This window comes from Engystomops pustulosus, chromosome 3 (genome assembly GCF_040894005.1).
Source record: "Engystomops pustulosus chromosome 3, aEngPut4.maternal, whole genome shotgun sequence".
NCBI classification, from domain to species: Eukaryota; Metazoa; Chordata; class Amphibia; order Anura; family Leptodactylidae; genus Engystomops; species Engystomops pustulosus.
Genome location: NC_092413.1, coordinates 59,087,214 through 59,209,109, shown reverse-complemented (window position 1 = coordinate 59,209,109; position 121,896 = coordinate 59,087,214). Strand labels below are relative to the sequence as shown.

Below are 121,896 nucleotides of genomic sequence, written 5' to 3'. Positions count from 1 at the left end.
CGGCTGATTGGCAATGTCATTTCACAAGGCAAATGTCATGTATTCGGTTGTCAATACTGGGCTGAGGGGTAGGCAAAGGATAATATCTTAAGTAATTTTGCAAAGCTGCCTCTCAGTAGGCTCACTAGTCCGCTGTAAAGCTTCTCTGGTGCTGGCATTTGTTAGTTACTTTTGTGTTTGTTCTGCCTACCTTCTGCTTATTTTTCCGACTATCTCATGATTTTATACTGAGTTGCCTTCTGGTTGTATCTTTGGTTTATACTTATACCTGGCTTTGGCTTTTGCCAATCTCTCCCAATTTGGGGGCCTCATCAATGGTCATTAGGTAGGCAGGGAGAGCGGGGGAGTTTTTTTCAGGGCTCCCCAATTCCCACTCCCCTCCTGGCCTGTCATCAATAGTCGCAAATTATTAGGAGCAAGCATTCACTGAAATACTCGGTTACAATAATTTTCAGTCATGTAGTAGGGTCTTTAAGTTATGTAAGAATACAAATGTGCAATATTTTTGAAAGGGAACAAAACTGAGCAAATACGTAGGATTGGTTATACACTAGTCGGTATGAGGCTACATTTAGTGAGCTCCTCTAAATAATAATAATTCTTTATTTATATAGCGCACACAGATTATGCAGCACTGCACAAAGCTTGTCAAATCAGTCCCTGTCCCCATGGGGCTCGCAATCTAAACAACCTAACAGTATGTTTTGGAGTGTGGGAGGAAACCAGAGTACCCGGAGAAACCCCACGCAAACACGGAGAGAACATACAAACTCTTTGCAGATGTTGACCTGGGTGCGAATTGAACACAGGACCCCAGTGCTGCAAGGCAGAAGTGCTACTCACCCAGCCACCGTGCCCCCCACCGGAATATGGCTTTATCACCCATTTATGCTGCTGGGTAGCTCCCACATCATGAATACGGGTATATGTATATTAGGAGCTTTCTTCCAGTAGTTTTCCTACAAAATTAATTTTATCTTTATTCAAATGAAGCACATGTAACGGTCCCTTTCTCCTGCATCGCTTCAAACCTCCCCCTTTTTCCCCTAAATATTGCAGCAGCAGTAAGCATCAGCTATAATGCAACGCTACTTTTGTTGACACATAAATGCCTTGCACAGCAATTTTCCCTGAGATATTTCTCAGGTGGAAAATAAAGAGAGTCAGTCTTGATAAATCTTGCGCTCAAAGTTTTATTTCACACATTACCAATGAAAGTACCGAGAAAATACCATCACACCAAAGAATCTGAGATAGGTTTGCAGTCCACTGCCATCTTTTATCTTGACATATGAACCCTCAAAATACAGGACTGCCAGGGTGCTCCACCATCGCTACATGGGACAGAACACACAGCAGTACAGACACTGCAATACGTGCAGGACATAAGTGTTTATTTAATATGCCCTAAATGATTGATTATTTACAGCCACCTGAATGCCAAACACATTTCCTTGTTCCAACATGCTACTAACCATTTGAGGTTCAATGAGCAATAACTTGATGTCTTTTCCCTTATAGAGGTTATTGAACATATTCCAATGTTCTAGGTTAGTGGTTTGGTTTAGTTAACGTGTCTTGTGATTTAAGTCTGATAGTGTAAAACAAATCTGATTAGGGGGATCGCAGCCTTTATCCTGATCTGTGGAGACTAGTCTTAGATAATGGGGTTTAGCAATATTTATAAATATCTTACTGTATATAAAGTATTTCTTCTTTAAATGAATGATTTTAATAGACTTAATAAACTAATACCACACTAATCTGGTATATACAGTAGTCCCATAATCCGATGAGAATGATAAACTCTTTTCTCCAGGATCTCTCCATTATGTATATGAAGATGTTCTGCCTGGGACAGTGCCAGTTCTCCTCCCTGTGTCCCTGTCCCCATTGCTTTTAATGTGACTGTTTTGATACTGCAAGGCGTGTCTGATCCCAGGCTCATGTGATGGAGAAAGAGAGCAGGAGGGAGGGGAAGACCTAAGAAGGAGAGGCTGTCATCTAAAAGAAAAAACCCACATGCTGAAGATAGTTGGCGAGAGGCTGCTCTGGTTAGAAAGCATTTGCATTTTACTACTTGACAGGAAAGCTTTCCTGGATCTGGTACTGGATGAGATACTTAACAGCCTGCAGACAGATCTAGAGGAGTCAGTGAAAGCAGACACAGATCTCTTCTATAAATTGGACACTGCATATTGGAAATTCAACCCCTCACTTGATAAAAACGCCTCTATACACTTCTGTCAACTAGATTCGCTCTCAAAGAAGTCTCTCTGTTATCTTAGGGAGGAACACAGGTCACAGTGCTTGGAAACAGAGACAGGATCACAGCATGGGAGCTGGGACTTCTACAGAGCAAGCTGCAGACAAGCCCACTGAAGAACAAGTGGAGCAGTGCGTTGACCTGGGGCAATCGGAGCAAGATGGTGAAGAGGTGGAGGTCAACACAGCAGGTGATGCCAAGGTAAGGTACATGATGTAAACTGTTTTATATTGTGTTGAAAGAAATGGTCTATTGTATAATGTCCTCTGCAATGAACTCACACAAAGCAATAGGAGTTCAGATGGTGGGCATCCAAGTTCCTGCCACACCTGCAAATTACATTGTGCCAGCTTATCCGCAGTCGCTTACTATTCCCATATAAAATACAACAATACATACAATATGTAGACAGTAAATTGATAGTGAAAGATGAAAGTACCAGTTCTGATGGTACTAATTAAAGTAGTAGATGGGAGGCTTAGTATAGGAATTCTCCTAGACTAAAGTCACACGGGACACAGCAGAAATGCTTTCCTTATCTGATAGATGGGATAGTATTTGTTTGCAGTGATTTTCATTCTGCTGTAATGTGCAACCATAAAAAGTCCCACATTGAAACAGATAGAGATGTGGGGGCAGGAAGCAAAGAACTATCCGAGAAGCAAAACAAAATCTCTAGAAATCAGGGTTATTTACAGTGTGTACATTCCTGACATTGTATCAAGGCAAAACTCTGTGCAGTTATAGGGGGTGGTGTGCAGTACTACACGGCTCACATCCCTGTGCATGGGATCTTGCTGTGCCAACTGCGCAATGATAAGATCTGCAGTCATATAATTGGTAATCACATTAACCTAATCCACAGCCATGTGTAAGGCTATCATTCATAAGTGATCCTGAGGATGACCCTGCAGAGATAGCTGAATCCATTACAAAGTAGGTTCTCCTGCTATGTGCAGCTATCCTGCATGCAGCATTGACTCGTCATTGTCTACCAGCCACTCCTGTCTTTCCACACCCTCAAGGTTAAAGCACGTGGATGTCTGCTCAGCTTATACTGGTTACACATTGCTGAGATGGATGAAAATGTACCAATTCTTCTATCTAACTATCTATCTATCTATAGATTTATCTCATAAGCAAACTAGGCAGATTCAAAAAATATCAAATGCTATTTATACATTGGGTGGCAACTATTTTTTAACAGTTGATATTAAGATAAACAACATTTTTCTTCTCCATTGATACTGCAGGAGATGGATGGATTTAATTTGCTGTAAATCTCAAGCACTGTCGATTACTTTCACTGTCTCTGTATATACAGAATAGGCTATGGAAAGCGTACTGACTGTGAAACGGTTAATGAACAATGCGAAGTAGTAACGTTTAGTTATTCTGTGAAAAAAGTGGTACCCAGTAAATTGCTGTACTGCAGTGTGTACAGTTGGAGCAGGCAGATGCCCTGGATGGAAAACTGCTCTATCATGCCATGCTCTCCCGTACACTGCAGTGGAGGCAGCTTCCCTATACTTCTGGGTCACGTTATCATCTCCTCCTCCATTTCCCACACCCTTCTCATAGCTTGGAAAATTATTTTCCCTTTTCTATTATCAGAACAGAGGCTAATTGGAATGCAGAGGGGAATTTTTACAAAGTTGCTTCTTGCGCTCCTTAAGGAATTGCTTGTAAAATGAGAAGGAGATCTGCAAAGTAACTGATGGATGCTGAGTTAGCATTCTGAAGCTGCCAGCATAGTAATGTGTGTCTGTGAGTGGAGGATAATGGAATATAGAGCACTGGTGGAGACTTTGTGTGGGCTTTAGGATGATCTCCATAAAAGTATTGATTACAATCCATTAACCTATTACACACTATAGTGTGCAGTGGAAATCTAACAAAATATTTGATGTACAACTTTTGTAAAGTACTGCTTTAGAACAAATTCACACTTGCAAGACTGGTATATAGGGTTTATGGGTTGTACAATAAATAAAATAAAAGCAACCCAAAACAGCACAGTTCGATTACGTAGGATTGCCAACATGAAGTAAGCCAAGAAAACCAGTGGCACTATTAATGTATGTGAATTTATCATGTTTTGATTACAATTCAAGAGATTGTATTAGCGGGCATGGAGGGAGCTATCAGATATGGAATACTTTGTACTTGAAAAATGCATTTGTGAATTGCATGATTTTCCTAGTATTTTTCCCTTACTATAGCTTTCTATTTTCATACCATCTGTCAGTCTATGTTTGAAAAATTCTGAATCAAACATAATTTTATCTTATTTTAGGCTAAAAGCCCAAAATATTTGATGGGATAGAAATAATAATAATAATAATTAACAACTCAAATATGATGAGTTTACAATAGTTAGCAACATACCAGCACTTTTGTCTGTGGGAATAGAAAGTACTCCCATTGGCTTTCTTCCCTCTCATATGTACTACTAGTGCCCTCCTTGGTTAAGCTGAATGGGAAAACAAATGGGGAGATCAAATGATCATCTTATAATCCATCTTTTAATGTCAGATGTAGCAATCGGTTAGTATAAAGTAAAGTATCTAGGCTATGGAGAAATATGCAACTGCATGGGTTGCAGTATTCGCCTATTACTCCGTTCACACGGATGTTACTGGAGTGTAACCACTTCTCACTATGTATAGCTTGCATCTTCACAATATTATAGAGGGATTTACTATACAGAGGGCTAAACTGCTGTATCTGAGATGCCATTATTTATTATTTACAGAACATGTAAAAGAGGTATGATTCCAGAGGTATGATTCTGTTTCCAAAATACATATAGATGTTTTTGGGGTGAGTGCCCATACCACTAATTTTTAAAGACCCTGACCATGAACTTGACTACTAGTCCTAGTTCAATGGATTATATGAGCTCCTAAGACACTTTTAAACTAAACTTACATAATTTTAGATGAAGTGTCCTGAATCATATGCAAGGTGCATGGCCTCTATGCCGAGTAATATTAATTTTCTTTCATATGCTTATGAGCATTTTAGTGCACAACATGGCACAGGATTGAATGGATCATTTCCAATTACGTCTCGTTCCACTATTGTCCTAGAGCAGGGTTCGGGACCCTTTTTGGCTGAGAGAGCCATGAACGCAACATGTAAAATATAATTCCGTCAGAGCTATACAATATGCACAACCCCCCGCGCCCCCCAGTAGATGGGTAGGCCCAGCACATGCTGGTGAGCAGGTAGCCCTGGCACATGCCCCCCATAGACAATTAGACCCAGCACATGCCCCCAGTAGATAGGCAATCACAGCTCTTACACTCTTCTCTATGACCGTTTGGCGCCTTGGTTATAGAAAGGATTGGAAGCTTGCATTTACCTATGACACAGACGACCATGCTTACGCAACGATGGAAGCACCTGGGTCAAAGGTAACATCTCTGCCTGTGTCCAGTAATCAGCGCTGTATGTGTCTTAGATCCACACAGTGCTGATCGCCATTTATTAAAGATTTGTCTGTGAGACAGATGCAGCCATCAAAAAACCCAGATTTGGCTCCTGAGTCATAGGTTTCCTATCCCTGTCCTAGAGGATTTGGTTCATAACTATTTGAAATCTCATCCTTTCTGTTTTTCTTGTGCCATTCATTCATTTATAATATCACTGAAAAGAACAGGATGAAAGGAAAGTTAGTTTTCATAGAGGGATTTGCAATCTGTACAAAGTTTGCCTATGCCTTCCCACCTGGAGTCTGTAAAACAAACAAGTATCTTTTACATTACTTTACATCTGTCTGCCTTATGAATAGCTGAATAGGAATAACTCAACATGTTGAAGAAAGTTATCAGAATAAGCTAGAAGAATGGTAAAACAAAATACCTTTGAAACCAGAGTTTGGATCAGAATGCAACCAAAACTCATGTAATTAGTTGTAGGCCTAGCCCATGTGATAAAGGCAAAACATCCATAACACTATAGTTAACATAAAGTTACATCTTGTTGAGTGGGTGGAGCCTTTGAAATTAATTTTCTATGCACTTAATTAAAACCATGGTGAATTTGTCATGATGGTTTTTTTTCTTTCTTTCATCTTAAGTCATAAGCCATAGTATAAAAGCAGGAGCATTATTAAATATATTTCATACCAAATCGCCACCTTCCACCCACCAGCCACACTGGGGGAAAAAAGAAAAAACACCCAAAGTATAGTATGTACACACACTGCGGGGGAGATTTATCAGCCACTGAGATAAGGGGATCGGCATGAAGGGTAAAAATGTGCAAACATTCACCGCTGAATGTTCATTGGTTTTTACGCAGAGCAGCACAATGTATCCCCCATGGTGGTGGGTGGTGAGGCTTTATCATTAGCTGGTGCACGGACCACCAGGGTATGAATCTTCCTCTGTAATTCTATGCAGGACTACCGGTCGTCCTCCCCCAAATGCTATTAATTGTAGACCCTTTCACATATCTTTTGTTTTTTCCAATATTGCCTCCCTGGGGAATTCTTTCTTTCACTCCAACATAATGACTTGCCTAGTTAAAAAATATAGCTTTTCTTAAGAATTTTTTATCTTGATATTTAGCTATTATTTCCAAATAATCACCCAAAACAGATCTTCTAGAAAATATAATCTGTAAATTTGAATATTTTGCCAGATAATCATTTACTTCAGCCCAGCATTTATGCAAACAATATGTATCATATCCTCCTTACATCTCGGACATTGGATATATCTTTTATAAGACCAAACCTAAATAACCTTTTGGGGAGTAGAATCTTATACAATATGTATAGTAAATACACACAAGGTAAAAAGGAGTCATTACGCAAAGTACTGGAGACAAGTTTGAGCGCTCTTTGCCAGTTTTCTGTAGTTATTACAAAATCTGCCTCTTGCATTTCTTATACCTGTTTGCCAACACCATTTTTGATCACCGTTTTATAAACATACAATATTATACCTTTTTCTTCTTAGCAACTCTAAATGGCGAAAACATCTCAGTTTTCTCCATTCTAAATATACCCGTTAGCATGTCTGCCGCTAGGAATTTCAGGGCCCCTGACTGAAATGTTTTGTGGGTTTCCCCCTTGTACACATTAGTTTCGTATTTTACGTTTCCTGCTGATGGCAGGCTATTAGAGATCAGCAGTAAAAAGTATACACTCATCGGCCACTTTATTAGGTACACCATGCTAGTAACTGGTTGGACCCCCTTTTGCCTTCAGAACTGCCTCAATTCTTCGTGGCATAGATTCAACAAGGTGCTGGAAGCATTCTTCAGAGATTTTGGTCCATATTGACATGATGGCATCACACAGTTGCCGCAGATTTGTCGGCTGCACATTCATGATGCGAATCTCCCGTTCCACCACATCCCATGCTCTATTGGATTGAGATCTGGTGACTGTGGAGGCCATTTGAGTACAGTGAACTCATTGTCATGTTCAAGAAACGAGTCTGAGTTGATTCCAGCTTAATGACATGGCGCATTATCCTGCTGAAAGTAGCCATCAGATGTTGGGTACATTGTGGTCATAAAGGGATGGACATGGTCAGCAACAATACTCAGGTAGGCTGTGGCGTTGCAACGATGCTCAATTGGTACCAAGGGGCCCAAAGAGTGCCAAAAAATATTCCCCACACCATGACACCACCACCACCAGCCTGAACCGTTGATACAAGGCAGGATGGATCCATGCTTTCATGTTGTTGACGCCAAATTCTGACCCTAGCATCCGAATGTCGCAGCAGAAATCGAGACTCATCAGACCAGGCAACGTTTTTCCAATCTTCTACTGTCCAATTTGGATGAGCTTGTGCAAATTGTAGCCTCAGTTTCCTGTTCTTAGCTAAAAGGAGTGGCACCCGGTGTGGTCTTCTGCTGCTGTAGCCCATCTGCCTCAAAGTTCGACGTACTGTGCGTTCAGAGATGCTCTTCTGCCTACCTTGGTTGTAACGGGTGGCGATTTGAGTCACTGTTGCCTTTCTATCAGCTCGAACCAGTCTGCCCATTCTCCTCTGACCTCTGGCATCAACAAGGCATTTCCGCCCACAGAACTGCCGCTCACTGGATGTTTTTTCTTTTTCGGACCATTCTCTGTAAACCCTAGAGATGGTTGTGCGTGAAAATCCCAGTAGATCAGCAGTTTCTGAAATACTCAGACTAGCCCTCCTGGCACCAACAACCATGCCACATTCAAAGGTACTCAAATCACCTTTCTTCCCCATACTGATGCTCGGTTTGAACTGCAGGAGATTGTCTTGACCATGTCTACATGCCTAAATGCACTGAGTTACCGCCATGGGATTGGCTGATTAGAAATTAAGTGTTAACGAGCAGTTGGACAGGTGTACCTAATAAAGTGGCCGGTGAGTGTATGTCCCAAATTGATATAAATTTAAATTTCAGCGCGTACCTAAAAAAAATTACAAAATGGCAATTTTTTTTGTACAAAAGATTTACATTTTTTTTCAATCTACTAAAACCTAAAAAAACCTATATAAATTTGGTATCCCTGTGATCGTACCGACCCAAAGCATTAAGGGGAGGTGTCGTTTGGAGCGCTCATTGAAAGCTGTAATATCAGTGTCCACAAGTAATCACTGTAAATGTGTTTTTTTTGTCAATTGCACCACACTTTTTTTCTAGATTTCCAGTACATGAAATGGAATGTAAAATGGCGCCACTAGAATTACAATTTGTCTTGCAGATAACAAGCCCTTACACATACATCTTTGTAAAATAAATAAAGTTGAATGAGGGAAGTAAAAAATAGAAACTCAAAACCGAAAAAAAAGAGACCTGACAGGGATAAAACAATTCACAAGCCAGAGTGTCCATATCACTATCTTAGCCAGATGTCCCAGAAGAGTCTGTGGATATCATATGCATTTCCTTCTCCTGGCTTAAAGTCGATGTGATGTGGATGTATAAAAGTGGGGCACACCTATGCGGATTTATTTTAGTTACCTTGTAGTCTGAATTGAGTAATAATACTGACCGGTAAGCGCCACACATTGAGGCGGTCAGCAGCCTTGTTTATATGAGATATTAGACACTTCAGATTTCTTTTTTTTCTATTTTTCTAGATACTACCATCTACATTGGTGCAGAGATGTTAAGCTATAGCAAACCCTCAGGCTCTCCTGCTTGTCTTTGGTGAAACAACTTTCATGCAAAGCTCATAAATGTCGATCATCGCATTGGAGATCTGAGACATATTCAAATATGTTCGGACAGTGATGACAGATGGAAGCAAACACTTTCTTTAAGATGTAGATCTCAGGGATACAATCCAAAAACATTACAGTAAAAATTCCACATTTTGAAGAGTAGACTGGATGCAGTGCCGGGGGGCTCAGCAGGTTGTCATTCATGATAATAGATAATCTGAAGGATTTTGTGAAATTGTGGCAGCAATCTGTTACCACTATTTTACAACAACGTCAGGGTGAAAGAAACAATATTTACATCTGATTAGCAACCAGCAAATACTAGGAATTTGGTTATGACAAGCACATTTACAAGCAACAGGAAGGTTTGCCGGACAAACAAGATAGTTTTAAAGTGAACATTTATCCACCTTATAGCTATCGTTTCTGACCCCTCTATATATGCACACTCAGTTCACTGATCAAGCATATGTTATAAACTGAGAGAGGTGACTTACTTCCTGACAACAAACAAACCAAGGATATTGAAGCACAAAAACCCTTTCTTCCTAAAATGTGCATCTGGAGGAGAACTAGTTTGCCAGTCCTGTTTAAATCATTAGGTTTAAGTTGCACATATTGATATGTGCCTGTAATGAACATGATGCAAATATGCCAGCAACTTAGAATTACCAGAAATAAATATGCTGCACCTATAAATATATACCAGCAGTGAATATTCCACAAATTAATATATTTTGGTAATTCTGCACACCAGGGCTGCAATAAGACACACCACATTAATGCAAATTCTGTCACTCTGATATGAGAGCAGAAAAGTGTTCCAAGGATTCAGTGGTAGTTGAACCTGCAGTAAGCCTGTATTCCTGCTACACAACAGAAGGTGCTATCTGCTCTGTCATCTGTCTAGGATTGTGGCAATGTTTGGCGTCACATCTCCACTCACCATAAATTAATGACCTATATGTGTTATTCATGGATAAATTTGGTCCTAAACAAACATTTCAAAACTGTTACATATATGCAAGTCTAATTTTTGCTAATTTTATTTGAGGACTACATTTTGTTTCAGACAACAAAAAATTCTCTGTCTCTTGACAGCTATTACAGCTGCTGCTCTCTGTGCCCTTCTTAGGACTCTGTAACCTTACAAACACACATAAAAAGATTAACTATGGAAACTAGGCTTCCTGTTGCAAATTATTGTGGATTTGAGACCAAGAGACTGTAAGTACAGAAAACAAATGCAGTGATTCAGAGAAAGTCTCTATTTGGTCATTAGGTTACTTTTTTCATGTAAAAATTGGCTTCATTTTATCATAGTATACATATTTTGGCCTGATAAAAATTTTTTTAAAAAAAGAATCAATAGGAATTAGTATATGAATTTACTTTGCAATACCAGACACTCTGGGGGTCATTTACTAAGGGCCCGATTCACGTTTTCCCAACGTGTTACCTGAATATTTCCGATTTGCGAAGATTTTTCCTGAATTGCTCCAGGATTTTGGAGCACGAAATCGGATTGTGGTGCATCGGCGCCGGCATGCACGCGACGGAAATCGGGGGACGTGGCCGAACGAAAACCCGACAGATCCAGAAAAAACGCCGCATTTAAAAATAGAAAAGTGCCGCTGGACACGAGCTTACCTGCACCCAGCAATGGTTTGCGAACTCCGGCGGGCCTCGGAGGACTTCAGCGCAGCTGTACCTGGTGGACGTCGGAGGAACTGCCTTAGTGAATCCCCGGAAGACCCAAATCCACCGCAGAGAACGTGCCGCTGGATCGCGAATGGACGGGGTAAGTAAATCTGCCCCTATGGGTAGATGGGGCACTGTTATTTGAAGAAAAAACAAAAAGGGGTTTTCCAACAAAAACGAGCGTTAGAGTCAGATCTCACAATGGCTGCCAGGTTGGGGCCAGGTGGCATGGGGGGAAACCACTATTTTAGATAAGACCCTCATATAGTTGGGTATTTCACAAAGCAGTCACTAATAACAAACTTTTCATAATAGTTTCAATCTATACAATCTAATTCTATCTTGATAGCAAGATGGACTGAAGCTCTCTGGACTGAAGCTCTCATCTCCATAGAAGCTCTATGGCAATGAGATAGGGCGCAGTAAACTACATAGACAAAATCTTGTCCTTGAAACATTGTTGCTCCTCTTATACACACAAAGATAAGACACACTTGAATTATTCACCTAGAATAGATAGATTACTTGGACAGATGAACACTAATAAATCACTGTAAAGCCCCTTGCAGTGATTTTGATAGGAGGTATCGTATATGGCGGCTGTATGCTTTCTGTGTGTACGGCAGCTAGCAAACAACCATCATAGGAGTGCATTGTGCACAAAGTAGTAGGGTGATCACACATGTGTCATCCTTACCGTGCCGTCTCTGGAGCACTGCAGCACGCTCCGGAGCACACCCCTCCAATTCTCCAGATGAACTTATTTGCTTGAGCATAGCATCGGCTTAAGCATAGCGTCCGTTTGTATCCATGATACTTAACAAGCACCAGAGGGAGTGAGAGAAAAATATTTAAAAATAATGATAAATAAAAGAATAAGCCAAATAAAACACCAACATCAACCAGGTCATCCAATCTCTGGATGAGGCCGCCACTGTCAATTATTGGCTGAGCGGTCACTTCAAGGCATTTCCTGTCAAGATAAGTCAAGATGAAGTGGGGCCTAGATAGCATCACAACTAAAGCAGCAGGGTGTATACTTTTCTTTTTTTTTTTTTAATCTACCTCCTCTATATATTTTTTGCAACCCCCTACTAGAAATCCCTGCTAATCCTGATTCTTAATGAATAACTTGCCAATATGACAAGTAAATTGATTACACCCCTTCCTGCAAAACGTATTTGCATATTTTTTGACCAGCCCCTTTGAACTATTTTGGAGACACTGCCTAAGAGTATTGTAATGTTTTATTAGATGTTGTTCTTTCTGAAATTCACACAGCTTTATTGTAATCTTATAAACACCATGACTACCAGTGGGGACCAGACGAGCAGAATAGACTGTAATGGTTCCCACGTCAACACCAATGTAATACCCATTAGAAAAAGATTAATGTTTCAGACCCTAAAGCCCACCAGCAATGTATATGTTTTTGGCAATCCTTTAGCTAATCCCTATTGAATCTATTGTTTAAATTGTAAAATATGTAAATAGACCACCAAGGAGGAGACTTCACTATCGGTGCAGATTTGGTGTAAGAATGAAAGTTACGTATGTTGTGCATATAAGAGGGTGATCATGTTTGGATGTAGGACGCAGTGTATAAAGTCTTCTGTCCTGCCTTTCTTTCATTAATAAACTGTACTTTTAGATTTGGAAGGTGGCTGCAATTTGTTAACATTGCTTTAGTACTCTTTGCTGGAATCCTTTGAGGTTCTGGGAAGCATCAAATACGTATGTGACGCATTCCCTTTACAGCATGTGGTCAGAATGTTCCACTACCACAGTATTTATTATCTCAATATCACAAGTGGTTTAATCTGCCTTGGCTGATATGCTTGTTTGACCTTATGTATACATTGTAACAGGCTGTCAGAATGATTCTAGACATCTCTGTGTGGTCATTCACATAGCAAGAGAGAAAGCTATTTACCAGCACTGCTCAATATCCTAACTGATATAGGAGATGGGTATGAAGGGGAGTTTATATTACAATTATTGTACTTTTTAGAAGGTAGGTTTGGTTACCTAGTCACAGTACAATCAAGGCTTTGTCACTTGCTAGTGAAATCATCACAGCACATTACATCCATTTCCAAAAACATTCAACTCACTATTCATGAAGACACACCCAACGCATGAGTCCTATTAGCACCAATGGATTAGTGCTTAGTGCTATTCTTGTGCTGTAAACAATGGATTCATGGTCTATTTAGCAGTCCATATGTCATCCATGTTTAATCTGCAGGGCCTTATGTCCGTTAAAATAGTCAGCGTCTCATCCGAGCAGCAAACACGGGCAGTAACAGCACTTTTCTACAGCCTCCACACTGATTTGTGAAAAGTCCACAAAAGCACATGGACAAAAACAGTGTTTGTGTGCAAGAGAGTTATATGAGGTATATGCCAACAATAGCAAAATAATATATTGCATAAACATGAGTCCTTAATATATCTATTTAGGACCCACCTTCTTCTTCCCGGTGCTTGTAAGTGCGTGTCTTGCGACACAAGTCGAAATGTTAACTCCCGCACATAGTCCGAATCTGTCGGGTTGTCCGACGGACCGTCCACCGATTTGTGCCGCATGCAAATCCGATCGCGTGCGCCAAAATCCCCTGTTAAATGCGGTGCATAACGGAAATCGCTGGGAAACCCGGCAAAAATGTGCGGACCCTTAGTAAATGAACCCCATTTACTCATATTACTTTATATTAATTGCCAACAAAGTGGGGGGGGGGGCATTTGAAGTTAAGGAAAATAACTGTATTCATATACTGTATATCTTCATAGATTGTACAGTAATTTTCTTTCTGCAGAATATAATGGAGCTATATAAAGTCATATTCATTTATTTATTTTATTATCTGTAATCTATATGTTCCTGACAATAGCTAATAGGTGCTTTAAATCAATGATGTCTTTTCCCTATCCTGCTTGCATATACTACTAATTTTCAAGAAAAAACATAATTGACTTCAAAAATCTATAAAGTGCTGGTCAGTGTCTTTAGATTCCTGAAAATCTGATTTATAGATCAATGTGTGATGCCTAATAAAATTATATTGTTTTAGTAAACCTAATTTAAAGAATTTTCATGGATTTTTATTTGAATATCCCACATCATTAGTAGTAGTAGTAGTTAATAGTATTATTTATATTTACTAAATCCTCAAATACTGCAGTTTTCAGATTGACTTCCGTTTCAGTCAATAGTTAGTCAGTCTCCCTGCCCCAGCATATAGCCAGCCAGCCTCCCCGAGTATATAGCCAGCCTATTTCTTATTGACTAGAATCTAAAAATACATTAGTAAATAAAGAAAAAAAATAGGTCTTACCAGCTAATTTTTATTAGTTGAAACTAATTATTTAGCTTACTAGTTACACTATGTTTTTGTTTTCAATTTCTTAAAGTAAATTTTACTACCGTATACACTTGAGTATAAACCGACCCGAATATAGGAAAAGGCTCCTAATTTTACCTCAAAATACTGGGAAACCCTATTGACTCGAGTAGAAGTTTAGGGTGGAAAATGTTTAAGTCACACCCTCGCCCAGTATATAGCCAGCCAGCCCGCTGCCCCCAAGTATCAAGCTATCCAGCCCCCAGTATATGGCCAGAGAACCCAATTATATAGCAAGCACTCAGTATATAATAAGCCATCCCCCCATATATAGCCAGCCCCCAGTATATAGCCAGCCGGCCTGTCCCTAGTATGCACAGCACATAAAAAAAGAAATTCAGTATTAACCTTTCCAATGCCCCGCAGGTCCTCTCCTTAACCTTTTCTTATTACTCTGATGTCAGTAGCGGCTGACATCATAGACTGTGCGCCAGAACAACACAGACCTGCCAGTGCCTGACATATGAAGAGGACCTGCAGGGGGCATCAGAAAGGTGAGTATTGATTTTTGTTTTTTGACCCTGAGTTTCTTTTTTTCAGCACATTTTTTGTATATTTGTTATACTTGGACCAAACCGGTATTTGTCAATTGCACACATCGTGGTCATCGATATGTACAAACACTGACCATAAAGCATTGCACAGTTATTTGGTGCCTCAGAGTATTATATTTGGCACTGCAGGGTTATGGGACCAGAATCAAAGCTTCTTCTGTGAAGAAACCTTAGGGACAGTTCTAAACTTTCTCTGGGAAGTGAAGGCTCTAGATTCTCAGCCATTTGTGGCTTGACTCCTGATAGATATCCTCTTCTCCAGGGTAGGGAAAGAATGCCAAGAATTCTCTTCTTGGAAGTAGTTAATAAAGTGCTGCCTAAGAGAATGCAAGGCCTACTTAGTAAAAGTTTGCTTCGAAAACTGATCCGAAATCTGTTTGGGTGGCTCTATTGAATATATTAACAAGCTGTCTGTGAAATCTGCCAAGCACTTGTGTGACTGACTAGTTAGATAGAATAACAGGAGAATGGTCTAGTACTTTTACTGCATTCATTTGGAAAGAGTCTATCAACATGTGTTTAGCAAGCTGAACATATTAATGTGCTGAAAATCAAATAAGGGTGTAACATGATACAGAATACACGTGGAAACGGGTTAATTGCAATGTTCAGCCTTCTTCATCCATACAACTTGTTTAGAGCCAGGAGGCTCTTCATGCACAATGAGTAGCCATGGGCTCCATTCATCATCCTAAAGTTTTCATTGCTTCTGTAAAAAAATTGGTAGCATAAAAGCACATCTATTGCTTAAATAGGATTATTATGACATACACAATAGAAGGTTGAAAAGTACATAAAACAGAAAAAAATATGACTCTTATTTGGTAAGAAGTCGGATCGATTAAAACTAACTTTGCCAACCTAAATTTAATTTAAAAAAAAATGTCATTGCTAGAAAGGATATCTTTTTCTCTAAAATTGGAGTGGGTTTTTTTCTCGAACGCTGAAAGAATGGCGCTGGCTGGTCCCGTAAAAATGATTTATTTTATTGAACGTAAAATAAAGTAAAATAATTAAAATAGAACAATGTGTTTCATGCTTGGGCTAAGCTCTTCCTCTTGGTGCCGTTAATTAACGGCACGAAGATCATCTGTTTATGAAAAAGAGAAAGCGCTTAGCCCAAGCGTGAAACGCGGTGTTCTACTTTAATTATTTTACTTTATTTTACGTTCAATGAATTAGATTAAGTGCAAAGATTTGTGTGGTTCCTGGATATTTGTCAACAACAACAACAAAGGATATGAATAACGAAAATGAAGATATGATCTAAAAAACAAGTTGGGCTATAAAACCATCTATTCAATTAATGCAGATGCATTGGTACATGTATCTCCAAGAAAGGGTAGTTTAATAAAAGCTAACAATTTAGAAATTGTATTAATATGTGCCACAATTATGAAGTGTTATTTAGTTGTTATGCAATTCGGGAGATCAACAGTTTTGTGTTAGACATCGCTTTTATTATGCCATGAATATGTCCTAAACCCTGAAGCTTTTTTTGCCATCCCTAACCCATCATATGCCTAGACATGGAAGGGAAGGGCAGGAACCAGTGATACAGACAGAAACTTAGTCAAAGGAAAACAGAAACATAGTGGGGCACATTTACTAAGGGTCCGTCTGAGGCATTTTCGACGGTTTTCCTGAATTTTTCCTTTTTGCCCTGAATTGCCCAGGGTTTTTGGCACACGTGATTGGATTGTGGTGCATTGGCGCCGGTTTTCATTCAACACAAATCAGGGAGCATGGCTGTTGGACAACCCGACTGATTTGGACAAACCGCGGAATTTAAAACTGAAATTGTGTCGCAAGATCAGCACTCACATGCACCAGGAAGAGTGGGGAACATCGGATGACCTCAGCAGAGGAAGCAACACATGCAGGAAATTGGATGTACAATCTTAGTGAATCGCGGCAGCTCTGAATTCTCATCGGACATTCCGAATTGGCGCCGTCCACGGGACAGGTAAGTAAATGTGCCCCAGTCTCTTTGCATGAGACTATGTGGTGAGTAGTCTCTCCTACTACCTCAGGGTTTGGCAGTTAACATAGTAGCAGAACTGGGCTACCTAAATGAGTACATATAGCTTGAAAAGTCAAGCTGCACACATATATATGCACACAATATGATGCCTCTGATCAACCTTTCATAAGGCAAGAGAAACAGTTATTTTTTTATTTCAGGTCCCTGGATCACTCCTTTAACTATTCACAGGGGTGACCAGTGTCATGTTTTCATGAAAATAATCACCATGCCAAATCCTGGTCCCTCGATGTTAAATTATCATCTGGCCCCACATAGTATAGTATATAGCTCTACTCAGGGCTACCACTTTACACTAATATTTGTAAATATGTTCTCCAGCATCCTTATACACTTGTTGGGCTGTTAGGGGATCTTTGGCCCATGGTCTGTAATTATATGCTCAGTTGCATTAACAATATATAACGTATTGGATATATTATTAATATGTTACTGGTCCTTTAATCAGCCCATTGTTTTTGTTCCTGTGGAGGAGACTCAGGGCAGAAGATGACCCCTGGTCACATATCCAAATCACATCTCCTGCGACTGCCTGGGCATGTGATCATCAATATGTTTGGTTGTAGTCGGTTGTTTGCAGTGCATCAAGTATGGCCAGTGTTGTGGTGAGACATCATCTCAGTGCTGCAATGTGCAGTGATGGCAGTTACACAAATCATTACCATAGTAACAGAGCAAGTCAGACTGTTAGATTTCCCTGTAAGAGAGTAGAAGAGGAAGAAGCTGTAACTGAGAACTGAGAGATCATGGTAGGTGCAGTATCCTAAGGCAGACATCATGGAGATAACTCTACCCATTTTAGAAGGCCCATGAAATTTAGTGGATCATAAAAGCAAATTGTTTAAGCTCCGTTTTGTTATTTATAGCATTATGGGTTTCGATATCAGACATTCATATTCCTGGAATACCCCATACCTGGTGTAATTGCTATGTATCTTTGGCATATATATGAATAGTGATGTATGTGTGAGTTAGGGTTCTCTTTGCATGAGATTTCCCTAACTAGTATTAGGGGTAAAAGTCTGTATGACCTCCTTTTTGTGTGAATTGAATTCTATCTTTTTGCCACAATCCCATTGGAGGAAAATTTTCTGAAAATGTATGCTACTAATTGCTCCTGAGGAGCCTTTGTATTTAGGGCAAAACATGTAGGACTTATTTATTAAATTATCAGGTGTTTGGTATAAGACGACTGTTGACATTAATAAATCACTGGATTGTGTAGTAGCATGTTTAGCCACTGGATTCATTAGGACTGTGTAGTATCTGTATGATTTTCACTTACTTGTCATATTTGTTACTAACCCTTTCTTTTAAATTCATTGAGTAAAAGCTAAGCTTTATTGGGGTTTAATTTTACTTTTGCACTTTTTAATGTTGTCATCACCATTAACCAGTTGTATTGCCATATATGTTGTGCAGCTGTAAGAGCTGTATGCTGAGGGCTCAAGGGCTGGTCTCTCACCATACAGGGCAGGCGTAAACTGTTTTATACTGTTAAGATTGGTGTTGATTGGTTACAAACACAGCCATGAGTCTTTAGAAACTTCCATAGCTGTCTTTCTGCCTGAACTGTAAAGGTTTGCTGAAGACAGGATGTCACAGCAATATGTAGACAATTTACTGCAATAAAGTTGTATTGTACCATATTGCCTGAGCCATCGGAGCCCCCCACGGCCTGAATTAATAATGCAAAAATTAAATTAAAAAATAAAAAAATCAAATCACACCCATAAAATTTAAATATGATTATGTAGAAGTTTAACAGCTTATAACTTCACTTGCAGCACCAAATATCTTAGTAAGAGGAACCACAGAAATGTTCATTACTTGATGCTTTGGTTATATTATCAAAGAAAAAACACCTGTCCCGTTCCCTTTGATATGACCCTTAAGTCAATCCAACTTAGATTCCACTGATCACTTTGGGCTTACAAACTAATTGTCTTATTTAGTGAATCAGCCCTGGTGGTAGATTTTTGTTATAATATGGGATTCCACCCAATCCCAGTGGTAGTCTAACACTAAAGTAAATACATGAAATGTAACTTTCCTATTGTGAACAGACTTTTTCTTTTTACCAGTATTTCATTTCAACAAAACAGGACCATCATAAATATTAAATTCCTTACTGTCATTTAGTTTTTTTGTCCATGTTTCTGCAATGGGCTGTATTCTATCATGGCTCTGGATGTTAACCTCTGCAGAAACACAAAGACGTGTATTAAGCTCCGTGAGAGTTCTCTGCATTCAGCTTACTGAGTGCCAAAATTGTGTCATCTTTTATATACAAATACATTTTGAACTGTAGTGGTGACACTTATATGGTTTGCTATACAGGGCTAAACAGGAAAAAGATGGAGGAATTCAGCTTTCTCCTGTGTTTGTTTCCTGGCCATGTGAAGGGACTATAAAAGCACTTTTTCAAGATTAAACATTGATACATGTTTCTATTTTGCCAAATTTACAAGTAACCTTTCTTTTGCTATCTATCTATCTATCTATCTATCTATCTATCTATCTATTTATCCATCTATCAATGTTTCATCTCACTATCAGTCAATCTATGTAATATCTGTCTCATATCTTCAGATCTACATTATAAGTCAATGAATGAATCCATCAATCATTTATTTTTAGATATGGCCCAAGAGATCAACAACTTCATAAAAGTTTGGCCCCAGACTGCTGTTTATGGGAAGATTGCTAGATACATCGATGTATATCTTTTGTCACCCAGTCAAAATATGCACTACACTGATATGTACAATTGTATAAAAATTAGTAAGCGCTAAAGTGACTCGCATTATGTGGTAAAGCTGGAACTGTCTGAGAACAAAAGTTTTGTTCTCTAGTCCTTCTCCTGACTTAATCCACACTGACATATACAGTTTTGCATTCAATACTTCGGACCCATTAGCACATATTTATTGTGATTAATAGGAGACTACGACTAGCTACCTTTTTTGTCTCTAATTTGGTAATAAGAACAAAAGCAGACATTGTTCTAAAAGAGGACACACCAGGAAATTCCAGACATGGAGATAGTTAGAAAGCTGCCAAAGATAATGCAACTATTAATTTCTTCAGGGAAAATGTAACAAGTTTTCTGCATAGAAGACTGCTGTAGTCATTTATCTAGAGAGTATTGTATGATGATGTCATATTGACTACAAAGTACATTATACTAAGGAGAAATAATACTGTGAATCGATTTCTATAAAGCGAAGCTGAAACTAACAGAAGCTAAAATATGTATATACTATCTAGAAAAAAAAATAATTTAATTGGTCAAACAGTACATTCTGCCAACTTCTTTTAGGTTCAGTACTAGGACCCCATTAAGTGGATGAGACCACTGATTGACAAGATCTATACATTAAAGTTGTGTAGCAGCTGGGACAACCTTTATATGGCTTTTTGTTTTTTAAAGTGCAAGAGACCATTTATACTGACCATTATTGATTTACATGCGGCTTCCAGCTGAGTGCTTGGCTGGAGAGAAAGAGGGGGATGGAAATGAGAAGGACATAAAGAGATCAGAGGTGGGAGATACTAATGAGAACAGTGAAGGGAAAACTTACAGTAGGACAGCACTGACGCTATCTTCTTTTTCTTTATCTTTTCTTTTTCCCTGCGTTGTTCTCATTAGTATCTTCCTCCTCGGATCTTTTTATGTCAGTGCCAGAGAAAGTCTATGGAAAACAGTGGCACTATTTCTGAAATGACAAAAACACAGGGTCTAGAAAATTAAACAGAAGTTTAGGATTTCCACCCTTTGCCATAGAATATATGATATGAGTTGCACATTTAGGCAAATGATTTTTTTTGGCTTCTTAAGGTGAAACTTTTGCTGCTTTTGAACCCCTCATGACACTTTTATGAAATGTTTCAGTGTAAGGGGTGGAGCTTAGTGGTAGAGGGTGTGGCATCACTTAAATGGGTTATCCGGGTTTAAAAATTTTTTTATGGCCGGGCTGGGGAGGGATAGTTAAACATAATAAACATAGACTTACCTCCTCCGGCTCCGCCGATGTCCCGCACCGCGGTCACTTCGATCGGTGCCCCTGTAAGCAAACAGGGGCACGGAAGCCGCGCACAGGGAGCTTCCGGTCCGCGTTGTGGACGGCTCCTCCCATCCGTCCCTATCTCTCAGCATTGTAAGGTGTAATGAAACCGGCACACAGAGAAGACCGGCCGCGGCACGGGACATCGGCAGCACCTGAGGAGGTAAGTACATGTTTATTATGTTTAAATAGCCCTCCCCAGCCCGGCCATAAAAAAAATTTTAAACCCGGATAACCCCTTTTAACATTTGTTTCTTAGTTTAAAAACAATGTTTAATATAAACATCAATTTGCAAATTTACTAAAATACCAATTATTTTACATTTGAAAAAATGGTTAAATTAGTTTTGAGATCAAACATATAAGGTGTAAACCCTCTTGGTATTCTACTGCAGATATTTATGAAGAATTTTGCCTCTGTGAAGTGTTCTGAGATCTCTGGTGGACACGATTATGTACAGTGTTAGTGTTATATTTATCTTCCTATATTCAAATATATAATTACTAGAGATGAGCTAATTTGTTGAAATTCGGTTCGACCCGATTCGCTGAATTTTTTTGAAAAAATCTGATTTGACCCGAATCGAGTCGTGATGAATCACATTAAAAAACAGGTATCTCCTGGCTGCAGAGAGCCTGTAGGGTGTTGTTGAACGTTGTACCATGCTTAAATATGCATAGGGAGTGTGGTTTGGTCTTCATACAATGCTGTGTTTTAGTATGACACGCTGATGACAGCTACCGCTCTTAGAATCGCTTCACTCTTCAATTCCATGTGCACTTACAGAGGCCAACTTCACCAAATAAGCGAAGCGGGAATGCAGCCTGACAAGGTAACATCTGTGCCAGCTCGAAAAGGTCTGAGCTGAGGGCCAAGATCCCACTATAACATCAAAGACTGCACTCTTTTTGTTGTTTTGATGATTCCATAGATTATGACAGAACCTGTTCTGTTAAATGCGGATACATGTAGAAAAAACCCCCAGAGTGCAGAGGGTGTCGGCAGTAATTCTGCATTGACGTCACTGATCATTTTGCCCTTCATTTCATCCGTCAGTGCCCGCTTTCAATCTGTCAATAATCAGTATCATCATCAGTATTGCTTAAGCCAAAAACAAACAGGAGTGGATCCAAAACAGAGATGACCAGTAAATGGGATATTTGCATGTCCTCTGTGTTCTGTATCCACTCCTGCTTTTGGCTATCAATCCTCAAGCTTTTCATTCCTTCAGACAGATGAAATGAAGGGGAAAACTAAACATAGTGGCAATGTCATAGAAATCACAGGGTGTTACAGGGAGACAGCGGTCAGTTGGCAGCAGCATGAGTAGGCCGCAGAGTGGCACAATGATACAGTGTGGAGGTGGCGGCAACCTAGTAAGCCACAGAGTGGCACAATGATACAGTGTGAAGGTGGCCACAATTCCAGTCCCTGGGAAAGATGGTAGGAGGCAGAAGGAGCAACTGGCAGCAGATGTGTGGCATCAGGTGGGTGGCAGCATCAGAACAGAGGCAGGTAGTTAGAATCCAGACTCATTTCTCAACATTTGGGGGAGGCGTCATGGCTGATCTTATCTGATGCATAAGGCATGGCTTGGATAAGGCCAATCCAAGCCTGATTCATCTTGACAAAGGTCAGTCTCTCCACGTTATGGATAGACAAGCGGGTTCTCCTTGGGGTAACGATGGCCTCTGCTGCACTGAACACCCGCTCTGATGCCACACTACTGGCCGGGCAGGACAGCTTCTCTACTGCAAAACCCGCAAGTTGTGGCCACACATCAAGTTTTGCTGCCCAGTAGTCGAGGGGATCCTCTACCTAGGGCGGTAAAGTGCTGTTCAAGTAGGCCACCACCTGCTGGTGCAGGATCTGCTCCATGTCCTACTGCTGTTGCTGCTGCCGGCTACCCTCCACACTAGGTGTGTGAAGGAAGTTGCTCATTAAGGACTGCAGACTTAAGCTGCTGCTGATGGAGCTGCTACTTCTCCTACCCCCATCTCCCCACAGCAGCCATGGCAGTAATCATAAGCAATCACTGCCAGGAATACCTCGGTCAGACCTGACAGAGGATGGACAATGGTGCACAAAGGCAGCGGCCAACTGTATTTTCAGTATTTCTCTATAGTACGCCAGTTGTTCCTCCCTCTCGGCAGCTGGAAAAAAGTGTCACCCATTTTGGACCGGTAGCGAGGGTCCAAGAGAATGGAAAGCCAAAACTCATCCCTATGCCAGACGTCACTAGTTAGGCAAAGCAGCATGCTGCTTGCCATCTGCACAAGTGACTCTGAGGGACTCCCGGTCTCCATATCCACAGTATACTGCCACGGTGCTTCTGGGTCATCTGCCTCGTCTTCTACCTCCTCCAGATGCTCCTGCTCCTCCTCTCTTGTCACCTGAGCGGAAAAACCACTGATTTCACCAGACTCTGCTTGTGCTCCAATGTCCTTCTCCTCCTCCAGTTCAGCTACCACTGGACTCATGTGGCCATGAGATGTAGTCTCCAATTCTCCAGTGCCCTGACGAGACAGAATTTGCAGCATGAGTTCCAGGATATGAAGCAGTGGAATGACGTTATTCATCCTGCAGTCCTGGCCTCTTCAAAGGGCCTGAGGAAACGGCAGTTGTCACACATGAGCTGCCAGTGGCTGACATCAAAGTTACACTGGGCAGTACTCCGTTCCGCTTGCATCATCAAAAAATCATTAATGGCTTTTCTCTGTTCACACAGGCGGTCTAACATATGGAGGCTGGAATTCCAATGTGTGGAAACATTGCATATCAGACTATGTTGGGGGAGGCCGTTCTGACGCTGCAATTTGAGGAGGATGGGGTTGGCTTTGTAAGAATGGCTTGATGGCGTGCACAGTTTCCAGGCCATTTTTAGAATGTGTTGCAGATGGGTGAAAGACTTGAGGAACCTGTTGACAACCAGATTGAACACATACGCCATGCAGGGCGCATGGGCCATCCCTCCTCGGTGCAGCGCGGACACCATGTTCCTCCCATTGTCTGTTACCATGGTTCCAATTTTCAGTTGTTGCAGAGAAAGCCACAGATTGATTTCTTGTTGCATTACGTGGAGGAGTTCCTCCCCTGTGTGACTTCGTTCGCCCAGGGAAACCAGGTGTAGAACTACGTGACACCACTGTGCCCTGCACATGTATTATGATGGAGCAGCACTTGTGGAGGCTGAGGTGGTGGTCGAGGAGGCGGACACTGGCGCAGGAGCAGCAGTTTGACAATGTGGAGGAGAAAGTGGGGTCTCTTGTTGTTGGTGTGGCTGGGCGGGAAGCACATTCACCAAGTGGGCCGTAAAGGACATCTACTGGCCCTGACTGTAGTTACAGCTCCAAACGTCCGCACTGCTGTGCACCTTTGAAGAAACCGATAAGCTCAAGGACTGGCCCAAGTCCAGAAGCCAGAAGTCCAGAAGTTCTCTGAAGGGTACTGAGTCCATGACTTGGAAAGGGAGGGACTGCAGTACCAACAACTTGGACAAGAACACGGTCAACTTCTGCACCTTAGGATGACTGCTGGTGCCATGCGTAGCGAGGAGCAGGAGCATCTGGACCGGGAGATGTCAAAGACAAACCGCTCCCTTCAGCAGAGTTGCTGGAGCCTTGACTGGCTGAAATGGCATGTGTGCCACTAGGTGCTGCTGCTGTTGCTGCGGCGGCAGCATAGACCTCCACATCTTTTCCACGTTTCTCCAAGGCCATTGGATGGTGACGCTGCATGTGTTGAAGCAGGGCCATGGTGCCTACGTTAGCTTCCTGGCCACGCTTCACTTTCTGCCTGCAGATTCTACATATACGCGCGCTCGGCTCCGCCGAAGTGGTGATTTTAATGCCATCCTCACTCCCTTCCTCGCACTGCTGCCACCCTGCTGACTCATGGCCACAGTAGCGACTTTCTGGCTGCTCCACTGCCTGACGTGCAAGCTGACACTCTCTTCGCCCGACGATGATGAATCCCTTGCTATACCCGGCTCCCAAGTGCGATCGGTTACATCATCGTCAATTTGTGTTTCCCTCTCACTGCTATTCTCCTCAACCTTGTCAGTATGCACAGTCTGCCTGAAGCAGCGGATGTCTGCCCGACCTCTTCAGTGCCAAGCACCGGTTGACTGTCCTCAAACACTTCATCCTCGCATGTATAGGAGCGCTGAGTCCAGACCTCCTAGTAGCTCTCTGGCTGAGGGAAAAGAACAGGACAGAGGCTGGTTGAGGGCAGGTGAGGGCCGCTGACCTGCTCCTGGGCCATGCCAACTAATTGTTGTATCTGAGAAACCCACAGACTCTTGGCTGGGGTTGTCAGATGTTATATTTGAGGAATTGGGTGACCTAGTCAACCAATCAACAACCTTTGGGTTGTTGATCAACACACTGCCGCTAGATGACAACGGCAGTTCTGGCCTCAGACTCACCCCTGCTGCAACGTCCCTTTACCGTGCTGCAACCTCTGCCTGCTCCACCTGCAACCTTTCTGTCTGACATAGTGGTTAATCAACTATGTGGATTTGAAATGTATTTCTTGCTCTCAAATTTAGCAACACAAAAAGTATGGGAATTTACGTCATACAGATTCACCACAGCACACACCCTGGGAGAGGGTCAGAAACCACTACAGCAGCTGTGTGGATAATAAACAGATATCTTCCTAGTGGCTTCAATAAAAAAAAACAACAACTGCTATTTGGGGTATACAGATCCCCTTAAACGCACACACTGGGATTGGAGCAGAAATTGCTGGAGCAGAAATCGCTACAGCGCAGTACAGTAGAAGCAGCTGGATTCTACAGACAGCTAATACAGTGTGAAATGCCGAGATTGCAAATGGCTGACAGTTTTTATAGGGCTGTGTGACATCACATAATCCTGCCAGTGGCTGAATGGCTTACAGGTCTGCACATGTAATCAAGGGTGTTCCTTTCTCCTTCCCAGGTTTCTCTGCCCCATTTAACACGTTGTGCTCACGGCCATTTAGTTAAAAAAGCAGGCAAAAAACAAAACTTCGTTCCCACGAATCGGTGTAAACTTTGGATTCGTAACAAATCAAATTTTCTGTGAAATTCGTGTCCCATTCCACTTCATTCTAATCGATTCACCCATCTCTAATAATTACTAGAAACATGTTACTCTATAGACCTCACTGATCTGATGACCAATGACAAATTGCTGCTCAGAAATTAAGATTTTCCTGAGTTGAATTGATTGAATTGGTCAATAATTTAACATTGGTTAGGGTCTGACACCAAGCACATTCCCAGAACAGTCATTCTTCTTGTGGAGAACTTAGGACAGGTGTAAAAGTTGAACATTTTTGTGCAAATCTACTAATGATCGTAAGCTTTTGCCAGTAGGGGCATCGCTCCTATTGTTTCATATGACTATGCTTTTGTAATGTCTGTAATGTCTTATTTTGTTTGTATATCTACCCCATGATCTGTAAAGGACTGCGGAATATGATGAGGCTATATAAATAAAGATTACATTATTATAGCTATTAAACAGAAAATAGAACAGGAAACAGATAGCTTTGTTCTCACTATCATTCTGTTCTATGTTTTATTTGTAAAAACTTATTACTAAAACCACTTGTTTGTTTCTCCAATATCTCAAAAAAAGAATGGCCGTACTGTGGGGGTGCTGTATTTAGGATCCCCACTAATCTCGTATTGCTGACCTTCTTCTTAGGATAGCTCATAAGTATTGGTAGCCCGTACCAGGATATTAGTTGGTGAATGTATATACGCTTTTAATTGGGAAGCATAAGCTATACATGTGGTGCTGGACACAGAGCTTCAATCCATCAGTTATACTCAATGGCATCTTACTTCACTTTCTACTCCAAATACAGGCAGTCTCCGGGTTATGTACAAGATAGATTCTGTAGGTTTGTTCTTAAGTTGAATTTGTATGTAAGTCGGAACCATATACTTTATAATTGTAACCCCAGCCAAATTTTTTTTGGTCTCTGTAACAATTGGATTTTAAAAGTGTTGGATTGTCATCAGAACCAAGATTAACAATAAATCTTAATAACAGGCACCATTGATAACTGTTACAGCTGTTTATTGTAGCCTAGGACTAAAGTACAGAAAATTACAAATTACCAGAGGTCCGTATGTAACTAGCTGTCGACTGTAAGTTAGGTGTTCTTAAGTAGGGGACTGCCTGTACTGTGTTACTTACTGTTTAGTAGTTTCTAATTATTTTTCCCACCTAGTAGTCATACACCTTGGTGCACCTGCCAGCTGACTCCTGTATATGGGAGATAATAATTACCATACAGGTGACACATTTCATGGCCTGGAGCAATTTCATGGAAATAGCAGCTGCATGATGCTACAATGTAGTAGCAGCACATAAGGGAAATCAATCCTTTACAGTGCATCATGAATTAATACTATGCTATAACCCATTTTCTATTTTCTGAACTGCAGTTTCAATATACTTTATATTATCTGCTCAGGACAACAGCTAATCTGATATGTGAAAATTAAAAAGATGGGTTCCCATGTTTGGATCTATTGTAAAAACTAAAAAATGTCTCTATTCAGGATTGGTATAGAACATGTACACTGTATTGAATGGTCGTACATTCACCTCAGTGGGCACCACATATAATCATCATGTTCATTCTCTGTTTTATCATTTAATAAGAGTAAAGCAACTTTGTCGATTTTCATGACCTCCTTCTAACTGACAATGACTTCCCATATCAGTGGCCATTATGGATATAGATGTAATACAATAGCTGTAGTATTACGTACTGCACACACTACAGATTATGATGCGACAGTATGTAGCAAAATGATGTCTATTCATTTACTGCTAATGTACACAGGAAAATAATACAAGAAAGACCTAATATAATACAATAAATGCTAGTAATTGTAAGATCACGCATTGCTTGCAATGAAGTTGGTTAAAGGGAATATGATGACTTTTAGTGACTGGGTTATTATATTAATGTACACTATTGATATCTCTCTCTCTCTCTCTCTCTCTCTGTGTCTCTCTGTCTCTCTGTCTCTCTCTCTCTCTGTCTCTCTGTCTCTCTCTCTCTCTCTCTCTCTATATACACTCACCGGCCACTTTATTAGGTACACCATGCTAGTAACGGGTTGGACCCCCTTTTGCCTTCAGAACTGCCTCAATTCTTCATAGCATAGATTCAACAAGGTGCTAGAAGCATTCCTCAGAGATTTTGGTCCATATTGACATGATGGCATCACACAGTTGCCGCAGATTTGTCGGCTGCACATCCATGATGCGAATCTCCCGTTCCACCACATCCCAAAGATGCTCTATTGGATTGAGATCTGGTGACTGTGGAGGCCATTTGAGTACAGTGAACTCATTATCATGTTAAAGAAACCAGTCTGAGATGATTCCAGCTTTATGACATGGCGCATTATCCTGCTGAAAGTAGCCATCAGATGTTGGGTACATTGTGGTCATAAAGGGATGGACATGGTCAGCAACAATACTCAGGTAGGCTGTGGCGTTGCAACGATGCTCAATTGGTACCAAGGGGCCCAAAGAGTGCCAAGAAAATATTCCCCACACCATGACGCCACCACCACCAGCCTGAACAGTTGATACAAGGCAGGATGGATCCATGCTTTCATTTTGTTGACGCCAAATTCTGACGCTACCATCCTAATGTTGCAGCAGAAATCGAGACTCATCAGACCAGGCAACGTTTTTCCAATCTTCTACTGTCCAATTTCGATGAGCTTGTGCAAATTGTTGCCTCAGTTTCCTGTTCTTAGCTGAAAGGAGTGGCACCCGGTGTGGTCTTCTGCTGCTGTAGCCCATCTGCCTCAAAGTTCGACGTACTGTGCGTTCAGAGATGCTCTTCTGCCTACCTTGGTTGTAACGGGTGGCGATTTGAGTCACTGTTGCCTTTCTATCAGCTCGAACCAATCTGCCCATTCTCCTCTGACCTCTGGCATCAACAAGGCATTTCCGCCCACAGACTGCCGCTCACTGGATGTTTTTTCTTTTTCGGACCATTCTCTGTAAACCCTAGAGATGGTTGTGCGTGAAAATCCCAGTGGATCAGCAGTTTCTGAAATACTCAGACCAGCCCTTCTGGCACCAACAACCATGCCACGTTCAAAGGCACTCAAATCACCTTTCTTCCCCATACTGATGCTCGGTTTGAACTGCAGGAGTTGCCACAACTTGATTGGCTGATTAGAAATTAAGTCTTACCGAGCAGTTGGACAGGTGTACCTAATAAAGTGGCCGGTGAGTGTATATATATATATATATATATATATATATATATACTGTATATATATATTCAAATATAGTTGTTGGTATAAGAAATCTCTTCATATTGTACTATTGATTCCTTTGTAGCAATGTACATCTTTTCAATGTGCTCATTAGTAATTGTAGTCCTCCCTCCCTGCGTCTTCCTGTGATGATATCAGATTATTTAATGACCTGCAGCAAGGCTACACCTAGTTACATCTGCTGGGTCAGGCTTGTGCCTTTATTTCTGCGTGGCTGTTGAGGCTGCTGAATAAGTGTTTCTAATGAAAGCGAGGCACTGCAGATCGTTGCTAAACCTTCACGGATCCTGCACTGCCCCCTCTCCAAGGACAACCATCCATTAGCAGATATGACATACCGCATGAGAGAGCGAGGATACACAGCATTTAGGGAGTGGCTGACTGGAAAAAGTTAGCTTTTTTTTTTGCAGTTGGTGAAAGTTGTATTTAGATCTTTAGAGGAAATAAAATGGCTTTGAATTACAGGCCTGGTTATATGATACTGGTCTGTACTTTAACAGCCCAACTTTTAATTGAAGACTCCCAGGAGTGTTATTACAATGTAGTTTATATAATCCTTTTTTGTCAAGAAGGTTCAAAAAGTTCTCTTTCTCTGTAAAGTAATAAAAGTCCAATACAAAGGCTGTTTCCTTCATTGACAACGTGTGGGAATGAAGTGGCCATGGGAAGATTAAATTTTACACAAGATACTGGCAAAGCTTGGACATATTTACATGAGAATCAAGTAAAACCAATATAATCAAGGGGTGAACGTGAAATGTAAGGCAACGACTACAATCCTTGTATATCTGGGACAAATATTTGTAATATACTAGTCACACAATCGGAAAGAGTTTACTGAATTTATACATATGGGGGAACATTTATCATACGCTGCAGCTAAGTGTGCTAGAGTGTTCTCCCTGACACCTGCTGGATTTCTCAGGAGGCTCCGGCATTCTTATAAATCCACCGAGCAGTTGTGCTGTGTTGTACCATTGGGGCCATTCTATACCAGGTCCAGACTAGTGTAGAATTGCGCCAAAACTGCACCAGAAGGGGCATGGATCATGCTCATGTGCAACTACAGGGCATTCCTGCCTACCCCTCTACTGGCCACATCCTACTTTACACTTGTCCTCACCCACTTGGCATGTAGGTGGCGTGAGGGGGAGGGGAGACACAATTTCCGCCTGTACCCCAGGAATTGTGCTCATTTCAGGGCTTGTATGCCATATTTCAGGCATACAAACCCTGATAAATGTGCCCCACGGGTTTCTAGCTATTTAAGTGCACCATGGGTGTGGCTTCAAAGTCTGGTGCACTTTTATTTTGCTATAGCCCCAAAAATTTGCCAGTTTGCACTTGGTGTAACTGATTAACCTATCACGTATTTTGGACCAATTTTCTTTGGTAATTTTTGTGTCGTAAAAACACTGTTAAGAGAATGGTGTGGTTGCTCTTAAAGTGGACCCCCCACATCCTATATATAGCTCCCTGATCAAATTATAGTACATACAGCCCCCCCAGTTTATTGTATACCGTATATACTGGAGTATAAGCAGAGTTTTTCAGCACAAAAAATGTGCTGAAAAACCCTGAATCAGCTTATACCTGATTCAATAAAAACTTTTCCAAGGTGAGTACATTGTTTGTTTTTTTTCTTACAGGCTGGGCATATTTGGGGGCGGGAACTGGATAGCTGAATGGCTATATAGTTGGGCAGTAGCGCAGGCTATATACTGGGACTGAATGGCTATATAGTGGGGGCAGTAGCGCAGGCTATATACTGGGACTGAATGGCTATATAGTTGGGCAGTAGCGCAGGCTATATACTGAGACTGAATGGCTATATAGTGGGGGCAGTAGCGCAGGCTATATACTGGGACTGAATGGCTATATAGTGGGGGCAGTAGCGCAGGCTATTTACTGGGACTGAATGGCTATATACTGGACAAGTGGCTACATATTGGACTATTTTGGACTAGGGGGTATATTGGCCTATCCTGAACTGTATATTTACAGCAGCCCCAAATTAATTATTAAAAGCTCCCCTAAGATTGAGTTCACCTATGCTTTTATATTGTGCTTTAAAACACAGTGCAAAAGCATGAGGAAAAACGCATCACAAAGTCCATACATAAGTTACATAAGTTATTTATATAAATTTCATATAATGTTGTGGCCTTCAACTTTAGTAATATTATTTACAATGAAAAATGCATGTTACTTACAAAACTAATATGTGTTTGGTGAGCTGTTTTGTATGATGCATTCGTAATGGGGCACATTTACTAAGGCCCTATGTCTATTGGCTACAGTGGGCATGTTCTGTTACTGATGACCTCATAATTTTGCATCATCTACTTTCACTCTGACTATGTAATCTTCTCCTGTTATTTTCTTACTATTACCAAAAATGGGAATCTCAAGTTTTTCTGTCTTGCCATAGAATCATAGATATAGGCAGCAATAAACAGGAACTGGAACTCTATCGTAGCTCGCAACTGAGCTTTTAACTGTCAGTATCTTTGGTGTTCTGCAAAGCACAGAAATCTTGATGTGATTTGAAAGTTGAGTTTCTTATCTTGAATATGATATTGAAAACATAGTTCTAGGCTATGAAGGCCAAGATGGGGGTGTCTGAAGTAACCGCACTGCAGCCTCTAAAAGTGACTAATCTCACACAAAAAGTTACTTTTAAGGTCATTTGCATACGGCTTTGGAAGTAAATTTTTTAGGCAAACATGTGATGTTAAAGATAGAATAAGGAATTCTACAAAGTATATTTCATGTCCCGCCAGAAGGGGTTGTTAGTTTAGTGGGGAAAAGGCTGGTTACAGTGGCCCTTTAAACCTAAAAGTATGACATTAAGACTCTACATTCTGAAAATTCGAGTATTACGTGTTTATATTTTGTGTGTTTGGGAGAACAATTTAGTAAGTTCAGAATGTATGAGCTAAAATCATCATTGTTTGCCAAAGCCCGAGTCTTCTAGGAACTAATTTTGATTGAAAGCATATCCACATCTCAATGTATAAGAGACATAACCTATGGTCAATGATTGGGCTTATAAATTGTTCATTATTTGTATAGTTCCCTTTTATTTGATTCGGGTCCCATTGCATTTCTTGGTAAAATAAATGTTTCCTTGTGTAACAATTAGGTTGTAAAGATAACTGGAATTGCTACAGTGAATAGTTTGTGATTTTGATTTTTTGGAAGTGAATTCTGGAGCATATATTTTAGAACCCTATGGCCTTATTTAGGTGTATATGGAGCATATAATGACCATATTATATTAATACTAGGAGTGGAACTACCATCCCATACTGTAATCATGATTTCAGTACAGAACTGTAATTCCTGCAGATTACTTTTATTCCCGCAATGTCCAGTCTTATGTACTGAATATTGCTGTGTGAACACGCCCTATGCCCGTATGACTGTGGCTAGAGATGGAGTTTAAAACATTGGCATAAAATAAAAAAATCTGGTATACATTATACTTTTCTTTTTCCATTTTATTTTTAAGAATCAATCGAAAATGAATATTTGGTACCACTTCAAAATCTGGAATGTGACATTGAAATACATTCAGAATGAAATTGGAGTTAGTAAAATGGAGAATTTTTATATACAAACAGCAGAACATAACTTTACCACATCTTTTGGTTCAATTGTGTGTTGATTAGAACACTCTGAATAGTCCAGATTATTATTTAGTCAGCTCCTTATTGAGTGAAAATCCGGAATGTATGTTTTAATTTCCTGTGTACTTGATGGAAAAGTCAGGGTATGGATTAAGGTAATTGAATCTTACAGTTTCAATCTTATTTGGAATAATATGTTACTAAATCACTCTCTAAATCAAGTAGTAGACCTAGAGGAAATTTCATATTCTGTAGGCACAGCGTTAGACTGCAGACTACCTGTATTTCTTAAATGGATTTGAGATGGCAAAAGCAGAATATTTCTGTTTATATGCAAATTGAAAGCTTCTGGATAATATTAATGTTCTTCTAGTTCATGGGAATATATTTAAACTTTAGTTTAGTAGTGTATCTTTATATTGGTAGTGACATATAGTGATTCTCTATTGCGAAAGAATTGTCACTTATGAAAGGTGATCAATTGGAAATTGGTGGTGGTCCGATATCCAGCACCCCTCCTGATCAGATGCCTTATGTAGTCTGCAGGACAGTGACATCATTGTGTGATATGACCTATTTGTAGCTCAGTCCAATCTCCTTATTTCACTATTCTCTCTTTAAAGGGGTTACTCATTAAAATTTAAAACAACCCTTCCAGTAGTGTAAAAAAATGTTAAAACCTCTTATTTGCAGAATTCCCCACACCTTCTGGTTTCCCCTGTTTTGCACTTCCTGAGGTAAAGGGGGACATTTATCATACATGACCCTGGGTTTCTACTGAGACATGACAATGCAAAACCTTGTGTGGCTGTAGTGCTCAGCACTTCCTGTATGATGAAGGCATTGATGCTATGGACTGGTCTGCATCTGCATCATTACCATACCTCATTACGGGCATGCCCAGGTATTGTAGAGAGGTCATACAGGCACATGGAGGCCACACAGACTCATTTCCCTGTCTACAGTTGGATCAGCATTACATTTTATTTTATACTTTTGGTTTTGAGTATCATTCTAAATTCAGACCTTTATTAGAAGTGAACTTTGATCTACATGGATCATTTTTTTTGTGTTTTATTGTTCTTAACACGTTCCATTATGTAATGAATGAAGAATTGCAACTGAAATATTTCAATAATTGTGATATTTTATTGTTACCTTAATTTTTTGGAGCAGTGTATATAACTTGCAGAGAGTATCTACAATCCTGGGAGTGAAAGTTCTACACTGGGACCTAAACATTTTACATTTTTATTATCTCAAAAATATGTTTTATGAATTGTGATATACAGCATGGAGAGATCAGACACATTTTTTTCTGACTTCCCCAGTATAAGCTTTCTGTTCACTAGGTAAAGTCTCAGAAAATTCCTCCCTGTAGCATCTGGTATTTCAGTTTTTAGGTATACAGCATTTGGTCACAATTCCAGCATTAGCAGTGCACCGTGGTCTGTCTCTGTAGCTTATCTATATTACATTGTACCTATAACTCACTAAAATAACTGTCACCCACTTATGGAATGTGGTCTCATCTTCTGTGATTTTTTTTCTTTTTAGCACTGAGGGTCTAATTGAGAAGAGATTTTCCTAAGAACGATTGCCCTAAAAGGAGGCACAAGATAGGGGGAAGGATGTCTAAACCAGTAAAGAGGAATGTTTACTCTGAATAATTCTAGTGAAGTATTTCAGTTCCTCGTGCAAAGTATGAGAGGCACCCAGGGGAAGGGAATACAGGGAAACACTAATCTTATTTTGCTACAGGGTGTTCCATCTCATATATCACTGTTCTGATATATTGCTGGATTTGGTAAACTCAACAATCACCAACATTACAGATCACAACCGTAATTCTAATTAAAGGAAATATTCGTACAAACTTAATTCTATTAATATGAATGTACTAAATGTATATTGTATAGTTGATTTCCAAAACAAAGTTCCATCTCACCGCAACCATTAGAAGACTTTTCTCTCTTGTAGTAAGCTGATTTCCAGTAGAAATCCTTCAGGCCTGTTGGCCCAATGGCCGTGTGCAGACAGTATCCCCACTACTAAGAAGATTGAGTAGTACTGAGTCATGCCAACACAAGACAAGTTGTACCCGCTATTATATTAGGTTGGGGTAAATTAGTTTGGCAAGCAATAGCATTCTAACTTTGAAGTTGAACATTTTTCATGACACCAAATTGTTTTAAAAGCCACCATGCCCTTGGCAGAAAAGGGTTTCCCTTCCCTCTTATATGGCTACAAGAACCTAGATGTTAAAACGCTAGCATACTTAAGGATTACCCAGTGTTTGGGCCCAAGATGGACACCAACAATATAGATGGCACATGCACAAAAATAGTAAATAGACACCTGTAATGTGTATATTAATTTTAGAGTTTGGTAAGAGCCATAGATCACCATCATAGATTCCAAAAATGCATCATACTGTGTCTCACCCAACTGTGACCAAGGCTGGCGCAGCGGCACAGACACTTCTTCAATACCTCTGAAAGCTGATTTCCTCTTCAAGAACGTGCAAAGTCCAAAAAATAAGTGTGGCGCAAATCCCTTAGTAAATGTGCCCGATGTGTCTTAAAATAGTCTTCATCAACCCAGTATCTGTATTTGCATTTGCACCATAGGACAAAGTACAGTCCTACAAATGTGTAAAAAAAACACTAGGGTTTACTTTTATTGTAAAGCTCAGATAAGAGTACACCTGCAGAACTGACTACCATGTGATAATACTTGTAGTAAAGATATATGTTGAAAAAGCTGCTGGTAATTGAAAGTTAGGATGGGAGATAGATCTGTCAAGAGTACTTCGGATTTATAAAGCTCTGGGATTCATGAACAGTTCTATAGAATACTGTCCCTATTAAGTACCAAGGGGCCCCACATATACTATCTTTGGGAGGTATAGTTTATTGCATGTCAGTAGTGCAGGTGCACAGTATATCCTTATCAGTGACATTTACATCAATTCATCATAGCAGATCTCTGCTTTATCTGAGCGTAATCTGTTATTTATGTACATTACATAGCATGCTGTAAATGTGGCCTTCTGGCTGTTTCCCAAGATAAACCTTATAAAGGAGTTATCAATTTTGCAATATAATGATAACATTTTTTTTTAGCAGTTTCACCTATTGTGGTAATCTGAACACTGTAGAAGTCACCTGCTTTAGGCTGGCTGCCCAGGAACGTGCGGAGGTCAGATTTTGTGGACAGAGCTTGGTGCAGTGAATGAGAGTCCTTGCATCATTGTGAAATATGCATGGAGTCCCTGTCTGCCCACCGAACACTGGAATAGTTGATACATCTCTTACCAGTTTGTATTTACAGTTCCAACATTTTAGCCACAATTCATTACTGGTAAAATATTTTCAAAATAGTTTTCTTATTACATTTATTTTCCCAGTTAAGTGGATATTCAAGACTTACTTCCAATGCAAATACAGTTTTCATGGCATTCGAAATTTGACCTCTTGATGAAATGTTAAGAAAATGTATTTTTTTCCTGGCATATTCTTTTTCAATCTCTAAACAGTGCTTTGGTTATTTTAGTGCAGCTGACAACTTACAAAATGACATGCCCCAAGCAAACTTGAAATAAAGAGTGGTTACCTCTTTCTTGGCTAAGTCTCAAACATCTAATATACCTATATCCTGATAATTATACTGGGGTTCACCTTCCATTATTCTCTATGAAATACACCCTAGTAGCTTCTAAATGTGGCTGTCTTATCTTGGTACTCTGTTGGCCAGTCTTGGTTTAGAGCCTGGGCACACAAGGATATTTTGGTGGGCCATTCCAATACTAATAGATGGGGAGGCTTCAGTTTTTTGAGTCAAAAAGTATCAAAACTGGGCTTTTCATCCTTTTTGACTTTTTTACATCCCTGCCACTTCTTAAAAAGGGAGGCTGGAATGTAAGGGGCCACCACGCTGTGACAGTTCATAATTTATGCCAATAATTGAATATATATAAAGCTGCAAGTTGGCATAGATTTTATTTTAGGTGCAATGACTGTGCCTTGTCATAAACTAAGATGAAGAAAGATTCTAAGTGCAGATATATAAGACTTTTAGGGGTAATGCTTTAAGTACTGAAGAAATTTTAAAGGGTATTGACCAATAGTAGCATATACAGAAATATTTTTTGTGATATTGGCATGAATATTTACAATGCTTACACTTTGGACCTTTCCTTCATAATGACCCCAAAATGTCCCTGTATCTTGTATCAACAGTATCTTCTACTGACATAATTTTTCCATGAATATACAATACAACGGCTAATATGTCAGCACAATATTTTATTTCCTCAGGAAATATAGGAGTTCATTTATTGTAAAAACATGATGGTGACAAGGTTCTTGAATGACTTCAGCACTCTAGGGCTGGGATTAATGGTCACCATTTGGGAGAGCCCCTCTGGTCCCTGGCTGGGCTGCCTACCTTTCAAGTTGCATAGTTGGCTGATAAGAGCATTCATGTTTAACCCCATAGCGCAATAAGACGTACCCTTACGTCTTACTGCGCATGGGGGAGTATGAAGAGGGCTCACGGGCTGAGCCCTCTTCATACTCACCGGGCATTTGCTTCATAATGAAGCAAATGCCCGTCGCTAACACCGATCGCGGGAAGTTAACCCTTTGATCGCCGCCGGCAAAGCTGCCGGCGGCGTGTGGGCGCCGCCATCTTGGCTCCGATCGTCACTCCCCGTGACGTCACCGGGGAGCGGCGATCCGTTGCCATGACAGCCTGGGATCACACAAAGATCCGAGGCTGTCATGATCGAGGCTATCTATTACAATGTGCGATCTGCACATTGTAATAGATGGTATGCAAAATCCCCATATACTGCCATACCAGTGTCGGACTGGAGTACCTTGGGCCCACCAGAGAAAATTTTTTTGGGGCCCACCTTTCATGTAAATAGAAAGAATACTACAGAACCCAAAACACGTTGGGGTAGATTTATCAGAAGCATTCAACATTAGACAGCGTAAATGGAGACGGAACCAGGTATCATCCAGCCTCGCGATGTATGAATCTGGATGATAAATATGTTGTAGTTATAATAAATAATTCTCTATATAGTGCACACAGATTACGCAGCGCTGCACAGAACTATTCACATCAGTCCCTGTCCCCACGGAGCTCACAATCGAATCAACCTACCAGTATGTTTTAGAGTGTGGTAGGAAACCGGAGTACCCTGAGGAAACCCACACAAACACAGAGAGAACATACAAACTCTTTGCAGATGTTGACCTGGGTGGGACTAGAACCCAGGACTCCAGCGCTGCAAGGCAGAAGTGCTACTCACTCAGCCAACGTATAAGTCTTTTTGGCATAAATTTTAACTAGTACTGAGACACAGCCCCTTTAGTCTGTAGCTCCATGTATGGCTGTGTACTGAGGCTGTAGCTCCATGTATGGCTGTGTACTGCGCCTGTAGCTCCATGTATGGCTGTATACTGCGCCTGTAGCTCCATGTATGGCTGTGTACTGCAGCTACAGCTCCATGTATGGCTGTGTATTGCAGCTGTAGCTCCATGTATGGCTGTGTACTGCGGCTGTAGCTCCATGTATGGCTGTGTACTGCGGCTGTAGCTCCATGTATGGCTATATACTGCGGCTGTAGCTCCATGTATGGCTGTGTACTGCGGCTGTAGCTCCATGTATGGCTGTGTACTGCGGCTGTAGCTCCATGTATGGCTGTGTACTGCTGCTGTATCTCCATTTATGGCTGTGTACTGCGGCTGTAGCTCCATGTATGGCTGTGTACTGCGGCTGTAGCTCCATGTATGGCTGTGTACTGCGGCTGTAGCTCCATGTATGGCTGTGTACTGCGGCTGTAGCTCCATGTATGGCTGTGTACTGCGGCTGTAGCTCCATGTATGGCTGTGTACTGCTGCTGTATCTCCATTTATGGCTGTGTATTGCAGCTGTAGCTCCATGTATGGCTGTGTACTGCGGCTGTAGCTCCATGTATGGCTGTGTACTGCGGCTGTAGCTCCATGTATGGCTGTGTACTGCGGCTGTAGCTCCATGTATGGCTGTGTACTGCGGCTGTAGCTCCATGTATGGCTGTGTACTGCTGCTGTATCTCCATTTATGGCTGTGTACTGCGGCTGTAGCTCCATGTATGGCTGTGTACTGCGGCTGTAGCTCCATGTATGGCTGTGTACTGCGGCTGTAGCTCCATGTATGGCTGTGTACTGCGGCTGTAGCTCCATGTATGGCTGTGTACTGCGGCTGTAGCTCCATGTATGGCTGTATACTGCGCCTGTAGCTCCATGTATGGCTGTGTACTGCAGCTACAGCTGCATGTATGGCTGTGTATTGCAGCTGTAGCTCCATGTATGGCTGTGTACTGCGGCTGTAGCTCCATGTATGGCTGTGTACTGTGGCTGTAGCTCCATGTATGGCTATATACTGCGGCTGTAGCTCCATGTATGGCTGTGTACTGCGGCTGTAGCTCCATGTATGGCTGTGTACTGCGGCTGTAGCTCCATGTATGGCTGTGTACTGCTGCTGTATCTCCATTTATGGCTGTGTACTGCGGCTGTAGCTCCATGTATGGCTGTGTACTGCGGCTGTAGCTCCATGTATGGCTGTGTACTGCGGCTGTAGCTCCATGTATGGCTGTGTACTGCGGCTGTAGCTCCATGTATGGCTGTGTACTGCGGCTGTAGCTCCATGTATGGCTGTGTACTGCTGCTGTATCTCCATTTATGGCTGTGTATTGCAGCTGTAGCTCCATGTATGGCTGTGTACTGCGGCTGTAGCTCCATGTATGGCTGTGTACTGCGGCTGTAGCTCCATGTATGGCTATATACTGCGGCTGTAGCTCCATGTATGGCTGTGTACTGCGGCTGTAGCTCCATGTATGGCTGTGTACTGCGGCTGTAGCTCCATGTATGGCTATATACTGCGGCTGTAGCTCCATGTATGGCTGTGTACTGCGGCTGTAGCTCCATGTATGGCTGTGTACTGCTGCTGTATCTCCATTTATGGCTGTGTACTGCGGCTGTAGCTCCATGTATGGCTGTGTACTGCGGCTGTAGCTCCATGTATGGCTGTGTACTGCGGCTGTAGCTCCATGTATGGCTGTGTACTGCGGCTGTAGCTCCATGTATGGCTGTGTACTGCGGCTGTAGCTCCATGTATGGCTGTGTACTGCTGCTGTATCTCCATTTATGGCTGTGTACTGAGGCTGTAGCTCCATGTATGGCTGTGTACTGCGCCTGTAGCTCAATGTATGGCTGTGTACTGCTGCTGTAGCTCCATGTATGGCTGTGTACTGCTGCTGTAGCTCCATGTATGGCTGTGTACTGCTGCTGTAGCTCCATGTATGGCTGTGTACTGCTGCTGTAGCTCCATGTATGGCTGTGTACTGCTGCTGTAGCTCCATGTATGGCTGTGTACTGCTGCTGTAGCTCCATGTATGGCTGTGTACTGCAGCTGCAGCTCCATGTATGGCTGTGTACTGCAGCTACAGCTCCATGTATGGCTGTGTATTGCAGCTGTAGCTCCATGTATGGCTGTGTACTGCGGCTGTAGCTCCATGTATGGCTGTGTACTGCGGCTGTAGCTCCATGTATGGCTGTGTACTGCGGCTGTAGCTCCATGTATGGCTGTGTACTGCGGCTGTAGCTCCATGTATGGCTGTGTACTGCCCCTGTAGCTCCATGTATGGCTGTAGCTCCATGTATGGCTGTGTACTGCGACTGTAGCGCCCACTGCTTGCCCAACTTTAGCCAACATAGTAACCATGTCCCCAAAATAACCATTACAGACATAAGGTACCCAACAGTAGCCAATTAAATAACAGTGCCACTCCAATGTAGCCACTTTAGTAAGTTTTTCTGCAGATGTTAAAACTTTACAGTGCCCCCAAAGTAGCCAAGATAGCCACCGGATCCCCTTAGTAATAAATATATGACAGAGCCCCTCACAGAAACCATTACATGCCCCCCCTTTCCCCCACAGCATCTATTCCAAAGCCCCACCCACAGCATCCATTCCAAAGCCCCCCACAGCATCTATTACAGGGCCCCCTCTTCCCCATCCCCCCCCTCCCCACAGCATTTATTACAGGGCTCGCTCCACTTTACGCAAACATCATCCATTACAAGGCCCTCTCTTCCCCCACAGCATCCAATACAGGGCCCCTCATCCCCATCCCACCCACAGCATCCATTACAGGGCCCCCATCCCCTTCCCCCCACAGCATCCATTACAGGGCCCCCCATCCCCATCCCACCCATAGCATCCAATACAGGGCCCCTCATCCCCCATCCCACCCACAGCATCCATTACAGGGCCCCCCATCCCCATCCCCCCACAGCATCCATTACAGGGCCCCCCATCCCACCCATAGCATCCATTACAGGGTCCCCCATCCCCATCCCACCAATAGCATCCATTACAGGGTCCCCATCCCCTTCCCCCCACAGCATCCATTACAGGGCCCCCCATCCCACCCATAGCATCCAATACAGGGCCCCTCATCCCCCATCCCACCCACAGCATCCATTACAGGGCCCCCATCCCCTTCCCCCCACAGCATCCATTACAGGGCCCCTCATCCCCCATCCCACCCACAGCATCCATTACAGGGCCCCCATCCCCTTCCCCCCACAGCATCCATTACAGGGCCCTCCATCCCCATCTCACCCATAGCATCCAATACAGGGCCCCTCATCCCCCATCCCACCCACAGCATCCATTACAGGGCCCCCCATCCCCATCCCACCAATAGCATCCATTACAGGGCCCAAATCCCCTTCCCCCCACAGCATCCATTACAGGGTCCCCCACCCCCATCCCAGCAATAGCATCCATTACAGGGCCCCCATCCCCTTCCCCCCACAGCATCCATTACAGGGCCCCCCATCCCACCCATAGCATCCAATACAGGGCCCCTCATCCCCCATCCCACCCACAGCATCCATTACAGGACCCCCATCCCCATGCCACCCATAGCATCCAATACAGGGCCCCTCATCCCCCATCCCACCCACAGCATCCATTACAGGGCCCCCATCCCCTTCCCCCCACAGCATCCATTACAGGCCCCCCCATCCCCATCCCACCAATAGCATCCAATACAGGGCCCCTCATCCCCCATCCCACCCACAGCATCCATTACAGGGCCCCCCATCCCCATCCCACCAATAGCATCCATTACAGGGCCCCCATCCCCTTCCCCCCACAGTATCCATTACAGGGTCCCCCACCCCCATCCCAGCAATAGCATCCATTACAGGGCCCCCATCCCCTTCCCCCCACAGCATCCATTACAGGGCCCCCCATCCCACCCATAGCATCCAATACAGGGCCCCTCATCCCCCATCCCACCCACAGCATCCATTACAGGGCCCCCCATCCCCATGCCACCCATAGCATCCAATACAGGGCCCCTCATCCCCCATCCCCCCACAGCATCCATTACAGGGCATCCCATTCCCCTTCCCCCCACAGCATCCATTTCAGGGCCCCCCATCCCCGCACAGCATCCATTGCAGGGCCCCCATTCCCCCCATAGCATCCAATACTGGGCCTCCCTCCCCCCATAGCATCTTGTACAGGGCCTCCTTCCCCCATAGCATCTAATACAGGGCCTTCTTCTGCCCAAAGCATCTTATACAGGGCCTCCCTCCCCCCATAAGATCCAATACAGGGCCTCCCTCCCCCCATAGCATCCAATACAGGGCCTCCCGCCCCCGGCAGCTTATACTACAGGGCTCCTTACGCTTACCTCCAGCCTGCGGGGTCCACACTGACGCGCCGCTGCGCGTACGCTGGTGACGGCGGTGCACACACACTGATGCAGACGCCGCGGACGACCGCGGAGTACACTGAAGCCTGCCTTCCTAGGAGCTTCCCAGTAGCTGTGCAGCAGCGGCAGCCTGCACACTGATGCTGCCGCCGCGGACGACCGCGTCAACAGTACACTGCGAACTGGTGCTGGCGGAACCAGCGTCCGCCAGTGCTTGATCACAGATACTGTTTTACTGTGCAAGTGTAAGGACTCGGGGCCCACCGGAGGTTTCTCCGGTGCTCCGCTGGGCCAGTCCGACGCTGTGCCATACTGTAGTATGGCAGTATGTGGTAGGATCAATCAGACAACCTAGGGTTAAAGTACCCTAGGGAGTCTTAAAAATAGTAAAAAAAATAAATAAAAAAAAGTAAAAAAAAAAAAATTATATTAAAAAAACATAAAAATTCAAATCACCCCCCTTTCCCTAGAACTGATATAAATATAAGTAAACCGTAAAAATCATAAACACATTAGGTATCGCCGCGTCCGAAAATGCCCGATCTATCAAAATATAATAACCGTTTTTCACTGCGTTTAACCCCGTAGCGGAAAATAGCCCCCGAAGTCGCAAATGGCATTTTTTTGCCATTTTGAAAAATAGAAAAAATTCTATAAAAAGTGATCAAAAGGTCGCACAGTCCTAAAAATAGAAGCATTGAAAACGTCATCAGAAGTCGCAAAAAATGACACCACTCACAGCTCCATACACCAAAGTATGAAAAAGTTATTAGCGCAAGAACACGGCACAATGAAGAATTTTTTTTCTGTACAGGAGGTTTTAATTTTTGTAAATGTATGAAAACATTATAAAACCTATACAAATTTGGTATCCCCGTGATCGTATTGACCCAATGAATGAAATAGACCTGTCATTTGGGGCGCACAGTGTAAGCTGTAAAAACCAAGCCCACAAGAAATGGCGCAAATGTGTTTTTTCATCATTTTCACTGCATTTAGAATTTTTTTCCCGCTTCCCAGTACACGGCATGGAATATTTAATACCATCACTACGAAGTGCAATTTGTTACGCAGAAAATAAGCCATCACATAGCTCTATACACGGAAAAATAAAAAAGTTATAGATTTTTGAAGGTGGGGAGTGAAAAATAAAAACGCAAAAACGAAAAAGGGCCTGGTCCTTAAGGGGTTAAGGGGGTCATGAGGATTAGTTTTCCGAAGAGAATGGGCACTTTAAGACTTTAGACTAAGAAACAAAAAAATTAGCAAACATAACTTACCTTATATACTCGAGTATAAGCCTAGTTTTTCAGCACAAAAAAATGAAAAGCCCAAACTCGGCTTATACTCGAGTAAAAAATATATAGGTTTTACCAGGTTTTTGTGGTAAAATTAGGGGCCTCGGCTTATACTTGGGTCGGCTTATACTCGAGTATATACGGTAGTTGACAGACCTCAAAGTTTATAAAAACCTTCCACATTGCAGTGTTGCAAACATGAAACTGTGGTCACAATCTCTTAGACTTCTTAACTCATACCAATATTTGGCAAAGCGTGGTGTTCTCTGGTTTCATCTAGTTTGATGTATATTTTATAGTTTTTATTAAACAATGTTGGCAGCTCTCTTCATCAAATAACTATACTCATGCCAGTTCCTTCAAGGAAAGTGAAGAAAGAATTTATTTTCTACTAGGTCCAAAATAAAATACCGGTTTTGATATGCTATTCTTTTACATGGTGATGCAACTATGGAAATGAAAGTTTTAATCCACTATACAGGGGGCTCACTAGTCTCTTAAAAAGAGATTCCCTAAATATTGATTGTTTAAAATGTCTGTTCTACTCTAACGAATAAAAGATGAAACACTTGCATAAGTAGTTACCTCTGACAATTTTTATTTATTTGGGGACAGCCTTTCTTCACCTGGATGCCAGCAGTAGCACTGAAAGCATGCAATATTACCCCTCACCCAAAAATACAGGTGTAAGGATGTTATTTCATCAAGTCACAAAATGTAAAGCTTATGAACAAAAGAATTCAACATTTTTTTTTCAAAACAGTTTTTGAAGATACTCGACAGGAAGGTTGTTCCAAACATTTTGGAGAACCAACCACTGATCTTCTGTGAATATAGGCCTTAAATCATTTACAAGACTCCTTCTTTTCGCTGACGATAACGGTTTATTATGTTAGCTGTATTTTTTTATGTTTTTTGTTCTGCTAAACAATACATTTTTATTACTTTTATTAAAAAAATCTTTACTTTGTACTATCTTTAACATAATTGCTTTTAACGATCATTGCTTGTCTCTTTTCTTTTTGTTCATTTATCCCTAATATTATTGTTGTCATAGTTTGTAGTTCACTCTCTGTGCCCTCTCTGCTGCTGTAACGCTGTGAATTTCCCCACTGTGGGACTAATAAAGGATTATCTTATCTTATCTTATAACTGCCAATAACATGTTGAACTGACTGCATAAAATTATAATATACTGCCATACCTAAATAGTACAAATAGCAGCACTATATTAATGTACACAGTGAGAAAGAACACGTTAAAATATGTCCGTCTCTGAGGTCAGTGATAATGTAGAGACTTGGGCACATTGAGATTGGGGCACATTTACTTACCCGGTCCGCGGAGTTCCCCCGAAAGTGCATTGTCCGACTGGAATGCACTCCGGCCAAATATAGACCATGGAGCAGTAAGCAAATGGCTTTAGACAGAGAAGGCTGTTTAATTCTAATGGACAAGCCCTTTAAGTTTTTGGAATGTCTATTTAAAGTTTAGAGTGCCCTACCCTCAGAGGCATCAATGACAAAAGCAATATTCTAATTCCAAAGATAAACGGTAGGAGGTAAAGCATTAACTTAGCTACAGAGATATTCAGTATCTTGTGCCATATATTAACCTGAATTGTATAGATAAGTCTGAGAAAGGATGAAATTGATAGATTTTTCATCTTACAAAATTGCCGTAAAAATGATTGAAACCTGATAAAACAAAATATATAACAAGGCATGAAATTAGGAGTGCCATTTGACATTTGTGTTTCAAGCTCTTATCCTGGGTCACTGAATTGCAGTTGTTTAAACAGCAGATGCCTGTCAGTGGCAGCTGTTATTTGCCAAACACTTTTATGGCAATCGGTCCTGTCTGGGACAACATGCCTCAAATATTTACAGTTGACATAGCACCTGCAGTCGATCTGTGCAGGTTACCGACTGGTTAAATTGTCAAGTTTAAATAGTAAATGATGTAATGTTTGTATAGGAGAGCTGGGACTTACAGGTAGAATGCAAAAGTAAGCTGCTGATATTACTGATAAGTCACAGACTAATTGGTATTGATCTTTAGAAGATTTCCAGCAGCTTGGATCTCAGAATATTGGTAGAGCAGTTTCTGAGTTGTACTGCTTGTACTGTAGTAGAACATGGCATATACATAACCTCTATAGGAATAATAAAATAGTTTAGGTCATAGAAAATATTATGTAGCGTAATACGTGTACTATATATTTCCTGTTTCTACTGACCACTTAAAAGGATTGTGCCAAGTTTTCATGTTATCCCCTATACACAGGAGCGTCCGACTGCGCTCACCAATCACAAGAATGAACCCCCAACAATCTGGAGAACAGGGGTCCTGCTCTCACTAATGGGTGAAGTGGCAGTTCGAGCACGTGTCCTGCTCATTTCACTAATTTCTATGAAATCATCTAGCATAGCACCTGCTATCTCTGGTACTTACATAGACATTGCATGGAAGCGCTGGAGATATTCAAGCGCAGTGCTCAGCAATTTCCCTTGATCCAGACAAAAAGTAAGCTGATCATTAAGTTACACATCAAGAATCCAACTGAAAAATTAAAAGATTTTTCATGGGCTGTGAGGTAAATAGAAGTGTAGGCACAATATATATATAAATATATATGTGTGTTTTCCATACTTGCATAATGGGCTTAGGGGGCTGTAGCTGTAGGACTTTCTGAGTGGAGGTGGTTACAATGATATATATAAGTTTGGAACTGGTCTCAAAAGACTGTGTAGTGCACAACAGTTACTATAGTGAGCAATAGAGAGACTGTTCCAGCACTGGTTGTCTGAGCGACTACATTTAAATAAGGACTGAGTGATGAAATGTTGCTACAAGAATAGCAATCTCACTATACCATGGTAATATCTTATGAATATTACATTTACTTCATCAATATAAATTCCAACCTTATATTGCTGTTCATCAATATGGGAGAGTTTTGTTTTTTTTATGTTTTATGTGCTCAATTTATTTATAAAACACTATGTTATAGCATCAGCCATTATTGAAACCTGATAAAACAAAATATATAACAGGGCATGCTAGTTTAAACTTAGTTCTGCATACAGTATAATCTATATTTAAATGAAAGTCTAATATTCTTCATTTGGTGGTGGTAGGGGACTGTTTATGGTAAAATTTGGGCACAGTGTATATATTTATTATTTTTTGAAATCAGCTCTGTACTTAAAAGTACCTAGAAACTACCCTGTATGTATTACTGCAGTTACGCTAGAATTTTGTCTTCAAAATGTCTTCAAAATTGGTACACCTGCCACTGTTGTGACTTTTTACAAACCCACTCAATGTTTACTGTTCATACAACTTACTCCAAAATATTTATCTGTGCATCCAGATGTGTTAGACACATTTATGAAGTGAGACTTTTCAAAAAGCCACATATTTAGGCATAAAGTCACTCCAGTCCGTAGTTGGCATCAGATAAACTTAGATACTGTATATGATAAAATTGTGACCTTTTGGCCCACATTTATTAAAGTGTTTGCACCAGTTTTCTGTCTGACTTTGTACTAGAAAGAATGTTCTAATGTACATTTATAAAGCGTCTGCGCCAGTTTTGTGACAGAAAAAATGTGCACCTAAAGGATCATGTTCAGGGGCATAACAACAGCGGGGCCCACAGTGTCAGGGGGCTCTGTCATCTGACCTGACACAATAAAGAATGGAGGATGTGCACCATTGTATCTTTATTGTACTGCACATTGTCCAAAATAATATGTATATAACATATACTGTGATGTATATATGCAGTATTTGTGACGTGTACACTCACCGGCCACTTTATTAGGTACACCTGTCCAACAGCTCGTTAACACTTAATTTCTAATCAGCCAATCACATGGCGGCAACTCAGTGCATTTAGGCATGTAGATATGGTCAAGACAATCTCCTGCAGTTCAAACCGAGCATCAGTATGGGGAAGAAAGGTGATTTGAGTGCCTTTGAATGTAGCATGGTTGTTGGTGCCAGAAGGGCTGGTCTGAGTATTTCAGAAACTGCAGATTTACTGGGATTTTCACGCACAACCATCTCTAGGGTTTACAGAGAATGGTCTGAAAAAGAAAAAACATCCAGTGAGCGGCAGTTCTGTGGGCGGAAATGCCTTGTTGATGCCAGAGGTCAGAGGAGAATGGGCAGACTGGTTCGAGCTGATAGAAAGGCAACAGTGACTCAAATCGCCACCCGTTACAACCAAGGTAGCCAGAAGAGCATCTCTGAACGCACAGTACGTCGAACTTTGAGGCAGATGGGCTACAGCAGCAGAAGACCACACCGGGTGCCACTCCTTTCAGCTAAGAACAGGAAACTGAGGCTACAATTTGCACAAGCTCATCGAAATTGGACAGTAGAAGATTGGAAAAACGTTGCCTGGTCTGATGAGTCTCGATTTCTGCTGCGACATTCGGATGGTAGGGTCAGAATTTGGCATCAACAACATGAAAGCATGGATCCATCCTGCCTTGTATCAACGGTTCAGGCTGGTGGTGGTGGTGTCATGGTGTGGGGAATATTTTCTTGGCACTCTTTGGGCCCCTTGGTACCAATTGAGCATCGTTGCAACGCCACAGCCTACCTGAGTATTGTGGCTGACCATGTCCATCCCTTTATGACCACAATGTACCCAACATCTGATGGCTACTTTCAGCAGGATAACGCGCCATATCATAAAGCTGGAATCATCTCAGACTGGTTTCTAAAACATGTCAATGAGTTCACTGTACTCAAATGGCCTCCACAGTCACCAGATCTCAATCCAATAAAGCATCTTTGGGATGTGGTGGAACGGGAGATTCGCATCATGGATGTGCAGTCGACAAATCTGCGGCAACTGTGTGATGCCATCATGTCAATATGGACCAAAATCTCTGAGGAATGCTTCCAGCACCTTGTTGAATCTATGCCACGAAGAATTGAGGCAGTTCTGAAGGCAAAAGGGGGTCCAACCCGTTACTAGCATGGTGTATCTAATATAGTGGCCGGTGAGTGTATATGGTGTCTGTGTACACTGTATGTGAGTACATGTGTTACATAGGGCACTGTATGTGTGTGTATATGCTGTGTGAGCACATGAGTGTATTTATATGTGATTGTAAGTGTGAGTATACTAATATGTATATTTTTTTAATAGAGCAGTAGCCTGCTTGGGGGCCCCATATCTCTTAGTTACGTCACTGGGCACGTTAGTGCTTAGTTGGACCGTGTGCTACAATTCTGCTGCATGAACAAAGAGCACCAAAAAAAAAACTTCCAGAGCAGTGCAGGGTGCACCAGAAACTTTTTGAAACAATCACTCCTGGTCAATTATGCCTAATATGTATGTCAAAATTTGGTGGCAAGAAGAAAATTTAACCATAGGGTTGAATATCCTAATAATAATAATCACTTGCTTGTCCATTTATTATTATTATTATTCAGGGTAGTATATAAATAATTGTGAACAGTATCCTGATAATTTTACAATCATATTTAACAAAAAAACACCCTGAATTTTGATAAATTTCCTGAGCCGCCTTCTCCATTACCATATGTAAAAGCTGGAATCTATAATTTCTTAAAAAGGTTTTACATCTGCACTTCCCAGTAAAATATGTGGAGTCAATGCAGGTTATGATATTGTAGATTACATATTTCAACATGCTTTATCCTATGGAAGCATGTTTTGATTTTATCTTGTAGTTGACCAGCAGGATGCTTTCAAATTGCTGAATAGTTTCACTTGTTGTTAAAAGAAAACCTCCCAGAGCAAAGAATGTAATCGAAAGGCAGCTAAATACTACTCAAGGTCAGGATAAGCAGAGAAAGCTTTATTTATGGAATAAAACCGCAAGTTTCAATGATTATTTAAAAAACAAATAAGTAATTGTACAATACAACTGCTTCCCAGAACTCTGCCAAACGGCACAATCCTTCATGTACACATGGTCACCAGATGACCAAAGTAGGGTAAAACAAAAATCACACTCCTGTGTAGTAGCTTTAGGTGCATAGATTAAGAAAATATGCACTACATTTCTTCAAAACAGTCTTTTCTAGAAAATGAAACTGTAACAGATTTTATTAAGACTGATGCTTACTACCATAGTCTTAGGGCAGGCTCACACTACCACTGTAGGTCCATAAACCACGGACCATTCAGAGTTCTGTGTCCCGGACCAACAACACTGTTGTAATTGTTGCAATTGTGTTTAGTGAAGAAGCAGCTTTCCTAGTACGTGTCTGTAAATAGAAAAATAAAAGATATATCTGGCAATTGTAGGACTGTAAAACACTTTATGGTATATATTATAAATATTACATTATTATTATTAGAATAAATATGGTGGTCAGGTCTATTGCTTCTAAATGCTGCCCCAACACATTTACTTTTCAGAAAAGTTACTGGTCTGCAAACGTACTTATATGAACTGGCGTAAAAAGTTATGTTAAAAACCTCCATCGTTGGATGCTTCTGAGCCACTGCAAATTAAAAGTATGTTTACATGGGCTAAAATACACTGTAGAAAAATCTACTACACACTTCTTTCTATGAAACCCACAACAGAAATCTAAGGCTGTTTCTTGGGTTTCTGACATAGTTAATGCTGTTGATCTGTACTTTGGCTAACCTCATTCAGTGCAGTAGGTGGGCCTTCCCCCATGGTTTACAGCATCATACTCAGTGTTACAAACCTCTGTGTGTGTGCACCTCTATAAGGGGTGTCAAACGTCCTGCACCTGCCTGGGCAGGTCATGTCATCACCACTAGTTTGACTGTAGTGGGTTGGTTGCAGTGCATCCAGTATGGCCAGTGTTATGGTGAGACCCATCTCAGTGATGTAATGTGCAGTGATGGCAGTTACACATCATTACTATGGTAACTGAGCAGGACAGTCTGTTATATCATCACTAGGAGCAGAACATAAGAGGGAGGAGCTGTTACTGAGAACTGAATATGACTGCCATCTTGGATATAACTCCAGTATAACAGAGGCACACTCATAAACCAGAGAATGGAGTGATGGGGGATGACTAGGACTTTTTTCCAGTGGTTATCCACATGGTTGTTAACCATAAGGTTTAAAACAGAGATATTGGGGGTTATTTATCATACGATAACGGTTAAAGGTAGCCCCGCCACTGCTCTGGCTCAGCCTGATATATCAAGAGGATTCAGCCTCCAGCGGGGTCCTGCGCAGTGTTTAACTCTACGCCAGGCCATGCCTGGCATAGAAATAAATGCAGCCGGCAACTTTTCACATGTGAAAATTCATCAGCCATAACAAGTGCGCCAGTGTGGGGACAGTAACGCCCCGCGCCATCCCACTCCCCGCCTGCTGAGCCCACCTCTCACCTGACCGCACCCCACCCCCCTTCACGCCCCACTGGCGGATTGGGGAAAATAATCACAAGTGATAGAAATAAGCTAGCATTTTCTGGGGTTCTACGCAACCGACTTGGCACAGCGGACCCAATAAATATCCCCCAGTGCCTTCATTTTGTTATCTGAATTATTAGTACATGTGAAAAAGATTTGGCAGAAGCATGAATTTCATGGCTAAAAGCTGTAAATGAATTATAATTATCCTCTCCTCCTGGTCTATGTATTTAAAAATGATGTGGTTTCAATATATTCCATCCAAAGATAATACAGGCGAAAGGCTCAGAAGGAATGTTCTATATCTCGTCTCTAAGTACTCTGCTAATGCATTATTCAATTTAGCTTGGTATGGCCATCTCCGGTCAAGTTCTTTCATTAGATCTGAATTACATGTCAAACAATATAATAAATGATAAGGAAAAATATTTTGTAGCCAAGTGCTTTTTCTCTCTTTAATGCAGTTACGAGTTGTCCCGCCAAATACAGCTTATCCCCTGAAAATCGATGAGAGATCTCATACAAGGAGCAATATAGCTGATCTGAAATGTAATTCCATTCATAGGACATTGTAGAAGGAAAGAGCCCACACAGGATAACGTATAAAAACATGTCTGCTTACAGGAATATGAAGTCTATTGTATATTTGACTGGAACCTTAGAGTTAAATGGATTTTCCAGACTAAAGATCCTGGGTCATCTTTATCAAACTAAAAATGGTCACGCCCACTTGTCAATTTATTTTTAAACTGATAGTATGAATTACAGAACGGTAGTACATTGAATAAATCCAATTGGAGGCAAACTAAAGTTATTTCAGTATGAGGAAATACAGAAAGTTATAGAAAGATCTGTCAGAGAGAGTGAACATATTTTCTTTCAGTGAGGCCTGAATTATGGGAACATAGGTATTAGGAGATCCTAGGTGGAAAAAAGTTAAGCAGTTCAGGGAAGTCTGGATCATTTGAGAGAGCATACAAACATATTTCCACATTATTCATGTATACATTGTGATGTCAGGAAGTCATTAACCTTTGTAATGGCTAGGGGGCAATGAGCTGTGTGTAGGTATTATGACTACATAAGGAGCAATGTTACTGTCCCTGAGCGCAACTCCATAAACGAGGATTAAATTCTTCATTTTATGGTTTAACCTCTTAACGCTCAGCGTCCGATATATCGGACGCTGAGCTCAGTGACTTAGCGCTCAGCGTCCGATATATCGGACGCTGAGCCGATGCCGGTTCAGCTCAAGATTTGAGCCGAACCGGCATCGGGAAACACGGGGTGCCGGCTGTGACTGATAGCCGGCACCCCAGTGTAAACCCGTTAAATGCCGCGGTCATCACGACCGCGGCAGCTAACATGCATCTGGGGTGTCCGATCATTGCTACGGTATCACTGTGGTCCGATCTGGACCCCAGTGTTACCTGCAGGAACTGCCGGTAAGATGGCGTCTGTGACGTCATCTTACTGGCAGAGTGCCACCCAATGCAAGTGCATAGGTTGACACTGATAATGCCCTGCAATACATAAGTATTGCAGGGTATTATTATGAACAAGCAATCAGATGATTGCTTGTTCATTTCCCATGGTGGAAAAAGTGAAAAAGTAAAAAAAAAAATTATTCAATAAAAAAATAAAGTAATAAATCACCAAAAATGCCCAAAAGCCCCAAAACATATAAAGAGCCATATAACTAAAAAAAAGTCTAAATCATAACACAAACCCCACATATATAGTATCACTGTGTCTGTAACAACCTGTAGAATAAAAATAAATAATTATTGAACCCGCATGGTGAACGCCGTAAAAGAAAACTGTTATAAACCATCCAAAAATTATGATTTTTACCTATTCAATCCCACAAAAAATGCTATAAAAAGTGATCAAAAAAACATATGTACTCTAGAATGATACTGGTGCAAAGTACAACGTGTCCCGCAAAAAACAAGCCATCAACCAGCTCCGTAGCCAAAAACGTAACAAAGTTATGCCACTTGGAAGATGGCAATACAAAAATGATAGATTTTTCCCCACAATAGGGTTTTATTTTACAAATTTAGTAAAACGCAAGAAAATATATTCGTGTCTGGTATCCCCGTTATCGTATCGACCCATAGAATAAAGATAACATGATTATTAGGATATACGGTGAACACCACAAAAAAAAAGTAAAAAAACCAGTAGAGAATTGATGCTTTTCTACTCCTGCTCTCAAAAAGAAGTTCCTAAATTTTCAACAATAGGTGATACCAACACCAAAATGGTAACATTGGAAAAAGCATCTCGTCCCGCAAAAAAAATGCCATCACATGGCCCTAATAGCGCAAAAGCGAAAATTTTATAGCCTTCAAAAGAGGCCAATGAGGAAAGTAAAATCCTGGCAGCTGCAGGGTGCTCCTTCCCTTCTGCGCCTCACTGTGTGCCCATAAAACAAGTCACGGCCACATGTGGGGGGTCTCTGTACTCGGGAGAAATTGTAGAACAAATTGTATGGTGGGTTTTGTATTTTTATCTTTTGGAAATGTGTAAATTTTAGGGCTAAATGAACGTATAACCGGCACAATTTGACTATTCTAATTTTCGCCTCCATTTTGATGTAATTACTATGAAGATCTCAAGGGGTTAACAATCTTCGTAAAATCTGTTTCTGATAGCTTGAGGGGTGCAGATTTGAAATTGGGTTGGTTATATGGGGGGTTTTGATGCTAAATATGTAAATTTTCATTCAAAACTGTATTTATCCCCAAAATAGTCAATTCTGAAAATCCGGAAAAGCGCTATTCGATTTGTAAGCCGCGTAACATCAAAATAAATTATCCAGACATTTCAAAAATGGTGAAAATGTAAAGTAGACATATGGGAAATGTTATTCAGCAATTTATTTAGGTGGTACATCTATCTGCCTGAAAACGCAATGATTTCAAATTTCAAAAATGGCAAATTTTTCAGAAAATTCATCATATTTTCTTTTTTTTGTAAATAAACGCAAAACTTATCAGCCAAAATTTACCACTAAAATGAAGTACAACATGTGGGTAAAAAACAATCTCAGAATCGTTTTGATAAGTAACAGTGTTCAAAAGTTATAACCATATAAAGCGACGCATGTCAGAATCCAAAAAATGGGCCTTAAGCTACAAAATGGCTGCGTCCTTAAGGGGTTAATGGTGTTTCCTAGTAAATAAATGAAAATTGGATGATGATTTATTTTGAGTACGTTTTTTTCACATGTTATTGGTTACAAAATGTGCTTAACATAATTTAAAATATCTTAACAAATTCTAATATCCCAGCCTTTCATAGTGGTGTTCAGTGTCTTTCTGTATTGATAACATAATCCGCCAACCGGAATTTTTTCTTAGCATCACATTTTTTCACAGGTCAAACTTGACTTCATGATGGGAAACGTCTTCCATATATGTTTGTCAGTAGTGCATTTCTAGTTTATTGCATTGTAAACATTTTTCATTTCTTCTGGATGACATCACCTAACAAATGAGCATGTGCTTGAGTGGTCACCAGAGCAGTTATACAATGTCCAGTTATAAAGTTATTATTGGTAGGTCCTTCAGGTTTGGTGTGATCTTAAGATGTAGGATATAATTTATCTTTATGATTACCATCCGCAATGCTCTTTTCATCTCTCCTGATCATGACAGTTCTATGCTCCTTGTTAGACAATCTTAAAATAAACTGGTCGCTCAGTGCCTTGTTTCTAAACCTCAGAGCTGTACTAGCAGGTGTTTGAATTTTCTACAGTGCGCCAACTGGGCAAATAAGGTATTGCAAAGTACCACTTGAAATCAGTTGTCTGTCAATGTAACACATTGATTGGCTGGGTGTTTTTTCAGACACAACACCCTCTAATTCATAGATTTGCATTCTGAAATGAAATTCCACCTCTGATTGCCTAAAATTCCCTGCGTAAAACAAGATGTTTGGAATTAGTTTTCTTACCCAGACAACCTCTGCTATCCTGCACTTCTTTGATCATAACTAGGGTGTTACTTTTATAAAAATGTAATGAATGTTGAAGAGGACTTATTTATGTATCACTTAGAAGCAAGTTTCTGTGACATTACAAGAATTTGGGATATGTATGGTAGTTATTTCAGAAATCTCAAACAACAGGTGTCAGTATAGATACTTAAATACCATTATTGCTGTAAGTTCAGTACTTAATTTGCATTTGTTTCAATTAACGTACATTTCCAATATAATCTGTCATGAACTATTTAGAGAAAATTTAGTCTGGGAAAATATGATAGTGTTGTCTGTCTATGAATAGTGCTGTCTATTGAATAGTGTTGGCTGTCTATTGAAAGACATTAAAGGAAATCTACCATCAAAATCAAGCACGATAAATCAGTGACACTTACTCATAGGCCCAGGCACTGTGACTGTGGTATTCTTCTTATATTTGCTATCCATGGCCTTATTCTTTATAAAATCAACTTTTAAAATTATGCTAATTGGCCTGAAGGGCTCCTTAACAGTCTGTTAGACTGTCTCGCTCTACCCCTCTGCTCCCTGAGCACTTCATCCCTCCCTCTGCCATATGTAAACTCCATATGTAGGAGTTTCTGAGTTTCAGAGGGGCTCTGGTAATACACCTAGGAACCCTTCAGGCTCATTTGCATTATTGTAAAAGTTAATTTTAGAATAAAGGAGGCAACAGATAACAAATATAAGATTACCACAGTCATACTGCCTGGATCTATAAAAGTAAGTGCCTCTGGTTTATCCATGTTTGGCTTGTACCAAGTTTGATAGTTATACCATAATCACCAAAAAATAGGGGATAAAAAGCTTAATGTAAGAATCTAACTGCTATAAATCACATTACTTCCTGAATGTGTAAATCTAAATTAGAAATATTTTTTCGTGGGAAGGTTCTAACTGCTGCCATGTAGTCATTATAAATGGAAGAGAAGCAAATGTATCATGAAGTTACTGTATTTAATTACTATATACAATATTTCAGTAATGACAGTGCTCCTTTACAGTAACTCCTGTGATATAAACAAATAATATATGAAGTGTCAGTAAAACTTACTATTACCTCCCATTTATTCAGCAAAAGTCTTTGCTGAGGGTCTGATCCTGACAAACCTCACTCCTATTGGTGAGGTAAACACCACTGCAGAAGTGACATTGTTTCTTAGAAATGCAAGTGCCGTGTGCTTTTTGGGGATTACACCACTTCCGTGTATCCTTTCTTGAATATGGCAGGAGGCTATAATAGATGGTTCAGCAATTTGCAGAAGGTTAGCTCTGACTTCTTTTCCCAGGCATGAAGTCCAGCTGGCAGCTTCCAGGGAATTTCATAATCTCTACTGGATGACATCATGTTTTGAATAGTAGTCAGTCCATGAATACATAGCTGGAACAGAAGTCACTGTATCTACGTAAAATTACTTGGATGATGCTAGACTCTGAATGTGAAAGCTATCTCATACACATTCCATCACACCCAGGCTCTTCTGCACTTTGGAAATGGCTGAATATTAGGTGCAATATGTTATTAGTATATTATTGTATATTTAATTCTCCTTCAGATTCCGTTTGAGAAGGTGTTCATATATCTCTGCATCTTCATTCTTTTGGTTGGTATAATCACGGATATACCAAATCTGTATAGATTTTAGAATGTTTTCATACAATTACAAAAATTAAAACCTCCTGTATAAAAAGTGTACGGAGCTCAGGGTGTAATTTTTTGCAACTTTTGATGACGTGAGAAATTTTTATTGAATTTTTTATATTTTATGAAATGGCAAAAAAGTGGTATTTTCAACTTTGGGCGCAATTTTCCGTTACAGGGTTAAATGTTCTGAACAGGGGCGTTGCTAGGGTGGTAAAAGATCCGGGGCACGGGCCCCAATGCATGTGTGTTGCACTTTCAGTAATGCCCCCTTCTGTACATAACCCCCTCACATGTGGCTGTGCCAATAACAAGGTTACTTCTGGTATATACAGCTACAGAGAACAAAGGAGAAATCCCCATCACCACATCTTATGTTCCTCACTGTCCCTACATCTTTGTTCCCTGGCAGTGTTATCCTGCTGCCGCCCCTAACAATCTCCCCAAATACTGTAAGGCTGCGCTCACACTTTGTCTTGCATTTAAACAAAACCAGGAGCGTGTTACCCATCACATGTGTATTACTGGAAAACATATGAGATCAAACCAAGGCCCGTCCTAGTGCCATGTGTGAACACACTCCAAGAAATGTCCCCCACACAGCCCCCCCATAAGTAATGTCCTCACACAGCCCCCCAGTAATGTCCCCACACAGCCCCCCAGTAATGTCCCCACACAGCCCCCCAGTAATGTCCCCACACAGCCCCCCATAAGTAATGTGCCTCACACACAGCCCCCCATAAGTAATGTGCCTCACACAGCCCCCCAGTAAGTAATGTGCCTCACACAGCCCCCCAGGAAATAATGTGCCCCATACAGCCCCCCATAAGTAATGTGCCTCACACAGCCCCCCAGTAAGTAATGTGCCTCACACAGCCCCCCAGTAAGTAATGTGCCTCACACAGCCCCCCAGGAAATAATGTGCCTCACACAGCCCCCCAGGAAATAATGTGCCTCACACAGCCCCCCAGGAAATAATGTGCCTCACACAGTCCCCCCAGTAAATAATGTGCCTCACACAGTCCCCCCAGGAAATAATGTGCCTCACACAGCCCCCCAGTAAGTAATGTGCCTCACACAGTCCCCCCAGTAAATAATGTGCCTCACACAGCCCCCCAGTAAGTAATGTGCCTCACACAGCCCCCAGTAAATAATGTGCCTCACACACAGCCCCCCAGTAAGTAATGTGCCTCACACAGCCCCCCAGTAAGTAATGTGCCTCACACAGCCCCCCAGTAAATAATCTGCCTCACACAGCCCCCGAGTAAATAATGTGCCTCACACAGCCCCCCAGTAAGTAATGTGCCTCACACAGTTCCCCCAGTAAATAATGTGCCTCACACAGCCCCCCAGTAAGTAATGTGCCTCACACACAGCCCCCCAGTAAGTAATGTGCCTCACACACAGCCCCCCAGTAAATAATGTGCCTCACACAGCCCCCCAGGAAATAATGTGCCTCACACAGCCCCCCAGTAAGTAATGTGCCTCACACACAGCCCCCCAGTAAGTAATGTGCCTCACACACAGCCCCCCAGTAAATAATGTGCCTCACACAGCCCCCCAGTAAATAATGTGCCTCACACAGTCCCCCCAGTAAATAATGTGCCTCACACAGTCCCCCCAGTTAGTAATGTGCCTCACACAGTCCCCCCAGTAAATAATGTGCCTCACACAGCCCCCCAGGAAATAATGTGCCTCACACAGCCCCCCAGTAAGTAATGTGCCTCACACAGTCCCCCCAGGAAATAATGTGCCTCACACAGCCCCCCAGTAAGTAATGTGCCTCACACAGTCCCCCCAGTAAATAATGTGCCTCACACAGCCCCCCAGTAAGTAATGTGCCTCACACAGTCCCCCCAGTAAATAATGTGCCTCACACAGCTCCCCAGTAAGTAATGTGCCTCACACAGTCCCCCCAGGAAATAATGTGCCTCACACAGCCCCCCCAGTAAATAATGTGCCTCACACAGCCCCCCAGGAAATAATGTGCCTCACACAGTCCCCCCAGGAAATAATGTGCCTCACACAGCCCCCCCAGTAAATAATGTGCCTCACACAGTCCCCCCAGTAAATAATGTGCCTCACACAGCCCCCCAGGAAATAATGTGCCTCACACAGCCCCCCCAGGAAATAATGTGCCTCACACAGTCCTCCCAGTAAATAATGTGCCTCACACAGTCCCCCCAGTAAATAATGTGCCTCACACAGTCCCCCCAGTAAATAATGTGCCTCACACAGTCCCCCAGGAAATAATGTGCCTCACACAGTCCCCCCAGTAAATAATGTGCCTCACACAGTCCCCCCAGTAAATAATGTGCCTCACACAGCCCCCCAGTAAGTAATGTGCCTCACACAGTCCCCCCAGTAAGTAATGTGCCTCACACAGTCCCCCCAGTAAATAATGTGCCTCACACAGCCCCCCAGTAAGTAATGTGCCTCACACAGTCCCCCCAGTAAGTAATGTGCCTCACACAGTCCCCCCAGTAAGTAATGTGCCTCACACAGTCCCCCCAGTAAATAATGTGCCTCACACAGTCCCCCCAGTAAATAATGTGCCTCACACACAGCCCCCCAGTAAATAATGTGCCTCACACAGCCCCCCAGTAAGTAATGTGCCTCACACAGTCCCCCCAGTAAGTAATGTGCCTCACACAGTCCCCCCAGTAAGTAATGTGCCTCACACAGTCCCCCCAGTAAATAATGTGCCTCACACAGCCCCCCAGTAAGTAATGTGCCTCACACAGTCCCCCCAGTAAGTAATGTGCCTCACACAGTCCCCCCAGTAAGTAATGTGCCTCACACAGTCCCCCCAGTAAATAATGTGCCTCACACAGTCCTCCCAGTAAATAATGTGCCTCACACAGTCCCCCAGTAAGTAATGTGCCTCACACAGCCCCCCAGTAAGTAATGTGCCTCACACAGTCCCCCCAGTAAGTAATGTGCCTCACACAGTCCCCCCAGTAAATAATGTGCCTCACACAGCCCCCCAGGAAATAATGTGCCTCACACAGCCCCCCAGGAAATAATGTGCCTCACACAGCCCCCCAGGAAATAATGTGCCTCACACAGCCCCCCAGGAAATAATGTGCCCCACAATGTTCTCCCCCAGTAAATAATGTGCCTCACACAGCCCCCCAGGAAATAATGTGCCTCACAATGTTCTCCCCCTTCCCTAGTCCCTGTCATGTTTCTCACCTCACAGATGCAGCTCTCTCTCTCTCTTTCTGTGCGCTGCTTTCCCCTGCAGGTCATGTGATCATGACATCATCACAGGTCTTTCAGCCTCTGGAACTCCCGGAGGTAAGGTCCTTGCAGGGGAAAGCAGCGCCTGCACTCGTTCTCATCACGATCTGAGGACACAGATCGTGATGAGAACGAGAGGGAAGGAATCTCCAGGGGCAGATGATCTGCTGACCCGAGGAGATTCGGGGCACTGGCCAAAAGATCCGGGGCACGAGCCCCGGATCTTTTGACCTAGCGACGCCCCTGGTTCTGAATAACCGTTATTATTATATTTTGATAGATTGGACATTTTGGGACACGGCGATACTGATCATGTTTATGATTTTTATATTTATTTCATTTCTAGGGAAAGGGTGGTGATTTTAAATTTTATGCTTTATTTTTATTTAATTTTTTTAAAACCTTTTTTTTTACTTATGTTACTATTTTTCAGACTTCCTAGGGCAATTTAACCCTAGGCTGTCTGATTGATCCTACAGCATACTACAGCAAATGGCACACTGTAATGAATGTGTTAAAATGAGGGCGCCTCAGATCTTCATATTACCCGTGGCTGTCATAGCAACAGATTGTTGCAATGATGTCATGGGGAGCAACAATTTAAGACAATATGACTGGGCCCATACGATGCCGGCTTTTTAATGCCGAAAGGTTAACAACAATGATTGAGAGATTAGCAACTGTGATCGGTGCTAGCACCAATCGCAGGTGTAATCGGTGGATGTTTGCTGCAATATGCCCATGAGCCCTCTCCATACTGCAGCAGCCGACATGTGACATACTACCGTATTACCTCACACATCGGTAAAAGGCGACTAATGCTAATGTATGGCATGGAAGGTTCTAGCAATGACTGCCGCCTGGTCTTATTTTCAGTAGAGACCTTATGTTTCTAAGCTTCTCAAATAGATGAAAGACCTGAAGAAGGAACCAATATCTCCCTTAAGAAAAGTGGCCCTATCTATGGCTGCTGTGAATGGGGAGGTGACCATGCATGTTCAGCTCTCTCCATTCATGTTTGTCATTATGTCACATATAGACATTTACTAAGTAGCTGACCACCAATGAGAACAAGAACATATTGAAATAAATGGTGATCAGGACCCTGGAACTTGAACCTTGAGTTCTTATTTGTAAAGATTGCTATCTGTATTGTTTTTTCTGGGTTATACTGCAGTTGTGTCTCCTATAAAGAATGACTGGAATGAATGTAGGACAGACAGAGTTCTTTGAATGATAACATCTTCAGAGGACTGTGATGCTTTGAGGAAAAAATAGTAAGACCCATATTTGTTCAGGACATAATTCATCAACTTAAGGGAAGACAGCATCCCAGGGATGTGAATAGGGGCCTATGTGTATATCTACACTTGCTATGGCATTCTGAACAACACTACTTATTTCACTACTTCACTGGAATGTTAGCCCTGGTCAATAATCATATTATAAAATGGCTGTCATTCCACTGGTAATGCATTCCTTCTTCCTGCTGGGTCATAGGCCAGTGGCTATTAATCCACAGTCAATAGCATTGTAAAATAAAAGGGAAGTAATATAATAAAAAAAAATGTCTGCTAATCTATTTGCTATAACTCAGTTTGTGGTTTGACAAATCTGATTGTAGACATATACAGTAGTCTAACTATGACTGAACCAAATTGTTTTTTTTAGGACAAGTAGGCCATTTGATATATTTTGATATAGACACTTTACTTTTCTCCAGTGTAATGGGATATCAGAACGTTGCTGATGGTTTTCAGCATGCCCCATCTGTTTAATCTAAAGTTGATGTCTTGGTTGAATGGTTTAACGTATAAGGACATTAAAAAAATGATACAAACTTAGTTCATAGTTTATACTGTTAAAAAAGACACACGTCTATCAAATTCAACCAAGAAAGGGATAGGTTTTGGATAAGGAAGGGATTTAGGGGAAACAATTCTATATAACATAACTACCAATGTTATTTAGGTGTAAAGAGGCATATAGACCCTTCTTGAAGCTCTCTTCTATCCCTGCTGTGACCAGTGCCTGAGGCAGGCTATTCCACAGATTAACAGTTCTCACTGTAAAGAAGCCAGGTCGTCTATGGTGATAAAACCTTTTTCTGGGGACGGTCTCCAGACAGTGCCCCCTTGTCTTTTGATTTGATTTAATCTGGAACAACTTTACACCATATTTTTTGTATGGACCATTCATATATTTATATATTATTATAATATATAATATATTATTCTTATCTTTTATAAACTTGTCTTTTATAAACTTTTTTGACACTCTCATTCCAGCGACTGTCTGTCTCTGGCACTCTCATTCCAGCGACTGTCTGTCACTGGCACTCTCATTCCAGTGACTGTCCCTGTCTCTAGCACTCTCATTACAGTGACTGCCTGTGTCTCTGACACTCTCATTCCAGTGTCTGTCTCTGTCTGACACTCTCATTCCAGTAACTGTCTCTGACACTCTCATAACAGTGACTGTCTCTGACACTCTCATAACAGTGACTGTCTGTCTGTCTGTCTGTCACTTTGTCTACATGGAGATTTATCAGAGGTGCCAGAGCAGGACTACTCTAGTTGCCCATGGCAACCTATCAGGGCTCAAGTTTCATTTTTGCACAGCTGTTTATAAAATTACAGTTGTTCTCTGAATGGTTTCCATCGGCAACTGGAAAAGTATTACATTTCTGATAAATCTCCCCCTATCTCTGTATCCCTATCCATCTTACATCACACATAAGCGTCTTATTCTCATTGCCTATAGCAGTGGTGGCAATCAGAGCCCTATAAGTGGGCACTCAGGCTGTTGCACCATGCCAGAGTTCTCCAGATAGGGATCCCCCTGCAGTCTCAGGACTTGCCATTCTTAGCATTATTTTAATGTGGAGCATCCTGGTATACCGGAGACTGCAGGAAGAGAGAGGTGGCGTGGACAGGATCAGGTTATCATTTGAGCACCTTTTGTGCGACCCCTGAATATTCCTGTTCAGGGGGCTCTCAATAGTAGCTCCAGTGGCAACCCAAATTTCCTCTCCTTCTGACAAAGAGATTGGTGCCCTCTGGCCCATTGAAAGCCATGGTACAGAGCAAGAAAATTGCTATACGTTACTGCAAAAAATATGCATGTTTTGGGTTGCAATTTGGGGACTTGACCTCTAAAAGGTTCGCCATCACTGTCATAAGCAATAACAGCTCAGAGTTCATATCAATGACCTGTGGAAGAAGAGAAGCTGAGCTGTGATTGATTGCAACAGCAGATAATGGCTCCTGTATATGATAGTTTTCATATTATCTCAGATATTACTTCATATCTTACCTCACAGCTAATCTATACTATACTCATTAACAATCACAGCTCAGAGCTCATATTAATGACCTGTGGCAGAATAGCAACCAATCACAGCTCATTTTCCAACTGCCACAGCAGAAGCAGCTCCTGGCTCCTTTATATAGTGGTTAATAAGTGGATTTTGAAAGCGTGGGATGAAACATTCAGCTCAAAACCGAGTCTGAGTCACAGAGAGCGGCTTTGCAAAATTTGGTGACTGTAAACATGACTGTGCAGATTCCTTTAGCGGACATACATACATACTCATACTCAGCTTTATATATTAGATGTCCCCTATGATTTGTAAAGTGCTGCAGAATTTGATGACGCTATATAAATAAAGATTATTATTAAGATCTTGCTGACTTTAGAGGCAGCTGATTGACATTGTATGCTATTATTTAATTTTATGATCTTCTAGTACACCCAGGTCCTTCTCAACAAGGGACTCTCCCAGATTTACTCACCCAAGGACATATGTTGCATGTTGATTATTGGCCCCCAGGTGCATTACCTTACATTTATCCACATTTGAACCTAATTTGCCAAATGGATGACCAAACACTCAGTTTGTCCAAGTCACCCTGCAGCCTATGAACATCCTCTGTAGATTATATTACACTGCACAGCTTAGTGTCATCTGCCTATACACAGTACTATTAATTCCTACCACTAAATCATTAATAAATACATTAAATAATAGTGGGCCAAGCACACAACAGGTTCCATCGTGTCATTGTTTTGAACAATTAAAGAGAACCCGTCATGCAAAATAACCCACCTAAACTAAATATATTTTCATAAACTGCCATTAGAGAGCATTGCCTCTATCCCTTCATTGTCCCTCTACATGCCTGTAAACCTAAGCAATGAGGTCCTAAAACTGTATGCAAATGACCTGTGAAATGTCCAATGAAGCATTAGCATATTCAAGCTGTCCACTCTATTCATGAGTGGGAGGCACAGCCACACCCCCAGTACATGACTGACAGCCTGTGTAATGGTGTGAGGCTGTATAATGATGTGCTTCCTGGTGCTGGTGGCCACGCCCCCTGTGTGTGTATAGGAGAGATACAGCAGCTCCAGGCAGCCATGTTACAGCAGAACATGTCAGATTCATGTGTAGCTGATGTCTGTGTCTCTCACCTGTATATTAGGAGGATGCAGCATGTCAGCAGATGTAGTACACACACTAGCCATACACTAGCTATACATTACACACAGACATGAGCAGGGGGAGGAGAGGGGAGGGGTAACAGGGGTGACATCACTGCCTCTGACCATGTGACCAGCCTCATTTATATGATAAAGGAAAGATGATTTTACAATGATTAATGTATGAAATAACTAGATAAAGGCTGGGATGGGATCCTTGTGAGCTGCTCCAACAGGAAGAGGTGACAGGACAAGTGACACAGACCTGATGACAGGTGTCCTTTAAGCCAGCATAGAAAAGCCATGTGAAAAACTGTTTTGTGACAAAATTTCCTTTTATTATTCGTAAATTTCTAACTTTACATTTACATTTGAAAATGGAATTTTTGAAATTAAATAACCCCTTTAATTTTATTATAGAGTATTGTTGCATTTAAAGTTTTCATTGTTAAACCAGCCTGACCTACACTGTCCTTCTCTGTGTGTCTCTAATGCAAATGACTTCTGAGCTCCAGTGGGAAGTTAGTGTGAATAAACAGTGTGATTTACTTTGTTGACATAACACTGACATAAGGTCTATGTCACCAACACAGTAGTAAAATGTGTGGTTAAGAAGCTGCCTATACACCAGTGATTTTAGGATGTATGTAGAGATGATTTAGAACATTTGCCACTGACTGTTGACACCCTATTGTGACATGGTGACCAAAGTCAGAGCTCTGTAGAAACATTTGACATTGTTAGGTGCAGTCTGACATCTTTCTGACAAAGGTCGAACTCAACTTTTCAACCTGATTGGGTAACCAGGTCAAGAAATGTATACTGTGTTTGTATAAATTGCTTGGAAATCATGGTAAAATGTAAGAAATGCATTTGGTTGTACAGTAGACTCTTTGGTCCATTAGGGATCTTTTTGCTGCCATAGAGCCTATTTTTATTTTTGGGGAGGATGTCTTTATACCTGTGAAATCCAATAACACAACCATACGTCTTCATTGTTACGTATTCTGGAGAAAAAAAAAACTTTGTGAAACCAAGCCTTAATACCAACCAATGTATGAGACACAAAACTGTAAAACTGTAGTTTGAGCATTAGCCAATTTATGTAAGCGTTCAATGAAAAGAAATTGTCCATTGACGAGGATATATTAGTAAAGTTGTTGAACCAGAAATTTTATAGCTCAACTCATTAGAGACCTAGATGTATTAAAACTATGGGAGGGTAAGAAGTGGTTAATAAGAACTGGCACATGTTAATTTACACGACTTTATTATGACGAATGGTCGTAGATATTGCCCCATTTTAAAGGAAACCTACCATAATGAATCTACCATCTGAAGGTAGATGCCTCCTGCCTGCCTCAGTCCTTATCTCTTATTTATCTTGAAACCTAACCTAACTTTATTTTAGTAAAGCAACTGTAAAAGCTACAGGGATGAGGAGTAGCCTTGGCTCCCAGTGCCCGGCAAGGCTAGTTCACGCCCCAGTAACCTCTACAGTTAATTTACATATTACTAAAATAAAGTTTTTAACAAGTTAGGTCAGGTTCCAGGATTATTCAAGGACATCTACCACCAGGCTCAAAGATTGTAAACCAAGGGCACTGACTCGTAGGTATGTACCCCCTCTGGCAGGATCTGCTAGTCTTTTAGCTATTCATGCCCTTGTTTTTACAAAAAAAAAAAGTTTTAAAAATGATGCAAATCAGCCTGAGCGGCTCCAGGCTCCATAGACATCTATAGAAACCGGAGCTCCTCGGGCTCATTTGCTTAATTTTGAATACCTTTTTTCATTACAACAAAGGCTTAAACAGCTAAAAGCAGAGCAGATCCTGATGTAAGTGTGCATGGTTTACAATATTTAATCCTGGTTGTAGATGTCCTTTTAATTACAGATCAGGGCAGAGGTAGGCATGAAAAATCTACCATTAGAGCTACTTCTGATGGAAGATTCCTCATGGTAGGTTTCCTTTAATTCTTTATTAAAGTTTTTATCTTGAATATAGTTATGCCTCAAACTCTGGAGCCTGGTTTTGTAAGATTCCACATGACCTTGCAGGTTTCACACAAAACAAATGATGGATTGTGATTGAATTTTGAGGCGTGATTCTGAATATCAGGCTTTTTAAGTCTTCTGGTTTTTGCTATTTACTATTACTAAACAAGCAAATCTATTTTAATTCTGGGTCACTCGAGGAGAAACTGTGGTAGTAAATCCCTTTGCTTTGTGCGTAAATAAAGGAAAAATGTTATTCTGCTGTTATTCTATGTAGTTATGGAAGAACTCATTAAAACTTATTACAACGTATACAAACTTTTTTACACATTGCCTTGCTGAATAATAAAGTAAACGTTGCTAAAAATAGTTCAAACAAAGCACAGTAGCTTGACGTTTTATGAAAATACTGTTGTTTAACCTTAAACACGTCGAAATGCAAAACCCAGCATTTAATAACAGCAGTGATATGTCTGCTAAATGTAGAAATAAATTATAAAAGAAATTACAAATATATTTTACCTAATTTTGAAAAATGCAACATTTTGTGCATTGGTATTGATACAAACTTGTTCAGATTGTGGATGGCTTTGGGGGTAAAATAAAGAACTTTTACATGTAAAATGTAGACTTAATTAGAATCACATTTAATCATATTGTCTATGTGATAGAGCAAGAGGAGCTGAACAAATTAGAGTTTTATGGGAAAAAACTTAATCACATGTAATTCTTTGCTGTCTCTATATGGACAAGAAAGGCTGTCAATCATCTGCTGTTTGCAGACAGTGTTCCAATGGCTTGTGAGAGCCAATCATACACCAATGACAATATTAACGCCTTAATGACCGCCCTATCGGGAATCTACGTCGGTCATTAAGGGTACTTCTTCTGACGCAACGCCTTTCTATGGCGGCGCGTCAGAAGAAGATTTCGGGACACCGGATCTCGCTGGTGTCGGGTTGTGATATCACAGCCCAGACCCGGCACTAACATCTGGGATCAGAAAAACTCCGATCCCGGGTGTTTAACCCCTTACACACAAGTGTGTCCCACGTGGATCGAACCCCCCGGTGTGTTTATTGAGGAATCCGATCCCTCCTGCCACTGCCCCCGGGTCCGGCGAGTGACCCGAGGCTTCCGGCTCCTCTTCTCGCCGGGTTCTGCCTTCTTGGCAGGACCCGGCTGTATGTAACTGAGCATGCGCGGCATGCTCAGTTACTTACACTATACACTGCAATACAAGTGTATTGCAGTGTAAGGGCTTGAACAAGCGATCAGATGATCGCTTGTTCAAGCCAAAGGATGGAAATTGTAAAAAAAAAGTAAAAAAAAAGATTAAATCATTTTATAATATAATTAATTAAATAAATAACTAAAATAAAAGTCCCATAATCTCCCCAGTTACATATAAAACACAAAAAAACATACATATTTGGTATCACCGCGTCCGTATTAATCTGTTCAATAAATCTAAATCAATATTGAACCCGCTCGGTGAATGACGGGAAAAAAACACGAAAAACTTCCCGCAATATACAATTTTTCATCAAACACCATCACAAAAAATGTTCTAAAAAGTGATCAAAAAAAGCTACATTCCCTATTATGATACGACTGAATAGAACAACTCTTTACGCAAAAAATAACCCTCAACCTGATCTGACAACAGAAAAATTCAAAAGTTATTGCCCTGAAAAGTTGTCAATAGTAAAAACAATGCGATTTTCTCCAATATTGGTTTTGCTCAGTAAAATTAAGCAAAGATAAGAAAAACTATATAAATGAGGTATCACCGCAATCGTAGTGAACCAGAGACTAAAGATAAAATATTATTTTTACGTTACAGTGAGCAGGGGAAAAAAAGTGCTAAAAATCCAAAATAATAATAATAAAGAACACGTTATTTGAACAAATGGCATGCGGAAGCGCCAAAAGCAATACATTTTAATGGATCAGTATCCTTTGCTGTTACTTTAACTGACCATGCAACTGATCTATTAAGAAGTGGAGCATGTCCAAGTCGGGACCGTTTTTCATGGATTTCTCGTAGACTATAGTTTATAATGATTGTTCGTCTGCAGGTAGACATAAAGTGTTTTTAAAAAGTTACAAGATATTAATCCCTGGGGGAAAACAAAGCTTTTAAGGAGGAGCATTTGAGCAAAAGCACTCTCAAATGTACTCAGATAGCAAAAATGGTCAATGCTCAACTCTATTTTCAATGAACAGTACTTTCAAGTTAAAAGTCACTCATACCACTCCACCATAGTCAGGAATGGAAGACCCATGGCGATCCATCCAACATTAGTAGTTCCTAATCCATGCGTCAGTCCTATTTGTTGCCTACAATTGCTGAGCAAAGGATCATTTTATAGAAACTAAGAAGATTTCAGGTTCTCTGAGATTGCAAGTAAGACCTGTTCTGTGTTAATAAGCTCTTATGAGCTTGTCTACAGTGCTGTAGTAGAAAGGAAGCCACTTAGCTAATGAATACTGAAAAAATTACTTAGACATTCAGGCAGAGGATTTTATGGCCTGACTACTCTGCTACATTTCTTATTCTAATGGAACTCAAAAGTTGTGGTCCTGTTGGTTGCAACCAAAGGGAATATGTCATCAGAAACTGACCTATTGTTATTATATCAGTTTTATATTTGACATGCTTTTTAAAGAATTTTTTACTAAAGTTTTCACACAAACTACTTAGCACAAAAGTATTCTTCCTCTTCCATTGCACAACATTCTATTCACTTTTCATCTCATTGTCATCAAAATCAGGAATACAGTGAAAGATAACACCTCTATTATAGGTGTTATCACCATTTTTCGCCATTTTTCATTTTCCACCTCTGCTTATAGATGTCAATGGGAATAATTTACAATAGGACTTTCTCTTTTGTTCTCTTTTATTTGCAACTTTTTTGACATAAATGTATATCTATGCCTAAATCTGTCTCCACTCGCCTACCAATGTGAGCTGTGTTAGAATTTGTTTTACTGTTGCTCCTGATATATCTTTAAAATCCAGATGTCAAAGTATGAAAAACAGTCCCAATCAGATGTAGGAAAAACTTTAGAAGGAGTTGTAGAAGAGTTTGTGTCTTTTGTGGGACCTTTTCATAAAAAGTTGCAAAGACCCTGCAAACTTATGTACAGTAGGATGTATTCAGACTTCTTTATATTTTTCACTCTCTTTCATTGCAACCAATTGGTGAGATTAAAAAAAGTTATCTTTTTGCTGATTAATATACACTTTACACCCCATCTTGACAGAAAAAAACTGAAACATAGATATTTTTGCTAATTTTATTTATTAAATAATTTTATACTTTGCTGTGACACGCTGTCCATTTCCTTCTAATCTTTATTGAGATGGTTCTACTGCTTCATTGGAGTCCAGCTGTGTTTAAGGCTGGTTTCACATTATTCCATGATCAATCCTATGCCACGGATTGATCATTATTATATCAATATGATGCATGGAGTTCAGTTCCCCGGCATAAAGATCAGTCCGTGGCATAGCACTCGTTACATCCATGATCACGGACTGATCATGGAGTGCTATTCCAGGGACTGATCATTATGCCGGGGAACTGAACTCCATGCATAATATTGATATATGATGCACGGAGATCTTGTTTCCTATATATGTAGCAGAGCTGACACTGTACTGTCTGCTTGTCATGTCCGTGATCACAAAATAATGGGAAACTAGCCTAATTTAACTGATTGTACATATTAGGAAAGGCACACACCTATCTATATAAGCTGTCAGACAACATGAGAATCATGAGGTCTAAAGAACTGCCCATGGAGCTCAGAAACAGAATTGTGGTGAGGCACAGATCTGGCCAAGGTTACAAAAGAATTTCTGCAGCACTCAAGGTTTCTAATAGCACAGTGGCCTCCATAATCCTTAAATGGAATGCTTCCTTGACCTGACTGTCCAGCCAAACTAAGTAATCGTGGGAGAAGAGCCTTGGTGAGAGAGAGGTAAAGAAGAACCAAAAATCACTGTGACTGAGCTCCAGAGATGCAGTAGGGAGATAAGAGAAAGTTTCAATGTCAGCTATCACCACAGCCCAACACCAGTCAGAGCTTTATGGCAGAGTGTGCCGACGGAAGCCTCTGCTCAGTGTAAGACATATGAAAGTCGCATACAGCTTGCAGAAAAAACATTAAGGACTCCCAGACCATGAGAAATAAAATGCTCTGAGGTCTAAACACCTAAGATAAATCAAACAAGTCCAAAACCCAAAATAACCAAAAAGACACCCACAAATGGGTGACTAAAGATAAATAAGCCCCAATTAGTTACTTCCAAAATCTTGGTACTTACAGTTCTTGCACCTAAATGGACAAATGTTTTCTTCTTCAGTGTGTTGATGTGGTTACTTTTGATTTTTCCCATTATGTTTGCACTGTATATCACATTGTTTTAGCCTTCTGATATTTAATTTTATCTGATCCTCCTTTCACATAAAGTGTGGTTTGAACAAAAACATGACCAAAGTTTCTGATGCTAGTTGTTTGATTTAAAGTTGGACAAAGGTCCAGTAGGATGGAAAAGTACTGTTTACAAGTATAGAAGTTCCTTTATTTACCATTTCCTATTGACTGGTACCATCCTGAGGGTGCCCATATACAGTGGGCCTAAGCCATGGTTACTGCATGCAGAGTTCTGCTAAGTGTCTGAAATTGGCATTATTTGACCTCCGGTTTCTTGGGCTGGGCTAGTCATGTATTGGCACCCTAAATGTAAAACGACAAACATATCTATAAAACACAACTAACTGTCATCAGCAAAACTTGAAATCTACCATGCCTCTTGGAAAAGCACTTCAATGATGTACATTTTAATGGACTAGACCTTCTTTCCTGAATTCAGCCACAGACATTTCAGAATTTTCCAGGAAGTGAGAAGTACAAGGGGAAATTGTTTTCATTTACCCTATAATAGGGGGATTTTCACAGATCTTCAGATCTTGTTGCCTGCAGCAATGACTGGGCCCTCTTCTTAGATAAGTAAAACCTTGTGTCATTGAGAGAAGAATACCTGCTATTTCTAGGTATCAATGAGGGAATTTACTATGCAGTAAATAAACACTCTGAGCACTTGTGTGACTTGGTTATCTTTATGGGTATTTGTATTTTATTTGGCTGAATCCGTGATTTTTGGCTTATAACTATGTTTTTTTGGCAGATATCTTTGTATGTGAAGCCAATATTTTTCATATCATGGATGGTCTACTAGATACCTGTATTACGCAGATAAAACAGGTCAAATGTATTGAATGGGCTATTTCCCCTCCAAGTGTTATAGTAAAAACAAAGTATCAAGTAGATAAAAATTTGTAAATTCATCTCAAGGTCATTTAATTGTAGCACAGTTATTGCACCAGGGAACCAGGAATCTTTTTAGGAATATTCTTACTTGGTAACATTCTAACATCTTTACAGAAGATGAATGTCTGTCACTGTTTAGTTGTAAAAATCGCTTTGGTTGAAATGGCCTTTTTTTTTAAAACAATTTAGACTTATGTGTGTAGGTACCTTAATGTATAACTTTGGAAGATACCCTGGAAGTCTTCATTAGGTTTTGTGGGAACATCATAAAGATTTTGTGGATCCACATTCCAGAATCTGATGTTTATGACCAAACATATTTTGCCAGGTCAGTGATTAAACTATTAGCAATACACACCAACTCATATTTGCTATCTAACATAGTTCACATTCTTGGGACCCTCCATGTTATCATATCCTTTTCCAAATGATGTCACCCATCACTGTTCTGTTATAGCTGCCGCATTTTGATGGACCATAACGAGAGAGACAAAAGCAGTGTGCTTGGACAAAATAGGACTATGCAAGGATATAAAAAGGGGCTGCCCCAGGCAAAGTGTCTGAATACACCCTTGAATAGAAATTGTGGTTCAGCATAGGAATGTTCTAGTAATCAGCAATCACCGCCCACCGGTTTTATGAGGAAACAATCAGGCTTTTAATAAAGCAAAAAAGCAAATAAAAAGCAACAAAATGACCATTTAAATTGTATTAACATGTATCCACATTATGGTCTATCTGAGATTATGTTAACCATATGTAGACATGGCCTAAAAAGAGATTTTTATTTCCCTAACTGATCTTATTTCATGGAGATTTTTTAGTGGGAAAGGGCCTTAGAGTAATCTTTTTAAAGAGCAGACAGAGTTCACGCTTTGAGGGTATTTGCTATTCTATTTGAAGCTGTGAAGGGCTTATTCATTAAAAGCTTTCTTAAGTGAATTATCATGTGAATTAATACCAGGATGCAGGGGTAATCCGTAGTCAGGTACAATTAAGGTATGCATGGCAAGACAAATGATTGAATCAACTTTAATTACTCACCAATGAACCCAACAGACATCTATGGCCTATGGTGGCATCAGGTCAAAAACATGGCACCATTGATTTATAGTAGGGTTATCTTAGGTTTGGTCAATGTTAAAGTACCAGTAATATTTTAAATTATACTGGCTGTAAGAGAAATTCAAATATTTTGACAGCAAAAGAAATTTTGATAAAATATCACAAAACTAAACACCTGTTTAATACCCTGTCACACTAATCCTTTGCAATGGAATTTGTTTGTTTGGTTGCATTGATCATGTTTTAATATAGTCCATATTTCTACTGATCAGGCCAGTGACATGGGGACAATGACAGATGATTGTTACATCAGTGCTTGAACTGTTGTAAAATCAGATTGGCAAGAATAATCTTTTTTTAAAACAACTCCTAGTTGGTTACAATCAACCATTGTGCTTGGGTAAATAAACTTTCCGGAGCTATAAGATGCCTGTTTTAAAGTCTTTATAGATCATATAAGTCTTGTGTATGCTTGGTAAATGGCTCAAACAGAGCTGTTTGGCCTTAATTATAATATCATTGCCCAATTTACTCATTGGGGCACATGTATCAAACTTTTTGCTTTTTATACTTTCCCTGACCAGGTGCAGAAATTAGCTCAGAGCAAATTGTGACTTTTTGCAACTTTTTGGAACTTTTAAAAAAATTGATGCAAATTCACTAAAGACCAGATGCCACATGTATCTATATGAAAAACCGCTAAGATATATCTGCCCAGCAGAAATGCCGCTTATCATACATGTGTTCCATTGTACCTATCTGTTCATGTCAATTTTTTGGCAGCCAGGTACACTCAATATTCTGCAAAAAGAAGTTTTCTTTATCAAAAATATGCAATGTTTCACAAGTAACAGTACAGAAAACTTCTTATTCATTGGAAAACAAAGGAGATTGTTCCTCTTGAATAGTTGGGAAATGAGAGCAGCAGAAGTAGCTTTCTCTTTTTTGAGATGGGTAGGAAAGGGCTACAAAAGAGGGCTACCCTCTTAAAAATATGCAGTTGACCAGAAAAGATCTGTGGGCAAGTTTGGACAAGTTAGAACATTAGATAGAAGATGGCAGACAGCCATTTTATGTGTAAAACAGTCCAAACACATGTGTTATTGTGTCTCTCAACGCCCCACCTTTTAATTGTGCATGTACTCAATATAATGAGCTATAGGTTGTCACCTCCCAAAAAGGCAATTTACAGATGTCCAATTGGTTTAGTTCAAGGTTCTGTGTAAATTGGCAGCATGGCTTACACAGATACAAAGGTACCCAATATATATGGTAATAGAACAGATGATCTTTTCATATCTAGATCCATCACCGTAACAGAGAAGGGAGGTTACATCTGCATCATAGATGTTTTTTCTATTGTAGTGTTATCGATATGAGAAGTTATTAAAGGAGTTAACTTTGAATGATCTCAGACAGACAAAACATCTTCCACGACATTGAAAAGATGCGTCCTGTACCTTCTCAGTCTTCCTCCATGATGTGTATATCTGATTTGACATATTATTTACAGTTTATACTTATCTGCCACTACACAGAAGGAAATTAAGATCAGCCAATGACAAGCAAGCATAGAACTTGGGGGGGGGGGGGGGACCATCTTCTCTTAAGCTGGATAAAGACTCTGTAGTTCAATTATAAATTAGAGAATATCCTTAGAGGCCATGGGTGTTTGTGTTATTATTTCTTCGCGTGCATGAATAATATTTTCTGATGTGGAGCACAGATCAATACAATGAAGGCACACGGGTTTTAGTGTACAATCCAAAATAGTAGGAGCAGTGCGACTCAGGAATGTTGTGATGGTTAATTCCTTGAATGACTTTAAAAAGAGTCTGAATGCCTTCCTAGGAAGACATAATATTACAGGTTATCTACAGTAGATTTCTGAAGATGGCCAAGTATCCAAGGATTTTCCCCGATTTTCATATTAAATTTGGAAAGGAATTTTTTTTCCTAATACAGGATTATTGGCATCTGCCTTATAGGGGTTGTTTAGACTTCCACTAGATCAACATAATAGGACAACAGGTTAAACTTGATGTATCTGGCACCAGAGGATATATATCCAGGACATATAATACGCTTCTAGACTCCCAACATGAGAAATACACCCTGACTGCCTGAGTTAAGTGGGAAGAAGACTTAGGGCCATTTACGGACGAGCAATGGTCAGATGTGTTATCCACTGTCCCCTCACTTTCACTCTGTGGGGCTCACCGGCTATCCCAACTATATTTAATACATAGAGTCTACCGCACTCCCCATTGGTTATACAGGGTTGGCTTCAGGGGGGAAGACAGGTGCCCAAAATGTGGTATGTTACATATGATGTGGGAGTGTAGGAAACTAAGTAGATTTTGGAAAAATGTTATAAACCTGATTTTGAAAGTGTTTGGTGTAACAGTTCGAACCACACCGATTGTATGTCTTTTTGGAGTATTAGATCAAAACGACTTGAAAGACAGGGTAATTATAGGGATCAGCAGAATGTTGTATCAAGCCAGAAAACTTATTGCTATGTACTGGCTTCGCCCCGATGCACCGGGGTTAGAGGCGTTTGTAAACAAAATGAATAATATAATTCGGTTAGAAAAAAGTGTCTATTTGAGCGCATATGGGGCCCCTGGCTGGACTCTCCGGGTCTCCCATCAGCACATTTGAGACGTAATCCTTTTTCTGCCTTTATGTAATACTTATAACTGTATGTTAGAATTCTGTATAACCTGTACAATTCTATACTTACTCATTCATTGTACACCCATGCAACACTGAAACTCTGAAGTATTTATTGTAAAATGCTTTATTGTCCGGTAGGTTTGAGGGGTAGAAGGGAGGGAGTTTGTCTTTGGAAAGGGGAGAGGGGAGGGAATGGGGGATTGTTTGTATAAATGCAAAACTGTTAAAAATCAATAAAAAATATTTGATTAAAAAAAAAAAACTTGATGTATCTGATTTTTCTCTCGAGTTAATAAGTGCCACATATAAAGAAGACAAAGGTTCAGGGTATTGTAGCTTATTAGAAAAATGGTGTTCAGCAAATTCATCTCCCTCCTTACCTCAGGCTGGTGATACACGTTATATAGCTGATGGCCAAATGGCCAAGAAACTCCCTCGTTAACATAAGAGCTAGGCTACTAGTAATTTTATGTGTGTGGGCAGCTCTACCCAAGCTGTTTGGTTCTGTCATTCAGGATCTCACATTTTAACCTAATGACAGGTTACAGCATACATGCTAAGTATATTTGCAAGAAATCTTTCCTATTGTCAAAAATATATTTTGATGTTAATTATATCTATTACAGTTCACTTTTATTTCATTTTCAGGTTTTTGCAGTTTTAATGCCAAAAGCAGTCATGGTTTGAGAAGAGAAGAAAATTTCCTCTGTCCTTTACGAGTTCCAACACAATACAATCCACCCCAATTTTTTTGGTATAGATAAATGGGCTTAGAAGCGTTCATATCTGGTCACTGCCATGTGTCCTTGATAATGAGCAAATACTCAGATGATCTAATTGTTTATAAGCTCCAAATGTCCTGATTTGTCTTAGCTTATCCACCTGTGTAAATAGTGGACATGCTGACTAATGGTGACAATTGAATTGATGATCTTTTGTCCCCATGGGAATTATCATTGTCAGATATAAGGAACAGATAATGATCACCGAGTATATGAACATGATACATCGTCAAGCACCAGGCTAAGATTATATTTCTTAGCCTGAATTCTATACTGTAATTTTCGGGTATGATGTAACTTCCCTACCTGCTATTTTCAGCAGACTGTATCCTGAAGCCTTTTTCGCAGAGTTTTAAGTACCATAAATGGCGTCCAAGGTTTGCTCTTGCATTATTAGGGATTGTGGGGCAAGTTGTATTGGGTAATATATGTACTCACATCATATAACATCTGTCTATCCATTCTTTCTCTCTACAGTTGCTTCAAACAAATGGCAAAGTAGCCATAATCAATGGTGCCACAGAGGAAGGGGAAGGAGTAGAAGGAGGACTGCAGGCCTCAGATGTAAATGGACATGGAACAGAAGAAGAAATTCTAGCAGTTGTTAAAGAAGGTTGGTGCATTTCTACTACAAGCTGTTTGGTACATTAGCATGTATAACATAGTATATTGTAGCTTCTTGTAATGTAATGGTTAACAAACAGCATTAGAAGACAAGGAAAATGAACAATGTGACGTCACAGAACATGGATTACAGAATATAAACACTGTGAAATGGGATATGCATAAAACAGAGATAATAAACATAGCTTCACAAAAAACGATAATTTACACTGGTGTTACAGCATCGAGATAATAAATATGGCATCATAAACATTGATAATAAACATAGTTTGGTCACATCACAGAGATATTAAACATAACAACTTAAAACATGAATAATGCACACAGTGGTGTCTCAGCACATTATAAACATAGATGATAAATGTAGTGAGGATATGGCACAGAGATAATAAACACAGCATCATATTAGATGGATAATGCACATAATGATGTCACAAATTATAAGGTCATTTTATGTGGATTATGTGAAGTCAATGAAAAGAAAAATAAGGCTCAGTGATGTCACAACACAGGTATATAGTTCACAATACTGCAGACCTCCGTGATATGGCATATGATAAAGCCCTGCTGCCATGACGGATACATCATGAGGCTCAGACTTCATGAAGTATCTGCCGTCCGTGCTGTGCTGGCCGATCTACAATTTTTTTGTGTAGTAGGACTGATAAATGCCCCCCATAGTTTGTAAGCTATTACAATCAGGGCCCTCACTCCTATTGTTTCCTATTCCTCTACTCTACTTTTGTTTGTATATAACTTTTGTTGTAGTATAGCGCTGTATACTATTCCCTAGTAGCAAAGTTCCTCCTTGGTTTTAGTGCCCAGGGCTGTATTCACCTATCAATACACATATAACAAGACTTTTGATTTGATGTTTCCAGTAAAGTACAATAATTGATTATCACTGAATAAGAAGATGCCCCCCCCCCTTTTTAGCATGTCTTGTCTTTCAATGAAACTTTGAGCCTGTGATTCCTCTCCCCCCCCATCATTGTCTGTTGTATATTGATTAACACATGTAGGCAGCTATATTGGAATGTTGGTCCAATGTAATGTATAGTGTAGATTCAGTGCCACCATTGTCTGCCACATGCTGCAGTGCTGTATACTTCATGTATGTATCCTGATAGCTGATGTAAAGCATCATTTATAAATATAATGAAATATATTTAAAAGTTATCTACCTTCTCTATTCAGTAGAATAATTTTTTTTATAGATGTGCTGACCTGATTGTTTTCTTTTGACAGTTTTTCTAGGAAGTTGTTTGGGACTGAATAGCAGGAAATAATTACAGGATGATCAAATTTTGTTACATTACTTATGAATCACAGTACTCAACACGCTCGTAAAAAAGAGAGAGGACAGGATGGAGAAAGTTAAGCTAAAGTTGATGATTATTGTTTTGTGTATAATATGAGCTACAAACCGGATATATCTGAACTACATGCCTTTTGTTGAACATCACCTGCTTAACCCTTTCAAAATGTTATTAAAAAAATATAGAATTTAAGCCTTTTCTTAACATTATGTTTACCCATAATCCTGATTCTGCAGGTGATATAGTAGGATTATTAAAGCTGACACACAAATGGTCAGCTTTATCATTGGTACCATGACATTTGCAGGGCAATGTATAGTTATTTATATGTATCCTTCATTGTAACTAGAGACTCTTGTACAGGAGGTTTAGCCATCCTGTTTGACCTCTTGTTTTCCTGTTACTTCCTAATTTAGGGAGAGGTCAGGTCAACTGTCTGGACTTCAGTTCTCCTAGTGTAGTGATGGACACTCACAAGGATGGGGATACAATGAACAAGATTGTATCAAGGAATATAAAAAATAATGTTTTTTGGGTAAAGAAGATAATGCCACTATCCTTTGTGTATAGGGGCCTCTTGACTCTCTCCCCAAACTATTGGAATTAAACATTTTGATTGTCAACAGCAAATGCCTTGTTCTGAGGGAATATTTTGAGTGACCATAGATGCTTCTATAATTCACTTTACTACTGTCTGTTGCTAGCAATACTAATGTTAAAGCTAAAGGCAGAAATTATGAACAAAATAGTTTAAAAGGGTTTTACAGGGGAAAATTATTACCTTACCCATAGGATACATGCAAAACTACACACCATGCAGACAAACAAAATATATTGTACTTACATATCTACTATAACTAAGAACAGCAGAAGAGAGAGATAGAGACATGGTAATATCTTTATAACATTTTTAATATATCTTAAAGATGTGAATAGAAAACATTTAAAAATATTTATATATCAATATAACTTGTAAAGAAGTCCCTACTTGATATTGACATAAGTATTTTATCTAAACAATTAGATTTATTGGCATTTTGGGCATTTGCTGTCCCATTTGCCATGGAGCACTTCCTATAGGTTGTGGGGGAGGAAAACTTTCTATATTCTGCTCCTCTACATAGCCCAGAGTAAAGTCTGAGATAAAATAAAAGAACAAAAGTATAAAAGGCAAGTTCAATTTACATTTGGTAAATCCTACCGGTTTGGAATGAAAAGGAGCCTCATATGGAATGTAAAGAAAGTTCAAAAGATAAGGGGGTGGAGGTTGTAGGTCTTTGCGAATGCTAATTCCTCATGAAGTAATGTACTAGATGCAAGGATCAGGGTGAGTCATAGCTGAGCCACCTTCAGTTTGAACAATTTGAAGTCCTCTCCATGGGGTCTGGGGGTTGGCAGACAATAGAGTAGGGTGGGGTTGGAGGAAGGGGGAGTGTTGTGGTGCACTCAGGCAGCTCACACTCAGGAAAGTTGTTAAAGGGGTGTGAAGGAAGCTCTACTCTCATTTCACACATCCCTCCAGGAACAGCACAGGGACAACACTGGGATGTTATATACACTCTCTTCCAAATAGCTGGATTGCGCTTTAAGCAAGCTTCATACGACATCTACTGTCTGCTCCAGTGACCTGGGATACAACTACTACTACTCCTTCTAGCAGCAATAAGAAGGGCAGAGTAGCTGTGGCATAAGGATAAGGATCTCACAGAGGACACATTATGCTTGGCACAATTACATTAACTGGTAAGGCAATTTCTTTAAGGAATCCTACATATTTTAACCTGACATTTTTAGGGTGGAGATAACATTTTTATTAATGTTATTTTATGAATGCTATGTATAGCTTTACATATTACTGATGGTCCCTGTATTCCTGTTTCCAGGAAATGCAAAAGTTTTCACATTTTTTTTATGTTCAGAAGTAATGCAAGTAATGAACTATAGGTGTAAGGAATTAAATGAATGTGTCTACTTCATATAGAGCATAGAGTATCTATCCTAATACTATTTTACTGAGTTTATTTTTCTTACTTATTTTTCTTTTATTACTTTTTTATTAATAAGTAGTTCGTTTTCACATGTGAAAACTAATGTTATCATCTAATAACTCCTATGCATTATTGTAAGTTTGGAAAAGGTGTGTCTCCACTGCCGGAGCCCATAGCAGCATGTAGCCTGGAGAAATCTAGCAGATGGAGGTACTGGTATGATGAATATTTTTCAGTCTGATCAATGAAATGTATAATTGTATTGATCATGTGATTTCAGTTGATCACATTTGCTGCATAGCCAGCTACACACAGTCTATTGGGCTGCCCTTGTGCTGGATTGTATAAGGAAGGTGAAGTTTATTTTCAGCTGAATGGTTAATACGTGATGTGTGTGAAGCCTGTGTTGGTTTTGGTTAATAATAGACATGTTATTACCTCTGCAAAATTAATAAAAAATACCATGTTACTTATTTATTATGAAACCTGTGATGTCTTAGATAATGGATACGAGTTTGTCAAGAGAGTGATTTGTGGCTTTTCAGGGGTCCAACTTTTACAGTGTGGAACCCATTAACCAGTAAATAACTGGACGTTTTTAGGTTAACTCTCTTCCAGGACTTCATGCCTTCTTACTGATATTAGTCAGCTGCTGCTATCCTCTGCTGTCTGACAATAGAATTAATTTGTAAGTGATCCTACTGCAATTCCCTGGAGTAACCATCCTATTTAACCCCTTAATGATCACAGACTCTGCTAGGGTAGTAATAAGCAGAAAGCTTTGTAGTCTTCACCATGCCTGATCTCCCTAAATATACTAAACTCCCTGTTTTATTTTCACATCCAAATTGCATGGCATAGAGCACATAAAACATATTAGCTGATCCACATCTGCCTGCAGTAATGTGCGTTTCCTAGAACGTCATTGTCCTATACAGTTTAAGAACCTCATTCCTGGCAGAGGCACAGGGAGGGGTCCCAGTTCCCATACTGTGGAAATGTCTGTACTGGGATAGTGTAATCCCATTCAGTTGTAGAGAATTGGTTTCCTTTATTAGCGGAGGCTTTACAATTTGGGGCATGGACACAAGAACAACTGTAACATCATACTGAGCCCATAAAACTGCCCTGGTTGTGTCATGAATGGAACTTGAATCATTCATTTAAGATGACAAGGAAGGTTATTCATGGTTGTGGTATCCCTATTTTAATTTGACTGTTATATGGTAAAAGAACACAAACTGAACCACTTCCATGTACTTCTGTCTTTATGTCCAGTATTTCAAGTTTTATTTGTGATAAGTAGAAATAGAAATATTATCCACATTTCATTGCTACTTTAATCATATGTCCAGCTTTTGACATTTATATTCATGTATTATAGTAATAATATCTTTTATTGCAAAATGTGAGTCCCAATTTTGAGCAGCCAGTCTGGCTAGTTATATGCCTATTAGTGCATAAATTTTACTATAGCTGTATAATGCTGTATATATATACCCTATACTACAGCCCCTCCCCCACCTTGTAGAAACTGTTTAGGAAAATTTTTGTTCGTCTGTTATTCAATGTTTGTATTGTTTTTATATACTTGAACCCTTTTCCAATTGTACAGCACAGCATTTCATATGCGAAGGGGTTGTCCACTATAAACGCAATAGGGAATAACTAGCTTATTGGTGACTGCCGGGACCCCCACTGATCATAAGAACAGTGAATGTGGATCTCACTTTTTCACTGTTGGGTGGAACAACAGGACTATCATGCACCCTGCTGCTCCATTCATTGTCTATGGGGATGCTTAGAGATAGCAGAGTTCTGTGCTCAGCTATTTCTGCCGTACAATTCAATGGAGTAACAGTGCACATGCTTGTCCAGCACTCCACCCATCAGTGAGAATGGGATCCCATTCTCCGAAGACCTGGGGGGCCACGTTCTTGTGATCGGTTGGGACCCAGAAGTTGAACCCTCACTGATCAGTTAGTTATCCCTTATCCTGTAGAAAGAAAATAATGTCTATAATTGGTACAACTCCTTTAATAAATAATATCCATTGTAAATATATATATATATATATATATATATATATATATATATATTGGATTATGTATTTTGGATTAGGATTTCACTGTGCAGCGATCTTGAATAAAACATAACTGGGTAGGTTAAAATAGTTTCCACATTGTCATTAATTTTGGAGAGTTTTACACTACACGGCCCCTGCCACACCCTGGTCAGTATAGCAAGGCTGATGTGATGATTTTGTCCTAATTTACATGGACTAAACCTTTTCATGGTCAAGTTCACTTTGTCATAGCAATTATGGATATCTGTTTGAGACATGATGATTTGTTTGTCATTGTGTGGGAAAGTTTAATGATTTGGCTCTAAGGAACAATTTGAGACTATAGAGTTTCAGCCTGTATAAGGAGCAGCCCAGGTTGAATGTACTTAGTAATCCTCCCATATATTCAATTTCTGCATTAGATGGTTAATGCTGTAATTGCTGCCCCAAAGGTGAAACTTGCTTTGCACTCACAATAAATGATTAAATGAACCTCCTCAAATTGGAAAATGTCAGTTCCTTTTGCAGTAGCATTAGTGAAATAGGACACTTATTCATGGGGCAGCACCCATTGTGCCTCAGAAGTAGGTGTGTTCTGCCAGAGAAATACCATCTCCGATAATAATGAATGAACTTACTGATTAATACTTTAGAAGAAATTCTCTAATACATACATCATGGTTAGTGCTCATCAATGTTTCCTTGTATGACAAGAATGTTTTTGATGTGTAGCTGCTGGAAATCTACAATGCGTATGGATTTAGTGACAGCTCTTCATTAAAAAGGAAATCGTTTGCAGAGGAGGAAGTCTCCCATTGCTATCCCAACCCTTGGTGGCTGTTAATAAGATTTCCTTCTTTTGAAGCTGTTTGTCTAAGCTGAAATGCAAACAGACAACACAGCCAGACCATTGGGTTGGGATAGAAACGCAAATCATTTTGTCATTCCTGAAACACTCTTGTCACTTTGTAGTGAGATTTCAGGTGTTTGTGCATTGCAAAGGGTCTGTTCTTAATCTTGTTTCCTGGGTAGTTCATGAATACTTGGACCATTGTAAAAAGGCAAAACAAAATCTTAATATATAGAGGTGGATAATTTGTATGTACCAAGAATTCTCTCACATACATCAATTTTATTTAGGAGTAATTCTAATATTGATCATACTCAATGATTATTGAGTACATGGGATTGTAGAGACCTTTCACTTAGGTTACTCAGTAAAGGGTATAGTGTTTGGGGGAAGGTAGGGTTTGAATGTGTATTGGGAAATGGATAAAACAAAACTACACCACAATGTTCTTCCCTACTTCTGGTTAGATTGTTCAGTATTATCAAGCAATATAAGCAAACTATAACCTTGCCATCATTGTCTTTCTTTTCCATGAACACATTGTAGTTAAAGGGGCTGCTGCTGTTATTTTATGTTATAATATTCTGATTAGTGGGGATTTGACCAATTAGTCCCCAAAGATCAGGAGAATGGAGTGGCAGGTCAAGAATGCAATAGAAATAGTTGAGTGATGAATTCTTCAATCTCCAACAGATTGAAGCACTGCATTCATCATTTTGAGCAGTCAGACACCAAGTACTCGGTATGTTATCCCCCATTCTGTTTATAGAAGATCATAGCAGGGCAACCCTTTAAATATAAAGTTTTCATGGAATACATTATTAAAGACAATTATATCAATTCCATCACTTGTTCAGTATCATCCACTACCATGTTTAATTTGCCTGAAGAAATGACGATAACCTGTGAATAGGGGATGTGGACGTTAGATGTACAACAATTGAACCTTTTAGGGCTGACTAACCATTTTATATGTACATGGGCCTCCAAACTCAACCTTTAATATCTGATGTTAGGTGATAGAATAGTCACCATGTTGGCTTTCAATATAACCCTTTCTTTCCTCTGGTAGATATTGTAAGCCATTGACTGCTTTGGTCAGTGGCATTCAGAATATGAGCAGCAGAGTGTGTTTAAGGATGATGAGAGAGATGTACAGCAAATTAGTGTCAAGTTGATATGTAAATAATGTGAATGCTCAGTCTTCTAAGATAAATGTTAACTATTACTACTGGCAAACTCATAGCTATATGTTGACAACCTGACTGTTACGGAGATAAGGCTGATCTTGCACATTAGATAACTTTTGACCCCCTCCATACACTTTCATGCTTGGTTTGGAGGGGAGAAACAGTTCTATCACCCATTTAACCCTACACCCACTTCTAGGAAAAAGTTGAGACAAATGGTGGTTCAGTCTCTTTAAAATTAGTAGTTTTAGGTAACATTAATTTTGTTTATACATGCCAGAGGAGTCTGAAGACATACTATACAGTGTATTTAATTGAAGAATGAGCTGAATGTCGTAAAATTGAGAAAAAACAGTAGTTTAATATGCCCACATGTGCTATAATGCCTCTGTTTTCCTTTAAATCCTTAATACTATGAACCACTTCATAAAAATCTGGTTCTCATAAAGTCTTTACAAATCTCCCTTTACAGTTGTCACCTTCCACTTGAACCTACCCACTTACTTTGTATAAATATTCACGCAGGAACACCCATAGAACTGTAGAGGAGGCCCAACTATAGGGTGCAGCTCAGCTGAAATTGCCTGGAGCACACAAAAAATGGTTTTGGATATAGGATAACAGATGGATTATAATTTTTTTTTTATAATGTTCCTAGCATTTGGAAAGAATTTTAAGTGAAATTAATGTTATTGTCTCAAGGTAGTAACATAACCACTAGTCAAATAATAATGAAAAATATTATCATTCTGGGCAGCCGGTTACCTTACGATGATATAAAACATAAGAACGGAATGTCATGTAAAATATATGTAGGAAACACAAAGGACAGCATAAAAATGCACAGTTTGCAAAATGTGGTCTGTGTAGAGGGCTTTAGAGGGTCCAAGGAGAGAGAAGTTGGGTGTGTATATAGCGTATCTGATGAACGTAGAATGCTGGGAATTTCTGGAATAAGTCCAGCTTAGCTCTTGGAATCCCACGGGAGAGTTGTCAACCAGCTCCAGATGTCGACAGGGATGACTCTAAGCACATGGAGTGTTTTACATTCAAACTGTTACATCTCTGAAGACTTTTTACATCTTTCTGATTAAATTTTTTATTAAATTAAAATATTTCGGGTAAGCATTCTACAAAGTACAAGTAGCATTGCTAAAGTAATATGTTTTAAAGTTGTCCTACAACTTCTTGTGAGCGTGGGGGGGACTCGACATTTTTCACCTTACCTTTGCTGATGTGTTGTGATTGTGGTTCAACCCCTTCAAATCATTTTTATTTTAAGGTGTTTACTATTGCAAACATTTATGATATATTTTAAAATATGCCATAAACATGTGATAGGTGCAGGCTTCACCAAAATAGGGCCTTGTTACTGCCACTTGTCTTGGTTCCACAATTAGACACTTTAGTGTGTTAGATGTGATGCCAGATGCGGAACTTGAGTGTTTGCAGAGTGTTTGGTTGAATCTGGACTGCCGTATTGGATCTTAACGGGGCAAGTTCTATACATTATAGTGGGGGGCTGATACAGATTTTACACTGGGGCCCAGCTGGAGTAAAGTCCCCTGTAAATGTTGGGCTACTTTTTTTTTGCTCCTGCTTGCACAGTTTATGTCATATGTCATTATACACTCAGTGGAGTACAAAATAGTCAATTAGAGAAGAACATACATTAATCAAGTTCACAGCTGCACCACTTTAGGAAGCTTAGTTTGGGTGCTCGCCCTTCTCAGAGGTTTGACTCGCCACCTCTTCATGCATAAAAGTAAAAAATAGGCTGCACACCACAATATGAAAAAGAGTGGGTACTTTATTCACCCGAGTGAATTCAATCAGGGGATAAAGTACCCACTCTTTTTCGTATTGTAGTGTGCAGCCTATTTTTTACTTTTATGCAATTAGAGAAGAATGCATCCATCTCCAACCTTCACTGTGCATACGCTGAGGAAGATCTCAAGTGATGTAAATGCCCATATAAGGAGAATGGGGGGAGGGCTGGAACAGGAGGACATATCCCATTGTATTGGCATACTATGGAATACGTCCTATCCCTCGCTTGTAAGCATATCTCGTAATCCACCCGACATATGCTTACAATAAGATCTAAATGTAGGGATAGCATTATTTGTTCCTTTCATTATTCTATTGCTAGTACTGTAATTCAATAAGGTTGAAGATGAATATAACCCTTGCCCAGCTGTTATCGTAGTACGATATTACCAACATGGTTTTTCAACCTGTTCCATAAAGTCATCTTCTAAATTCCATAACGTAAAACAAATTCAGTGTTATGGAAAGGTATGTTAGCTTGTTTCACAGGAATTTGTGGTCATAAATGTCATAAAAAACTATACTTCAGTCAGTCAGGGGAAACAACAGAACAGCATCATTATATCATCAGTGTGAACTAAGCTCAGCATCCAATGGCTTATTACTAGTTCAGTGTTCTCTTATCTCTTTTCTGCTATTTGCAGTAATTTCTCTCTGGACAGGCTGCTTGTTTTATATCTTGACAGTTTCCTCCCTTCTTGTGTCTTCACCTAGAATACATTCCTTTCTCATATCACCAAAGAAAACCAGATATGTGCATTTGTGTCAGGTGCATTATTCACAGTGAATCCTCTGACAAATGATATTCTTATCATATTATAGCCTCCTACAACTGATCTTTGATGCCTAGTTTCACACACAGAATGCCAAAAATGTCAAGATATCATAGCATCACCTACAAAAGTGAAGGAAACCTATTGAACCACATGGTTGACTTAAAGGGGTATTCCCACAAAAACAAGATTATTAAATATACTCAGGCTAACAAAATAAATCATTCTCTAATTCCTACGTCTTTATCAGTCTTGGAGTTTAGAATTTTGGTTGTTCCTGGATCCAACCATAAATCTTCTGATTATGGTCAGTTTATTCCCTCTAGCTTATCTTGCATTGCAGGAAAACAGGAAGGGGTAGGAGGCAGAGGCACTTCCTGGTTCCGACGTACTTCTAGCAGCATGGAGAGGACAGAGCAGCAGCTGCTCTTTTAACAAGATAAGCTCTGGATCCCAGGGGAGGGGGCATAGCAGTTATTAATTAGGCGAGGCAGCAGAACTGAGTGTCTTATATCCATCTCACATCACTGATCAGTGTCATCTCGTTTTTTATGCATGTCAGATACTGTACTTGTAGACTGTTCAGAAGCTAAATGAAAGTTTATATAAACACACTAAGCACATTGTCAGCACACAGCATCTCATAGCACACAGGAATCTCGAAGTGTCTGCTTAGAGAGTCCCCGTCCACACTCTGGAATCTTAAAATGATCATCACTGAGTGAAAGGAGTATAAATAGAACACAAGTTTAAATAGAACACAAGTAGCAGAAATTTAAACAGTATTAAGATGAACTGTATATGTAACATATCCACAGCATATATAATCGATACGCAATAGATGACACACACCTGTCTAATTAATGGAGGTCCACTGACCCTCATCCCATGGCTGATCGAATGGAGCTACCGTATATACTCGAGTATAAGCCGACCCGAGTATAAGCCGAGACCCCTAATTTTACCACCAAAAACTGGGAAAACATATTGACTCGAGTATAAGCCGAGGGTGGGAAATGCATTGGTCACAGACCCCCCCTCCCAGTATACAGCCAGCCCAGCTTGCCCCAGTAGCATACAGCCTGCCCCCAGTAGTATACAGCCAGCCCAGCTTGCTCCCAGTAGTATACAGTTTGCTCCCAGTAGTATACAGCCAGTCCCCAGTAGTATACAGCCAGTCCCCAGTAGTATACAGCCTGCCCAGAATTTAAAAAAAACTTGTATACTCACCCTCCGGTGGCCCCGATGTGCAGCGCTGCTCCCCTGATGTCCGCGTGGCTCCTCTTCTGGCTTCCCGGCTCCTCTTCTGTCACATCGTGCTGGGCGCCGCCATTGTTCTCTCCCGGGAGAGAACAATGGCGGCGCTCAGCACGATCTTGAGTATATAAGTTTAGTATTTTTTTAAGCCCATTGACTTAAATATTGACTTGTGTATAAGCTGAGGGGACGTTTTTCAGCACATTTTTTTTGCTGAAAAACTCGGCTTATACACGAGTATATACGGTATTTGGGCATCCAGTGTTCATACAAGTATGTGGGAGCGCTGAAATATCCAAGTCTATCCTCTCAGCAAATTTTCAGCACTCCTATAGACTTTAATAGAAAGCGGACACACATGTGCATCCATTCCTTCACTCATCTGGTCATGGGACGGGTAATTATATTATTCCATGAAATCTTGAGAATTAGGAACAGCAAGTATCCACATGTAAAAAGAATGAGGAGAAGGGGCGACTTAAACTTAGTTACAGTTCTGTTCATTTCTATGGGTCAATGGAAGTAACACTATGAGTTCTCAGAACTTCTGGGTCTTTGGGTTACTGTACTCATTCCCTTAGGTTATAGCCCTGAACCCTGTTCTTTTGATCTTTGGGGTCTCAATATTGATATCCATTTGAAGGGGTGTTCCCATTTCAGCAAATAAATGTTCTTGTTTGTAAAAGGAAACATTATACAACTTTCAAATATATTCTCTGCATCAATTCATCACCGTTTCCTAGATCTCTGCTTGATGTTATTACCTTCTATGTTGTTTACTTCCAGTGGATTAAAATCTGTCAATGGTCACACAAGTCCACAGCTTGTATAACATGGCTCTGATTAATCTCTGTGATTATAAAAAAAAAAAGTGCACCTGTGTGACATCACATGAATGTGGACAGTTTTCTATCCACAGGAAGTAAACAGAAGCTTTATATAGATTAAAATCAAGCAGAGATCTAGAAAAGTGTTTGGAATTGATACAGAAATTATATTGCAAAGTTGTATTACTTTTCATCCTATAAACAAAATGTATTTGCTGAAACAGGAACTCACCTTTAAAGAGGACCTGTCACCCTGAAAATGAGAGAGAGAAAAAATAGGTTAAATAGCGGCTCACCTTAGCCCGAAGTCGTGCTCGTGGAGTGCGTCTGGACCTTGAAGTTGTATTGCAAAATGTGACGAATTCACTCCGGCACCGGCGTGGCTTGGCTAAAATTTCATTCAATCTTTATTTTCTTCCGATTAAAATATGGAACATGACGACCCAATGGCAACACCGGTTATTACATATTGCGGGATTAGGCCTACGCGTTTCAGGTGCTACACGCAATCTTAATCATGGCACCCTGAAAATGAGCCCCAACAAATATGTCCCCCATAATCCCCTTCCCAGCCCCTTTCTCCCCAGCCAGTTTTTAAAAAATTTATTTGTGTTAAGTTGATTTAAACCGATCCGACCTCTTACTAAATAAGAGGTCGGATTCTTGTATCTTGTGTCAGTGCAGTCGGCCTTATTCATAAGGGGGCCGGCCGACACCCCCCCGGCACGTCCATGTGTAAGCCTGCCGCTGTGAAGAAGAAAGTCTGCACTGTATATGAAGAATACCGAGGCCACGCTGTATATGAAGAATCACAGCCACTGTCAATGCAGCGCGGCCGCACTGTGTATACAGGTCCCTGCTGACAGGGGCGTTCTGGGGGTGTGTTGGCCGGCCCCCTAATGAATAAGGCCGACTGCACTGACACAAGATGCGAGAATCCGACCTCTTATTTACTAAGAGGTCGGATCAGTTTAAATCAACTTAGCACAAATAAATTTTTAAAAAAACTGGCTGGGGTGATAGGGGCTGGGGAGAGGATTATGGGGGGCACATTTGTTGGGGCTCATTTTCGGGGTGACCGGTCCTCTTTAAGGGCTAAGTAAGTCTTGACAAATCAGGTGCTGTGAAAGGTGTTAGGTGAGTTCAATACTGTTTGTAAGGGATTTTCTCTAGCTCTATATAATACACTGGGGGGAGGGGGTATGTCAAATCTGCCCACCCCATCCAGCTGGGTATCCTAAGAGGCTCCGATGTATATACAGTGCCGGACCTGTCACAGGCTATACTTAGTCCTTTTGATGTGCATGTGGCATAAGGGGGCAATGGTTGTAATTCCTGGCTGTGCCCTAATTTTAAATATTATGTATCCATAGGAAGTCTGTCCATGAACATGTGATACCTGCTAGCCAGTGGCATAACTCGGAGTGGCAGGGCCCCATAGCAGGCTTCGGCTTGGGGCCCCCCTTCCCACTTAAAAATTATACATATTTGTATACTCACACATGCAAGTTACAATCACACATGTTTACACTTATGCACACTCATACAGAACATAAACACAGCATACACACAGCATATATACACACACATAAAGTATATGCAGACGCCATACACCGAATACATATACAGCATATACACATCACAGATGCAGCATATATACATAACATATTCGTTACATACATATTATGTGCAGCAAAGTGCAGCATAATTTGGATATAATGATGCACATCCTCCACTCTTTCGTGTGTCAGGTTGGATGCTGGGGCCCCCTGACACTGTGGGCCACATAGCGGTTGCTGTGGCTGCTACCACTGTAGTTACGCCCCTGCTGCTAGCAGATCCAATAAATTTTCATATTATTGTATCTGGAAATAATCTAATGTCTATGGTGGGTGATAAATTGTTTGTAGATTACACAAAAGGAGAGCAGGAACCGCCACAGTGTAAGCAAATAATGTATCCACGCATCCCAATAATTGATGCAACAATCAGAACAAGAAAAAAGTTGGATGCGTACAGGAAATCACATTACCAAAAAATCCATTTATTGATACAAACAGTAATAATAACAAGACAACAAATATAAAAACACTTAAAACATACACCCAGTGGGTGTATAAAGCTTCCAAGGGTAGTAGTCCCTTACACTCCCCATCCACAATCAGTAATTCGCACAGATAGACAATTATTTATAGGTAAATTACCATAGTCAATCCTAGAAAAACCTCTAGATGGCGGCAATGCAGTAAAGTGCTCTGTGCAAAACAATAAAGTGTGGAGTAAAACCTGGTAAACCCTCAACCTGCTCATACAATACCCAATTGTAGAAGAGACATGTGGTGTCTAGTACTGGGATGAAAGCCAGGGAGGCAGGTCAGTTGGATGGGGAGTGGAGCAAGCCCAAATTGTTTGTAGATTTCACCAAAACAGAATCTGCCAACAAATACCTCATGTCTATGACACGCAGAATAATTAGAGGTTTAAATGCTTTAAATTTGTGGTTAGAAAATGTGAAGATGGATTGCAGCAAATTGTTGCTTGTTTGAAACAGTGGTTGTCTTTGCAGATTACGCTAATTCTGAATAATACTGCCATCTAGTGTGTGTCCCATATAGTACCCGAAAGGCAAAACACAGTTATGCTGATATGCAGAAATGATTCCTGATATCATTCATTTCAGTTTGCATTTATTTCTCATAGATAAGGACCACATGCCTTGTGGTATTGCATATTGGAGAACTTTTCTCATATCACATAATATTTTATTACTTAAAATATTGCAGGCGAGATATTGATTAAAATGCTTATGGAAGCATCAGTTGTTAATAACACCTAATATGAGTAAAATTGGGAATATGGTTCTACCCTGCTATTTGCTTTTGATTAACTTAAAATGTAAACGCATGTAGAAATGCAACATATTGGGCTTATATGTAAAGATAGGAAGTCCAAATTTACAGAGCTAAATTCACACAGTCTATAGTGGAAAGCAGCTGGCTATTGTATTAACAATAGTATTAACCACACATTTCATTCACTTTATCTGAACTCAAATATTTTCTAGAATATAATTTTAATGCTAATATCTTTATAACAGTTTAAAATATCATAACAATTGTTATTTATTTTTCATGACTTGATAGGAAATAACGTGTTTTTGTATATAGACAAATTCCTAAAAATGTGAAAAACATATACCGAGGGACACATGGTACAACCATAGCACACGTCCCTTTAAGAGGATTCTGTAACAGTGCAAGTAAGTTAAAACACATAATTATATTGTGATGCAAATGCTTAGAGAAAGCAGAAAGACAAATTTGCAATGTAGGTGTAATGGGCTTCTACAGCCTGTCTTAAGTGAAAATGAGGTCCCTGGTAACAGGTTCCCTTTTAAAGTATTTTTTTAATAAGCTGTAAAATAGAAAATCTTTTGCCAAAACATGTTAAAAATATGCATGACGTCAATTCATCAACCTTCCCAGATTCAGCTGTAAACTGTGAACTGTAAGCTACCTGCAGCTCCTTCTCCTTGCCGCCTTCAACTGACAGGCTGGTGGGGACATACCTCTTTTCTTATTGCATAAGGCTTGTATTTATATAAGATATCCATTATTAAATTTCATGTTTGGAATGGGAGAATTATTGGAAAATAGTACTCCATTTTGTAACATTAACAGTGGAGATCCCTGATTCTATGGTACCTAGAATCACAATCTTGTTGCAATATCAAAGGAAAGATTCTTCTGTGTTTCTAGGTGCCATGGCTCAGAAGATAAGAAGTATGTCCCCTGCAATAATACCTAGACCTGTGCTACCTGTACAGCGTATGTTCAGTTAGAATGGGAATAGGTGAATGGCAGGTGTGGAAGGGTTAAGGACATACCAAAAATTCTTAAAGGTCTTATTATTAGGTAAATAGGTTGTATTTACCTTATAGTAAGACCTTCTAACAATTTTCAGATGAACAATGCACAACTATGAAATGTATTAAATGTTTTTTACTTGGGAATAGTCTTTTTCATCATATACGGAAGTTTTCTAAAGAGAACCTGCAGCTATAAGATAACCTTTAACATGTCAATCACCCCACATTGGATTTTACACAGAGAGGAAGTGTTTAATTATGGTATTTAATTCTCTAAAAATGTTATGGCATACAAATGAAAAATTCTAATAATTTGATTGATATTCTTCTCTTTACAGTTGAGCAACAAGAGCCAGCAAGCATAGCACTGCATGAAGAGCCAGCTGAAAACATGGGGGTTGTGAACAATGATACCACTACAAAAGAAACTCCCAAAGAAGATGGGCAAATTGAGACACCAGAAGCCACGGATACTGATACAACACCAGAAACTGAAGAGAAAGCAGAATCTCCAGATCAAGCAAATGAAAATCAAAGCAACGAAGTAGGGTTCAAGAAAGTGTTTAAATTTGTTGGCTTCAAATTTACTGTAAAAAAAGACAAAACTGAGAAATCTGAACCTGTAAAATTACTCAATGTCAAGAAAGAAGAAGTTGAAGTAAACGGCACAGACAATCATGAGGAACATATTGATACTGCAACTGATGAAAAGACAGAAGTTCAGCAGGACAGCAACGACAGTGAGCAACCTATTGAAATTGCAGATAAGACAGAGGAGGCTGTTGAAACCCCTGAAGAAAATCAACAGAAGGTGGAAGAGTCTGAGGTTGAAAAAGATCAAAAGTCCCCAGTGTCGCCTACAAATCCTGTTGTCGCTGAAACATCTTCTCCATTTAGGAGATTTTTTACACAAGGTTGGGCTGGACTAAGGAAAAAGACAAGCTTTAGGAAGTCTAAGGAAGAAGATCCGCAGGAAGTTGAAAAACATGTAAAGGTTGAAGAGCAGGAAATGGTGGAAGCACAGGAGGCTGTAAAAGAAGAGAATGCAACAGAAACACAACCAACTGCAGATAAAGAATTAAGTAAATCTTCAAGCGAAGACTCAAAAGTGTCTACTGAGGAAAACAAACAACCTGTGACTGAAGAAAAGCCTAAAGAAGAAGAGCCTTCACCAGACGCAGAACCCAAATTAGAAGAAAGTATAAAAGTAGATGAGGTTGTCTCAGTAGCAGAAAATAAAGAAAGTATACCTGAAGTGACTTTAGTCCCAGAAACAATTGCAGGACCTGAGATCAAAGCTGAAGCTGAAATTGTTGATGTTAATGTTGAAACTGAGACTACTGATGGAATAGCAAATGGAATCTCAGAATCTGCAGAAGAAATAACGAAAGACTTGCAAGAAATATGTGAAACGGGAGCTGTGGATAATGATCAGCCACAGTTGGCTTCAAGTTCCGAAGGTGTAGAAACTGAAAAAAGTCAAGAAGCTATTACTACAGAGGCTGAGCTGTTGTCTTCACAAGAAAAAGCCAAACTTCAAGGTAGTCCATTAAAAAAGCTTTTCAGCAGCTCTGGTTTAAGGAAACTATCGGGAAAGAAATCTAAAAGTAAAAAAGATGATGAAGGCAAGATAGATGCTACAACAGAAGCTATTACATCTGAGTCTCCAGAGGCCCCTGACATAAATGCCGAAGATAGCTCCCCATCTTCCCCTGATGAGTCAGCAGATACATCACCAACAGAAAAGCCAGTAGATGCTGATCAACAGGCAGCAGAAGGAGAGGCAGAAGGAACTACATCTGATGGCGAAAGAAAAAAAGATGGAATCACACCATGGGCTTCTTTTAAGAAGCTTGTCACACCAAAAAGACGACCCAAACGACCATCAGAAAGTGATAAAGAAGATGAGGTTGAAAAGGTAAAAACCTCAACTATGTCTTCTACAGAAAGTGCTGGTACTGTTGAAAATCAGGAAGAGCCCAAAGAAACCAATGAAGAACAAAAACTTGAAAAAAGCACAGAAGAAAGCAAAAAGAAAGTTGACAGCTCTGTGTCATGGGAAGCCTTAATATGTGTTGGTTCTTCTAAGAAAAGAGCAAGAAAGACTTCAGATTCAGATTCAGATGAAGGAATTAAATCTCAAGATGAAGCTAAGAAAGCTGAAGAAGTTGTACCAGCTAAGGAGACTGATTCTGATAGCCCTATTACAAGTTCACAGGAACAGCCACTACAAGAAAGTACATCACCAGATCAAGCTGGCAGTCCTACAGAAGGAGATGGAGTATCTACTTGGCAATCTTTTAAACGACTTGTAACTCCTAGACGCAAGTCAAGAACCAGAGCAGAGGAGAAAACTGATGAAACTGCTGCAGCAGCTAATGCAGAACAGTCAACCTCAGATGGCGAAACTGGAAAAGACGAAACCTGGGTTTCATTTAAGAAACTTATTCCAGGAAGGAAAAAGAAAAAATCTGATGGTAAACAAGAACACCCAACTACTGAAACTGGTCAGCCATTAAATGAAGCTGCTGAAGATGATTCAGATGAACCTACAGTAGTTCCTTTATCAGAGTTTGATGCTGCAGAGCAGGAGAAGCTTGATGCTCAGAAGTCTTTGGATGAGGCTGTACCAGCTGTTGTAAGAGAACAGGAAGAATCTACAGAAGAACTTATTCATGCAGTAACTGTTACTGTAATAGAAGGAGAAAGAGCAATCACTAGTCTAGAAGAACGGTCTCCCTCCTGGATCAGCGCAAAAGTTTCTGAGACTATTGAGCATGCAAAAGAAACAGAAGAAGCTGCTGAAAGAATAAAAACAGAGATCACTGTTGAAGAAACTGTGATACTTAGCACGGTTTCCCAAGTTAATACAGAAATTCCAAAAACATTAATTAATGAAATGGAATTAACATCAGAAGCTTTAACTGCACTGGAGGAAGCAATAGAAAATTCATGTGCTGAAGAGACAACTGAAATGATATCTGCGGTTTCACAACTAGGTGAATCAGTTGTTTCAACTGAGGAAGCTACACCGGTGCCAGAGGAGGATGCAAGTGTGAAGACTTTAGAAGACCAAAAGAAGCACACTGAAAATATACTACATGAGGCAGCAGAAAAGGCGAAACTAACAATTGATACATTAGAATTTCAAACATCTCAGGATGTGACTGATCTCTCCACTATTAATATTCAGGACTCAGTGATGCCCATAGTTTGTGGGGTTGCTCCTCTGTGTGCAGAGGAATCGACAATTTTAACACCTGTTACCTCAGAACATCAAGATGATAAAAGTATCATAGTAACTGCTGAAGAGACTGTACAACAGACAGAGGAGAGATGTGAAGATGCCTCATATTCATTCATAACAGCCCCTGTGGTTCAAGTATTTAGCACTGTTTTAGAAGCTGTGGCTACTAAAGATGATTCACCTGCTGCAGAAGCTGCCTTGACAAATGAAGATCTAATTACTTCAACTGAGCTAAAAGATAATACTGATGACCTAGACAAGGTACTGGCTGAAGAACTGTCTGCAGTCCATGCATCAAATGAATTGCAGACTAAAGAAGCTGACTCTGTATCAGCTGAAAATGTTTCAGGTAAAGTGCAGCCAGAAGACATTGTAGCTGTGTCAAGTGATGTGCAGGCTGAAGAACTCGTATCTGCATCAAGTGAGCTGCAATCTGAAGAAAATGTATCTGTATCAGGTGAAGTGCAGCCTGAAGAAGTTGTACCTATAGCAAGTGAAGTACAGCCAGAAGACATTGAAGCTGTGTCAAGTGATGTGCAGCCTGAAGAAATTGAAGCTGTGTCAAGTGATGTGCAGCCTGAAGAACTTGTATCTATAACAAGTGAGCTGCAGTCTGAAGAAATTCTATCTGTATCTGGTGAAGTGCAGCCTGAAGAAGTTATACCTGTAGCAAGAGAAATACAGCCAGAAGATGTTGTAGCTGTGTCAAGTGATGTGCAGCCTGAAGAACTGTTATCTGTATCAAGTGAGTTACAGTCTAGAGAAGTTGTATCTGTATCAGGTGAAGTGCAGCCTGAAGAAGTTGTACCTGTAGCAAGTGAAATGCTGTCAGAAAACATTGTGGCAGTGTCAAATGAATCAGGTGACGTGCAGTCAGAAGAAGTTGCAAATGTATCAAGTGAACTACAGTGTGAACAAGTTGTTTTTGTATTACATCAAATGCAACCTGAAGAAAGTTTACCTGTACTATGCGAAGAGCAGCCTAAAGAGGTTGTACCTATATCGACCGAAGAGCAGCCAGAAGTCATCCCAGAAGCATCAAATGAAATGCAGTCTGTAGAAGTTGTTGCTGAATCAAGTGAAGTGCAGCCTGAAGAAGTAATAGCTCAGTCAAGTGAAGTGCAGCCTGAAGAAGTAATAGCTCAGTCAAGTGAAGTGCAGCCTGAAGAAGATTTAGCTCAGTCAAGTGAAGCGCAGCCTGTTGAAGCTGTAGCTGAATTAAGTGAAGAACAGCCCAACATAGTTGTACCTGAATTAAGTGAAGTTCAGCCCAAAGAAGTGGTACCTGAATCAAGTGAAGTTCAGCCCAAAGAAGTAGTACCTGAATCAAGTGAAGTTCAGCCCAAAGAAGTGGTACCTGAATCAAGTAAAGTTCAGCCCAAAGAAGTGGTACCTGAATCAAGCGAAGTTCAGCCCAAAGAAGTGGTACCTGAATCAAGTGAAATTCAGCCCAAAGAAGTAGTACCTGAATCATGTGAAGTTCAGCCCAAAGAAGTGGTACCTGAATCAAGTGAAGTTCAGCCCAAAGAAGTGGTACCTGAATCAAGTGAAGTTCAGCCCAAAGAAGTGGTACCTGAATCAAGTGAAGTTCAGCCCAAAGAAGTTGTACCTGAATCAAGTGAAGTTCAGCCCAAAGAAGTGGTACCTGAATCAAGTGAAGTTGAGCCTGAAAAAGTTGTAGCTGAATCAATTGAAGTGCAGCTGGAAGAAGTTGTAGCTCAGTTAAGTGATGTACAGCCAGTTGAAGCTGCAGCTGAATCAAGTCAAGTGCAGCCTGAAGAAGTTGTAGCTGAATCAAGTAAATTGCGGCCTGAAGAAGTTGTAGCTGAACCAAGCGAAGTGCAGTCTGAAGAAATTGTGATTGAATCAAGCGAATTGCAGGCTGAAGAAGTTGTAACTGAATCAAGGGATGTCCAGGCTGAAGAAGGTGAAACTGAATCAAGGGATGTGCAGGCTGAAGAAGTTGTAGCTGAATCAAGTGAAGTGCAGCCGAAAGAAATTGTAGCTGAATCAAGTGAAGTGCAGCCGGAAGAAGTTGTACCTGTGTCATGTAAAGTAGAAATTGAAGAAACACTATCCACATTAAGTGAGGTGCAGCCCAAAGAAATTACAACAGGATCAGATGGGGAGAAAATAGAAGAGTGTGTCTCCTTGACAAACCAGGTCCAGAATGAAGTGAATTTAAGTGTTTCAAATCAACAGCAACTTGAAGTTGACATTGTGTCAAGTGAAGTAAAGAATGCAAATGAAAGTGGCAATTCAATATCGACTGAAGCAGTAGCATCCGAAGAGCAAGACAAAGATTGTATCCCTGAATTACAAGAGGGTCTGGAACAAGCTGAAGAAAATGTATCTACATCAGCTGAAGAGGGTATCACTGTGGTTAAAGAAAGTATTCCTGTGGTAAAAGAGGTACTGGTTGAAGAAGGGGCCAGTGTATTAGCTGTACCAAATTTAGAAGAAAGTACCAAAGTGTTAGCTGAAGTGGACACTATAGAGGTTTCTCCTGTGTCAAATTATATACAAATTAATGAAAAATTCCATGAATCATCTCAGGAGCATGTTGAAGAAAGTACTGCTGTACAGGCTGAAGATAGTGCCCCTTTTACATCTTATGTGCAAACTGAAGAGGTTAATGCGGGGACATCTGAGTTGCAAACTGAAGAAAGTTGCCCATTGTCAGCTGCAGTGCAAATGGAAGGCAGTTCCCAAGCTACAGATGAGGTGCAGTATGGAGATAATGTGCAAGAGTCTGATGATGTCCAGTCAACAGAAGTTAACCTTGTGGTCATAGATAAAGAAATAGTGCAAGTTGATGAATCTGTCCGTTTGTTAGATGAGCAGCAGGATGTAATTGTTACTGAAGTGCATGTTGAACACATAAGTGACATTCAGGCTGAAGAAAGTAATGTTTTAGAAGAGACGCAGAATGATAGATGCGATGGTGGTGCTGAAATCAAGGAAGCTGAGGAAAAAGATTCTACTGTGAATACAGTGGATGTTGAAGAAAATGTGCCAAAAATAGCTGAAAATGAAACCCAAGAAAGTGAAAAGGTTCTGGTTTCTGCAGAAGATGAAATAAATTTGAGTGATACCCAAACACCGAAACTAACCGTTGATGTGATAATTGAACAAGAAGTTTCTGCAGTACAGAATGAAACCATCTCTACTAACAGTGACCTACATAATTTACCATCCACTGCACAGGAAGAAACAAAAGCATCTGAAGAAGAATATATCAATGACAAAATAATTCACAGTCAGGAAGAAATTGCGGAAGTGAAGGAGGAAGTGGAAGCTGTCACTACAGATATTCCAGAGTTGAAAAGTTCAGAAGCCATTAAAGCATCAGAGCCAGTTACGGCAGCTTCAGTGGAAGAACAGGTCTTAGCAGAGACCGTACAAACTATTGAAATATCCGAAGATAGCATAGAGCCTTCAGAAGTGGCCGATGATGTCACAAAACCTGAAGACAATGAATTATTGTCCAAGGGATTGCAGGAGGTGGTTGAGTCTGTCTCTCAGAAAGCTGCAGCTATTGTAGATGCTGCAATTGAAGCAGCTACAAACTGTTTTGTTGTTGATGCGACCTCAGAAGAAACACATGAAGATACTACTGTATCTGAAAAAGTAGAGCTAAGCGAAGAAACCAATATTCAAACAATCAGCATTGAATCATGCAGTACAACCATTGTACAGAATATCATTGAAACAGCAATGGAAACAGTAGTAAGCAACATTCATATAAAAAGTATTGAGTCTCAATTTCAAGAAACTGTACCAGAGTCTGAGCCCCTCAAATCATGTGCACAACTTGAAGAAATCCAAAAAGAAATGACTGAAGGACTGAACACAGAGATAGAATCATCTGTACCTGCTTCTACCCAAGAGGAGAACGAAATTCAGGTCTGCACTCAGGCATCAAAGGTGAATTCTCAGGAAAAGGTGCCGACGGTGGAATCCTGAGATCTTGTGTAAGTCATAAACATTACAATAAGTCATCATTTTTAAACTGCAGTGTCGCACACCAGGGGGCAAAGATCGTTAAGACTACTACTTATAATATCGCTCTTCACAAAAATGTAATGTAACAGTATTACAGCGCTTCTACCATTCTGTAAACCTGCACATATGGACCAATTGTTGAAGTTACTACTTTAACTTTATTTTATTGATTCTGTAGTACATATGTTGTTGATTCTTAATTTTATTAGACAAAAATTATAGGACCTCATTTTTCAATGTTCCATTTGAATATTGGTCCACTTTCATTGGTTGAATCACAATTATATTCCTAACACAGTTATTCGGGAACCTTGAGTTTTTAGAAATTGCCAAGTGTGTTTTATAATCAAACAATGCTGTAGATTTAGATTATACAATTCACTTTAAAAAAAAAAATAATAATCATCCTTCATCTTCTTCTTTCTCCATCAGTTTGTTTTTCAAGAAGAGTACCTGAAGAAATGAGAATGTGAAAGCTGCTGAAGCTACCAAAGAGGTGGAAGCTTCCATACGAAGAAAGCTGACAACTCTAAATTATGAATTCTGAAGATGGAGCACACCTGCCTTCATTAATAAGAATGAACTGTCTGACAATCCCAAGGTCTCATTGGGAGCTTTAACCAGATTTGTCCCTTGTTCTTAAATATTTCACAATCTTTTCAAGGCTTTTCTGTGTTTAGAGGCTATATAGGTGGAATATTAGGGAGTTCTATTCCCATTTGCCTTGTAAAGGTACCTGGTATCAAAGTTTCCAAAAAAACTGTCTGAAACTGGAGAGGGACGTGTTGTGTATTTATGTGTATATCTTCATCATGTGTTTCATTTTAATTACTGTATATTTCATTTTTTTCCAACTATATATGTCTTAAAGGAGAAGAAAACAGCAAAGTAGCCTAGCATACAATGCCTTACAAGTAAAGCTACCTGCATGTGATCAACACATAATATTTTAGAAGCTTTTACTTAAAAAAGCAACATGTCTAACTAAAAGCTGGAGCTGTCAATGCAACAGAGCTTAAGATATGTTTGCTGTTTTATTGTCTTTGAAAGTAAATCTCGGTTTAAAACAAAAAAGCTGTAGAAAACTTTTACAGTGACATTTAAATTATTACCCAAAGTTATTATAAATGATACATACCTATATTAAGTGCACTATAAACTTTATTAAGACACAGTTTCAGTTTTTTTTTTTAAATTTACTTTTGCTTTAAGATCTGTCACATATATAATCTTGTGTAACCGCAGTTTTGCACCTGAATTATCTACTGGAGAATTGGAATTTCTATTATTTTCGGTTGTCAACAATTCCAATAGAATATCTCCATATATGTTTTACCTGCAGACTTTTTAATTGGCCTATTTTTTTTATGTGTCTTTCATTATGCTTCTGTACATTTTGCTAAACTGTGATTTCTAAACAATATATGTTTAAATAAAACTCTTGCTTTACTCTTGCACTCATCATTTGCATCCATATGGAAAGCTGGATACTGTTTTCTTTTTGGAAAATTAGATAAAGCCATCTTCTTGTATAGGATCTTTAGCAACGGCACAAAACAATACATTATTGGGGACATTTACTATGTCTTGACCTCCAGTTTTCTGGCAGACAAGGCATGAAAAAAGTTGCAATTCCTGGTGCACGGACAGGAATTGCGACCTTTTGTCGGTTTCCTTACCCACACACCCCTTTTTCCTAAAATGGTCAGGAAGGGGAGAAGGGCAGGGTGGGAAGACTACATCTGAAATCTCCACCAGGTCTTAGCTGGTAGAGATTTATGTTTTGCACAGTGCACCTCTGTATTTAGAGAGTCTCTAAGTTAATCTATTGTGCAGTTCCCCGGCAAGACCAGCCCTCAATATGTCATTCTAAGTAAATACCCCTCAATATCTTTTACAATATTAAAGCTTACGCCATTTAAGCAACACATCCTCAACATATTGCTACATCATGGGGTCATCCGCACCTAAAATCAAACTACTCCAAAACAAACATATTACAGTTCACATAAAACAGAATGAAATTCATGCATTTTTATTTCATCACTATATAAATACCATACAAAATATAAGTATTTACAGCAAGTATAATATTAGTAGAAATCCAGTATTGTGGCCCAGAAGCCACAAAAGCCTCTAACACCACTCGGGTTCAGTCCTAAACAATCTACTCAAGAATGCATCTCAATATAATGGTATTATCAAGATAGATGCAATGTTAGGGACATACAAAATTAGACCAGTGTCTTACCCATGGTGTTAAGCCATGGAGCAAATGGCCACCAAAATGCGTGTTTTGCACACGCTTCCTCAGGGGGTACAAATTACACTTGTGGGAGCTGGGTTTAAATAGTGTCTCAATATGGGGTTGGGAAAATTACAGCGCATGTGTGTCGAGAACGTCCAGGTCGTGATGTGCCCCACTTCTGGCACCACCACTCTATCACGCATGTTACGAGTCCGACAGCGCTATTGGATATTCGGACACGCGCATTGCGCAAAACAGCACCTTAACGGAGCAAAGGTGAGCCATCAGAATCTACTGCGCATGCGTAGTTCCGTGCCATCCTTGTATGTACATTCCTATCGATATAAAAACGGCAAGGAAGTATATATGTATACTAAATATTAATGGGGCAAAATATACAACCTATAAATCATACTTAATGTGGGAATAAGAGAATAACCTTATGTCATTCTTATAATTTATCAATGCAACACTAGAATAAAGTAATTTTGATATAGAGCCGGTGGCTGGCCCGTGTCAATGAACTGCAAAGGATGGAGAGTCTCTTGAATGCTGATCCAAAGAGGGCTACCCGCTCTCAGAAAACGTCTCACTGGGTCACCTTTGTGGCGTCTCCCCATTATTTGGAGTTGACCAGCTCAATCCCGCTTTCAGTACAGGTCAGTGAATCTGCTGAGGCCTAAGCGCCAGGTAGGGGGAGGCACAGTGTTCTCTCTTTTTCCCCTAATTTCTTTCTCCCCTCCCCCTTCTCCCTTTTTCTTTTTCTCTCCCTTCTTTTCCGGTTCCTTGATGCTGTTCCCTTTCCTCTCTGAGCAATCTAATAAGAACGCAACTAAATTACAGTGAAACTGACTTGATTGATAACAGCATATTGTATCTTTGTTGTGACATACTCTGCACCATGTCGTTGAAACAGTTTTATGGTCTACAAATAACCTCCCACTCCCCCCCCCCCCTCCATATCGGGTGCATGTCGGCGCCTGAGTTGTGGCTCCCTTCCCTATACTCTCCCCTTACCCCTCCTGCTTGTGATGTTCTGTTTTGTTTCTAATATGAAAAAAAAAATTTTTGATGTAGAGCATTCGCCCCATAATTATAGTATGCGTATAGAAAAAATCAAATTACTACCACTAATTCCTATTAACCCCTTAACCACTGAAAGGTTTTTCATTTTGTTCACCATTTTTCACTCCCCAGCTTCACAAAGCTCTGTGGGGGCTTGTTTTCTGTGTAACAAATGACACTTCATAGTGATGATATTGAATATTCCATGTCATGTACTGGGAAGCGAGGAAAAAATTCCAAATGCAGTGAAAATGGTGAAAAAATGCATTTGCGTTGTTTTCTTGTGGGCTTTCATTGAGCGCCCCAAATTACATGTCTACTTTACTTTTTTGGTCGTTATGATCATGTGGACACCACATTTATATAGGTTTTATAATGTTTTCATACATTTACAAAAATTAAAACCTCCTGTACAAAATTTTTTATTTTGCCTTTTGGCACTAATAACTTTTTCATACTTTGGTGTGCGGAGCTGTGGGTGGTGTCATTTTGTGCAACTTTTGATGAAGTTTTCAATGCTTCCATTTTTAGGCTTATACGACCTTTTGATGAATTTTTATTGTTTTTTAAAAAATATTTTTCAAAATGGCAAAAAAGTGCCATTTTTGATTTTGCGCGCTATTTTCCGTTAAGGGGTTAAACACAGTGAAAAAACATTATTATATTTTGGTATATCGGGCATTTTTGGAAGTGGTGATATCTAATGTGTTTATGATTTTCACTGTTTATTTATATTTATATCAGTTCTAAGGATATGGGGGGTGATGTCACGGGGAGCAATGATCGTCACCAAGATGGCGGCGCCCATGCTAGCAACGATCACAGGTGTTACCGGTAAGTCTTTGCTGCCCTCTCCACGTACCCGCACGTGCACGTGTTATGACGTGCGGCGGTAAGGGGTTAAGAAGGCTAAAGAGAGAAAAATGATTGACTCTAAATTATGCATCAAGAAGCAATAAAGCTATTTATTTACACATTTGCACAAATGTGCCATCTTATTAAAGTGATCAAGTGCCAACAATACCTAAACTTATGCACTGTTAAATGCACTTTCATGCCCATTTTTGGGCACATTTACTTAGAATTTTTATTGATTTAGGTATTGTTGGTACTTAGTCACTTTAAAAAACACTGATGTGAGTCCTTCCCTAAGGGATGATAGAATAAACACGTATAAAATATCAGAACTAAAGTGAGGACTGACACAGGGGCAGAGCAGAGGAGGATCTAGGAGGTTGTGTACGGTAAGGCCCTCCCCCAGGCAGGGGGCACATTCATATAGATAGCCCCAGCACATGGCCCTTCAGGACATAGATAGGCCAAGCACATGCCCCCTCAGTATATAGATAGCCCCAGCACACACACCCTCATTATATAGATAGCACATGCACCCTCAGCATATAGATAGCCCTAACACATTCCCCCTCCGTATATAGAGAGCCCCAGCCATGCACCCTCTGTATAAAGATAACCCCAGCACATGCCCCCTCAGTATATAGGCAGCTTCAGGATGTGCCCCCTCAATTCATAGATAGCTCCAGCATATGCCCCCTCAATTCATAGATAGATCCCCAGCACATAGCTCCCAGCACATACCCCCTCAGGCGCCATTTTTGGGTCAAACATGGGGGGGAAACATCTGTGTCCAGTGATCAGAGCTGTGTCCGCCTTATAGATGTACACAGCGCTGATCACTATTGAGGGTCAACGTGGGGTTGTGGGCTCTGTGACCAATGCAGGCCCCCCTGCAAAACAGTGGGGTGCCATGAACAGATTCCCACTAAGCCCCCCATGATGCCAGCCATGTCTATAGCACCCAGTCATACCGCTATGAGCACATGGTGTCTTACTGCACTGTATCCAGGCTGATTGGATGTGCCGACATGTCCTATATTTTGCTGTTTTTCAGGCCTGGCCCCTCAGTATTCAATGAAGAGGGGAGGGGCGAGGAGAGCTAACCCCTTCTTTCTCCTACACCCGACCGTATGCTTGTGCATGAGGCCTTAAGCCCTTCCTGAACATGGATGTAATGGTCCCACACCAGGGCATTCTATTACATACAGCTTCTGGCACTGTCTCACGAATGGCGTCGGCACCAAAAGCAGAATGGTGTCTGCTGTATATAACAGCTGACATCGTGCTCTAACACCCACATTTGTAGCCATCTCCGATGTAGCCAAGCATGACTGTGGGTGGACTGTGCCGCTTACCGGGGGATTACAGAATGAGAATCTTGCCGGTGGCAATGCGAATGCCCTGGGGGAGAGCAACATGTTCCCATGTTTGTGGCTTGTGGGTGATTCGGGGGCCCATGGTTGCCCGAATTAATTGCGCCTAATTTCGTCCGTGCACAGAAGACGCTAAAGCTGCAGGAGGAAGACATGGGAGAAGAAGAGATCGGCTACAGCTCACAGCCCTTTGTTGCTTCGCTGCAGGTAAGTATTCATTTTCTTATTTTAAGACTTTCCACTTGTTTCATGTACATTGGGAGCAGGATACTGGTTGAAGGGAGCTTTATTAATAATGTTTACATCTGTAGGTAGGGGCTGATTTGTAATATGAGAGGGGACTATATATAGGAGGGGGCATCTGTGTATGGGGGCTGAATATAATATACCTATGAGGCACATCTGTATATAAGAAGTCCACTTCCTGAAGGAGCAGATCATCACCTGGAAGGTACTAGATAATAGATTTCACTAATGTCTGTGTCACTGACTGACTACTAGTGTATGAGGGAGCACCATGGGTGGGGGGGGGGGGGCATTTTCAAGTTTCGCCTCAGGCAGCAGAAAGGCTAGAATTAGCCCTGGTAGTGCAGTGTCTTTGACTTGAACCAGCGATCAGAGCATTGCTGGTTTAAGTCCAAATTTGTATAAAAGAAAAAAAAAAAGAAAAAAAAGTTTAAAATAATGAAATAAGTAAAAAATAATTAAATTAAATATAAGACCCTAAAATAATACATTTACACACACTGAATAAAGTATAAAAAAAACCCCACAAATACACAAAAAAGCCCACATATTTTGTATCACTGCATCCAGGTAATAAAACTAAAAGAAATAAAGATGCTGCACCTTCCAAAACTAAGAGCTCCATAAAAAATGGTCCTGGATGGATCCAACAAACATCCAATATGCAATGTTTAAAAGATTTCTTAATATGCCCGGAGCTCACAGTTAATTCTCAGTCTTCCATTCCAAAATATATATACCGTACATAAATAAAGATCTTCCTCTTGTTCAAATGTTTCCAACCAAGGACTTCATTGGGAATAAGCCACCATTCAGACATGAAACCGCTGCAATTTTTTGCCCAGGGCAATGACTGGCGTCCTGGTGGATTGATTGAGTGTTATGCGCATTTTTATCTTGTTTTATGTGGGTAGAACCAGGAATAAAAAGCTTTTATACAGTTTGAAACCGTCTACGCTATGTCTGCATATATCTTCTTTATAGTAAGCTGAATTAGGAAGGATATTTGTGGAGAGAAAAAAATTGCAGCGGTTTCTTGTCTGAATAGTGGCTTATTCTCAATTAAGTCCTTGGTTAGAAACATTTGAACAAGGGGAAGTTCTTTATTTAAGTATATATGTTGGAATGTAAGACTGAAAAATTAACTGTGAGCTCCAGTCATATTAAGAAATCTGTATGAAAAAACATAATCTTTATTGGACCCGCACGGTTAACGCTGTAAAAAAAATGGAAACCATTCAGAAACAAGATAATTTTTTAATAATTTCCTTAAAATAATGCTTTAAAAAATTATTCAAAAAATGTCACGCAGTCCAAAATAAGACCGCTAAAAGGAAATCTTCTCATTTAAAATAAGCCTTTAACCAAATGTTATATGAAAAATAAATACTGTATATACTCGAGTATAAGCCGACCCGAGTATAAGCCGAGGCCCCTAATTTTACCACAAAATACTGGGAAAACCTATTGACTCGAGTATAAGCCAAGGGTGGGAAATGCACTGGTCACACCCTCCCCAGTATATAGCTAGCCAGACCCTGCCCCAGTGTATATAGCCAGCCAGACCCTGCCCCAGTGTATATAGCCTGCCAGACCCTGCCCCAGTGTATATAGCCTGCCAGACCCTGCCCCAGTGTATATAGCCTGCCAGACCCTGCCCCAGTGTATATAGCCTGCCAGACCATGCCCCAGTGTATATAGCCTGCCGCCGCTGCTGGACAGATTGCACAGAAGATATACAGGGGATATACATATTTTATGTTGTGGTGAACAGCCCAAAAAAAAGCAAAAATTGATGATTCATTTCCTCCATCAACAAAGAGTTAATAAAATCATTCAGTAGCTCAAAAACGCATGCGGACTGCCAAAACGGGCCAAAAACGCCACGTGTGCCCTTTGCTGCATGTTGCTAGCACCGATCACTGTGGGCAAAGCTGCTGGCTACTTCAGAAAGGCAACGTCATCAGGGAGCGTTGATCAGTCGCCGTGACAGCCTCGGCTCTTCCGAAGAAAATAAACAGTAAAAATCAAAAACACATAAGGTATAGCTGCAATTTTGAAAAAGATAAAATAATCAATAAAAAGTGATTAAAAGGTCGTACAGTCCTAAAAATGGTAGCATTGTAAATGTCATCAAAAGTTGCACAAAATGACACCCACAGCTCCGTACACCAAAGTATGAAAAAGTTATTGCCGCCAGAAGATGGCAAAATCAAGAAAAAAATTTTGTAATAAAGTAGACATGTCATTTGGGGCGATCAGTGAAAGCCGTAAAAATCCACCCCCACAAGAAAACAGCGCAAATACGTTTTTTCACCATTTTGACTGCATTTGGATTTTTTTTCTCACTTCCTAGTACATTGCATGGAATACTCAATACCATTACTATGAAGTGCAATTTATTACGCAGAAAACAAGCCAATACAGAGCTATTTACGTGTAAAAATAAAGAGTTATAGATTTTTGAAGCTGTGGAGTGAAAAATGGAATTTAAAAATCCAAAAAAGGCCAGGTCGTTAAGGGATTAAAAAAAGAAAAAATATATAGCCTGTACTATGTGACAATGCAAATCTGCTCTGGATGGAGCCTCCTTCCCTTCTATGCCTGGCCATGTGCCCATACAACAAGATACCACCACATATGGGGTGTCGGTGTACTCGGGAGAAATTGGGTATCAAGCTCTGTGGAGCCTTTTGTCATTTAATCCATTGTGATTTTTACATTTTTCAACCAAAAAGAATGTATTGTTCAAAAATATTACAATTTGTAAACTGCACCTCTATTTTGTTTTAACCCCTAAAACCAGCTAAAGGGTTAACAAACATCTTAAAAGTGCTTTTTCATAGTTTGAGGGTTGTAGTTTCCATAATGGGGTCATTTACAAGTCCAGCTATTATTGAGGGTGTGATCACACGTTACAGTTAAAACTGCATCACAATTAGTTTTGAGGTGGTTTTAGGTGCAGTTTTGTCAATTTCACAGGTGAAAGACATGAGCTGAATGGGTGAATTTGATTTTGAAGGAGAAAGCTGTTCCACACATGTCATTCACCTGTTGATTTGATGTTTTTCACTTGTTAAAATAAGTAATACCACCTAAAACCAACCCAAAACTAATTGCGATGCAGTTTTAACTGTAACGTGTGACCGCACCCTCAGACCTCTCACAGTTAATTGGACGTTTGGCATGTGCCTCTAAATATATGGTTTTGATGATTTTCCATAAAATGTGAAAAAAGGCACCCAAACTCTAAGGGTGGTGACACACATTTTTTAACGCATGCAGTTTTTACGATCTGAAAACACACTAACTAAAAATGGCCCCAAAACGGCCCAAAAACAGCCTAAAAACGCCATTTGTGTCACCACCCTTAGCCTTATAACATTCTAGTAAAATAAATGGATAACACAAAACCTATCTAAGAAAAAGCCATTCCGACCAAAAAATGCAAAATACAAATATATCTTTATTGGCTAATCAAATGATACACAATTTAAAAACAGAAAAACAAGCTGGTCACATGAGAGGGGAAGCGAGAACACTACACAAAATCAGACGAATATTGCAGGGTGATGTATGGGAGTAGGTGCTACCCCCACCTGCATCCCACCCAGAACACGTGACCCGCTACGCGATGGTGACGTCACGCCGGGGCACGTGATGCAGGTAGTGGATCAGGTGATCGGGGGGCGTGTCACCTACTGAGCGCGTGCGCTACTGATCGGAGCCTGAGAGGTAAAGTGATCACTGCAATCCATTATCGTGGGAGCACTATCTATGGGAAACCATATACGGGAAGCCGTATGTATTTATGGAAAAAAGGAAGGAAAAAAGGGGAAAACTGAAGCAAAAAATCTTGCAACGTACTACATATATGAACGAAAAATACATTGAATTTCGGTCCAGAAGCAGCTACAAGCTCTCCTAATTTATAGGTATACATGGCATACATAGGTATACATGGCATTATTAAGTGCATGAGGTATAATGCATAAATGTGCATATCATCATATCATTTTTAAAGTGCATTATACATGACATTATTAAAGTGCATAAAGTGATTTATAATTCATAATGTGCACGACATTTTTAAAGTGCATAAAGTGAATTATGACATATAAAGTGCATACAGTCTTGTGCTAGAAATTGATAATAATTAAAAGGGTAACAATTGCTGGATTACTATAGGTCTATTATAAAGTGCTCACGACAAGTGATATCTAGAGATGAGCGAACATACTCGTCCGAGCTTGATGCTCGATCGAGCATTAGTGTACTCGTAACTGCTCGTTGCTCGGACGAGTATTTCGCCCGCTCGAGAAAATGGCAGCTCCCGCCGTTTTGCTTTTTGGCGGCCAGAAACAGAGCCAATCACAAGCCAGGAGACTCTGCACTCCACCCAGCATGACGTGGTACCCTTACACGTAGATAGCAGTGGTTGGCTGGCCAGATCAGGTGACCCTGGGATAGACTAGCCGCTGCCCGCGCTGCTCGGATCATTCTCTGTCTGGATGCCGCTAGAGAGAGAGCTGCTGCTGGTCAGGGAAAGCGTTAGGGTGTTCTATTAGCTTACTGTTAGGCAGGAGTGATTCTAAAAGAACCCAACAGCCCTTCTTAGGGCTACAATAACGTTATAATTTTTTTTTTTTTTTATTTGCAGCTAGTACCATATTGTGAGGAATTAGCAGGGGGACTTGCTACCGTTGTGTTTAGCTCTTAGTGACAAACATATCCACCTCAAACACCAAAGTGGGAAAATTTATTAGGGGTTTGAGTAGAATTAGGCACAGTCTGCCAGTTTCTTTTTATTTTACGTTTATTGTTTTAATAACTCAGTGTCATCTCATCTTGCATAGTAGTGTGCTGTAATACTTGGCTAGAAAATAGCCATAGGAGAATACAAACGGCTTAATTACGCCTACAGTAGCGTTATATATATTTGTTTTCTGGTTGATCTGCTGGTGGCTGTAGTTGTTGCAGTGCATCTACTAGTAAATTGTGAGCAATTTGGAGTCAGACTTGCGACCACTGTGTTTTAGTGACGCACATATCCATCGCAAAGACCGAAGTGGGAAAATTTATTAGGGCCCGGGGTTGTATTTCAATTAGGCACAGTCTGCCATTTCCTTTTTTATTTTACGTTTATTTTTTTCATAACTCAGCGTCATCTCATCTGGCATAGTAGTGTGCTGTAATACTTGGCTAGAAAATAGCCATAGGAGAATACAAACGGCTTAATTACGCCTACAGTAGCGTTATATATATTTGATTTCTGGTTGATCTGCTGGTGGCTGTAGTTGTTGCAGTGCATCTACTAGTAAATTGTGAGCAATTTGGAGTCAGACTTGCGACCACTGTGTTTTAGTGACGCACATATCCATCGCAAAGACCGAAGTGGGAAAATTTATTAGGGCCCGGGGTTGTATTTCAATTAGGCACAGTCTGCCATTTCCTTTTTTATTTTACGTTTATTTTTTTCATAACTCAGCGTCATCTCATCTGGCATAGTAGTGTGCTGTAATACTTGGCTAGAAAATAGCCATAGGAAAATACAAACGGCTTAATTACGCCTACAGTAGCGTTATATATATTTGATTTCTGGTTGATCTGCTGGTGGCTGTAGTTGTTGCAGTGCATCTACTAGTAAATTGTGAGCAATTTGGAGTCAGACTTGCGACCACTGTGTTTTAGTGACGCACATATCTATCGCAAAGACCGAAGTGGGAAAATTTATTAGGGCCCGGGGTTGTATTTCAATTAGGCACAGTCTGCCATTTCCTTTTTTATTTTACGTTTATTTTTTTCATAACTCAGCGTCATCTCATCTGGCATAGTAGTGTGCTGTAATACTTGGCTAGAAAATAGCCATAGGAGAATACAAACGGCTTAATTACGCCTACAGTAGCGTTATATATATTTGATTTCTGGTTGATCTGCTGGTGGCTGTAGTTGTTGCAGTGCATCTACTAGTAAATTGTGAGCAATTTGGAGTCAGACTTGCGACCACTGTGTTTTAGTGACGCACATATCCATCGCAAAGACCGAAGTGGGAAAATGTATTAGGGCCCGGGGTTGTATTTCAATTAGGCACAGTCTGCCATTTCCTTTTTTATTTTACGTTTATTTTTTTCATAACTCAGCGTCATCTCATCTGGCATAGTAGTGTGCTGTAATACTTGGCTAGAAAATAGCCATAGGAGAATACAAACGGCTTAATTACGCCTACAGTAGCGTTATATATATTTGATTTCTGGTTGATCTGCTGGTGGCTGTAGTTGTTGCAGTGCATCTACTAGTAAATTGTGAGCAATTTGGAGTCAGACTTGCGACCACTGTGTTTTAGTGACGCACATATCCATCGCAAAGACCGAAGTGGGAAAATTTATTAGGGCCCGGGGTTGTATTTCAATTAGGCACAGTCTGCCATTTCCTTTTTTATTTTACATTTATTTTTTTCATAACTCAGCGTCATCTCATCTGGCATAGTAGTGTGCTGTAATACTTGGCTAGAAAATAGCCATAGGAGAATACAAACGGCTTACTTACGCCTACAGTAGCGTTATATATATTTGATTTCTGGTTGATCTGCTGGTGGCTGTAGTTGTTGCAGTGCATCTACTAGTAAATTGTGAGCAATTTGGAGTCAGACTTGCGACCACTGTGTTTTAGTGACGCACATATCCATCGCAAAGACCGAAGTGGGAAAATTTATTAGGGCCCGGGGTTGTATTTCAATTAGGCACAGTCTGCCATTTCCTTTTTTATTTTACGTTTATTTTTTTCATAACTCAGCGTCATCTCATCTGGCATAGTAGTGTGCTGTAATACTTGGCTAGAAAATAGCCATAGGAGAATACAAACGGCTTAATTACGCCTACAGTAGCGTTATATATATTTGATTTCTGGTTGATCTGCTGGTGGCTGTAGTTGTTGCAGTGCATCTACTAGCAAATTGTGAGCAATTTGGAGTCAGACTTGCGACCACTGTGTTTTGCGCTTAGTGACGCACATATCCATCGCAAAGACCGAAGTGGGAAAATTTATTAGGGGCCGGGGTTGTATTTCAATTAGGCACAGTCTGCCATTTCCTTTTTTATTTTACGTTTATTTTTTTCATAACTCAGCGTCATCTCATCTGGCATAGCAGTGTGCTTTCATACTTGGCTAGAAAATAGCCATAGCAATAGGATAGCATCGTTTGGTTTTAAAAACTAAAAAACACAAAAAAAAACAAAACAAAAAAAAAAAAGTTAAAAAAAAAATTCAAGTTATAACTCTCATTTTCAAAATGTTTAACCCGAGGGCTAGGGGTAGAGGACGAGGGCGGGGACGTGGGCGTCCAACTACTGCAGGGGTCAGAGGCCGTGGTCCTGGGCGGGGTGAGACACCACCTGCTTATGAGGGAGCAGGGGAACGCCGCAGAGCTACACTCCCTAGGTTCATGTCTGAAGTTACTGGGAATCGTGGTAGAGAAGTGTTGAGGCCAGAACAGTGCGAACAGGTGATGTCGTGGATTGCCGACAATGCTTCGAGCAATTTGTCCACCAGTCAGTCTTCCACGCAGTCCACCCATGTCACCGAAATCGGCACTCCTCCAGCTCCTGCACCTCAGCCTCCTCCCCCCCAGTCTGCCCCCTCCCAGCAAAATTTGCCATTAGAACCGGCATACTCTGAGGAACTGTTTTCTGGACCATTCCCACAGTCACAAACCACTTGTCCGGTTGCTGATGAGCAATTTTCCGATGCCCAGGTTTTCCACCAGTCGCAGTCTGTGGGTGATGATGACCTTGTTGACGTACTGGAAGAAGTGTGTAAAGAGGTGTCCGACGATGAGGAGACACGGTTGTCAGACAGTGGGGAAGTTGTTGTCAGGGCAGGAAGTCCGAGGGGGGAGCAGACTGAGGGATCGGAGGATGATGAGGTGACAGACCCAAGCTGGGTTGAGAGGCCGGGTGAACACAGTGCTTCTGAGACGGAGGAGAGTCCTCGACCAGAACAGGTTGGAAGAGGCAGTGGTGGGGCCAGACGGAGAGGCAGGGCCAGAGCTGGTGCATCAGCGCCAAATGTGTCAACTAGTGAAGCTCCCGTTGCAAGGGCTCCTGCGGCGAGGGCTAGATTTTCAGAAGTCTGGAGGTTCTTTAAGGAAACACCGGATGACCGACGGACTGTGGTGTGCCACATTTGCCAAACCAGGATCAGCAGGGGTTCCACCACTACTAGCTTAACTACCACCAGTATGCGCAGGCATATGAATGCTAAACACCCCACTTAGTGGCAACAAGCGCGTTCACCTCCGGCCGTGCACACCACTGCTCCTTCCCCTGTGTCAGCTGATAGTCAGCCCCCTGCCCAGGACCCTGCCACAAAAACCCCATCGTCGCCTCCACGATCCTCCACAGCATCCACCAGCGTTCAGCTCTCCATACCCCAGACGCTGGAGCGGAAACGCAAATATAGTGCAACCCACCCGCACGCCCAAGCCCTTAATGTGCACATCTCCAGATTGCTAAGCCTGGAGATGCTGCCCTATAGGCTAGTAGAGACCGAGGCCTTTCGCAGCCTCATGGCGGCGGCCGCCCCTCGGTATTCGGTCCCCAGCCGCCACTACTTTTCCCGATGTGCCGTCCCAGCCCTGCACCAGCACGTGTCAGACAACATAATCCGTGCCCTGACCAACGCCGTTTCTGACAAGGTCCACCTGACCACGGACACGTGGACGAGTGCTGCCGGGCAGGGCCACTATGTATCTCTGACGGCACATTGGGTTAACTTGGTGGAGGCTGGGACCGAGTGTGACCCTGCGGCTGGTCATATACTGCCGACGCCGAGGATTGCGGGGCCTACCTCGGTCCAGGTGTTTGAGGCCTACTATGCCTCCTCCTCCTCCCACCCCTCCTCCACCTCCTCCTCCGAACGACCATCCGTGGGCATGGCGCCATCAGTCGGTAGCTCTAGGCACAGCAGCAGTGCCGTCGCTAAGCGACAGCAGGCGGTGCTCAAACTGCTGAGCCTAGGCGATAAAAGGCACACCGCCCAAGAACTATTACAGGGCATCACGGCGCAGACTGATCTGTGGCTGGCACCGCTGAACCTGAAGCCAGGCATGGTTGTGTGTGACAACGGCCGTAACCTGGTGGCGGCTCTGCAACTCGGCAGACTGACACATGTGTCATGCCTGGCCCATGTGTTAAATCTGATAGTTCAGCGTTTCCTCAAGACATACCCCAATCTGTCTGATTTGCTCACGAAGGTGCGCCGCATCTGTGCGCATTTCAGGAAGTCCAGCACAGATGCTGCCACTCTCAGGGCAGCGCAGCGCCGCCTCCAACTGCCCGCTCACCGACTGTTGTGCGACGTGCCCACGAGGTGGAATTCAACACTGACCATGTTATCCAGAGTTTACCAGCAGCGCCGAGCGATTGTAGACTGCCAGATGTCAACTTCCACCAGAACTGGTAGTCAGGTCAGTCAGCTTCCTCAAGTCTACAATGAGGAGTGGACGTGGATGTCTGATATCTGTCAGGTGCTGAGTAACTTTGAGGAGTCAACACAGATGGTCAGTGGCGATGCCGCCATCATCAGCCTCACCATCCCGCTGCTTGGCCTGTTGAAAAACTCTCTGGTCAGCATGAAGTCGGAAGCTTTGCGCTCCTCACAAGAGACGGGGGAAGAAGATTCCCTTGTTGATAGCCAAAGCACCCTTAGGTCTGTTTCTCAGCGCATATCGGAGGAGGTGGAGGTGGAGGAGGATGAGGAGGAAGAGGAGGAGAATGTTGGCGAGACACAAGAGGGGACCATTGTTGAGTCCTTCACTGTTGAGCGTGTATGGGCAGAAGAAGAGGAATTGGAGGAGTTGGAGGAGGAGGGAGCGAATTCTTACGCGTTGGTACTCTGGCGCATATGGCAGATTTCATGCTAGGCTGCCTATCCCGTGACCCTCGCGTTCAAAGAATTTATTCCAGCACCGATTACTGGGTGTTCACTCTCCTGGACCCACGGTACAAGCAAAATCTTTCCACTCTCATCCCTGGAGAGGAAAGGAGTGTGAGAATGCATGAATACCAGCAGGCCCTGGTGCACAAGCTGAAACAGTATTTCCCTTCTGACAGCGCTAGCGGTAGAGTGCGTAGTTCTGCGGGACAAGTAGCGAGGGAGAGTAGGCGAGCAGGCAGCTTGTCCAGCACTGGCAAGGGTACGCTTTACAAGGCTTTTGCCAGCTTTATGTCACCCCAGCAAGACACTGTCACCTGTCCCCAGTCTCGGCAGAGTAGGGCTGATCTTTACAGAAAGATGGTGAGGGAGTACGTAGCTGACCATACCATCGTCCTAAATGATCACACAGCTCCCTACAACTACTGGGTTTCAAAGCTGGACATGTGGCACGAACTGGCGCTGTACGCCTTGGAGGTTCTTGCCTGCCCTGCCGCTAGCGTCTTGTCCGAGCGGGTTTTCAGTGCAGCTGGTGGCATCATCACCGATAAGCGTACACGCCTGTCGACTGACAGCGCTGACAGGCTGACGCTTATCAAGATGAATAAAGCATGGATTTCTCCTAATTTCCAATCTCCAGCAGGTGAAGGAAGCTCAACCTGAATAATTTATCCACTCCTCCTCCTCCTCCTCCTCATTTTCCTCCTTCTCCTGCTCTTTGTACAGTAAAGCAGAGGAAACTGGCTATTTTTTGACAGGGCCCACTGGCTCTACCTATAGTACTTTATGCATTTAATTTTTCTGGAGGGCCACCGACCCGGTCCTCTGTTTTAAACAATTTTTGGGAGTGCCACATACAGGCACTCAATCTATTCAATTTTTCTGGAGCTCCACCTACCTGCTCCTCTGGTTTGAAAACTTTTTTGGACTGCCACATACAGGCACTCAATCTATTCAATTTTTCTGGAGGGCCACCTACCTGCTCCTCTGGTTTAAAAACTTTTTTGGACTGCCACATACAGGCACTCAATCTATTCCATTTTTCTGGAGGGCCACCTACCTGCTCCTCTGGTTTAAAAACTTTTTTGGACTGCCACATACAGGCACTCAATCTATTCCATTTTTCTGGAGGGCCACCTACCTGCTCCTCTGGTTTAAAAACTTTTTTGGACTGCCACATACAGGCACTCAATCTATTCCATTTTTCTGGAGGGCCACCTACCTGCTCCTCTGGTCAGGCAGAATTTTGGGTTGTTTTCATGGCTTCCACAACAAACTTGTTAACTTTGTCGCCACCCTGCTGTGTAATCCACAAAATATACTGGCAAACTTTTACCATTTATGGATATTATTTCAGCGCTTCTTGCGCATCTGTTTACATCCCCCTCACCCGCCATATCCCAAACTTATAAGAACGCTACTACACTTAACTTGGTGCAGGCTGGGACCGAGTCTGACCCTGGGGCTGGTCATATACTGCCGACGCAGAGGATTGCGGGGCCTACCTCGGTCCAGGTCTCAAAGGCCTACTATACCTCCAAATCCTCCCACCCCTCCTCCACCTCCTCCTCCTCCGAATTACCATCCGTGGGCATGGCGCCATCAGTCGGTAGCTCTAGGCACAGCAGCAGTGCCGTCGCTAAGCGACAGCAGGCGGTGCTCAAACTGCTGAGCCTAGGTGATAAAAGGCACACCGCCCAAGAGCAATTGCAGGGCATTCCACATCAAACTTGTTAACTTTGTTGCCACCCTGCTGTGTAAGCCACAAAATCTACTGGAAAACTTTTTTCATTTACGGATATTATTTCAGCGCTTCTTGCACAGATGTTTACATTCCCCTCACCCGCCATATCCCAAACTTATAAGAACGCTACTACACTTGATCTTATCCGAAAGGTTCTTAGAAGTGCTGTTTGGGGAGTAGCCTAGAGACAGGGGCTTGGATTGGCGAAAGCTCGCCTGGCAGCGGAGCGCCAGCTCCATGCCAAGAAACAACTAACATAGTTTTAACTGCAGCACCTTTAATCTACTACTAGTTCACTGCCTCCATACATCGTCCCCTTATCAAACGAGCTGTGTCAGGCAGAATTTTGGATTGTTTTCATGGCTTCCATGTTAACTTTGTCGCCACCCTGCTGTGTAATCCACAAAATATACTGGCAAACTTTTATCATGTACCGATATTATTTGAGCGCTTCTTGCTCACCTCCTTTGGTTCCTCTCTGCTACCCATTGGTTTGAAGCCTGAGTCCATTTAGGGTATGTCGCCATGCCACTCTCTAGCCTTCCGCTGCTGCCGCTGCCTCTGCATGCCGTCCCCTATAGTGTCAGGGTCAATTATTGGATGTTTTAGATGCTATCTAGCTTCATTCTGTCACTCTGTCATGGCCATGCTGTTGCCCATAATTTTGGCATAAGGGTGCATTTAAGCAGCCTCAGAGGCATCCATGCATGCTGCCCCTGCTGTTTCCTGTCCATTTCCGTGGTGTTTCCATCCTTTTCTGAGGTTCCCAGGTGTTTGGCCAAGCTTCCCTGTGCAGAGCCTTGGTCCCCTTGAAAAATGCTCGAGTCTCCCATTGACTTCAATGGGGCTCGTTACTCGAAACGAGCACTCGAGCATCGGGAAAAGTTCGTCTCGAATAACGAGTACCCGAGCATTTTAGTGCTCGCTCATCTCTAGTGATATCAAAAATTACTACTTGAAAAAACACATCTAAAGATTAAAAAGTGTGAAAGAAATACTCAAAACTACAAACATATAAATACAAGATTACGTGGAGTAATGTTACATATTGCATCCAGTCCCTATATGTCTCAAGGGTTATGGTAACTATTTTATTATATTTCTATATCCCAAAATCTACAAAGTGACAAGGGAATATATGAATGTATCTCTATTGGACAATCGGATATATAGATATGGATATATCTCTGTTGGAGAATGCATTGACTAGAAACGTGGTGTGTACCCAAGTGATAAATCATGTGAAAGGGGCCATATTAAGAAAAGTTAAAAGAGCTGGTACGGGTGTCTTTCTGTTTACCATTAGTCGTACAATCTCGTAAATGGGGCGGGTGAATCCCATCCCATATAAATTCTGAAAGGAGAGATGAGGAAAGAAATAGGGGGGAAGGTTAAGGAGGAAAATAGAAGGGAAAGGAATGGAAAAGGATAGAAGAAGGGAAGAATGCGAAATAAAAGGGGGGGGGGGAGGGGAGGTAAGGGCACAGTGTATTTATTCCGTTTCGCCCAATAATTATAGGGAATGAAAGTTCTAGAAATTCTATGCCGACTCTGTAATCATGGGGCAGACGGTGCAGTCTCAAAATCATAAAATCTTACTGCCCTATATTTAGTCGTGCATAATGACGTGTATATTTATTATCTACAATTCCCTAAATAAAGAAATGGAAAAGAGAGAAAAAGAAAAAGAAAAAGCTAAGTGGACCAAAAAATATGTTAGTCCCAAATCCAATGATGATTGATCCATAGATGGTTATTGAAATCTTGTGATTATAAATCATATGACTGGTTTCCCTTGAGTCCAAGCGCTCCTGTTTCGTTAGGTGATCTTATAATAGACCTGCTAGTAGAAGAAAATTGTAAAATAAAATTAATGACATTGCATTCCATTGGACATATAGTTTAAAAGAATTTATATACAATTTAAAAACCCAGTGTAAACCGGGTCGGGAATCAGAGGAAGGGTGCATAACTCAGGGTCTCGTTCAAACCTAATGGGCTTAGGGATTTCAGGGTCCAGATCCATCTGGTTTCACATTGAGCCAGTTTTTGTGCTACCGGACCTCCCCTAATATTATTTTTAACGTGGTCGATGCCACAAACGCGGACATATTTCGGATTGCATCCGTGCTTATCTCTAAAATGTTTCGCTATCGGAAGTCCGTCCGTGCAGAAGTCAGGGTTTTTTGCTGCTGTGATATCGCGTACGTGTTCGCGGACCCTTACTTTTAACTCTCTGGTCGTCAAACCTATATAAATTAGGTCACAGGGGCACGAAGCGTGGTAAATTACTGTTTTTTTTTATTGCAAGTGATTGTGTGTGTAATCTTGTACGTCCGTGATCCATCTGAATTTTTAAATGAATCTGTTTGCATTATATTGGGGCATGCCACACATCGACTGCATGGTTTACATCCCCATTTAGGACCTTTGGTGTTCAAAAAGGTGTGTCTGCTCTTTTTTTCATAATGGCTTTTAACCAAAAGGTCTTTGAGATTTTTGGACCTTCGCGCTGCTATGCCTGGATACTCAGGAATATACTTTTGTAGAATAGGATCGGATCTCAATAGAGGCCAGAACCGTTCCAATATTTCTTTCATTTCTTTCCACTGTGAATGATCGTCACTAATAAATCTTACCTTGCAGTCCTCCTTCTGTTTCTTTTCTGAATATAATAATTCAATTCTTGGAGTCTGTTTTGCTCTATTATAGGCTTTCCTCGGTGTTCTCTGGCTGTATCCACGATCTCTGAATCTGCGTCTTAGTTCCTGCGCCTGAAGTTCAAAAGATTCGTCTGTTGAGCAAATTCTCCTCATCCGTAAGTATTGTCCAGTGATAGTTTGTGGAGGGTGGGATGATGAGGCGTGCAGAAAGGAGTTTACTGCCGTTTCCTTTCTATGTACATCCGATTGGAGGTATCCAAATTCATCTTTCTCTAGAAGAACATCAAAAAAATCCACTTTACTTACATCATATTTATATGTGAGTTTGATGTTCATATTGTTATCATTTAGTTGGTGGATAAATGTGTCCAACTCTTGGGCGGTGCCCCTCCAGATGACCAGGATGTCATCAATGTACCGTGCCCAAAAAACGACACGGTCCATTCCGACATCCTGGTCACCCATGAGGAGGTCCCTCTCCCACAGCCCCAGGAACAAATTGGCATACGAGGGGGCGCAAGCCGCCCCCATAGCCGTTCCCTGGAGCTGTAGGAAGAAGGAGTCTCCAAATACAAATGCATTGTGACAATGGACAAATTCCAAAAGATGTAAGATTAATTCCTTCATACCTCCATCTAGAGTTGTGGTGTCGAGGAAGAATTTTACCGCCCTAAGGCCATCTGAGTGTTTTATGCTTGTGTACAATGATTCTACATCCAGCGCAGCGAGAATCATGTCTTCCTCCATATGGATACCTTCAATTTTTTGTAATAAATCTGAGGTGTCTCGGACGTAGTAGGGTAAACACTCTACTATGTCCTTTAAGTAATGGTCGATGAATTTACCAATTTTTTCTTATGCACCTTAGGTAAAAGGTATAATGTAGGTATCCTTGGAAATTTGACTGATAGTGCTTCCGCACATTCCTTGGAGATTACTTTATTGATTACCTCTCTCTGGAGCAGGGTGTTTAATTCCTCCACGAATTTACTGGTTGGGTTGTATGTTAACTTTTGATAACACATCTTATCCCTCAGCTGTCGCTGGGCTTCCGCCTCG

At 40.9% G+C, this 121,896-nt stretch overlaps 1 protein-coding gene across 3 annotated transcripts; it reads left to right on the top strand.

The window, feature by feature from the left end:
* The first annotated feature begins 1,994 nt into the window (after positions 1-1,994).
* AKAP12 (A-kinase anchoring protein 12) lies at positions 1,995-102,163 on the top strand. 3 transcript variants are annotated; one of them, XM_072140892.1, is made up of 5 exons: positions 1,995-2,054; positions 2,289-2,467; positions 77,348-77,483; positions 93,800-100,682; positions 101,146-102,163. In XM_072140892.1, exons 2-4 carry the CDS (start codon positions 2,336-2,338, stop codon positions 100,672-100,674), a joined length of 7,143 nt encoding a protein of 2,380 aa, XP_071996993.1. In that variant the 5' UTR covers positions 1,995-2,054; positions 2,289-2,335; the 3' UTR covers positions 100,675-100,682; positions 101,146-102,163. The 3 variants fall into 3 exon arrangements, with proteins under 3 accessions (XP_071996993.1, XP_071996994.1, XP_071996996.1); XM_072140893.1 differs by lacking the exon at positions 1,995-2,054 and having other exon boundaries at positions 2,065-2,467; positions 93,800-98,742; positions 98,947-100,682; XM_072140895.1 differs by lacking the exons at positions 1,995-2,054; positions 2,289-2,467; positions 77,348-77,483 and adding an exon at positions 80,293-80,556.
* Positions 102,164-121,896: the final 19,733 nt, after the last annotated feature.

Bases quoted from the DNA above. Each gene is read 5' to 3' on its own strand.
- AKAP12 (XM_072140892.1), top strand. From the start codon at position 2,336: ATGGGAGCTGGGACTTCTACAGAGCAAGCTGCAGACAAGCCCACTGAA. The intron at 2,468-77,347 runs GTAAGGTACATG...TTCTCTCTACAG, and splicing joins ACACAGCAGGTGATGCCAAG to TTGCTTCAAACAAATGGCAA. The intron at 77,484-93,799 runs GTTGGTGCATTT...TTCTCTTTACAG, and splicing joins TCTAGCAGTTGTTAAAGAAG to TTGAGCAACAAGAGCCAGCA.